The sequence below is a fragment of the Hippocampus guttulatus genome, chromosome 16 (genome assembly GCF_054856545.1).
Source record: "Hippocampus guttulatus isolate MCC_2025c chromosome 16, RoL_Hgut_1.0, whole genome shotgun sequence".
In the NCBI taxonomy this organism is placed as follows: Eukaryota; Metazoa; Chordata; class Actinopteri; order Syngnathiformes; family Syngnathidae; genus Hippocampus; species Hippocampus guttulatus.
In genome coordinates, this window is record NC_141276.1 from 15227516 (window position 1) to 15371694 (window position 144179).

At 42.5% G+C, this 144179-nt stretch overlaps 6 protein-coding genes across 8 annotated transcripts; all 6 read left to right on the forward strand.

Annotated features, from left to right (window-relative positions):
- The first annotated feature begins 280 nt into the window (after positions 1 to 280).
- Positions 281 to 3269, forward strand: LOC147193325 (homeobox protein Hox-B6a-like). The gene is made up of 2 exons (XM_086132760.1): positions 281 to 945; positions 2134 to 3269. The coding sequence occupies exons 1-2, from the start codon at positions 384 to 386 to the stop codon at positions 2403 to 2405; spliced, it is 834 nt and encodes a 277-aa protein (XP_085988886.1). The 5' UTR covers positions 281 to 383; the 3' UTR covers positions 2406 to 3269.
- A 1833-nt stretch (positions 3270 to 5102) lies between these two features.
- LOC147193326 (homeobox protein Hox-B5a-like) lies at positions 5103 to 7818 on the forward strand. Its single transcript, XM_086132776.1, has 2 exons — positions 5103 to 5911; positions 6846 to 7818. Exons 1-2 carry the CDS (start codon positions 5251 to 5253, stop codon positions 7091 to 7093), a joined length of 909 nt encoding a protein of 302 aa, XP_085988902.1. The 5' UTR covers positions 5103 to 5250; the 3' UTR covers positions 7094 to 7818.
- Positions 7819 to 21328: 13510 nt separating this feature from the next.
- hoxb4a (homeobox B4a) lies at positions 21329 to 26602 on the forward strand. Its single transcript, XM_086132468.1, has 2 exons — positions 21329 to 21979; positions 23568 to 26602. The coding sequence occupies exons 1-2, from the start codon at positions 21553 to 21555 to the stop codon at positions 23840 to 23842; spliced, it is 702 nt and encodes a 233-aa protein (XP_085988594.1). The 5' UTR covers positions 21329 to 21552; the 3' UTR covers positions 23843 to 26602.
- Positions 26603 to 27480: 878 nt separating this feature from the next.
- On the forward strand, positions 27481 to 66084 carry hoxb3a (homeobox B3a). 3 transcript variants are annotated; one of them, XM_086132464.1, is made up of 4 exons: positions 27481 to 27633; positions 46684 to 46753; positions 53231 to 53925; positions 61888 to 66084. In XM_086132464.1, the coding sequence occupies exons 3-4, from the start codon at positions 53352 to 53354 to the stop codon at positions 62760 to 62762; spliced, it is 1449 nt and encodes a 482-aa protein (XP_085988590.1). In that variant the 5' UTR covers positions 27481 to 27633; positions 46684 to 46753; positions 53231 to 53351; the 3' UTR covers positions 62763 to 66084. The 3 variants fall into 3 exon arrangements, with proteins under 3 accessions (XP_085988590.1, XP_085988592.1, XP_085988591.1); XM_086132466.1 differs by having other exon boundaries at positions 61891 to 66084; XM_086132465.1 differs by lacking the exons at positions 27481 to 27633; positions 46684 to 46753 and adding an exon at positions 50629 to 50753.
- A 2563-nt stretch (positions 66085 to 68647) lies between these two features.
- Positions 68648 to 72163, forward strand: hoxb2a (homeobox B2a). Its single transcript, XM_086132467.1, has 2 exons — positions 68648 to 69479; positions 70816 to 72163. Exons 1-2 carry the CDS (start codon positions 68993 to 68995, stop codon positions 71646 to 71648), a joined length of 1320 nt encoding a protein of 439 aa, XP_085988593.1. The 5' UTR covers positions 68648 to 68992; the 3' UTR covers positions 71649 to 72163.
- Positions 72164 to 83316: 11153 nt separating this feature from the next.
- Positions 83317 to 85192, forward strand: hoxb1a (homeobox B1a). The gene is made up of 2 exons (XM_086133326.1): positions 83317 to 84100; positions 84837 to 85192. Exons 1-2 carry the CDS (start codon positions 83317 to 83319, stop codon positions 85190 to 85192), a joined length of 1140 nt encoding a protein of 379 aa, XP_085989452.1.
- The last annotated feature ends 58987 nt before the right edge of the window (positions 85193 to 144179 follow it).

Below are 144179 nucleotides of genomic sequence, written 5' to 3' on the forward strand. Positions count from 1 at the left end.
GCGCGCACGCACGAGAACGCTCGCGCACGCACGCTGATGCCCCCCTCGCCCTCTCTCCTTCTGCGTGTTCTCCACACCACCCAGACTCCCCGTGTCCCCTCTAACCCTCATCAACCTCACCCCTCCTCCCAATCTGCGATAAACTAAGTGATAGCAGCAGCCCGTCGAACTGTCGGCTATAAAACACAACAAATCATAAAGTGCAGGCTGGGGAAGCAGATGAAGGAGGACTGGAGGGAGAAGCGTTAGCTGCTAGCCGATAGCCCCGTTTCTACTCCTCCTTCTTTTCATACCGCGTGCGCGTTGTTGTTGTTTCGCGCCCTCCCGTCCTGCCCTCCGCTCATCGCCTCCGTTCTTATCCACTTTCCTTGCCGACTGTCCTCATGAGTTCCTATTTTGTCAACTCTTCTTTCCCCGTTGCGTTATCGGGAACGGGCGGAGGCGGGCAGACGGCCGAGTCCTTCTTAGGTCAAATCCCTCTCTATTCCTCCGGATACGCCACTGACCACCCGCTCAGACATTACTCTGGAGCTGCGGCCGTCACGGCCGCCGCGGCGGCGGCGTACAACGCGAGCGGAGGTGGCGTGCAGGACAAGCCCTACCCGGCTTCTACCTATTACCAACAGGCGACCAACGGAGGGTATGGGGGGCATCGGACGGCGGCGGGGGTCGGTGTCGGCGCCTCAACCGGCTCAAGCGCGTGTGACTATGCCACAGCCGCGGCGGCGGCTGCGGCGGCGGCGGCCGCCACAACTTTCTACCGGGACAAGGAATTCGCTTGCAGCCTAGACGAGCATCCCCTCGCGCTTAGCCACGACGTCGTGCACCGCAAGGCGGACTGCGTGAGCTTGAGTGGCAAGGGGGTCTTCGGTGACACCGTGAATGACAAGCAAACGGGGTCAGCCCACATTTATCCGTGGATGCAGCGAATGAACTCCTGCAATGGTGAGTGTCCCTGTCTTACTCCAACGCATCTTCCTTGCATATTTTATGATCCCCGTCATAAAACTGACGTTTGTTTCCTCTTTGAGTTTCTCCCTTTCCTCTTCCTCCTCCTCCTCCTCTTCCTTCTCCCCTCCTCCTCCTCCTCTCCCACGAGTTGTTTTACGATCACCGTTTGTTGGCCCCGTCAGTCACTGCTCGCTATTTTACTGTCCGTCGTAAAACGGGTATGTTTGGGTTGGAACTATTCGTGCCGGTCAAAGCTGCTACCGAGCAGACGAGAAGAAAGAAATCACATGGTGAAAATGGGCACGTCCTGCATTCATGCATGATATCTTCCCCCTTTATGTTTTCTTTGAGAATATATTATTATTGTAATTATTAGATCATAAAATATTATTTTTTATTATAGTAATAATAATATTTTATTGTTATTATTATTATTATTATTATTATTATTAACGTCAGAAAAAATGTCTAGAATCTACTGGACCTTCGTATAGCTAGAAGTCATACTGACACTTGAGTGAGTGTGATAGTAGTGAAACTGAAGTCATCTAAATGTCACAACCCAAAAGCGAGGATATATAACTTCGTGTTTCCCCCTTATAAGAGGACATGTTCTACACATGTTAACAAACATGTTTATTTAGCTTCTTGACGTTGGATATAATTAAGGAGATGACGCAGAGCTTATAATATGATCAGAGCTTTTCCAATTTATTCAATTATATGGTGACTACTAAGTACGAAAACAAATTCTACAACGAAACCATAAAAGTCAATGTGGTGACAAACAAACCAAATTTAGAGATTCAGAAAGAACAAACACTTAAAAAGTAAATTTATTTCCAAAGTTGCAGAAGCAGCCCCCCCCCCCCCTCAGCAACTCGACTTCTATTCACATCAGAAATAAAACTGCTAAACTCATAACGTAGTGGATATTTTATTGTTCATTGAGCTTTCCCTTTTGTCGAAATACTATTGAGGCCAGTGGTTATTTTGTCCATATTGTTTATTGCCTCATACTGCGCGTATTGGGCATAATTGATAATAAATGTAATATTTGTTTCTGATGAAATATATTTGACATTCAAAACCGAACATCCCAGCCCCAATTCATTATGTGTTGAATAGGGTTACTGCCGTCAACGTCCCTAACACTTTTTTTCAAACCTCCTTCTCTCTCAGGGGCGTTTGGCAGTCCCGGCAGGCGTGGGAGACAGACGTACACCCGCTACCAGACACTCGAACTGGAAAAGGAGTTCCACTTCAACCGCTACCTCACACGCAGGCGGCGGATCGAGATCGCGCACGCGCTTTGCCTGACAGAGCGCCAAATTAAAATCTGGTTCCAGAACCGGAGGATGAAGTGGAAGAAGGAGAACAAACTGATCAACTCTTCATCTTCCTCTTCATCCACAGTGAACGGGGTCGATGAAGAGGAGAAACGGACGGAGTAACACAATGAAAGAACGAAGTAGACTATCATAAACGGGGAAGAGGAAAAGACATTCTGATGAATCCATTCTCATCTTTTTTCATTCCTTCCAACGCCATTGGTCTGAATTTAAAACTCTGGGACAGTCAAACTGCGTTTGATCGCATTGTATTGTTTTCCTCGAGAAGAAACAAAGAGGAGCCATTCAACTCCCTTAATAGACCCCGTTTGTATCTGCGTGGTCTAAAAAGAGAAAAGGGGGGACGGGGCCTGAGATGGTAATACCGGGGATGCCGATGGGCGAAATGGTGCATTTTGCTTTGTGCGCTTAATGGTTCAAAACCAATTAGTAAATAAGTAAGCCGTTTGGGCGAAAATGTGCTGTTTAACAACACATTTCACGTTACATTCCCAATAGTGATGAGTTATCTCTTTTCCCTCTGCTAGGCACTTGAATGTAAATCATTGAATTCAGTTGACTTTTTTTCCGTCTAATTTAAAAGAACGTGTGTTAAACTTTGAGTCGGACCCGTACACACAAAAAAGGAGACGAGACACCAAATCTAAATCCGTGTGTTTGTTTGGCACTCATTTAATATCTACTGTAGGGTGTAAAAAAAGCAGGGTCAAACCCCAATATAAAATGAGCATGAGCATCATTTTGTAAAAGGGGATTAAGGTAACACTTGACCGTTTCACATTCTCAAAATGCTGTCTTGGAGCGGGGTGGGGGGGGATAACATATTGCTGTCATTCCTTAAACTACCTAAAATATTCAGGAATGTGTACATTTAGAAGTTGTATATTTTATGGGATTTTTGCATTGTTTGGTTATTATGTCATGTTTGTCAAGTACTTAACAATACTACCTATATGTCGAATAAAGTGAAAGGGAATGTAATTTCAGTGTGCGGAAAGGCTGTTTTTTTTTGTCGAGCATCAATATAAAAATAACAATAACGCTGACTATATGAATAAATTATATATATACTGTGTGTATATATACATATATATATCATGGAATTTATACACACAGTATATATATATAAATTCCATGATTTCTAGATGACACCGGGCACAATGTTGCTGGTGGTCTGAGCTAATTGATGAGCTGGCCTGATGGGGCGAAAGTTGACCTGGCCTCGAGCCGTGCAGCCAGACACGTCAGCCATAAACACACACTTCACCCAGACAAAGTGGACAATGTCCTTCTGACCCTTTGAACCATACTTGTCCCCTGCGTGACCGGCGTATGTTCCATCCCGCAGGAGAGGAGGCTTGAGTTTAATTAGAAGTAAGGTGCATGCATATATTGGAAGTAAGGCAGCATATATATGTGTGTGTATATATATATATATATATATATGCATATGCATGCACCTTACTTCAGTGTGTGTGTGCATGCAGCTTATTCAATACATGATGTCGAAGTCTCGTTCACTTCAAAGATATTTTGAATGCTTGTGAACAAAAACAATTTTCAACTTCATATCCATGGAAAAAAAAATTATTTTCTTGCAAGAAATACGACTCAAATCATGCAGCGCGTATTGTTGATTTCTTGGAAATTACATTCCCGGAATGGTTTGTCAGTTCGTCCGATTAAATTGTAACCACAAATGCTGCTTCAATTGATTACGAGTAAAAACCTTTTCATCAAGGCCGATGTGTCCTACAAATTAAGATTACAGGATTCTGATAAAATGTTCAGCGTTCACTAAAATTAAAATCAAAATTGAACTCGCAACAGCCAATGCACCTCAATAATTTTGTAGCTGCAAGATATTTAAGTTTTAAGCCACCAGATCTGCCTTTTAACATATACAGTTCAATGACTTTTTAAACTTTTGTACGTATTTAATTTGCGGTACTTATTTTTCCCCTTCAGCATTTCTCTTCTAACTATCATATATTGTGTGGCGTTTTATTAGACATCAAATGATGTGGAAATCTTCACACGCCCTCGCGTTTGAGAATGTGCGATGCATGAAGAGCAGAGTGGATATTGCAAATGCAACACCAGACAGTCGAAGTCTCTGTGATTGAATTTCACCATATACCTTGCAAATCAAGTAATCATAAATCAACACATTTTCATCCAATGCGGTGTCACTGATCAAGTTAAACACTTTTCCCTCTCTTGCAGATGGGAGGAGGCAGCAAGCCAAAAGACAGACGGATCCTATTTTTATTTGACTAAAACTAGACTCCATGAGAGAGTAATAATGATCTCACATACATTATCAGTCAAACAAAAACAGTAAAATATGTAAACCATGAACAAATGCAGCATTCATTAAGTTACGTTTTTTTTAACTTCATGGTCGAATTGTATTGATAAAATGGCTCCCGCGTGCATGGCCAAAGATCAGTTCTCCTGTAGTTAAAAATCTCAGTCCTTTCATTTTAATCGCTGCAATAAAATCTAACGGCAGTAGGTGACGCTCTGAGCTCAGCAGCGGTAGTATGTGCGCGCGTGCGGGATTGACAGAGAAGGAGGGAGAGAGCGCTTGCCCCCGCCCATGCCTTTATCATTAGAAACCTCAGAACATGAATTACCTATCCAAGTCATCGGCGAGAATTTACGACGGGTCAACAAAATCACGTGACTGCTCCCTTCAGCTCTCGGCGCCCCATCCCGCCCTACCCAACCCACTCCCTCAAACACATACTCGCCACCCCACCCCCATATTTGGACGGCGCATACAAAGCTAAAAACCAAGTACAGTGCATCGCCATAATTCACTAATACTGTACATCATAAATCGATGAAAGTGCTAGCGTTCTATCGGGACCACCGGGAATCCTGCAAATTAAGATCCCCTGACATTGAACTACAAGCGAAGTAACTCTGTAAAACAACCTAAATGAGCTCTTACTTTGTAAACTCGTTCTCAGGGCGCTACCCAAATGGCCCCGACTATCAACTGCTAAATTATGGACCGGGCAGCGGTACATTGGGGGCGTACAGGGATCCTTCCACGGCCGCGCATCACGCGACTGGTTCTTACGGCTATGGCTACAATGGAATGGACTTGACGGTCGCCAGCCGGGGAGGTGGCAACACCAATGCCTCAAACACCGAAGGACACTTTGGAAGAGGTTCGGTCGTCGGGGACGCTCGGAGCTTTAGCCCCCTGGACAGCGAGAAGAGTTTCAGGCAGTCGTCCAGCTGTTCCATCGCCTCCATGAGAGACCCCCTCTCGTCAACGAATTGCGAAGACAGTAAGCAGAGTAGTCGGAGCTCGTCTCCCCTCTCGGAACAAACAGGAAGCGGGCTTCTCCGCTCCCTCAACCTGCCCTCACCCGCGTCCAGCGGGAGAGCGACGCAGCGGTTCACGGAGCTGAACGAGAGTGCAGCGGAAGCGGATGAAATGCAGCACGTCCACTCGGCCGAGGGCGATCACCAAACACAACCGGCGCAGAAACAAGAGGGCGGCCGGGCGGCCAGCTCAAACCCGGGCAGCACGACGGGCAGCGAGTCTCCACAGATATTCCCCTGGATGAGAAAGCTGCACATTAGCCATGGTACAAGCGTGTCTATATTTCCCCAGCATAAGTGTTGATAAACACATTGCGCTGCGTTCGTGTCTTTATCTGGACACTTGGAAATGATAGCCATACTGAACAGTTAATGGTGGCACATATTCAGTCGACTCGTGACCACTTTTATTTAGAAGAAACCCGATCCTACATTCCCAAAATATTTAATTAACCACAGCGGAAATCGGATTTGTTTCTTTTAGATTCTTAATTCTAAATGTGGCGTTTGTTTTTTTTTTTCAAATCGGTGACTCAACAGTAAATCAACAAAGCATGCCTTTTATTAATCCCGAAGCATTCTTTTTGTGTGGCGTCCTTTATTCATTGTCTCTATTTAGAAGCCATCAATGCGAATCGTTGCCCCCGTCATTCTGGTTTAGAAAATCCCACAAAAATGTCATAAATCTGCCAAGATAGCGACAAACCCGGCAGTAAAAGCTACAGGAGAAGTGCAGACGAGACGCAGCCGCGGGTGAGAAACATGGACAAAAAAAAGAAAAAGATCAAGGCCAGAAAAGACTTTTGAGGTTGTTGCTTTGAAAATGAATGCGTTATTTTACGTGTGGGCACTTCATTAGGGAAGTGAGGCAGAAGAAGGGGCACCCCCCACGCCCCCCCCCCCACCATGAAACGGGAAGAGAAGAAATGGGGTGACGGTGAAGCAGAATGACATTGTAAAGCGAGACCTTTTTTTTCAGCTGGGTGAGAATGCAATGCGATTGGGAAAATGGTACCGTTTGAAATTTGCTCCCAATCCTTTGAGGGTGAATGCAAATAGTTGACTGAAATGTACGCGGATGAGCCCGTATACAGTTTGAAGTTAATTGATTGTGTCCAATGTGTTCTATTTATTCCAAATAACTGAACGTGTTGCTGCTGCTAACAGTCCTCAACTGTTTGTCCGCTTCAAAACCCTCAGATATGACGGGCCCCGACGGGAAACGTGCACGGACGGCGTACACCCGCTACCAGACACTCGAGCTGGAGAAGGAGTTTCACTTCAACCGCTATCTGACGCGCAGGCGGCGGATTGAGATCGCGCACACGCTTTGCCTCACCGAGCGGCAAATTAAAATCTGGTTCCAAAATCGAAGGATGAAATGGAAGAAGGACAACAAACTGAAAAGCATGAGTCTTGGCACTAGCGTGCCAGCCTTCCAACCTTAGGGATTAACATTATTAGGCTCTTCGTTTAAATTTTAAATCCTCCGCCCATTAAGCGATTTTTTTTTGCATCCAACCAGAGAGAAACTGAAGACAAAAACGTCAACAATGCCAGATACCAAGAGTGTAAAAAAAAAAGAAAAAGAAAAAAGCAAAGCAACTAGGAACCCCAAACGAGACTCCAAATCAATACTGTACAAATATATGACACCTCATTAGTGACCCAGTATTAATACAGCACTTTCATCTTTCATTACTTCTGCATGATGGGGCTACTGCATTTTAGGTTAATGTCGAACTATTCATGTGGTACTTGGTAGAGCCTTCTTGTGTTGTGATTTTTGAAGAACAAATATCCGCCTTTGAGGAAAGGCACACACACACAGACAAAAAAAGCGCAACGATATCTCGCATCCAGTACTTATTCATATGTCTCATAATACCTGTTCCTTGGTGGAAATTAATTTTGCCGATAGTACAAATTAAAAAATGTTTATTGTAAGTTATTTGAGCCTCCAGAGGCTACTTCCCAATAAACATCCCCAATGTTTTAATGCCAGAAACTGCTCTGGAGTTTTTAGGGCTTGCTTAGCGTGTAAACTGGATTTTTTTCAAACTTCCCGTTCTGTACCATTTCAAGTGTAAGTGTATATTATTGTCATCGTGGGGTTTATGAGTGTAAAGTGTCTTTTAAATGTATGGCTGTCGTGTATTAATAGCACCTGATAAACCTGATCCTCTTGAGTTCTTTTGTGGACAAAATGATTGCCATTTATATTGGCAAAATATTATTATTGTGCTGTAGTTTGCAGTAGAACTGCGCTGCATATGCTGATTTGTTTCCAATATCACCCTCAACATGATGCAGCACACTCCTACAAAATGCAAATTATAGCACACGCATTAAACAAGGGCATGTGTTCAACAAATACTTTTCTTGCAGTATAAATCAAAACAAGGGACCTTGTAAAGGCATATTTGATACACGATTACCACCATCAATGGTGTCGGTCTTTCGACCCAGTAGAACCAAACACTTATAAACAAGAACTTGCAAACCGAACGTCCACCATGGCACCAGTAAGACTGAAGATTCTTGAAATAATACCCCAAGTAGCATCACGGTTTTGGATGAACTTTTCTCTCAAGCAGGACAGGCCCCATATTTTCTTCTCCCGCATTTCTGCTTTTCGTCTGCATGAATTGAAATGCATCATGTCGTCACATCACGCTCTCCTTTCTCTCCTCCTTCTACAAACAACTTCGTCAGTAACGTTAGTTTGTTCAAATTGTGAACAGCTTGACTCAGAGACTGCACCTAGATTTCCTCAGCAGCTTCCCAGCCCAAAGCACGTCCATCACCAAACAAGGTGTTCCAAGAACACACACAAAGCAGGGGCAAATGTCATATCACCTCATCAGATCGGATAAAACAAGTTGTTCCGAAAGTCGCCAAAGGCTCTCGGCAACGCTCGCTAGTAAATTCACCTTAGCTGCTACATTCAGGCAGTAAAATGCAAAAGCTTTAAAACTCACCGACTGATGTACATAAAGTATATTCTGTCTCCTTTTGTTTCTTTTTTTTTCTTTTTTTTTTCTGGGAGACTCACCCATACACGACCGCCATTCGCTGCCTCCGTTCATGCGCTCGTGAATTGAGATATTTCCAAGCTAACTATCGTCTGCTTTTAGGTTGCCCCACGAAAACGAACGCAGCTTTGACATTTCCATGTCAAACAGATGAGTGCTTTTTATCTTCAAGTTGCATCGTTAAGCTCAGGCCTGCATGGCCTCAGACTGATACCGCTCACTGGCTGTCCTCTGGTCACGTGAGGTCCATAAAGCTAGTTTTATGGTTTTGGGGAGTTGACATTGTACAATATATTCCAGATTCTAGAAAACAAGTGACGGTTTAACGGCTTCACGGGGATCCTAAAAAGGGTCAGTAAAGTCGAGGCAGAGCAGCAGAGGGAAGGGAGAGCGGATAGCGAGCACAGGCCACGCATGCAGGGTGGTCACTGCTCCCGCTCGGGTCCGCACACTGGCTCGGAGGATCGGTCACGGTCGCTGTGGATGCTGAGAAAAATATGAAGGAGGAAGGAAAAATTGGCACATAGTAAGTACTCTTTATGCCTGGACCGCTTAGAGAAAGCAAGAGAGCTGATGTGTTTGGTTACAGTGCCACTATTTGTTCCACGGCGCAAATATTCCGAATGAATCCGCTGAAGTTCATTGACTGCAGCATTCGTACCGTGCGCATGATGAATGGTTTTCACTGTGCAAAATAGTGAAACACAATTAAGTACAGCAAGAACTTTCAAGATTAAATCTATCCAAGGTTAACCTGGGGTTCATGCGCCTGTCCGTTGAAACCTGCAGATCATGTCGTGGATAGTAGGTACATAATCGAGTTTTAAATGTCGCAAAGTTCATGTTACAACCGAAGCTGTTATTTTCTTCCGTAGTCATTTTAAGTGCCGACACGTGTCCCGTGTATTTTACACTGCTGATAATGTAAACTATAAACACAATTTTTGTAATATCCGATTAAATTTAACTTTAAAGCACAAATGAAACAATGTCCTTATTTATTTATTTTATGAGTCGCAGAAAAGTCAATGTCAAAATAATTTAAATTTCTAAATGACACAAAAAATGACATGAATTGTCAAAAAAAGCCCAAAACAAAACAGAACGTTTAGCATTTAAAATAATGGTCGTAATGTGATTTCGGTCAATTTTGGTGGGGAATTACTCTATAATAACTGGGTGTGTAAAAGAAAAGATTCCATTATACAGTCTGAGCGCTCTTTGCATATATTAATTCCAGTGTTTGAACCGAAGCCTGAGTCTGCCGGTCACGTGGCACTCTCATGTCGCTTGCGTCCACCTTGTCAATTATTCACCGTTGTCACGGTGACCGCTTTTATTCCTGGTCGGCACATAGCACTCGATGTCCAATTATGATTGCCTTTGTGCTTCGCGTATTCCAATTGATTTTGATTGAAATTTTAAAAATCCCAGCAGAGCAAACAAACTCAGTTGCGTCACTTCATTTTCAATTAAGATAAAAGTCATGGAAGTGAAGCAACAGAGTCATCTTATGCAAACATTTGGATTGCTTAGGGTCAATCCGGTGCCTTTTAGTCAGGTAGTTGTTTTCTTGTTTTCCTCTCAAAAACTTATATTCCATTTGGGCTGTGTAATTTCAGTTTGGGGACAGATTTACTACCAGTCAACCACCGACAACCCTAACAGTTTTAAAGATATCTATCTATCTATCTATCTATCTATCTATCTATCTATCTATCTATCTATCTATCTATCTATCTATCTATCTATCTATCTATCTATCTATCTATCTATCATCTATCCATCTTTCTATCTGGCTAGCTCGGTAGCTATCTAGCTAGGTAGCTATCTATCTATCCGTTCTTTCTTTTGCAAATATGTATTTGTTTGGTTTTAAATTATCAATGACAAATCCACCGCGAAGTTGGATTGCTGCATGTTCAATTTTTAATTTTTACTTCACCTGACGCACATGTGACTGCTAAGTTGGTTTTTACAGCATGAATTCCCCGCTTCACTCAATCATAGAAAAGTAAATATGAAATAGAGCAATGGTTGTGTCAGGAATTGCAGCCGGGTCTGCAAGGACATTTCTCTTCGGTAAACAGGAAGGCAAAAACTTCCCTTTTGCTTTTTTCCCCTACTTCCTCTTTTCAGTGATGATACAGGAACCCCCCCCCCCCCCACCCCCCACAACAGGTATCCCGCGACTCCCATGCGCAGAACATACACGGAAACAAATGACCCCCCCCACCCCCCCACACGCACAAGCTCGTATGAACCTGTGACACAAATAGGCTATTTTTGAAGCGAGAAAGGCCATGACGAGAGAAGGCGTTGGAGCAGCGCTTGTCGGCTCTCTTTTGTCTTTAGCGCGTGCGCGTGTGCGTGCGCGTGTGTGTACACAAGCAGCTCCACCCTGCAGAGCTGCTTTTCCACCATTATTCATATTATGTGCATAGGCTAGCTGTCTTGCTCCATTGAGATTGCACACTCCCACCAACCTGGCCCGCAGGTTGATGACGAGTCGGGGTGAGTCACGAATATTCCTTGGCCCCCTTTTTTTCTTTGCATTGCAGAGGTGTGTGTTTGTATGGGAGTTGAACACTCCAGAAGCTTTTGTGGAGGAGTGATCAAGGAGTGTATTGTTGCTTTTGACAGCCTCGCAACACGGATACAGGCATGACTGGGGGTCGTGTTGCAGTGTTTTTTTCCCCTCCTGCCTTTGTGTGAGCAAAGTTTGTGCATCTTTTACGTTAATGTTGTTGTATGCACAGTCACACACACACAAAAAGACGGTTTGTCAGAGTCCCACAGTTCACTTCAACTACTTAACATCCAACACAGTTCCACACACCCCACCCTGAATAATCCACTTCAGTATCGTCAAATTGCTTTGCTTGTGAACCGCGTCTTCTGCATACTGATGGCAGCTCATGAATAATCTGCCAACCAGGAGTCATTGCGAGGTCACCAGACAGACTGCAGCCACACAGCTCATGCGCGGGTGTGAGAGGAAAGGCCCATCAACCCCCTCCCATGTGTGTTTGTTTATGTCACTTAGACGGAGGAAAGAAAATACCCTAACAACTCACTGTTTTTGTTTGTGCATCGGTGTCCCAATTTCCAGGTCACAGGGAAAGGAAGTTTACCGCAAGCAAACAAATTACAGCCTCGGCCAGTTGGATAAATACATACTGTACATATCACATAGATTTGTAAACACAGGAGCTCGGACATTGGACAACAACATTGAATGGGTCTTGATTGCTGATGGTGGTGAAATATGTGTGTGTGTGTGTGTCTCTGTCTTTCTCTCTGTATATATATATATACATACATATATATACAGGTATATATATATATATATATGTATGTATGTATGTGTGTGTGTATATATATATATATATATATATATATATATATATAATATTTATATATATATATAATATCAACTATTGCTAAACGTAATGTTTCACAAACTGTTTAATCCAGTGCCCCTCCTTAAAATGTGAAAATTTTCACGGTACACCATTGAAAAAAATAAATAAAAACATCACAAATACAGTCGTAACTCTACTTCCGAACGTCTCTTCATACGAAATTTTCAAGTTACCAAACACATCAACAGGAAAATATTTCCTCTCGTTACAAAAAAAATTTCAAGTTACGAAAGGTAAAAATAAAGTATGGGCTGCTAGTCACAGCTCTAAATTTCCTGAATGCAACATACTTTTAGCTGCTCTGCCATTGGCTACTACCGAGCATCATCCTGTCATCCCATTGGCTAAAAGGGACCTCTACGTATGTGTCTATGCGTATCAATAGATAGATAGATAGCTATGTGTTTATGCAGCTTCCTCCTCATTCGCCCCTTGGGCCATGAGGCGTTTTACGTAAATGTGAATAACCCAGAAAAAGTGTTCACCAGTCGGACGATCGCTCATTGTGCTGATGTTTGCCTTGGATATTTTCGAATGATTGTTAAAAGCTACCAAAAGCAAACGTCCTTGGATCAGTTCTTTACAAAACGCCAGCCAAAAACCATTTCTGAGAGACAACATGAACTAAAGAGGGCAAAAAATGGTGAGGACCCAGTTAAAAGTGATATGACCATCATTTTTATTCTTTGTTTTTTACATTGTGCACAACTCTCATTGATTGCGCAATAAACAAATTGTAACATGTATTTGTTACATATTTTGATACATTTCTATGCTTTACAAAACATTTGCGTCTGGATTGGGGGCGGGGGGTGGCTTTGAACAGATTAGGGCATTTACATGGAAAACGTGTCTCTACTTATAAAATTTTCTAGTTAAGACATTTCTTCCAGAACCAATTAATTTTGTAAGTAGAGGTGCCACTGTAGTATAAATGATGAAATACTGATGTCCTCTTTTCTACATATTCACAAATGTATTCGCTGATTCTGGTGACTGGGTCTGTTTAATTAACAGATGTTGAAGGCCGCAATCATATTTGCGATGTTTCCTGATTCAAAATGACAAGCTCATCATCAAGCTCTGCAGGAATCATGTGTGTTGGGTCAGGAAAAGATCTAAAACATGTAGTATAGTGGCCATAAGGACCAGAATTGTACACCTAGGGCCCTATTTTCGCTCCGGTCTACATTAAAGTCTCACTGCAGTGAGCATGGGTGGGGTTTTTCCTTCTTTTGGTATTTTTGCAAGACTTCACGCTGGTAGAATTGGGTGTAACAAAGTTACAGTAGGTGTGGCAGGAAGTTCCAGTGAGGCGTGGCACGTCTCTCACATTTACAAACACGCTGAAATAGGCACCAGTTTTTAAACTAAACCCAGACTACTTTCTGTCACCAAATTATCAGGTGCGTCGGGGGTAAGGCTGTGAGCGTTCGCCGGCACACCCAGACAGGCGCAACAGGGCCCCAAACACGCAAGACAAGACAATTCAGGGTAACAGGTGAATACTCGAGTATACTGTATTATGTACCTTCTGCGCTGACAGAGGGGCATTTCTTTGTCCTGCCTATCAATAAATAATTTTTGGCATAGATCGATGAGGAAAGATACATTTGCAATTCATAAATAATAAGAATTTATTTTTGGACAAGTAACGTGACATTGGATAATTTCTCGCCGCCATCCCCGATGAAGTCTCACGGAACACGATCATTGTCACGACAGTTGGGGATCCAATCATAGCTTTATGCCTACAAGGAATTTATGGAATTTGTCTGTCTCTTGCTTGAGTGTGTGCTGAGGAGAATCCAAAGAATGCAGCTCTACCCCGCTGCCACCAGAGACCGCTTGAGACCGGGAGGACAAGATGATGCAGTCTATAAACCCCTTAACTTTAGAATACCTCCCATATCCACTTTAACGTTACAACCCACCCACGTCAGAATTGCACGTGTACTTCACCGGGAGTGTGAAGACAGGTGCAATTATGGACTGCATTTATATAGTGCTTTATCTACACCATTTACACCATATGGTGCCCGAAGCGCTTCACAAAGCCTCACATTCACCCATTCACACACAGATTGATACACAAATGGGAGGGTGTTTCCACGCATGGCGCTGCCCGGCTCAGATGGAACGAATTAGGGTTCAGTCAGTGTCTTGCTCAAAGGCACTTTAACATGCTCACAAGTGTTGAGAATCGAACCCACAAGGTCCTGGCTGGGATACGACTAAACCATTCTTTCACCACGTTTCCTGCCCGAGGGGAAAGAACTAGCACCAAGTATTATCAGAGCAGAATTCTTGGGTGTCAACTAGCCCAGCCCGCAGCAGAAGGTTCAAGAAGTTGAAGGGTCAAAAGTTTACCGTCGTGCATGGGTTCCGCCCTCGCCTTGTCTCTCCGGCTCCTCGTGCTCTTCTCCAAACCAATTGCTGTAAGTCAAACGCAAAAATGGGAGGGCAGCACAGAGGTATGGAGGAGGTACAGATGAGAGAAATGATGACAGGAGGCAAAGGAGAGGTGAATACATGACCTTCCTTTTCCAGAGACAAAAGCAGAGGGCTGTGCATAGCGAGTGAGTGAGTGTGGGGTGAATGGAAAGTAAAAGAGGTAAAACTGAGGTGTTGGATGTGGACATATTGGGTGACATGGAGGTGGTTTAGTGTGAGTTGCAGGTTTGCTAACACCTGTTCACATCTGTAATGTTTTTATAGGTCATAGGCATATGCATATATTTTTCACCACTGAAAAAAAATGGTGCATTGAATTGACTCATTTGAACCCTTTCAAGCTCGACGGTTACTACAGTGGACATTTTACCATGTTATCAGATTACAGGGTGCATGAAAGGGTTAATTTCGTCAAATTTTCTGAAAATGAAATTCTCTGGACCAAAATACATTCTTAAAGTAGACCATATACGTCTACTTAAAAAAGTGTCTGCATCTAGATGATTCTGTTGTCTGCAGGCACTTGACAAAATAAAATTGAACAATCAAAACCCTTTTTTTTTCTGTGTTAGTATAGTTAGTACTCCCAATGTGGAGTTTTGCATATTCTCGCTGTGTTTCGGGGACTTTTTTTTTTTAAACATGCAGATTAGGTGAGGGGTACGCCTATACCCTCAAAGCTCGCTCGGATAGTCTGTAGCTCCCCAGCGACCCTATAAGCAGCATAAAAAATGAATAGATGTTTTTAAAAAGGTTTTGTGGATATACACCACACTACAGAGACGTGTCTTAAAGTTTGAGTCCAAGGGTAGTGTCTTATTATATTGTGCAATTAGAAACTGTTGGTTAAATTGGTGGTCTTTTGTATTACACGTTATTAAATTAAGAAACCGCATTCCATAAAAAATGATTATCACTAAAATAAATTGGACGATATTTATATCAGTCAAGACTTTTAGCCACTTGAAGTTGTTGACCACCAGTATTTGCTAACATGCACCTTTATGAGTATTCTTCTGATTCATATTGAGAGAGTAAAAGCCCCCTTTCACACTGTTTAAGTATAGCCACATGCCAGCTGCATCCTGCCATTATCCAATGTTCCAATACGTCAAGGAGAGCAAAATTCGGAACTGTATTGTATTCACTTTTTGTCCTTTACCCTCCATTTAAGTCAGCTTCTTCATTAATAAAATGTCGGATGCATTGCTAAAAACTACTTTAGAGGAAGCTGTCTTTCCTCTTGGTTCATCCTGAGTTCACCATTGATTGGGTTTAGGTCATATCGCTCTCCTGTCTGTCTTTAAACTGAGTGATAATCAATCAATATGGCATTTTTTAATTGCTAATGCATACTTATGTCCTTTCTTCGAGCAACGTGAAGTTTTTTTTCCAAGACTGTATGAGGTCAAAACGTGCACAATGCATGCGTGTGTGCGTGTGTGTAGGGAAATAATAACAAGAATAACTTTATAAAATGTGTTACGGCCAAGATATGCACATCTGGCTACAGATTAAAATATATTTGAATAAAGGCAACAAAAAAAGCCCCAAACCTCCTGAGATTTTAGATTTGCACTTACAACTTTAATGTAACATTTTATCAAATAATTATTTGCTCATAGCACGACACACGATAGCAAAGCCATCGTGTGTCTGGAATTGTTTCACGACAAAAGATAATGAGAAATGACATTCGAAGAGAAGAAAAATCGGTTTCAGAGAGCGATATAAAGACCTGCCCACCCCCACCGCACCCGTCGGCCATTTTTCTTCAAATTAATGACTCTCAACTCAATTTGCGATGACGGAGGGAGCGAAAATCACAATGCTGAGCGAAGGAGTAGGCGAGAGAGATGGACTAAGTGGCAGAAAGAAAGGGTGCGGAAGAGGGAATGGTGAGGTCGGGGGATGGCTGGGGAGAGGCGGGGGGAGAATTGAGGGGCTTTTGCTCGGGGTGAACGGGAGGTCACTAGTCACACCATGACGTTGAAAACAGGGACGCGCCTCGCACGTTCAACAAAGCGTTCCCGGCAGATTAATTGGAAAACTTGAGTCCACACACGCGCGCGCGCGCACACACACACACACACACACACACACACGCTCAATGTGAGTCAATGCCTTGGAGAGCACGCAGTCCTCAGCAGCCCTGAGCCCTAAACAGTTTGCATTAATAGCAGGGAAATCCTCCAAGGGACACGCCATATACGTGTGTCGAGTCTTTAATTGCGATCGCATCACGGTTGCGCACTGCAAAGTGGCGTAGCGGTGCTCCTGGATTTCATCATCACCAGGACGACTTTCAAGGTTATTTTTAACATGGCTGCTACTGAAGAGTCTTTTCTTGTGCCGTTTGAGGGGCTGAGTGTGCGGAAAATTACAGCGAGTTCTCTTCTCTCCTTCTAGTTTGTAGACACCTTGTGGAGACGTCGCAATGAACGGAGAAGAACGCCTGCTGAGAACAGCGGGGATGCCTTTGCGGATCAACAAAACGAAAAGGATGCGTTCACAAAAAATCGGACATGATAAGACGATGGAAATTGGCCAAAAGTGGAACTGGAGCCGGATTCGAGAACGACACAACAGTGAGTAGAAAGAATCGTGGTGGGAGGGTGGGGATCTCCTCTCTTGTGGTTAGCTTGCGTGCGTGCCTGCGCGTGCGTGGGTATCGGGTGGTGCAGGTGGTGAGGGGATTGGGGATACCACGTGGTGCAGAACCGGCCAGATGAACTGTCTGCTTGGTTTATGTCGTCTTTTGATTTAATTGCAATGTAACGTCAGCGAGTGAAGTTCAGCTGGGCAAACAGCATTGTGTTGTATGAATTCAATTTCATCGTGCACTTTATTTGCAAGCTCAGTCATTTTACAGACCGCAACGCTTTATTTATGACTGTTTTCTATTTTATTTTATTTTTTCCAAGATATGTTAGCAGCTATGACTTTGCGTTTAGTATGAGTATTTCCCCAACTGACCCAATTCACGTCCAGGCCTGGGAATAACGGGAACATTTTTCTTTTTCTGTCCGTCACTCTGCATAACAAAAGAACTGCAACGATCTGGCATTTATTTTTCAAATTGTCCACAAAGGAGCCGTTGTCACTTCTTTGTCGTCTGACGAACAAGATATGGGCTATTCGTGCTATCTGTGGAACGTATTCATTTATATTTTCTCCTTGCACTGATCATAATGACATTTTAGATAATAGTTCTATGTAACTTTCTATACATACATACATATATATACATATATATATATATATATATATATATATATATATATATATAATGTGTGTGTGTGTGTGTAATAAGATCGAATCATGATATCCTTCGAGAGAAGGCCTATTTGCAAAAAAATGGGGCAGGCGCTACGAGATATATATACACACATATAAAGCATTGTTTCATCATTCAGTTGAAACTGGTCAACAACACGGTGAATTTATAAACACTTGACTAAAACCAGACAAACGAATTTTCTCGCCAGTCAGACTCATCATCTGAATAGTAATTCTGGCCGATGTAAATCGAGTTTCAGGGGTGCATTTTTCATTGGCCCATTTGTGACAGCAAACCCCAAAACGACTGAGACATGTTTTCCCCAAACGATGTTTGTAAATGCTAGCTCCAGTTTCAATTGACCTTAAAGCAGAACAACGACTGACAACAAATCTTTTTTTTTTTTTAAATCTGCAGGAACCATGTTTTAAAATACATACAGTACCTTGAATAAAAGTTGTACAAAATGGTTAAGTGACACTCATCTCAGCTCAAAAAGTGCTATTCTCGTCTGGAACAGTTTTTGATCATAAAAAGGAAGGAAATTAGTATTCATTTCTTAATTGCGCTCTCAGGTGGAGAAGATGGTTGCAATGTGAAAACTTATACATATCCATGCCGGCTTTTGCTCTTTGTAGGAATAAATAACAACTGACAAATATAGGCATGTAGGATGAATACTTTGCAGATTTATTTTTACATTATTGACTTTCTCACATCGATTTACTGATTAAAAGAAAGATAATACTATGGTATAGTAATACCACACAACATAATAGCCCAACACAACTACTTCCCCACAAACAGTGGTCGGAATTTAATACGGTTATTTCTTTCCATTTTTCGTTTGTCTCCGTGTCATGTTTGGATAAGAATATATATTGCAAAAAAAAAAAAATGAACAAGATGTATATTTGGTTGTGTTCACCGGCTTGTTGAGTGACTCTGGCAGCAAATTGACCTTCATGTGAACTAAACTTTGTGCAGCCTAAACAAAGACTGCTGCTGACAAACTTGACATAAGGCAGGGGAAGTGTCACAGTCACACCCAACACACCTTGATCGATACCTGGGATGATGGCAGAGGGGAGGTCAAGTTGAATACGCCCACAACTGTGAATACAATAGAAAAGAATAGAATAAAATAGAACGGCAGATTTGGTTCGGTGTAAATTATGCAACGAGGTTCGTTGCAAACATTTCTTTCCCTTAAATTGGAGTGCTCGCTTCTTATTTTTCACTTCCGTTCAGATGTATGATCGACTATAAGGAAAAAAAACCACCCCCCGAGAGCAGGAATATTACCGAAAGGGACCAATAATGTCCGAGTCACAAAATTGATGTGTGAGCAGAACAGGAACGGCAATGCACCCATCCCACACAATTGTGTTGGATTTAAAAAAACGAAAAAGAAAAAAAACATTTTCATTACTGAGGACATTTATTCATTGGCTCTTAGCTATTTTTGATGGATCATTGTTTAAATGAAACGTTCTATTTCGAATGAATTTCTATTTCAATTTTGCATGCATTCAAAAAAATATTATGACTGTAACGCAATAAAAATGCAAGTATAATGTTTTTGTAGGTGAATTATTTTAGAACTCTTGCACAATTACAATTATAATGACTTTTTTCTCCTGGCAGAGCCTAGTTCATGTACAATATTTGCAACGCATAATTGTGACGTATTATTGCTGCGTCTCTCAGCCTGGTAAAATGCCTCATTATGCCAGTAAGCAGCCAAATTACAGATGCACATACATACTAAATTCTCCACAACCCCACCCCAAGCCACCTGATGATTTATTTTGCGCTGGTGACAAGGAAACGATGCATCAAGAGAGCAATATTTCAGAGTCAACGCATGGTGAAGGTTCAAGACGGCGCAGGGACAAAAAAAGTGTACACACACACACACTTACTTGGAGTGTTTTAAGTTGAGAGGGATCGCGTCAGCAATCATTATCGTTTGACGCAACGTAAACCCGAGAGACCCTGTCTTCTATATCTACCCTGTAGATCCGGATTTGTGTCAAGATCTTGAAAGCAATCACAAATTCGCTTCTAGGGGAGTATATAGTAGATTTATACACGACGGCGCCGATGGACACTGTCAGCGTATAGCTCAGCATAGTTTTGGAGATAATTTACCACCAAAGGAGGCCAATTGAAATTTCGTCATGATATTTGTCCAGCGTTATCAAAAAATACAAAATTCTTCCAACTAAGGGTCGTGTTTTGTCAATTAATGGTCAAGTTTTGTTCTTGTTCCTTATTAGTCTTCAAAAAGAAAAGAAAAAAGAAAAATCGATTGGACCCCACTTGAGCATTCTACGGTCTGCCCCTGTAGTAGAATTGGACTCTCTTTATTAATGATTTCTCTTCAGTTGAAAAATGGTGCGGTTGACTGTACTGCTCGTCAAGGTGATTAGTTTTTGTGCTTGTGTTGGGCGTGGGTGTGTGTGTGTGTGGGGGGGGGTCGTCGCTCTGAACTGTCAATTTTCTTGAAACAAAAGATTTCGATGTCTCCATTATGTGAAATGAAATAGCCTTTGGAGACACATTAAAATAGGATCGCCTATTATTCTACAATCACTGACATTCCATGTTGTTATAGGCCTATGCATTTATAATGTGAAGTCTATAAATGTGGCATCAGGAGCATATGATTTTATAATCAATCTACGTGAACATGATCATTCAGCATTAGGTCATTTATGACTATATTAATTGGTGAAAGTTTAATACTCCCATGGCAAATCTTGCGGTTGAAGTTGGAGGGCTATGGGGGGGTGCGGGGGGGGCATGACGGCAACTCTGTAGAAAATGAACTGATGTGTGGTCAGTGATATTATCATTACTATATGCATGCGTGTGTGTGTGTGTGTGTGTGTGTGTGTGTGTGCGTGTGCGTGTGCGTGTGCGTACACGTGAACAGCAGCAAAATTAAACAATGGCTTTACTTAAGTGTTGCAGGTTAATATGGAACGAATGTCCCCTTGTTGCGAATGAAAATGTCTGCGATAGGGGTTTTGGAATTCAGGAGTGTAACCTTTTTCGGGCGATGCATTTTCCATCGATCTCACACTGCAGACAGATTTGGCTTTCACAGCAACAGTCCACTGACATTGTCGCTCACCGACATCGCTGACTTAAAAAACATGAATTGATGCAAGGCAACAATTTATAATCAATATAGAATAGTCACATGGAGGATACATACTCAAGGAATGATTGTCACATTTCATTTGATCGTATTTGATTTCCAAGAATTTGATGGAAAGTCGTGATTTCGCGAAATCAGAACGGTGATCGGTTATTGTTATGCTTCTCTGACTATAGTTTCGAGGCATGTCGTGTTGGTGGGAGGTCGCGGGCAGCATGCGTCAGGCGGCGAGCTGGCGGGGGGGAGGCGTAGGGGGACGGAGAAAGTGTTCGGAAGACTTGTTTGTGACTGCGCACAAAACGAGAGCATCCAAGGGCGCGCGTGCGGGGCCGTGTGTACACTCATGCCTGCATTTCCTTGTCCGCGGCGCGTCCTGCTCATGTTCTATTGGCTCGCTCCAGTCACGTGGCCGTTTAACTTTGTTCACTTGACAGAAAAAGTAGGAGGGTTCAGCGGAACAGGAATGACCGCCGAGTAAAGGGATGCGATATAAATTTTAGTTATACAGTATATTAGGTTGGATTCCACATAAAGAGTGGCATTAATGGCCATGAGCTCCTATTTGATCAACTCTAACTATGTGGACCCCAAATTCCCACCGTGCGAAGAGTACTCACATAGCGACTATCTACCCAGCAACTCTCCGGACTATTACGGTTCCCAAAGACACGAGGCCACCGCCTTTCAACCGGACTCGACTCTCTACCATCACCGGCATCACCAGCAGCTAGCGGAGTCGCAGTACACGCAGTGTCAGCGCGAAGGGCAGCCCGCCTCGGTGGTGATGCCCCCTCGCGGCCTCGTCATCCCACAGATTGGAGTCGAACTCGACCGGGTGTCGGTGACACCGAGCCCGCCTCCGCCTCAGTCGCGCCAGCAGCCGCCTCACAGTCAAAACACATCTTCCCCCGCAAACACTAAAAAGGACCCCGTGGTGTATCCGTGGATGAGGAAAGTCCACGTTAACATTGGTAAGTGTTGCACACAAACTTTCTTCTCCCTTCGCTGGCTCGACAGTCGAAATTCACGCCGTCGTCTTGGTGTCCGCGGTCACAATCTACGGCTTCCTCTCGGTTAGACTTCGACTAGTCCTCGGAGATTTACGATCGTCTGTTTGCACGGCCAACATAATTACACCCTCCATAAATTTTTATTACACCTCTACGCCGAGGTGCCTTTTTGAAGTCCGATCTCAGGCTCGAGTCCTTGCTTTATGACAACCCAGACTGAACTCATAAGTTAGGTTTTATGCTTTGGTAATTTGATTTTAAGTGGTAGGTTTGTATAAACCGTGCGCTCCACACTGTCGAGCCTTCCTTCTCCTCTCTGTGTTCCGGGGACGTTGGGGGGCGGGGGGAATTTTATGGCAGCTGAAATATTCCTGTTTATGGAGACCGCCGTAAAACACTAATGCGAAGGCAAATACCACCATCTATTATAGCTTTTCAGTGTTGTCGTCGCCTGTGTACAGCCACACGGCTCGTTCGGTCGACGATGTAAAGACAATTTGAATCAGTGACGTACACGGGGGACGTTGGACACAGTGCAGATACAAGTAATAATGGCATTTTAAACAATTTTGTTGATGCTATTTTAGAGGTTTATTCAATCGTGATCGCACCCCACCTCTATGCTCTGTTGATACAAGGCAGTCACTCAACACCCAAAGCTTACAGTGGGTTGCGGCTGCGTAGCCGTAGGATAGAAGCGTTCCCTCATTTGATCGCTACCATTGTTGGTCCCATTAACGTTTAACCTGAAATATCGTGGCCAAATGGTGCAACTCTCAACCACAAAATGTAGCCGACATTTGGCCTTCTTTTTCTATCAAATTACATCTTTTGTTACCATGTCGGGGGAGGGGGCGGTCTGCTTGCCTGGGGGCATTACAGAGCACGTGACCAGATAGGCATAATAGCGTGTTGACAAAAGCAATTTTTTTTCACAACAGAAATTAAATCGTGACCATTAACGCTACTATTATTAATATTCAGAATAATAATATTTTTATTGCCACGAATTCAAACATTTTTGGGATGCATGTTGTGGCAATCTGTCTTCTGCAATTGAAATGCAGCTTGCACATGCGGTTATAATAACACCTAGAATAGTGGCAATTGCGTATGAGGCTCTAAATGCACCACAACCCTGTCATTATTACTATATATATATATACTGTATCTATATATATATATATATATATATATATATATATATATATATATATATATATATATATATATACATATATACTGTATACATATATATATATATACACATATATACTGTATACATATATATATATATATATATATATATATACTGTATACATACATACATATATATATATATATATATACACACACACACACACACACATAGAATAATAGACAAACTGTAGCACACCAATCTAATATCTGCATCATAGAAAAAGCTAATTTGCAGCGCTCGTCCCTGAGTAGTCTTATCATTATCAGTATTATTATTATTATTATTGTTGTTGTTATGGTGGTGGTGGCAGTTGTAAATATAGTAACACATTACTTTGTTCTCTCACAGTGAGTTCAAACTACACAGGAGGTGAGCTGAAGCGCTCTCGGACAGCTTACACCCGCCAGCAAGTCCTGGAGCTTGAGAAGGAGTTCCACTACAACCGATACTTGACGCGCAGGCGCAGGGTGGAGATAGCGCACACATTGCGTCTGTCAGAACGCCAGATCAAAATCTGGTTCCAGAACAGACGAATGAAATGGAAGAAGGATCATAAATTGCCCAACACCAAGGTCCGCTCTGGGAATAACACGAACGCCCAAGCTTTAACTGGCTCCACCTGACCACGCATAGAAATTGAGCCCATCTGTTCTTTGCTGCATTTCTGCCGTCCAAAACAACGAAGCTGTAGATAAAAACTCTGGACCTGATTAACCTTTAATTACTTGTTATCCTGTTTAGCCTGTGCATTGTTAGTGATGTTATGGCCTTGTGACAAAAATGGGAGTTCACCGAACGCAAAAACACTCGACCAAGATGTCCCACGTTAAATCTCCGATACGTCATTAAAAAAAAAATAGTTTGTGTCAAAAGCACGTTCACCCAAGTGTGGGTTTTATTTTGTCGACAGAAACACATCATTTCCTATTTTTCCTCTCTAATACCATCAAATTCATAACAGTTGGTCATGTTCATGCTGTGGTTATAAAACTAAATGAATCCACCCATTCAATGGAATGGATTCAAAGCGATTCTATCGTTTTGCCAGTCGTTAACCTAAACCACAACGTAAACATCTTTACATCTCTCTCTCTCTCTCTCTCTCTCTCTCTCTCTCTATATATATATATATATATATATATATATATATATATATATATACAGTATGTATATGTATACATACATACAATAAAACAAGCGGATCTCTGGCTGACATTCCTCCCTAAATGCTTCCACAATGAAAGACTTTTATGAGCAAAGTGATCATTATGTATATGGTATTTATTGACCAAACGGACATTTTTGAATGTTTCATTTCATTTTAAATACTTAGCATGAATAGCCATGACGACTATAGGGCTATAACAGTGTTAGATGCCAGAAACTTAAAGACCGGAAAAAATATATATAATCGGTTGCACATGAATGCGATGAGGTGAATTGACGTTATTTCCCCTCCCTTTTCCTGAAAATAATAAACGGATCTATGTGAGTTTAACACATATATGCAACCGATGCACGTTTGAATTAAGTCCAAAGGATCTTTTGTTTGTTTTTTTGTGTATTCGTAATATATATCCTAAGTACGCACTACAGGCGGCCCGGTAGTCCAGTGGTTAGCACGTCGACTTCACAGTGCAGAGGTACCGGGTTCAATTCCAGCTCCGGCCTCCCTGTGTGGAGTTTGCATGTTCTCCCCGGGCCTGCGTGGGTTTTCTCCCGGTACTCCGGTTTCCTCCCACATTCCAAAAACATGCATGGCAGGCTGATGGAACGCTCTAAATTGTCCCTAGGTGTGAATGTGAGCGTGGATGGTTGTTCGTCTCTGTGTGCCTTGTGATTGGCTGGCAACTGATTCAGGGTGTCCCCCGCCTACTGCCCGAAGACAGCTGGGATAGGCTCCAGCACCCCCCGCGACCCTAGTGAGGATCAAGCGGTTCGGAAAATGGATGGATGCATGGTACGCACTACAAGTAAAACGCGATACAATTTTACCTCAACTGCACTTTTAAAACGTTTTCTTTAGATCAAGCATTCTTATTTCAGTATTATGACGGGTTGTATCAAATAATAATTGCGATAAAATGCTCGGATCAGCTCCTTGAAACAACGTATGGCCTAATAATAGCACATTGGGTCTATTCAGAGACATCAACAACCCCCCCCCCCCCAAAAAAAAATCCTGATTTGTTGGATAAATCGCGCACACATTCTCTCCCCTGCCTTTGTCCGAAGTGTTATTTTTAATATGTTATTCTATTTGCATTCCAAAGATCTTTTTTTATCTTCAATAATAACAACAACAACAATAATAATAATAATAATAGTAATAATAACAATAATAATAAAAATAATAAGAATAATAACAGTGTTGAACGTGTTATACCTCACCAATATGTATGCTACACATGTGTTCATATGCTGTTTTACGAATTTGTAAATACAAAATAAATACATGTCTGAAAATACGTTGTTTTCAAATATCCTCAATTTTTCTCTCAAACGTTATGTTATCTGCTGATATTTTTTCCCTGATCATTTTCATATTGTTTTTGTTTTTTTAATGGAATAAACTTCGCTTTCATCTTGACAGCTGTTATTAAATGCAGTGCTTGAACAACGTGTCTAAAATGCATCCTATACAATGCATTGTTGAAATATGATTTCGGTGTTCCCCACAAACACAAAACGCGAGTTGTCTTGAGAAATCAGGGGCTGGCGATGATTAATTTTGCCTTGCCGCTCGTGATCTTGGTACATTACGTCCTGTAATCTCGTTTTAAATCATAACCCGTCCCACTGCCACCCGCCCCCCTTTCCCCGGTTAATTTAACGGCAGCGTGCAGCACGTTGAACGGTGAATGTGGGGCCGAGCGAGTGTACTTCCATTTCGCTTTGGATAATAATTAAAATAATAATAATTTGGCTGCGGTATTGGATGCGTTAATGAAGGGAATTTAGGCACTGCTGTTTATTCTTGTTCCCTGCCTCAGTGTTGTGTGAGCGCGTGTGTCGTATTTTTTTTCTCCTTTTATAATGTAAAAAAGGAGAGGGTCGGCGCCATAGCTCAAACCCTGACAAGCAAATAGATAATCAACAAGACGAATGACTTCTTTTGTAAGGCTCGGCTCCCGTATTAATTTTCATTTTCTTCAAGAGCAGGTATCGAAAAATAAAGAGCAAGAGAGGGTGCGGGGCGAGAAAATAGCACTCCTCGCGATGAACTTTAAACTAAAAAAAATGTGCCCCCCAAATTGGCCCTCTCGTATTCCTCGGCCCAGAGAAGAGTCCCCATTACACGTTGGCTGATTTCTCCCTGGGCCCCTTGCCAAAGTGACTCCCCTTGCCCATTTATCTATTTTATTCCATTTATGAAAGCCCATTGCACCGTGAAAAAAATCCCGCCCCGTATCAAACAGCACACATGTGTTCAAAATGTCCAAGAAAACAAATTAGAATAGTGTCCTTGCATCTCGACGCACCTGCCTGTCCCTTTTCCAGCTTTTTACGCATGTGGGTCAACGGTTGAACGTGCAAACTAACGACAGCGCTTCGCTTCAAATACTTTTCATGCATTTTACGTGGCTCGTGTAAAACTCACTTTTACTTCTACGCGCTGAAAAAAAATGGTGTTTTTGAATTTTTCGGCAAGCGGCTGCGTGAAATAAAATGACTTTGATCCACATACATTTCTAAGTGACTATACAATACATCGAAAACGTATCAGAATCCAGATGATTGTATTGTCAATCACTTGTCGATTTGTTTTTTCAACCAATGCGTGTAAAATACACGCTACTTTATTGTCAAAATATATTTTCACAATCCCGCAACTCGATATATTCAATCTTAAAATAAATGATCATCTGTGTGGTTACCCATATAGTGCATTAAGATGCGGCGAAGCCTCAGCTTTCGTTTTCAACCTTATAACATCCACGAACCTTCTAATGCTTTCTTTTCATGGGGGAGTATTTAGTGAGGATGCCCTTGCCCTGTGAAAAGTTTCCCACCATGAGAGAGGAAGGCTCCGACAAGAAAAATGTGAGAATTATACAAGAAATAATCATTAATCACTTGTTCTTCTTAAACCCTCTTTTCCCCCCATTGTCATCTCGCAGCCTCCTCCAAGGCCCCTTCTGTCGGGAGGTGCGAGGGGCCAAGGAACAGAGGAGCTGAAGAAAAAAAGAAAGAAAACATCTTGGAAGACCCCCCCCCCCCCCCCCCAGCTCAAACACACACACTTAACACTCAAGAAAGAACACTTTTTTCCCCTACCCACTCATTCACGGGCTACTTTTACGCCCTTCGAGAGTAGAAGAAAGAACAACCGTTTTCCTACTCATTGGAAAGAAGGCGCGGAGAGGAAAACTGGAAGATGGAGAAGAATTTCATAAACGAGGTGCCTTTCAAGGTAAGGCCTGGAAAAGCAATTTCACATCTCCGCTTTGTATGGTGGCTCTTTTGCTTGTACAGTGACGGCAGCGTGGCGTTTTAATGGTTTTATTGCCCTGTGCGCATTTGGTGGAATGAGAAGAATGGCCGTGGGGGCTTTGGGTTCGCGTGCACGCGTCCGCAGTAGTTTGCGTGTGAACGCGCATCTCTGGAACAGATCACGGCCTGTGTTGTCGTTGTTTTCTTTTTCCTTCTGTGCTTATGTTCCATGTGTCTGCCCACCTTTGTGTCAAAGCGTCACTTCTATTTGTCACTCACTGGGTCTGTAGGTGGTTGAATATCTTTTTGAGTCCGTGTATGCCATTTATTGCATGTTCATTTGAATTAAATGTATCGGTTTGGCTGCTACGGTGTGTATGTGTGTGTGTGTGTATATATACTGTATATATATATATATATATATATATATATATATATATATATATATATATATATATATATATATATACATACAGTATACATATATATATATATATATACACACAGTATATATATATATATATATATATATATATATATATAGTATATATACAGTATATGGTTTAAATAATTTAAAATTGATAAGGACGTAGTGGGCAGGGTGAAAATTATGCAGGTGAATGGTTACTTTCTGTGCTGCTGGCCAACAACAACAACAAAAAAAACCCCACTTATTGCATCGTTTATTTTATTTTTTAATGGCTGCAAATGATCGCGGGCCGGGCATGTTTATCTATTGAGCAGAGCTGCTGCCTGACCCCAAAAGAAATTAATCTGACCAGAATTGGAAATAAAAAGGGCCGAAGGTCTGGTCTGTCTCCAGGGGATGGAAGACACAGCTCGATTCAATGCTCGGAGAAGCGAGAGAAACAAATGGAAAAATATGCAACTCCTACTACTACTACTACTACAAGAACGAATGGCAGCACAGTGTGGTGTGGATTGATGGCCGCACAGGGCCGCAGCCAGAGTGGGTTCAAACAGGGGACACGTTTTTCTGACCGATGAGGTCGAGTGACTCTGAAGCAAGAGGCTGACCTGTGGTTCTCCCCCTCCCTCTGTTACTCGCTTTAACCTCGCAAGGGCTCTGCATCCTCCGCTCATTCGGACATTCCCAGACCTCCCGAGGCCCCTGGCCTCTTAGTCATAACATGCCGAGTTTAGGGCACTGTAAACCTCGGGCAGTCAGAGACAAACTGCCATGGAAGACAATCACCACTGGAGGGGTCAGATTCGGGTCACGGTGAAATGGTGAGATATATAAATATCCACCCACACATTTATACATAGTTCATTATGAAAAAATAAAAAATAAAAGTAGACATCAGTGGTAGCCTATAGAAATAAAATACTTAACTCAATTTTATTTCATTTAATAATTAAATCATGAAAAAAACACAGATGAAACATGTTGCTGTACATGAAAACATATTAAACAATGCAAATAAGACAATAAAAAATAAGACAATAAAAAACAATCACAACATAAACAATAAAGAACAATACGAAAAATAATAGGACCACAAGGGTAGAGTCTTCTGCATGGATTGGTCAAGCAATAAATGTGGGCTTTAAGAGTTTTTAACACACACATCTAGATAGATAGATAGATAGATAGATAGATAGATAGATAAATAGATAAATAGATAGATAGATAGATAGATAGATAGATAGATAGATAGATAGATAGATAGATAGATAGATAGATAGATAGATAGATAGATAGATAGATAGATAGATCCCAAATTGCCATGAAGTTGGGAAATTGTGTTAAACAAAGAAAAACAGAGCACAAGGATTTACACTCATGTTCAAACTATATTTGATTGAATACACTACAAAGACAAGATATTTAATGTTCAAACGATAAACGTTTTTGCAAATTTTCATGGACTTTTACAACACATTCCCAAATAGCTGGGACAAGGTCATGTTTACCACTGTGTTATATAAGAGACAGGTCTGGACTGCAGGCAGGCCTGTCTCATACCCGCACTCTTTTATTAAGAAGCCACGCTGTTATAACACATGCAGAATGTGGTTTGGCATTGTCGTGCTGAAATAAGCAAGGGTGTCCATTAAAAAGCCGTTGCTTGAATGATAGCATATGTTTCTGCAAAGCCTGTACATAACTTTCAGCATCAATGGTGCCTTCACAGAAGGTACCCATGCCATTGACATGAACACAGCCCCATAACGCCTCAGATGCTGGGTTTTGAAGTTTGCATCCATGACAGTATGGGTGATTCTTTTCCTTTTCTCTCTTCCACAATTTCCCAAAACAACTTGAAATATGGACTCATCAGACCACAGAACAGTGTCCACTTTGTATCAGTCCATTTTAGGTGAGCTCAGTCCTAGAGAAGCCGGCGGCATTTCTGGGTATTGTTGAATAAATGGCTTTTGTTTTACAGAGTAGTTTTAAGTTGCACTTACGGATGTCGCACCCAACAGTATTTCCTGACATTGGTTTTATGAAGTGTTCCTGAACCACTCTTGTTGTGATATCATTGACACATAGATGTCGTTTTTTTTTTATGTAGTGCCGCCTGAGGGATCGAGGCTCACAGGTTTTCCATGTTGGTTTTCAGCCTTTCTGCTTACATGCAGTGATGATCCAAATTGTCAGTATTTTTGGATGATATTTTGGACCATAAATAATGCAATCCCTACATTTCTTGCAATTGTATGCTGATGAACATTGTCCTTCAACTATTTTATTCAACTATTTTCATGCAGTTTTTCACAAACAGGTGAACGTTGACCTATTTTTAACCAGCGTACGTATTTGGCAGAGGCTCCTCTATACATGTGGCTGCAAATATGAGCAGAGGTTACAGGCCACCACAGGAAGTAAATAAAACTGCCTGAACTGAGTTGTGTGTTATTTTTATGTGTATTTTCTCTCTCTCTCTCTCTCGCTCTCTCTCTCTCTCTCTCTCTCTCTCTCTCCCTCCCTCTTTCTCTCTCTCTCTCACGTATTTTGATCTGAAGATGGAGCAATATATCTATTTGAACAACTTGTATACTGTATTTACTTTAGAGCACAAGTGTCAAAATCAATGTCCGTGGGGCAGATCTGGCCCCCCACATCATTTTATGTGGCCCGCGAAAGCAAATCAAGCATGTCATGTTCCATGACGCTTGCTAAAGTCTGAACCAACATTTCAAATTGTCACACGTAATCCACAATAACCGTCATTATTCTTGACTTCTGATTTAAAACTAGTTATTCATCAATTTGTTGTGTGCTGTTTATGTAATGTATGGAGGGGATTAAACATTTATATGGTTTCTCAAATCTCATAACGGCCCTCGAAGGGAAACTGTAACTACAATGTGGCCCGGGACCAAAATGAGTTTGACACTTTAGAGTCTACTCCTGCCATAGCAACAATCCATTCGAATGAATAATCATTTAAAACTCCCAATTCTTCCCCCCAACAAAAAAACCTTGATACACATTAGATGTAACGTTTACAGCATATCCTTCTCTGACATGAATGAAAACAAAATGCATGAACATCACAAGTCATTCAGGTGTCCGAGGCTTTTGTTAAAACTATGAGGATACGCAGCTCGGATAATGGATGGAAAGTGCTATCTTGGGTCAGCACTTGTAACCAAGTCCATACGCTTACTTACCAGCCATTCGAAGTAGCCAATGCATGCTCTTGTTTGGCTCTTGTTAGAATCTGGCTGTGTTGTACAAGTCTTGGTGCTCACATACTGCAATGATTATTATTTTGCCCTACGATTGTTTGTCCATTTTTACCAGGTGTGTATATGTTGAAGTAAGCTAATTCTCCAAACCATTTGGATCTGTTGTTGCTGTTCAATAGTGTATGCAGTGCACTGCATCACATATAAAGAACGCCATTTTGGCAGTATATAAATGAGTCACTTCTCTGAGTATTCAACACCACCATAGCCAATGGATAGCAGTCAATTAATGGGCAAGAATAAGACCGAGATGTGAGATCCTACTCATAGTGATGGTTCTCGCCTGTGTACCGATCACTTTGTATCAGATGTGTCAACTGCTGAATAAGTTAGTGATGTAGATGGAGCTTAATTATGTAGTTATTTATTTTTAAATTATTTTGAAAGACGTGATTGGGCTCCGGCACTTGATACACGCCGCCTGAATCAGCAGATGCTAACATGCATAATAACAATAATGCAAAGCCTGCGTGAAGCTAGCCTCTTACCACACGCGGTGGGGCATAGTCTCTTTTATTTATATTTGTTTAAAAAATTTACATTGTGGTGCTACGCTTTATATTACACAGTTTATAACTTACCAACAACAGTAGCACAAAAAATACTTTTCATGGCACGAACGATTGCAGCGGTGGCGGCAGTCGAATCAACAGATGCTAACATACCTAATAACAGAGCAAGACCTGGGTGAAGCTGCTGTCTTAGATGGCATATTGACCACACAATAAGGGCCATAACAAATCCGTCATGTACAAATTGGCAACCTTCCAAGTTTTTGGATGATCGCAAGCACTTATCTGCATTGTGAGATGGGAAACATGAGATAATTGCAGATATATGGGTACTGCAGAAGTCACTGATGGTGTAGCAGTACACTCGCCGGACTTGCATGTGGGAAGCGTGGGATCGGTTCCCACTCAGTGATGGTGGGAACACGTGTGGGAATAGTTGTTCATCTCTATGTGTGCTCTGGGACTGACTGGTGACCAGTTCAGGTTGTAGTCCGCCTTCCGCCAAAAGTCAGCTGGGATAGACTCCAGCACCACCGCAACCCTGTACAGCAGCGGTCCCCAACCTTTTTTGCCACACGGACCGGTTTAATGTCAGACAGTATTTTCAGGGACTGGCCTTTAAGGCTGGATAAATACAACAAAATAACATGATATGACCTGCATGAAAACCTGTGGTATTTTCTAAACATAATAATAAACATGAATCATGACATGAGGAATGTCCTATCTGGCCACAACACTCTGTGGTCACGATGGTAACGTTTAAACGTGCCTTAAAAATAAGATACATCGCAAATACAAAGTGCATGAAAAATACGACTCACCACGCCGCTTAATATACAGAATAGGCTCGGTGCGTGGGAATCTCCTGTTGAGATAAATGCGTATTTTAAGTAGGACTCCTGATACTGTATGTAGCCTTCTTTTTCTTGAAAGTCGTAAGCTCCTATCTATCTCTTTTATCTCTTGGCTGGGTCTTTTCCCCTCCCCAAAGAAATTTTCCAAAGACGTTTGTTATTTTACTCTTTTTGCTATCTCCTGGGGTTCACTTTAGCGGTAACCTATCACGTGACCGAGAAGCGCACCTTGATGTCATGACGTCATGAGTGACATACTGTCGACGGATGTAACAGAGAATCCAGTAATTTTTCAAAACAAAAAATCTTTCAGATTCCGAAATGAATAAAACGGAAGTCATGTACGTTATTTATTCTTTCTATGCAGCCCGATACCAAATGACCCACGGGTTGAGGACCACTGCTGTACAGGATCAGCCTTGTTGAAATTGGATGGATGGATGGGTAGTGCAAATCCGTCTGGAGCATTCTCCCTTTCTGCCATCGCGATAGTTGGGAAAAAAAAAGCACCCTTGGTGTTTGATAAATCAGTATGTAATGTCCAACCTGCCCAGCTTGTGCATGTATCTGATTATGTCCTTGCCATCAAAGTGAGATGTAAAATTATTTGGATGCAATGTTGACGGATAAATGCTATTTTTATCTCTGATCTCCATTGACAGTCCTTGGTGGTGCGGCCCCGACTACACTGTCAATGTAGTTATGTAAACAAATGCACTTAGCAATAGTCACATGATGTCTGAAGCTCCATTCACCATGGCAGCACAGAACAACCCTGGAGTAAACAAGGTTGTGTTTGCTGTCATGTTTTATTTCGCCGATCCAATCAATTATTTCACACAAATTATGACACTACAATCGATTAGCGATTTTGTATTTTAAGTGTACAGCATGCAGTGGCGCAAATGTTGTTTGAATGTGCTGCATCAAGTATTGTTTATTTGTGTTTATTATCTGTCATGGAAAACCGCTTTGCCAATTTTGTAGTTTTAAAAGAAAGTGCAGTTTATATTTGAGGGTGGTATGACCAATAGATTATCATGAAAGGTAAAATTTCCACATCAGTATTATATTTTAATTGTCAATCTACTGTGAAGTTGTATTGAAGACAAAGAAAGTGTCTAATGAGATGTGTTTTATCCATGTAGCCAATTCCAGCTTTGGCCTCCCTGTGTGGAGTTTGCATGTTCTGCCTGTGCCTGCGTGGGTTTTCTTCAGGTACTGCGGTTTCCTCCCACATTCCAAAAACATGCGCAGCAGGCTGATTGAACAGTCAAAATTGTCCTTAGGTGTGAATGTGAGCATGGATAGTTGTTTGTCTCTGTGTGGCCTGAGATTGGCTGGCAACCGGTTCAGGGTGTCCCCCGCCTACTGCCTGAAGACAGCTGGGAAAGCCTCCAGCACCCCCGCGACCATTGTGAGAATAAGCGATTTAGAAAATGGATGGATGGATGGATGGATGGATTCACACCCTTAAAGGGCTACAAACAAACACGAGGAATATATTTCAGTCTTAAACACTGTGTTGTTGACCCCCCCCCCCCCCCACCCCACCCTTCTTGCAGGTTTTGGTTTATTTACTGTTGCCAGAGTGTTGGATTAGGACGTCATGAAAGCATGAAATCACAAGGGTGAGGCATGCAGACTTGCTCTGGCTGACCTGTGGTTTCTGCTTAAGCTTCTTTCTTCTTATCATGCCCGCTACTGTCATAGAGATATTTGGAAGGTTCCAAACAGCTGATGGAGGAATGTTTCAGCAAGACCTTAGTACAGAGCCACTTGGGGTTTGGGGGGGGGGGGGGGGGGGGAGTTATAGTGTGTTGTCTTAATTTGTCATCTACATGAAACACATTTACGAACTTGACAAATATTTTTGTTTTTCCCACCGGAAAAAAACGGACTTAATACAGCATAGTGATCGTGAGATTAGCATGTCTGTCACAATTCTGACGTTGGCGATGTGAATCTCAGCTCCGGCCACCTTGCATGTCTTACAGTATTGCGTTTCTCCACTTCGGGGTACTTTGGCTTGGTACATCTTCATTTGACAAAGACTGTTGTGCGGGAACGAATGGTGAATACTCAACTATTGTCCATCATGTTCTTTGCAGTAATGTTGGACTGATTTTCGGAGCCCCCCCCCCCCCCCCCCCTCCATGCATCCACTAGCCCGCGCATGTCATGAAACCCGCCCACAGGGGAAGACCTCACGGGTTGCGCTCTGCAATATATTTTAAAAAGCAGTTGTAGTGACTCGAGACAGATTTACGAGCAGCAGTAAAAAAAGGGAAAAAAATAGATGTCAGAGCTCGATAAATCAATCCGCCTCTGTTAACGCTGTTTTCATTGTTGAATAATAATAATAATAACAATAATAATAATTTTAATAATAATACTTTTAATAATAATAATAATAATCAACAGAAATTCAATTAGTGTCTCAGGCAATAATTGATTAGATTCATTAGTCGTTGTAACGAAAAAATATTTTTAGTTTGTCTATGTGCTCTAAAAGACAGGTTAATGGTTAACGAGAAGGAAGACTCAACCTGCCCTAATCCATCACGTATACTCCACGAGACCGCATAATTCTAAACCTTGCGAATAGCATTTATACCACTGGCGCTTGGTCATGTTCAGCATTTACCATGAGTACCATTACATATATTAAAACCAAAAATGATGACTTTGTCATTGTCATCAAAGAATAACATTCTGACGGAGCTGCAGACAATATTTTTGTTATCTTGAATTCAAATTTAAGTAGCGAGCTAATTGTGTAAAATGAACGCATATAAAGAACAAGGGCCCTCTATATTACTTTTTACTTCAGTACTTGATTCTTACGACAAGCAACGTGATTTGGTTTATTAGATTCTTTTTTGGGGGGGGGCGGGAGTGGGGGATTGATGCTGTGTTGCTTCGGTTCTCCATGTGGCTATGTGGCACATTTGCAACGCTAATTCGTATAACCGTTGTCAGGCCGCCCAGGTTCCTCTGCCGCATGCTTATCTTAGCTGTTGTTCACTCTCCGTAGTGCTATAATTTATGGCCATCATTACAGACGCCATCATCATCACTGCAAATGCTTGATTTCAATCTTGTGGGTAGAACAGAAAAGTGCCATATTGCTCTTTGTGAGCCTTTAATTAAACTGATTTATATAAACATTCATTCTTATTATCAGAATATGTTTGGGTTTTTTTGCGCAATTTCTCCCCTATTGTGGAATATAAATGTGTTCGACCGAAAATGTTCACATTTATTGTTTGACTTGGTTGGCTCTTATGTTTCCCGTAGAAACTATGCTTTGACAGACGCTCTTGTTTGACCTTGAATAAGTTTCAAGATTAGCTTTTCTCCCATGCTCCAATGTTCCAAGCATTAAAACTCTCAAACCATCAAGACACATAAGAGCAAAAAAAAAAAGATTCTTTTTTGCGGCCCCGCACGGCCAAGCGGGGGAGGTTTTTGTCTCCCTAATGTTTATTTGACATTCTCCGACGATCTTCTTTTTGTTCAACACCCACGTATTGCTCACAATTTTTTAAAATATGTATTGGAATGTTTTTTTTTTAGTCTTGAGTAATACTTGCAGTCCACCGCCTCTAAATGGTATAATGTTTTTCAATCGTGACGGTTAGTCAATTACTTGAAAAGCAGGATGCATTTTTAATTTTAGTCAGAGAGGAGAGAGGTCTTCTAAGGAAAAAAAACATGTATGCGACATATTTGTAAATATTGAACAATTCAGGACGATGTAGTGTTCGTGACACTGAAGTGTTTTGTCACGATGCCACAGAATTGTTAAAAAAGACAAAGATGAACAATAGCAACGTCACAATAACAATTATTTCACATTCAAACTGATATTTTTTAAATAAAAGCGAGAGCGAGTTAAGGACTTCCTCTTCCGCTCTATCATAAAACGGACGGTGGAATGATACTGAAGTCTAATAAAGAACAAAGCGATGCGGTCATTTTTTTTAAAGCGTACTAAGTAAAATTTTTAATTTTCCGTTTCTTAACCTCCTACTGAAACGTGATCACAGGCGCTCCATTATCGTTTGGATTTTCCATTTTTATCTCAAGGAGCATTCACAAGCAATGCCACGCGGAACAGGCGCACACACTGCGACTCCCCTATCTGTGTCACATTTGCCGAGGTTGCAGAATCTATATTTATCTGTCAGAAATATAACACCAAGAAAAGGTGCCTCGCCTGCTGCGTGTTAGTGTCGTGGAAAATTAAACTATCCTTTCAAACAAAAAGGGGGGAAACACAGCCACCCACCCCCCAAAGCAGAGAGAGAGAGAGAGAGAGAGAGACAGACAGACAGAGAGAGAGAGAGAGAAAATGAGAGAGAGAGAGAGAGAGAGAGCCAGAGAGAACGAAAAGGGGCTGCAATATAACAAATTTGGACGGGTGTGCGTCTTGCGGGTCGTTGTGGACACAACGTGAGTATTGCGGAAGACAGAGGACCTGCGTTGGGTGGGGGGGCGAAGAAAGCACGCTCCTTCGACGCTGCACTACCCTCGCCTGCATCCATCTCACTGGCTCGTGAGCTTTTTTAAAACACCTTGGTAAATATCCCCCCCCCCAAAAAAAACAACAATACTGATGTTGTTCCTCATCGTGCATGTTGCTATCGTGTTGTTTACACAGCATCCTCCCCTCAACCATCATCATCATCACCACCATCATCATCATCATAAGCCATTCCGTACAGTCTGAAATCAATGTGAGCCGATGGCTGTTTATATCTTCAGAAGCACTTTTAGATTCTTCTCCATCTTCCTCCCATCACTTCCTGTCTGCCTCTGCATTGCTCTCTCTGTCCATCCCTCCCTCTCTGCCTTTCCCCTCACATCATCTCTCTCTCTTTCTCTCTCTCTCTCTCCCTCTGCTTTTTCTCCCTGTCAGCCAGCAGCCAGCTACTTCTCTTGATTTATAGTGAAGCTGGGTGTCAGCGTGCGGCCGCGCCTGCCATTGTATGTTTGTTAGGGGTGTGCTGTTGTTTATGGCGTTGCACGCGATAAATCGTGAAGGGATGCTGTGGAGGAAATGACGGCCGATGGAGCGATGATACACTGGAGAGCAGCGGAGATTGGCTCCTCTCTTGGATCTCCAATTCTCTCCCCACCAGCTCCCCTCGATCCTTCTTGTATGCCTTCATTTTGTCCCATGTCTCTCCACACGCCGCGTGCCTTTTGAAAATCTGCACTTGATTAGCTCAAAGGGCTTTTTTCCCCCTTTTTCTTAGGAGCTGGAGCTCGGTGTTGAATTTCTGTGGTGAGCAATTAAGTGAAAATTAGGTTAAATTTGACGCACGGTGGAAGCCTGGGCTGCCATGTACTTCATCATAGCTATGGGAGTCCTGAGCGAGTCCAATTAAGTTACTCCTAAAGATGTACAAAGTCTTCTTATGGCCAACTGGACGCGAGTTTTAATGAATGAAGATACAGAAATACATTCTGTGCATGACCGAGACCTGCATGTGTAATGTTTTGTTCGTGTGTTAAAAACGGACCGAAAACAACAATCTCGTGCTTTTTTGTGGCGAAACGAATGTTTACTCCCAAATTTGAAACGAGGCTACACGGGGGATGAGGCTGTTGTCCATTATTCATGTCGATACTCCGTGTCTCTGCTTTTGCTCAACCCCCTCCCCCACCCTCAATCAAACTATACTCAAATGCGCGAAGAAAAAGAGCAGTTCACGTTTATGTGTGGATTAATTCAATTGCATAGCAAAATGATTGTATTTTTGCATCGTCTCCTCTGCAAAGAATCAGAAACAGTCGCACAAAACGGGTAGTATCAAGTTGTTTTATTATTGGGAGTTTACAGCGATCGTAATTTCGTCATTAAACACATCAAACAGAACAAATAAAATCCAATACAATAATAATGCGGCTGGGATTGCTTTTAGCATTTTGAGAGGATTCCTCTCTATCTACGCCCGCCCCTCCCATCCCATTAGTCTAAACCTCGCTGTAACTGAATTAGAGTCGATCCACAATTTCCCGTCACATATTGATGGGAGCATGAGACACGGCTTTTGAAATTTGGAGTCCTTCTGTCTGCCACGGTGCAAAATATATCTCACGTCATTTGCGAAGAGAGCACTCCGTTTACATGTTATCATTCAACAGCTTACTTGTTTGCTACACGAGTGATGTTGATGAATACAATTACAGGCTATATGAAATATACCAGTGCATTTTTCATTTGTTTATATTTTAGACTCAAGTGCATGCCATATTCCACTTAGAAGCACACACCAGAGTCCGCGGCGCGGCAGCTCACTCGTCTTATCTTATCACTATGTGTGACTGCTTTTAAAGTGTGTTTGGTCTGGATAGATAGTGCCAACTCCGCGTAAAATAGTTCAAATATTTGAAGAAACTTCATCCACCAAACGGCTAAGGGGGTTATCAAATCCCCCGCAAGGTCTATCACCATTCACAACTCCTTGCATCCACAAATCACAAGTTCGGGAGTTGGTATAATTGCCGTGAAACACATGACGGCGATTGAAGTTAAACTAATAACCGCAGAACAAAACGCGTCAGGGCGAAGGTGCATCGTAGTTTAATTATTCCACGGAAGGTATGTGATGCGTAAATAATTAGAAAACACTTATGTATATATATATATATATATATATACTGTATATATAGCGAATGTTTTTAAGACTCAAATACAGAAACATTTGCTTGGTGAAATGAATATAAAACAGATAATTCGATCGAAGTACAGAAAGTATAGACCAAAACAAACGGGAAGGATAAAATGTCATCAGACTTCGAACCAGTCGAACATAAATCAAGAGAAAACAAGGCTCCGTAAATTGCGCATGGCAAGTGATTCAAGAGTTCAAAGTACCCTCAGTAAAAAGTTTACATTTGTTAAAATCTGAATGAACCAGTCTATTTTTTCTTTTTAAAAATATATAAGTCTGCATCTTGCTCTATTTTATTATTGTAATTATTATTATGATTATTATTATCTTTGTTGGGCTCTCGTTGTGTCTGTGTTTTTTTTTCTGTGGCGGTGGGGGGGGGGGGAGTCTATACGCGTGGGAAGATAATACACAAAACGTACAAAGAAAGACACACTGACAATATCAAGCGCGCGTTTCCTTTCCTCTTTTACCCTTTGCGTTTTAGCAGCCGCTTTGATCCAATTCTTTAGCATGCAACTATATCCTTTCAACTTAAACACTTTTTAAAATGGTATTTGGTCAGTCGCTAAATGTGAGAGTTCACGACTAGCATAAGAGCATTTGGTCATTCTTTTGACCGCCCCCCCCCTTATTTTTTTTCTTAGTCCTGGTCGTAAACTCTTCCTCTCTCTCCCTATTTTTCTAAAATTTCGTATTTAACTGCATTGGATCTTTACTCTGAAAGTGCTATTTTAAGTGCACACTGGAGGAGCACGGCAATAATTTCCTCAAAGTGCACAGCTATGCCCCCCCCCCCCCCACCACCTTGTTCCACTGTTGATTGCTCTCAGTTTGACGCCATGTAATATCCAACATCTGGGCCGCGTGCAGGCAGGACAGCCAGGCAGGTCAAAACGAACCTCACTGACCCCCATAGCCCACCTCAACCAGACTGCCCTATTGGATAGGGACAAGAACCAGAATCCCCCTCCTTTCACCCCGACTGCTTAGGCATCTCGTGGCTCTCAGTCGGCTCCTTGGTTCAGGAACAGTTCACTGAGTCAATTCGCTACATCTCGCACATAGGCAAAGTCGGAACCGAAGGGTCCAAACCACCGCAGGAAATGTGAAGAAAGAGAAGCAGGTTAGTAGCAATTTGCTGAACCTTAGCCTATGTGCAATGGCCAAGAAGTGGATGATAATGTCAGAAAAAAAATATTACAGAATATATAACGAGTAGGGGTAGTCGTTTTATTTTAGCAGACCCAGTCTTAATCACATCTTGTCTCGTTGGTGCACAAATGCTTTGGGAATAAGAAGCGAGGTAATCTCCCCGCAACGCAGTGCAGGAAGAGAACGCAGAGAGAGCGCCTGCGCGTCTTTTTTTTTTTCGGGGAGCAGAAAAAGGGGCCCAGACTTAGCAGACCACATCTGCCTTTGAACGATTGGGAATAATAGCCATGCCAGCCAGCAGCTTGAGCATTGAAATACGCACTGAAAATCCATCCACGCTTTCCCCAAAGAGAACACCGTGCTCTCTTTTCTTTCAAATTGTCCTCAGGGTAGACTTGATCCGAGGGAACCATCACCTCACCGAAAGCAAATCCAGGTAAGTTGTGCTCACGCGTTTGCGTTTTGCATGCTCGTTCATTATTCTGCCGGCGTGGATTTCCGAAGCATGCCGATCCCACGCGCGCTGTCACCAAATGTGCTGCATGACAGTGTTCCTCTGGAGCTCACTGAGACGTCCACGCGTCGTCCCCACGTGTAAGCGCCACTAGTGGACAAAAACTTGATTCCCTCGATGAAGACAGATGCCCCACGATAGGTAACAAACAGTCAGCAGCCTCGCTATTCTCTCTCTCTCTCTCTCTCTCTCTCTCTCTCTATCCCCCCCATAAAAAGAGGAAGGAGAAAGAGCGAGAGAGAAAGAAGAGGGAAGAGGAGGAAGAAAGAGAATGTGTGTGATGCATTAAATGGGACCTGGCAGCCAGGTGTAAGGGGAACAAAATAGATTTCTCGCCGCACAATGATTTATGATGGTGTGAAAAGATTGTTTACTCTTAACTTGCACCACACTCTTGTCTTCCGTTTGTCTCCCCCCTCTGTCCATCCTCAAATTTCAGCAATGTGCTTCCAAGTGTGAAGGGGTCACAAGTTCGACCGTTGCTAGATTTTAGGGGCTCTTATGCGTGGCATAACAATTGCAGTTTATAGCCTTATAGTTCTTGTTGGTTTTGGACACTTCTGTCGAAACATCTTGATCAGTTGCAATATATGTGCGTAATACATTTGGAAGGTAAACTATACAAAATAATGCGGCGGTGTGTGAAATAGGACAGGCACCATTGACCTCACGGAGACCTTGTAGCAGTTTGCTCCTGCTTTTACTGTGACAATATCGCTGGCCCATCTGCCAGCGGGCCTCATGACTTGATCACATTACAATTTTGTTGTTTCAATTTTTGGAAAACGCTGGTGGAAATACATTGCAGTTGTGAATATGAATTATATGACCGATACATCAATCTATCAGTCATATAATGTTAATGGTAATATAATTAAGTGAAAAATTCATAGCGCTATTGTAGTTTCAAACATGTTGTATCGAGGCTTATGGACAATCTTAGCTTTTAGTTTAGTCTTCACTCGATGTGATATTTCTTCAGAAGACAGCAGTCGCAACACACCAAATCGTCAGCTTGATGATTTACTTGAGTGAGGCTACAGTGCTAAGGATGGGAAACCAGATGCACCTAACAAAATGCTGTTTCGGTGCTAGCGCATTAAACTGCATGGTCTTCCCGCTCCAAAAATCACACATATAGTCCTCGCCGAGCCAGTTTTTGGCACAACCATAAAGTGCAATAAACTCACAAAAATGTTTTGATCAAATTATTGTGTTTATTATGATTAGAAATTACACGACATTCCTTTTCATTGAATATCCTGTTCATACGAGCAAATTGGATCATTGCATACTTAATGTTGGAAACTATTATATATGCTGTGCTGCTACATTCTTCACACGATCGGTGAATCGGAAACTTCACGTGTTCTGCAAGACCATGTTTAACTCCTATCCTAACTCCTCTAAAACCCCCAACACACTCATTCTCTTTCTATCTTTCTCCATCTCTTTCCCTCCATCCCCCCCACCCCCCCATGTCAAGGCTTCTTTTGAGTTTGAGGTTAAAGATTAGCACCTCAGATAAAGATTAACTCTTCTTCAATGGAAGGTGCTGATGGGTTGAATATCCATTGTTGGCGAGTTGTGCGCTTGCCTACAGCAAAAGTAGTTTGAAATACATGGTGGTAAACGGATTGCTCATTCTAAGGTGCAATGTAAAAATCCTTGGAGTGGAAAATGCAACTTGAGTCACCATCTGAGTTGAGGAGTTGTTGTACGTCATCGAAAACGAGTTGAAATGATTCAATATGCAAAAATGTAGTTGGTGACACATGGGGCTCTATTTTCATCGACGGTGTATGTGTAAATGCTGGCTTGCTGTGGCGCTTTGCCAATTTGGCAGAAAACTGTGCGCCATGCTGGGTGCAAAGATTTGTCTTCAAAAATTCAGTCGACGGGATACGCCTACATTGGACCAAATCTCGATTGTGGCAAAGGTAGTTTAACGAGATTTTGGTGAATTTGATAGGGGCACAGGCAGACAGATTCTAAGGTCCGTGGACATGTGGTTGTCAGGCGTATTTCATTCATGAATAGGCGGGTATCAAAACCGACAAATCAATGTAAAATCAATTTACTGAGCACATTATTATTATTCAGTACCTGCTTACGTTGTCTGCAGTGACAAGAGCGCTGACAATGCGGTTGCCATGCACATATCATAGCATCCTTTTCCGCACTCTGTGTGCAAGTTGAGAGTGTGCCACATTTATAGAGAATGTGAGGAGCCCCTTTGATTGGTTGGAAATGAGGCCGGCTATTGTCAGGCCCACAAAAACAAAAAAGAAAAGAAAAAAAAAGAAGCTCATCTTGCTAACGTCACATGAACCGTGATTGCTTCTTACCGGAACCCTGAGCATGTGTGATGTCATTATCAGTTGACAGCAAGTGGCAAAAGGCATTTTTAAAAGTGTTAAATGTACATGAAAAATAATGGAGTTATCACTTTCATTATAGACAAAATATTTACTTTTTACTGCTGAAAATGGCTAAGTAAATTTAGTATACCTTTAATTGAGCTGTTTTGTGCAAGTATGTGAAATGGCCAACACTTGGTCTAACATGCCTCAGGGCAGATTTACACTGCACCGTGCTAGATTTGCGCCTGTCACAAAAATAACCTTAGTTTTTTGCTAAATGTGTGCGAATGCCATATTCTAGACGACTAGGAAGGAGTAAATACGTAACATGGAACTTCTGAGTAAAAACATTGCTCAAGACTTTGACAAACGTGTTTAGCATGAGCGGGGTATATTATGTGTTTGAAGATGCTGAGCGTGTATCTGCTGAAAGAAAAAGTTTTTTTGTTGGTCCCTTCCTTCACTTTGAGGTTTGACCAAATTATGCCATTGAGTCTGTTTGGCTTTAACAATTGAACTTCACAAGTTCCCTTGGATTACATACCAATAACCCAAAATTATAGTAGGCTAAACATAATCTTTTAATGTGTGTTTGCATCCACAATGGGCACTGCCATTGTTGTGTGACGTGAAATTTATCTCTGAGAAGTCGAGTTTGAAAGATGACATTTTATCAAACACGCTTCAATTCAAGTGCTGATTTTTCAAGTTGCCTGTCGTGTGTTGCTGTAGAATTTGCATTTGTAATGAGATTCCTGATCAGTAGTCTCATAGCTACATCCCACATTAGATTTTGTTACAGCATAATTTCACAAAATGTGTATATATTTCGATATAGAAATTTGTCAGAATGATGTGTCTCTATTAATCACAAACAGCAGGTATCAAGTAATGGAAAGATTGGAATAGCATACCATACTAATGCAAGAGCAACAAACTATACAGCTTTGAGTTACAACCAAAAATGTAGTGGAGCAAACTGACAGAAGGAGTGATGTGAAAGCAGTGTTGAAATGTTGCGCTTTTGTGTCATCTGCCTGCAGGAGGAAGAAGGAAGGAGATAGAAATGTATCACAATGCAAGGCTTGTCGTCGCTTCCCATTTAGTGTGTCAGTGTGTCTAGTCAGAGTGGTGATGCTGCATGACTGTTCAACCTCATTAAACCTGAACAAAAATTTCAAATAGACTTGATGAGAAATGTTGCTTTGGAGGAGGAACTGTATACACTGACTTAACTTGTGGTCGCTTATTAATAAATAGTTATCGGTAGCCCAATATAATTACGTCAAGGTGGATCGATTACGTCATTTTCAAATGTAATTAAAATTATAGGGAATTAAAGGAAGGCTTATTCAATTTACTATTAGTGCTAGTAATTGATTCGTTTAGCTTGGAAAAACACACCAGAGCTGAAAAATACACCAATATCATGATATATTTCCCTTTTACGACAACATTTTCAACATACGAGTAGTTTACGATGGGTCTAACTAACGCGTGCACTTGTGCAAACTTACTGCTGGACAAGAGACACAAATTTGACAACGAAGAGCACACGCACCCACAAAAAAAGCCATAATGCATGGCATTTCCAAGTGGTTGACCAGATATATGGCTTCATTCTTTCAGGATTGACGACACACGCGGCATAGCTATCATTGTGCAGTCGAATCCGATACGTCCTGCGATAGTTATCAAGTGACCTGTTTAATGAACATGGCGGGTAGTTATATTATTTTTAAATCGCTTTAAAGTTATTTAATGTCCATAAAAATAATGAGAGTATCGAATTAATTTTGCGCAAAATATTAACTTTTAACAAATACCGCAAATGGCGTACATAGGGGAAGTATCCCTTTTTCGGGAAATAATTAAATCCAAGCCAAGCTATTCGATAAAACAACAACTCCTACAATCGTTCAATATTTCGTGCTACGGGAAAAATGTGATTACACAACATACCGGATCGGTTTTAGATAGAACGTATATAGGAAAAGCTTGCTGGAAAAATAAAACGACGCCACATTCGCTATAAAAGTTGCTAACAGTTACTTTACGAATAAAATCTATTCAAATGTGTTTTTTTGAACAGGCATACGAAAGCCTCGGTGCCCTATTTTGCTTAAATGTTGGCTCATCAGCTATTCTGTGATTGCGGAGGCGGCCTCCTTATATCCTTTGTCTCGGCCTACATGCTAGCTAGCTAAGGTAATCGGGTCTCCATCATTCTCTGGACAACTTTTGACTTCTCCACTCGCACATGCGGCTCGCTTCGTGTTTCCAAGTTTGTAGCGTACCAAAGGGGCTAAGTGTGGGGACACACTGTGAAGAAAGCCCGGCTGATGATTCGATGGAGATGGACGACAGCCAGAGCTGTGCGTGAGTGCATGGGCGGAAACAATAAATAACTTTTAGGTGGAGGTAGGGACTTGCAGAAGTGGTTGTAGAGTGGTGCTGGTACCATGAATGTAGAAAAAGCCTCGCTTTTGATTGATCACTTTTGGAAACGCTGTCAGGAGCCAAATTCCAGGCGGCGTGGAACCGTCATTTTATCCCATCACTTACATTTGCAATGTAAAATCGCGGCGTAGGCAATCCTGTACAATTAATAAACATTCGTACAAAATTAACACCAAAATGATCGCTTTTCACCGAGTTGGACCACCACGAGGCGTTACAAAAACGAGGAGAACGTAAATTTGCCCGCTCGTTTATGCCTCGAGCCCCAAGAATGGTGACGTTATTTATGGCCTCTGTGGATGCGTATCTGCTTGGAAGCAGCTGGACCACCCTACCCGAATCTGATATCTCCACATCGAAGACCTGACTGGGATTGAGAAATAATTCTAAATCACTGTTGTTATTATTTTATTTTTATTTATTTAATTAACCAATATAGAATGTTTTGACAAAACGAATTGGAATATATATATATATATATATAGAACCTGCATTTTCGATGAGACATTTTTAAACATGCGTCACTTGTTTCATGTAATTAATACAACGTTCACAATCAATAAAGTCCACTTCAGTACTGAGTGCAGCAATATGTGCTCATGTTGCTTGGTTCCGGGATATGACAGTGGGCAATCGTTTAAGGTCAGGATATCTGTCCATTAGTACGCAAGGTTTTTGTTCTCTATTGGATTTGCAAGACCTTATGATGCCATATTTTTCCCCCTTCCTCTATTTCTCCATTCTCTGCCTCCAACACCAGGAGATCTTAGGAGATTTGTGGAGGCTGCCCTTTTCCATCGATACACCAGGACATAGAAGAAACTCTCTCGGTGAGTTTCACGCTGTATTTTTGTCTTTTTTTTTCTCAAAGTTCATCACTTGGGACTATAACTGTGTGCATGTATGTGAGCCATAAGTGATTCGGAGAGAGATTTCGATTTGCGGGATGACTGGATGTTGAAAATGTAAAAAAAAAAAAAAAAAAAAAAAAAAAAAAAATCAAATGTAAATATGTCTTTTCAAATTTATTCATATATATATACAGTATATATATATATATATATATATATATATATATATATATATATATATATATATATATATGTATATACATGTTAAAGTGACTTCAAACATTAATAGCTCCTGATTGCAAGATATGATTCATGTAAATATAGATACTATGAAATAAGTAATATAATACAGTGTATAAAGATATCCGGATTCAATGTTTGCATTCGTACATTCAAAGAGGTTAAATGTTATAATGGCTTGTGCGGATACATAAGCGTGACATAAATACAACAGGAAACAAGCGAGCTCGTGTGTACATCAGTTGACTAATAAAACAGACCCTTGTAATCACTGTAAAAGCATGAATTGTATTCCAGCAGTAACCGACATTAAAATGACGTTTCAGCACGGGGATCATAACTTCGCTCAAATAGGAACTCAATAAACTATTTCTGTGCTATAGCAAGCCAAATTTGAACGGGGTATTTTGGCATTTATAGCCCTTTCAATCGATGTATATTCAAAAGTTTTTAAAATCACATCTCGATGCATCTCCTTGTGTGAGGTCTTGAGAGGAAAAAAAAAACAATCCTTAGGCAATCTGAAATGTTGGATCCGCCACTCTAACATTGAATTATCCAAGAAAAATACAAAAATCAAGCGCCATTCTTCGCAATCAGTGGCGCGACTTCACAATGGCGCGCAAGTAAATCCCCTCGGGGTGCACGTCTCTCCCCCACGCTGTTGCGCGTTGTAGAAAAAAAACGCTGATTATACGTTTGGTTAATGAGTAACGTGGTCTTAGCAGATCCCTGACACAAAAGACTGCGTTGAATAAAAACGTTGCAGACTTGCACATTTTCGGCTCCCACCCTTTTCCACCTACACGGAGCTCTTCCTCACTTTTTAACCGCCAACAACGACTGTGATCTGCTTTTAACTCGCTCTACATTTTCACACGCAAGCGAGAGATCTCATAAATCTTACGTTCGTCCAAACGCCCTGCATGATAAAAAAAAAGAGAGAGAGAGGGAGCGATAGAGAGCGCGAGCGAGAGTGGGAGAGAAAGACAGAGTGAGAGAGAGACTGAGAGCGAGTGAACGAGAGAGAAAGAGAGCGAGAGAGAGAGAGAGAGAGAGAGAGAGAGAGAGAGAGAGAGAGAGAGAGAGAGAGAGGGCGAGGGGAATTGAAAATAAACCACGCAGTGGAGTCTGAGGCTGAGCAGACTGTGAGATTCTCTTCGCAGCGAATGCTAACTGCTATATTCTGTGGCAACGTGTGGGTGTCCTTATTTTTGAACTCATTCGTTTTGGCGCTGTTATTTTTGATTCAAAACTTTGTCCCCACTTTTACTAATTGTACTGTAGAAGAGGATATTTTGCCCACTCACTGATGACCTGAATGTGAGTGTCAACGTTTGTTTGTCTCTACATGTGCCCTGTGATTAACTGGCGACCAATCCCGGGTGTAGTCTTTCGCCCAATGTCAATTGGGATCGGTTCCATCTCCACACGATCCTGAACATATTAAGCATTATAGAAAATGGATAGATGGATAAAGACGTAGATGGACGAACGATGGGACGGGTGGATGGATGGACAAACGGATTATAAACATTGAATATTAGAAATGCAAATGAATGAAGTGCACACTCTCCAAAAGTGCGAGAGGAAGAGGGTTCCTGTAAACCCTCGAGTGCTTTTTTTATTGCTTCCGAGTCACCAAACACGAGCAAATAAATCACCACAAACAACTTCACAATTATCACAGCTACATTCCAATGTCACGTGAATGCTCAAACCAAAACATAGATAATGCCACACAAGATTAAGGCCATTTGTGATTCAATACACACGCTGTATCTCAAAATTCGGACTTGCAGTAGTTTCCAGTGGCATACAACAGACGATTAATTTATTAGTAACTTTGCCTGTCTGTGTGCATACAACAACCAAAAAGTCACATTCTTTGTCAACCAAAACGGACTGTCACTATCCCGATTTAAGGAGAAGTCAAGTCATGTTTTAAAATATGTTCTATGCACCCCCGCTAGTCTTAAACGCCACATCCTGATTAAACTTAATATTGCGTTTGTGGAATGAAGAGGACACCCCCTTTCTGAATTTGGTGACGTAGCTTTTACAAACTGAGCCATGATTGGTTGTTTCCGAGGCCGTGAACTGTGATGTCATTTTCAGTCAAAAGCAAGTGTCAAAATGGCCGCCCCCTTAGATTACTAAAACAGGTGGATTTTGCCGCTTAATTCATATTCCATAACACAATAATAATAAGAATGCCGTGTTTGGATTGGGGCCACGTAAAACATAACGTTTTTTTGACTCGATTTCCACTGCAAGGATGCGCTAGCCCGTAGAGCAACCATTTGTGAACAACAAATGGATATGGATGCTCAGCAACACAAGTGTAGTGTGTAAATTTTGTCATTTTCTCAGCGTATGTAGATGTTGCGTCATATGTCGTAAGTATGCCATTGATTCGTTATTTTGACTATTTGCTAAAAAAAAAGTAAAAAGAAATTAAAATAATACATCAATTCAAATGACGGTTGAAATGCGATAATATGGCAGCTGGACGACAGCTCGTGCATTTCTTAAATGTATTTAATTAGATTGCGTTTTTCTATAGCATGACTAACTGCGTAGATTTTAAAAGATGAACGCGTTCCCTGCTGCCTTTGTTGCATTTACAGACCAGTTTAAAAAAGGCATTGCGCAAACTATCTTTACCCGCAAGCAATCTTTTTTTAATTAATATTCAGAGAAGTAATTATTACCGCTGAATGTTTATTCATTCGAGCCTTAAAGTTGCGTGTCCACGGGATGCGAAATCTGTCGTCGTTCATGGAACCAGATGAAATGACATGATATTTTGCGAGGGTATGAATTCACATTTTGTGTGAGCGAAGTTGAGCTATACGGTGGGGACTTGGAGATATACCATACACATTCATAGATTGAGTTCAGAAATACGCGCTCCTAACCGAGGGTCAACAAAAATATATCGATAATTTAATTGGGTAAATAACCACTATAGCGCGATCCTGTAAGCGTCAATCTGGAGCACAGATCCAAGATCTTCGTGTAGTGAGATATTGAGGATACAGAAGAAAGGAAGCCAGACGACGACGAAAAACCATGATAGATGAATCATTAACGGTCTCGTATTTGTGTTGCTTTGGGTGTCTGTGTTGGGAGGTCCGATGCGCGATACATACTGAAAAAGAAAGACATTTGAGCCATTGTTATCAACCAGCAGCGGTGCAAGCAGACAGGCAGGCAGGCAGGCAGGCTGGTAGTGGAGTGGAGGGGATCGGGGGAGGTGGGGTGGGGGGGGGGGGGGGGGGGGGGGTCTGGAGCAGGCAGCAGGCGAGCTCCCGGTAAGATCGTTCAGCTTGTGAGCTAGCTATAGCCTGTCGGGAGGCTATCAGACCCCGTCCGCATATTCCACCTGTATACCGACCCCCTTCCACCACGGAAGTCTTGAATTTGTCCACCTCTCTCATCCGCTGACCGTTCATGTCACACGGCGTCCACCTTGCCGCCGTCCGCGGCCGCTGGCGCCTGGAGGTGGTGGTGGTGCTGTGGCGGCGGTGGTGGCGGCTGCAAACAGACGCCCGCTAGGCGAGAAAACCTCGCGGCAGCTTGCGCAGAAAATACGTGAAGACCGGAAAACGCCAGGATTCTTCCTTCATTTCATTATTTTAAAATGATTAATGAGATGTCCCAGTGACGACTCACCTGCGATGCGATCTTGCTGGGTCCTGTCGAGATTGTACCGGGACCGCCGGTGCTAATAAAGGTAAGCATGCCCCCACCAGCGGGCAGGCCAGGCGCTAATGCACGAGCTCGAACAACAGAACAGAAATATCATGTGTTTACGCATCGTGCAGTTTTGGGGCTGGCTCGTTATTTATGACTCGCGTGACTTCCAATGCTGGTTCAACAAGAGTTCACTATGCTTTAAAGTTCACTATGCTTTAAACTGTCTAATAGAGCACCCTCCCCCTCACCTCCGACCCCCTCCCCTCCACCTTATTCGGCAAGCCCCTTCGTTCTCTTTTTCGTATTTATCATCCACTCCCTCACTTCTTCCGACGTTATTTATTTATCTATTTATTTATTGCTTTGTTTATTTATTTTAAAGAAATAAACAAAAGCTGACACTTTCGATTCATATAACTTCTCTTCTTTTTTTCAAGGTTCCTCGTGATTTATTTATCCACCTATTTATTTATTTATGTATGTATTTATTTGTGCGTGCTTGGGTGTTCCCCCCAAAATGTGTTTCTTTTAACTGTGATTTACGGCACGTCAATTGCATACACCGCATGGCCACAACACCGATCGGCGTATTGTTTACGTACGAAATAGAGTTACCCCCGTTTTTGTTCTATTTTATAAGCATTTCCTATTGTTAAAAAAAAAAAATATATATATATGATTCCTGTCTCCCAGCTGGCATGATGCGTCACGGCAGGCGCCATTTGTAATTTTATATCACAGGATGAAGCAGTCACTGGACACCAAGGGCCAACCTCTCCCTCCGTTTCTCTCTCTCTTGTTTTTGTTGGGGTGCCTGTGTCACTTGGAGTGCATTATTCGGAGGAGACGTCGAAGAAAGTTGTTGATTGTATGAAGCTGTAGCCCTTACAAGCCAGGGGCGAAGACATTACGTGGCCCGTTTTAATCGCGAAACAGCTATGATTCAATAACCTAGTCCTCCTACCCTCACTGCCATGGTCTCGCTCTCTTCTTTTTTTCTCCCCCCGTTTGCTTGCGACTATTCCTCAGAGTAAATAATTAGGATTCCAGCTTGTCTAGCGGAAGATAAATGGCTGACATGTGTGACGTGCTGAGAGCTGGAGTGGAGCTGGACTGTGTCATCTCCGATAAATAAAAAACATACAAATAATGATAATTTCAAAACATGTGTGAGGTTTAAACATGTGGGAAAACGTATTCCTTAATTTAGTTTGATTATGTTCTTCATAATTTTGAATTCTAGGGAGATAAAGATTAATTCCCTCTTTGTTTCTTTGTTTAAATATAGGCTATTTATTTAAATCCGAATAATTTACTGTACGGTTTTTTTTGTACAGAAAATTTGTCACGTGGCAAAACGAATGGCTATTAGCAACAGAGCCATTGTTATGAAACATGACTCGAATTTGAAGCATAATACATGCGCTTTCTCTATTATTCCGTGAGAAGAAGGACGAGCATCCTTAAAATACATCCCTCCGTTAAAATGTTAAACTCCAGGGGCGGAACAAATGCCAGGTGTTCTCAGATGTTATCTATCTATCTATCTATCTATCTGTCTATCTGTCTATCTGTCTATCTATCTATCTATCTATCTATCTATCTATCTATCTATCTGTCTATCTGTCTATCTGTCTATCTATCTATCTATCTATCTATCTATCTATCTATCTATCTATCTATCTATCTATCTATCTATCTATCTACCACATTCACGTTCAGTTTTGTTTAAGTGTGACAATGACAGCCTTTAGCAACAACGAGCCAAGAGTCAAGCCTCAAATATAATACTACACTGACAGAAATGGCTACCGGCATTAGTCACCTTAAAACACAGCCTACAGAGTGACCAATTTCCCTCAGATGTTTCAAAAAATGTCTCGGTCATTATGACTGACAACAGAGATGCTGGGATATACCTTATCTAAAACACACATGCGCACGCACGAGCACACGCACGCACGCACGCACGCACAACTGGATTTGCAAACACTGAAACAATGCAAGGAAATGCGTCCATAGCAAATAATGTGCCTCATATTAAGCGATAAAAACACAGGGGTTGTTTATTTGAATGTAATAGGTAATTATGCAATTATTAGTTTTCATGTACTTGCTCATGTTATTACAATGTTATTTCACAAACACTGCACTCCATTTTCCTCCTTGCGCATTCATTACTGCCACCCTGTTTTGAACTTTTAGTCGCAGACTACATACAGTACGTGTATGTATGTCTTTCTTTGATGTGTGTGTGTGTGTGTGTGTGTGTGTGTGTGTGTGTGTGTGTGTGTGTGTGTGTGTGTGTGTGTGTGTGTGTGTAAAGAAAGAGGTCTGCCCTCCTTATGCCCCCTCCACAAGAGCATCTGCAGTCTGTGCTCAGGCTCAGAAGGGAGGGGGGCAGGAGGTGAGGGAAGAAAAGCGCCGGTTTCTATTCATGTCATGGCGCCTTTCAGTGGCAGAAGATGGATTTATCTCTCTCATTTCTTGTTTCTGCTTTTCCTAACCTTTTAGGTCAGATTGCAGGGGGCCATTTGAGAGACACCGTCACGTGACCCCTGGTGCCAAATGGTCTTCCGGCAGTGGTTCTCAACAAGGGCCGGAGCTAAAGAAGACATTGCCGCCTTTCCCAGACATGCAGAAGACAACATACTACGACAACTCAACTCTTTTTGGTGGCTACGCTTCTTATCAGGTGCAGGGGGCAGCAACTGCACCTGCCAACGGCTTTGGGGGCTATGAAGTCCCAGGGTCTCATCATCAGCCAATCTTCCAGTCGGCAACCCATCTGGATGTTGACTCTTACCACCGATCTGCCTGCTCTTTGCAGACACTGGGTGGGAGCGGTGGGCACCAGCAGCAGCAACAGCTCGCCAAAAACAAGGAGCTGAATGGCAGCTGCATGAGGCCCACCCTGCCTCCTGAGCAGCTCACTGGCTCCCAAGTCTCCCCACCTTTGGCCCCCAATCCAAGCGATGAAAGTACCGTCGCTCAGCAGCCAGGGGGCAGTGCTGGTGCCTCGTCAGTCCCCAAATCAGGCCCCAGCAGGTCATCAAATTCCTCCTCCTCGACGTCATCCTCCACTTCTTCCTCCTCCTCTTCGCTGCCCTCCAACCCAACTTTGGCCAAGCAGATATTTCCCTGGATGAAGGAGTCCCGCCAAGCGACCAAGCAGAAAAACTGTTCACCCAGCAACAACTCGGGCAATGGTGTGTTTTACCCATCTTTTTTATTGTTCAACTCCGCCAAGTCGGCGACCAAAGAATTGGATCTCTTCTGGTCTTCCAATGCTACTTTCATCAAATTTTTCCATACTCTAAAATACCTTTTGCCCCCATTTTTTCTTTGTTTCCCCATCACCACATTTCCTTTCAATTCTTTATTATAATGGCAATATTTATTCAAACATATCTAGAAAAAGAATACAATGATAATTAAAAAAACACTCAATTAAGTTAATTACGCAGCTCAACAGCAAATTTTAATCAGAGATGCCTTTATGTGTTCCGAAACGTTTTTTAATGCTGATTTAAAACGCGTCCTTAAGTTTGACCTATAAAAGCTTGCACAACACTGATTTTATCATATGTTGTAATTAATAGCTTTGCGGTTTCTGAAAAAAAAATCCACCTGTAGCTGAACCTAATCCTTAATTCATAAATATTTCTCAATAAAATACTATACTACATATTATATTATTACTATTATATTGTCATTATTACTATGAAAACCTGATGTTTGAGAGCAGAGGTGTCAAAATCAAGGTTCGGGGGCCAGATCTGGCCCGCCACATCATTTTATGTGGCCCGCGAAAGCAAATTAAAGATGTCAAATTTCATGATGCTTCCTAAAATCGCTACCAAAATTTCAAACTTTCATTCGAAATAAGTAAGAGTGATACAGTAAGCATTTTCTTGTTATCAAACCCCTCATTGCAATTTCTTAAACAATAGGGGGAAAAACTGTTATTTCTGACTTCTTTATATGGTTTCAGTCATACGGTAACGGCCTTCCAAACTAACAGAAATCTGGCCCGCGACAAAAATGAGTTTGACACCCATGATCTCGAGAAAAAAAATGAGGGCAGATTTGGAATTGATGTGAAAAATTAATCGAGAAAAGTTTAGTGGAATCTCTGAAAAAAAAAGGTTAAAATTTGTAGCCCAGTTTTATGATATATTTTTTTTACATTTCATAACATACCATTGCCAAATTGCGAGACTCTGAATCGGAAAATATACACACCCTTTAACAAGCCTGCCAGCTTACTCTGTCAATCAACATGTTCCTAAACGATGTCCCTCTCTTGCAAAAAGCATTATCCATTCCAGTAATGTGGTATTTAAATGAACTCAATGTGAATTGTTTGTTTGTTTGTTTGTTTGTTTGTTTATTGAACATAAAACATATAATAATAATATAATTATTTGACAGAAAATAAGGTAATAAGGGAATTGAAGGCCACCTCAGCATGATTTGTGCTCACAGTCTTTCTGCTGCTGTGATTGCTGCAGGGGCTTTTTGTCTTTGCGGCCAAGATGCAATTTAGCTGCCCACAACCAGTAGCAGGGCCTCTGTCTCTTAATAACTGCCACTGTTATCAAGTGCTGACAACTAATATCAGGGGATACTATGCTCTGCCTGCACAGTACCCCTACCTAAGAATGCAGACAAAAAAAATGTACTCAAATAAGAGGACTGTCACTTTTAAATCCGGTTATATCACACAGACACACACACATACAGTATATATATATAAATATGTAGCGGCTGGATAGCTCAGTTGGTAAGGCATCGGTTTTGGCATACGGGAGACGGTGGTTCGAATCCCGCTTGGGGCAAAAAATAATGAGCACATAACACCATCCAGTGTGGGTCCTTGGGCAAGATCCTTCACGCTAATGCCTACCTCATACAATGATGAGAGACAATAAAATGAATGACATGCCGGCTCAGACGTCGCCCGGCCAAACAAGGTCTGCGCCAGTTGGAATGCTACTACTCAAGCAACCCTAGTCAGAGGGGTTACATGCAGAGAATGTGGGCTAAATGGTTACTTCGAAACCCACAGTCACGGTTGACCACGAAACAACTAGTAGCTCAGTGTTCCAACATCCACAAACGGCAACTGCTGTCACAACTTGAGATTGATGAGGTACAACGCAGGTTCCATAGTGAAGGGCCCCAGGCTGCCAGATCAGAGGAGGAGGTCATACCAGAGATTGGGAGGCAAGCCCCAATGAATGCAGATGATGAGATTGGGAGGCCAGCCCCAATGAATGAAATACTGAGCGAGGGAGCAACTGACCTGAAAGCTAAGATCATGGCGAGAATGAAAGCTGGGCAACCTAGAAACCGATTACAACGGCTATGTGAAGTACCACCTGAAAGTCTCATGGAAAGTGTGAATGCAGCACTGAGGGCGATCCTGACCGTAACGATCACGGAAACCAATGAGCTGATATACGCTTCAGCATCAGTGATCCTTGAGATGCTTGGCTATAAGGGCAACCATGGAAGCCATGAGATACGTTACCCACCATGGAAAAAACGGTTGGAGGCTAAGATCAAGGCGGCTCGGAAAGATGTGAGTCAATTGACGGAGGCCCAGAGAGGTGTGATGAAAAGGCCGATACCTGAGAGGTACATCCGGATGACCATACCTGAAGCACTCAAAACTGCCAAACAAAGGCTCCAAGCCTTGTCCAGCCGCCTAAAGCGGTACACGAAAGAGAATGAGGCCAGACGAATAAACAGGCTGTTCGCAACACAACCTGCGAAAGTGTACGCTCAGTGGCAGGGTCCTAACAACAGAGACTGGAAACTGAAAGGTACTGGAAAGGCATATGGGAGAAGGAGGTTGCACATAACAGCAGTGCACAATGGCTGGTGACCCTGAGAGAGGAGCACAGCAACCTCCCTGAACAGAACCCAGTTACCATAACAGTGGCAGACATACAGGAAAGAGTCTCAGATATGAAGAACTGGACAGCACCAGGCCCGGACATGGTCCACACCTACTGGCTAAAGAAACTCACAGCCCTTCATGAGCGCCTAGCAGCACAAATGAACCAGCTGCTGAGGGATGGGACTCACCCAGGATGGCTAACCGAAGGGTGAACGATCCTGATCATGAAGGATCCCTCAAAGGGTGCAGTCTCATCCAACTATCGGCCAATAACCTGTCTATCCACAACATGGAAGCTCATGTCAGGCATCATTGCGGCTAAGATAAGTCGACACATGGATCAATACATGGGCGAAGCACAGAAGGGCATTGGTAGAGATACCAGAGGAGCCAAACATCAGCTCCTGGTTGACAGAACTGTTGCACAAGACTGCAGGTCCCGACGTACCAACCTGTGCACAGCCTGGATTGATTACAAGAAAGCCTATGACTCGATGCCACATACATGGATCACTGAATGCTTGGAGTTGTATAAGGTGAACAGGACCCTAAAAGCCTTCGTTGCGAACTCGATGAGGATGTGGAAAACCACACTTGAAGGCAATGGCAAGCCACTTACCCAAGTGTCCATCAAATGTGGCATATACCAAGGTGATGCACTCTCCCCACTGCTGTTCTGCATAGGACTGAACCCCCTCAGCCAAGTAATCACCAAGACAGGCTATGGATACCGCCTCAGAAATGGAGCTACGATCAGTCACCTCCTCTACATGGATGACATAAAGCTGTATGCTAAGAGCGAAAGGGACATAGACTCCCTGATCCACACAACCAGGATCTACAGCAGCGACATCGGGATGTCATTCGGGCTTGAGAAATGTAGTCGGATGGTGACTAAGAGAGGAAAGGTAGTCCGCACTGAAGGGGTCTCACTCCCTGAAGGAACAATAGCAGACATTGAGGACAGCTACAAGTACCTCGGTATACCACAAGCCAATGGCAACCTTGAACTGGCAACAAGGAAAGCGGCTACGGCCAAATACCTCCAGCGAGTGAGGCAAGTCCTAAGAAGCCAGCTCAATGGCAAGAATAAGACCCAGGCAATAAACAGCTATGCCCTGCCAGTGATCAGATACCCTGCAGGAATAATAAGGTGGCCAAAGGAAGAGATTCAGACCACGGACGTTAAGACCCGAAAGCTCCTAACCATGCATGGAGGGTTCCATCCCAAATCCAGCACCCTGAGACTGTACGCAAGCCGAAAGGAAGGAGGCCGGGGACTAGTGAGTGTGAGAGCCACTGTCCAGGATGAAACATCCAAGCTCCATGAATACATCAAGGAGAAGGCTCCAACGGATGACGTACTCAGAGAATGTCTCAGACAATGGGGAACAGAAGATGAGGCGCTGGAAGAGGGACCATCATGGGAGGACAAGCCCCTACACGGGATGTACCACCGGACCATAACTGAAGTGGCCGATCTCAAGAAGTCCTATCAGTGGCTCGAGAGGGCTGGCCTGAAGGACAGCACAGAGGCACTCATCCTAGCTGCTCAGGAGCAGGCCCTGAGCACCAGAGCCATTGAGGCCCAGATATACCACACCAGACAAGACCCAAGGTGTAGGTTGTGCAAAGAGGCACCTGAGACGATCCAACACATAACTGCAGGGTGTAAGATGCTGGTAGGGAAAGCCTACATGGAACGCCATAACCAGGTGGCTGGCATAGTCTACCGAAACATCTGTGCAGAGTATGGACTGGAAACCCCAAAGTCAAAATGGGAAACACCTCCGAAGGTGGTGGAGAATGACAGAGCGAAGATCCTGTGGGACTTCCAGATCCAGACTGACAAGATGGTAATGGCGAACCAACCAGATATCGTGATCATAGATAAAGGGCAGAGGAAAGCCGTTGTAGTGGATGTAGCGGTCCCAAGTGATGGAAACATCAGAAAGAAGGAACACGAGAAACTCGAGAAATACCAAGGGCTGGAAGCTAAAGGTGACAGTCATGCCTGTGGTGGTCGGAGCACTCGGGGCAGTGACCCCCAAACTAGATGAGTGGTTGCAACAGATCCCGGGAACAACATCGGACATCTCAGTCCAGAAATGTGCAGTGCTGGGAACAGCAAGGATACTGCGCAGAACCCTCAAGCTTCCTGGCCTCTGGTAGAGGACCCGAGCTGAATGAGGGACGGACACCACCCGAGGGGGGGTGAGACGAGGAAATTATATATATATATATACTGTATATATATATATATATATATACAGTATATACATCTGTCTCACAGTTCCGAGGTCATGGGTTCGTATCCTGCCCTTCCTGTGTGGAGCTCACATGTTCTCCCTGTGCCTGTGTGGGTTTTCTGCCACTACTCTGTTTTCCTCCCACCTTTTCAAAAACAGTCATGTTAAGTTAATTGAAAACATTTTTCTTCGGTGTGCATGAGAGTGTGAATTGTTGTTTGTCTATAGGTGCCCTGTGATTGGCTGGCAACCAGTCCAGGATGTATCACTCCTCACGCATAAAGTCACCTGGGATAGATTCCAGCATACCCATGACTCGAATGAGGATAAAAAAAAATAAAAGGACGGATAGATTGATTTTTAAATGAGCAGGATAAATACTCCAATATATAATAAGTGATGAGTAAAGTTGTTTTTTTTTCTTGTGTGGTTAGTGACATGTATCGGATCTGGGTTGCACAAATGTGAGGGCAGTGAGTCAAGTTAAAAGTTGGACATGTGCATGTATCCTCAATACAAGACGTAGGTGTGTGGTGGGGCGTAGCATTCCAGTGACCAAAGCTGGCTGATGTCTTTGTTGACAAAATGTGGTTTGGGCTCAGTGCATGCAGCACTTTGGCGTACATGTTCAGTGGTTTGTCAGCTTCCTGTCAGGTCAAGTTTGTCAAAGTCCACTCACTTTCTGCTGAAATTTGTTGATTGGTTGCTTGCCTTTTCTAATATTGTGTGCGTGTTCGTGCTTCCCCTGTCTCTGTTCCTCTTTGTTGAACCAAAAAAAAAAAAAACCAATGTCCATATGCCTAAAGTGGCATCTTTACAAAACAAAACATCTTTATTCGTGTGAATTTTGTTTATGTGACAGAAACTTTTTAAAAAAAAGTTTTTCTTGATAACACACAACAATTAAGCTAGCAGCTAGAGTCCTCATAAGTCGATCAGAAAGACTTGTTTACGTTGTCATATTTGGAGTCCTAGTTATTGTCCTACATTTTTGCTTGAAGGTTGGTATGCTGATTAAGAATACTGTTCGAGGCTTGGAAATGTGCCATCCATCCATTTTCCGATCAGCTTTATCCTCACAAGGGTCATGGGGGGTGCTGGAGCCTATCCCGGCCGTCTTCGGGCAGTAGGCGGGGACACCCTGAACCGGTTTCCAGCCAATCACATGGCACACAGAGACGAACAACCATCCGCACTCACACTCACACCTAGGGACAATTTAGAGCATAGGTGTCAAACGCAGGTCCTGGAGGGCCACTGCCCTGCATGTTTTCCAAGTCTCCCTGTTGCAACACACCTGATTCAAATGATCAGATCATCAGCAAGCTCTGCGGAAGCCTGACATTGAACCTGTTCATTTGAATCAGGTGTGTTGCAACAGGGAGACTTGGAAAACATGCAGGACAGCGGCCCTCCAGGACCTGAGTTTGACACCTATGATTTAGAGTGTTCAATCAGCCTGTCATGCATGTTTTTAGAATGTGGGAGGAAACCGGAGTACCCGGAGAAAACCCACGCAGGACCGGGGAGAACATGCAAACTTCACACAGGAAGGCCGGAGCCGGGATCAAACCCACAACCTCTGTACTGTGAGGTCGACGCGCTAACCACTGGTCCACCAGGCCACCCTGGAAATGCGCCAATGGGTAAATTAAAAGGTTATAAATTAAGGTTGGGAACGATAAAACGATATGACCATGTAGTCGTTCATGAAGATGTCAGATACGGCTATGACGGATGGGACAGACTCAGCAATCTATCCGAATCATCCAGTGATAATTAGTATAATTGATTTTGGCGTTCTTGATTGGCCATCGTGAGACTTATGGCTCTCTTTTCATAGACGGTACATATAGAAACGTTGTCTTATCCTGATTTTCATACAGGTGCAAGCCTCTATGTGCCTGTTTGGGAAATTGGTTCCTCACGCTGTGCAATGCTGGGCTCATGTGACAATTTGCTGTCAGAAAGTTTTCTAAACTATATGCCAGCTGGAACCACGTCTTCTGCACCCATAGTCTAATGTGATTTTGGTGTATTTGATCGGGGCACAGGCAGATACATTCTGAGGTCTGCTAATGTGTTGTGGATGTCATTGGATTTGACATGGACAAGAAGGATTAGGGTCTTCAAGTGCCCACTTCACACAGTGCATATCTGTGTTCTCCAATTCTAACATAACATCATCCGCCCGTGGAGGTTTGCTTGCAATTCCTTATAAACATACTTTGTGCAATTGGACCTCCTGTCGAAATGGGTCACATCACATTTATAGTGAATGCTCGGAGCCACTCTGATTGATGGCAAACCAAGTCGGGTGTGTTCACATCCACAGTGGTGCAAACCGCCCTTTTCCGAACATGCGTCTGTGAAATTACTAAAACGGTCTAATCTGCCACTGTTTTCTCATGTTCAAAGTGGAATTCTTGTTGGCTGAAACATGGACCTTTTTGGGCAGACACAGACAATGTATCTGCACTATCAATTGCATGTGAGGCCAGGGGTTTAGCATAACATCTGAGTGTGAGGCGCACGGCGTTGTTTCCTTTGCTGTTTCTGCCATGTCACATAAATGAGTCACTTAGAAAACTTGCTTCTGTGTTGGGCTATGGAGACGTTGGATTGTTGAAACTGAGCCATGTGACAGCACTTGAGGTGTGAGTTTCACTGATGAACTCAAACAAACAGATCACACAGCAATTTTATATACAGTAGGTACAAATATAGTGAGCAGAATGCACTCAATGGAATCAAGTAAAAATAAGTCAACGTTTCTTCTTAACAAATATACTGATGTAAACGTAAATAATATTTTCATTTAAACTACTCAGACAAGTTATATAAAAAGTCACAGTGTAACAGTTGCTGTAGCACATTATTAGGCGCTTTGAATCAGCTGTCATTTCATCATTAATTTGCTTGTCTGCTGTCTCTTCCATTAATCTTATTTTTTTGTTTCCATTCCACTCTGATCACCCTGTTAAGCTTCCTCTAAAGTCCTTTTCCTCTCCCAGCAGCATCAGGTGGAGGTGAGAGTGGTAGCGGCGGTGAGAAGAGTCCTACTGGCGGGTCATCGGCCTCATCCAAGCGAGCACGTACAGCCTACACCAGCGGCCAACTCGTCGAACTGGAGAAGGAGTTTCATTTCAATCGGTACCTGTGCCGTCCACGGCGTGTGGAGATGGCCAATCTGCTCAACCTTTCTGAGCGCCAGATCAAGATCTGGTTCCAGAACCGACGCATGAAGTACAAAAAGGACCAGAAGTCCAAGGGATTAAGTTCCAGCTCAGGAGGGCCTTCACCAACGAGCTCACCGCCTCTGCCCATGCAATCCTCTGCCAGTTATCTCAACTCAATGCACCCATTAGTTGGGGGAGGTGGGGGAGGAGGGTCAGGCTACGATGCCCCATCTCCCCCATCCTTTGGAAAACCTCACCAAGGAGTTTCGTACTCCATGTCCACTGCCTATTCCAATCTCCCAATGAAGGGCTGCCCTCCACAACAGAAGTATAGTCACCAAGATCAAGACTACGGTGAGCCGCATCCTCACCATGGCCTCGTACAGGCCAACAGTACCAGCTTTGGAACTCCCGCCAACATGCAGGCCAGTCCAGTGTATGTGGGGGGCGGCAGCTATGTGGAAGCCATGCCTGGCTCTGGGCCCTCCATGTATGGCCTCAATCACCTTGGCCCCACACCATCCCATCACCAAACCATTGACTACAATGGTGCAGGCCCCATGTCAGCCACTAACCAGCATCATGTGAGCGGAGGGGTACCCCCGGGTCCCTGCGACCCGCCCACTCATGCAACGTACACCGAGCTCTCGGCGCACCACACCTCGACTCAGGGCAGAATTCAAGAAGCACCCAAGCTCACTCACCTGTAGCAATGGGAAGAAAAATGAAGGAAGACCACACAGAACAAGTAATGTTACTCAATTAACAAGCTGAACTAACACTTGGGGACTCACCTGCAGGAAAAGCAAAGGCATTAGAGACAGAAAGGAGACAGAGAGGAGCAATTCGGTGGTTTATGCTTTACAGCCCCTAACAGGAGTAATCAATGTTTTGGCCCTATATTGATGTCATTGGTGTTAGCAATATGCCATTGTATTTACTTGTAGAAAAGCACTTAATTTGGATTTGTATCTATTCATTTCAAACAGAAAACTCATTCTGTAGCCCTAGTCTCTACAAGTATGCACTAAATAAGGAGCAGGCAGTACAAGCAAACAGTGGGCGGCACGTCTTTGTGTGATGTTTTCTTTGGGTGCTCTGGCCTCCTCCCACATTCTAAAAAAAATTAAATAAAATAAAAACCCTTGAGGCAAATTGAACACTCTAAATCAGTTGTCCCCAACCATTTTTTCGCAGACCAGCAAAGCTTGAACAAAATATAATCATGCTGTGGACTGATAAAAAATGGAGCCCTCGGGAGTAATGAATCTGCCTTAAAATGAAAACATTCTCGTTTTTAAGTTATGATCCTTCATTTGGTATCAGCGACGTGGCTAGTGAGTAGCGGCGCAACTGCCAATGCGACTTGGACAGGCTGGGCAAACTCCACTTGTGTTTTCATGATTTCCACATCACCACATGGGTGGTACAAATGATTCAACATTAATTGTTGTGTTGCCTGTTTTAGATGGCACATCATGCATAACGGTTGCTTTGGAGCTACTACTGCACTAGCCATGGTGAGGAATTCTCTCTTGTCAAATAGCTTCATCTTCAGACGATAAACCAAGTCTTGGATGCCCATCAGATGCGCGTTTAGCTACACGCCCTGTCATTGTTTATGTCTTATTCTTACTTTCTGTTAACTTTTTCAATTGGCAAACCAAAGTAGAGAAACAAAAGGTCAACTTTGATTGGCTGCTGTCATGAACATTTTTATATATCCACTGAAAAAAAAAAGGTGTGTGGAATTGTTTCTCTGTGCGGTCTGGTTCCACATACTGGTCCGTGGACCACTGATTGGGGACCACTGCTCTAAATTGATTTTTCGTGTTAATTGTTTGTCTATTTGATGACTGGTGACCGGTCTAGAATGTCACCCCGCCTCTCGCCCAAACTGAGCAGGGATCAGCTCGAGTTACCACTGATCCTATTGGAGACAAGTGGTATAGGAAATGGATGGATGAAGTTAGTACAGTATTATACTGCCAAACTCATGAGTGCAGTCGTGACAACCTAAAAAAGAGGCATTTATTTGTCTTTAGCGCTTTCAGGGACAGCGGTTAATACAGTGGACAGTTTACCATGCTATCAAGTTACAGGTTATTATTATTGGTGCATGAAAGGGTTAATTAGTTTCATAGAAGGGCGACATGGCGATAGACTGGTTAGCACGTCAGCCTCACAGTGCAGAGGTGCAGGGTTCGATTGGCTGGCAACCAGTTCCGGGTGTAACCCGCCTACTGCCGGAAGAAAACTCGGATAAGCTCCAGCACACCCGCGACCCTTCATAAGGGGAAGCGGTTTAGAAAATGGGTGCATGGATGTTTCATAGAAAGCCTTTATTAAATGTTTTCAAATTCACCGATCTCAAAATCATCGATCACTTGAGCAAATGGTATACTCATTAATATTCTATTGAATGACACTGATTGAGACTTCATTTAAATACTAGATACCTCGCCAGCCCCGTGTACAAAGAGGTCTTCCAGATGAAATAGTGGAGCGTTTAATGGGAAGTTACTGAGGTGGCTCGATTAATGACAGTGAGGTTTCTTCCCCTCCAGGCAACACATGTTGTAGTCATCTGAGCTGCGTGTCGAGCTCTTAGAGAGAGGAAAGAATAGCTGGCACTCTTCACTCTTGCCTGTCCAGTAAGTGCATCAAAACGCTGAGTCGTAATCCTCTGTCTCTTTTCACCTCCTGTGTGGATCCAGATTTAATCACTAACCGAATTGTATTTGATAATGTCACAACAGCACACACCCTCTGATGAGGGGCAACAATTTTCTACAATTCTATTTATGCATCTGAACACAATTTTGACACCTTCAGTCACCTCTTCTCTCACTCCAACCGTGTTTTTGGAAAGCTCCAAGGTGATAGATCCGCGAGAATGTCATACGTACATACAAAGTCTCGCTAGGTACTTTAGCATCCCGCCCTTTGTACACACAGCAATGCTAAGCTAGTTTCCTACGGTTGGTAAATGTGCAGTCAGGTAACATCCACTGCTGACGTTGTTCCAAAATTTGTTGATGACCTTATTTTCGCACATCATTGATACAGGGTATAGCGTTGAGAATGCTTTTTATTTATGTTTATGCCCATTTCTCACTCACTTTCACTGAAGGAAGGGTTTACATAAATAGGTGGGCATCATTCTTTTATATTGTTTGTTGTTGTTCCCCCCCCCCCACACATATCTTAACTTTTAAAATGGATACAGGGTATATATTTGAACAAAAATTCTAATCCCAGAAATGTGTGCACATTAAAAAAAATGGGTTTATTTGTTTGAAGCGTCTGTAAGCAGAGTTTGGGACAATACACAAAACATTTTTAAAAATAATGAACTTAGTATTAAAATCATTAAGTGTGTTCGGCCCACTCTACACTCCTTGATGTTCTGGAAATATACTCATGTTTTTTTTAAAGTACAATTTACACAAATGCTTTTGGCATCTGGGCATCATTGTTGCACTTAGAGTTTACATTTTTAAGTTTACAGTAAAAAAAAAAAATATTTTCAGGGAGGCTCTCCAATCAGAGTCTTTCGCAAATGTGCGTCCAAGTGATTATTCACAGAAAATATTTATTTGTTATAACCAGTTGAAAAGAATTTTCTCTCTCCATTATCATTATTTATCCATCATGTATTTATGTTGAGAAAAAAATGTAATTTTCTAGCAGTTACCTGTTATGAAAGAAAAAACAACATTGTGTTTCTTCTTTGTCGATTGTACTGAAGTTACATTTTTAGTTCTTGTATTTTGATAGCGAATAAGTACTTTTTAAGTTCCTACAGTGACCCTTGTACATACATGTCTTGCCATGTACAAGGCAACTGCAGGATGGGGTTTGGTAACCCATCCATGCGCATACTGTAGAATTTTGACAACCTATTAGCTGGGGGAAGAAGAAAAAGTCTTTTTGGAGAACAAGACTTCTTTATTTGCCCTTTAGCAACTTTATATTTAAGTGTTTATAGAGTTGTCTGTCCAACAATTCCTTAATAAAATGTTACTTTATTCAGAGTTTCATTCACTGTTTCGACATCCTCTCAGGCAGTAAACTTGAACCGCAGGCTTTCAAGTGCAATGATTTACATCCCAAATTCACACCGTTCTCCAAAAATGTTGTGAATCTCGAGCGTTAGGTCAGTTTGATACTTTATTAATCCGGTGGGACATGCTGGTATAGCAGCCGATCAGAGGCAATCATTAAAGACAAGTGTTTGTTAGTAGAAACGACAACAACGACAAAAACACAATAACCGCAAGAACAATTGATTTCAAGATAAATTTTAGGAGAGCATTTACACTGGGTCACCTCTATTGTTGCTTTAACGCTGTTTCCCGTCCCTCTCCTGTTCCTAACAAATCGGTTGATTCTTGCATCCATAGTTTCCATAGTTTAGCATCTAAACTGTAGATGCTAACTGATAATGAGCATTATTTGAACATTATTTTTATTTACCGCCAGAAAATTGTCCATACATGTCGACGTATTATCTAATCGTTTTGAAGCACAAACGGTTTGTTTGTTGTTCACTATCAGAAATGCGATACATGAAATAACAAAACAGTGCAACGATAGGGAACTTATTTTTTCCACAGTGCTCACAGTAGATTTGCGATTAAGCTTCTTTTCTGGCTACGTGCAAATTATATTATAATACTTGTATGATTATAAACCCACGTTGGTCTTTCAAGACGGCGCTCTGTCTCTGTTTGGAAAAAAACCCCGAGCTCACGCCATGACGTGATCACGTGGTTTGGACCCTCAACCGCAGCTTCAATTCTTTACCTCTCTCCGTCTCACCCCGCTATTTCTGAGAACCGACTTGAGACATAAATCAGCGCCCCATAAATAACGGCCGTACTTCCCTTTACATTTTCGTTGGACTAACAGACAATAAAAACACCAATAAGCAGAGATTGATCAAATTTATTGCCTCATAAAAACAGACAGGGAACTTGGCTTCAGCTGCGCAAGCCGCCGCTGAAAGTTGAGACTAGCTGAGCCGCAAGCGGGTTTTCACAAGGCCGTTGCGTGTCACAGGAGCTCGGAGAGCTTCAACGCTGTTTTATTAACGACCATCACGCAGGCCGACAGCTTTTAATAGAATTACAAATACCCATCTGATGTTAACTGTCAACGCTCACCCAAATGTTGTTTTCATGCATGCATCTTGAACAAGCGATCAAAATCGCAGGATTAATTTCTTTCGCAACATACGTTGTGTTATGCAATAGCAGTTTAACATACTGCGAGACCGTATAATCAGGCCATGTTCCAAATAGATCATTTTACCTGATCAGTTTACCATTACCCTCAAAACAACGAAATGTAAATCTAATACATTCACAAATTCGATCTATAGAAAAATGTGTGCCTTCTGCGGATATCCGAGTGGTTGTGGATGTGCCGTCAAATCCAGCCTCTACTTTGCCCGCTTCGCTCAGTGGCCCTCACTCCCACACACATTTCTGCATTTTTTTCTTTCTTTTACACCCTCGGGGATAAGGAGGCGAAGACAACTTGTATGCAAACGAAATGGGGGCTGTCGTCGGGGTCGGAATGGAATACGAGGATAAAACAGGTGCATGTTACTTTCGCAGTGGATGTTCATAATATAAGAAAATGGGTAGCGTGGATGGGAGGTTTGCATCAATGATTTCAGGAAAGAAGAGGCATGCGTCAGGGTCTTTGCAGTCAGAGAAAGATTGATCACCAACACCCACCCACCCGGGGCTCCCTTGGCCCTATTGAAACATCCCGTCCTATTTATGGAGTTCCCAATTTTTCCAAACTGTCATTATTTTCGCCCAATTTTCCAATGACATTATGCCCCCGGCAATCAACTCGGAAAGCTCATATTAAAATTGTGTCTTTGTATCACGAACAGCGACTTGTGCGTACCCCCCCACCCCCCCCCCCCCCTTGCAGACCGACCTCGCTGTGAACTCCCTCTCCCTCCGTAAACACACCAACCATTTTAACACACACTTCACACTGAGGAAGGGGGTAGGGTAACCTCTGTCTCTCACTATGGATTGCCGAGGGACACAAGAAGATGGATTTCAAAAATCAAAACTCGGATCTTTTTACGAAAAGCAAACAGCCGAAGAAGAGCAAGCACGACCCATTTGCAATTAAACATTTCCCACCTTTTCTGTATAATTAAATCTAGCCATACTGCTGTCTGTGCAAAAATGAAATGTAAAATATTTCCCCACATATCTAAAATTTTCGGCGTCTGTCCCACAAAATTTTTTTTTATGAACTGAGTTTTGAACTTGATAGCATTTTTGAAGGAGCCATAATGTAAACGGTGTTGGGGATCTTCGAGAGTTGACCGTCATCAGCCATGGGGAAAAAACGATGCTCTATTGTTTCTGTCATACGAGTTGAAATCCACCGACAGTTCGCCTACACTGCCCACATGGCTAACGGTAGCCTTCAGGCTTCTTCCTTGCCTCTGAAACACCCCCCGGCGTGACAAAAACAATGGCATTATTTTGCGGTATAGCCCCGTTTGCCACATTTTGTACATAAATAATTATGCAGCTTCCCACAGTCAACGCCGCTGCCAGGCCTAGGCCTCTATTGGTTCTTTCGGATCACGTGACCAGGAATTGGCTGCATTTTCACCCCATAGTTCTTCAGTTTAGCCTACCCAGGTCCCCATACGCTAGTAATATCACCAATATACACAATTATTATATTGCCACACGCATTTACGCTATCGCGGCCGGTGCTTCCGTGCTCGTGCTTTTTTAATTTGTGGTTAATTTTAAGACGTTTCAGGACTGTAGGAGTCTACATGAATGTGCGTGTGTGTGTGCGCGTGTGTGCGCGTGTTTTGCTTTTTATTTTAGGGAAGGGGTTTTCCGGGGGTCTCATCGTTAAACAGTGATATCCGTTTGAAGGAGCTATGAATTTTGAATTTGAACGAGAGATCGGTTTTATAAACAGCCAACCGTCGCTAGCAGAGTGCCTGACGTCCTTCCCTGCCGTCCTGGAGTCATTTCAAACTTCATCAATCAAGGAGTCGACAGTAATTCCGCCTCCCTTCGAGAACACCATCCCCAGCCTCAGCCCCTGCACAGCCAGCCAGCCAAGACCATCTTCAAGGAACCAACAGAACCGGAGAACCTCTGTTACCAATGGCCTCCAGACGAACCACCGACTCGGCCGCCAACAGCCCTGCCCGCCCAGCCAGGCCCCCGCCCAGAACGCATCGTCTGCCGCAGGATCGCTGGCTCACGAATTCCCCTGGATGAAAGAGAAGAAGTCATCCAAAAAATGCCAGAAAAGTGGAGGCAGCTCGAGCAGTGGCGGATCCATCATCCCATCTGCCTCTTCGTCTCCTTCACCGACCGCCTCCGGGTACGCTATGGCGGGCATCGAATCACCCACAGGTCGGTGTATGCTGGGGTGTGCATGTGTTTGTATTTATGGTTGTGCAGCAGGGATGACTTGGATGTGTTTAAACTGATTGATTGCCCACTGCTAATCTCCACTCGGGCAATTGCGTCAAATGTATATCAGTCGAGGATGGCATTGTCTCAATCACTGTTGTGTCTGTGTGCGTCTTGTGTATTGCGGTGATGCAGGAGCAGCAGGGAGCCATTTTTAGACCACTGCATTATGCTGTGCCCTGTCTTGCACGATCCCATTCATTGGTCTTAAAATGGCCACGTTAGCTATTTGAAGAGAGGGGTTCCGTTTTGCATTGTGTACCCCGCAATTATATATGTACTGTATATCTATCCCGGTTATTATGACAGTCATTAAATTTGGAATGATGACATGTTGTGCGTAAACGCAAGGGGTATTTTCTCTACAATTCTTCACGTGCTTATTTGGAATAATTACAAACTTTACATGTTGATATTTCGAAACAGAGAGTCCTCCCGGATATAACCTATATTTTGTGCTCAAGGCAGCCATATTGAATTGCGACACATATAGTCCCTCAAAGAATCGTGGGGCGGGGTTGGATCGAGCCTACTATCAACACAAAGTAATATATGGAAATCCTTAAGTCCTTAATTTCGTTTGGCTTCCAGTTACATCGCATACGAAGTTATCCAATTAATATTTTTAGATCAACACCTAAATCACACACACACACACGCACACTTTTTATATCGTGTACAAATTTCCGCCTTTTCTTTTGCTGGTTCCCTTAAGGGCTTGGTGTCTGTTTTGACATATACGACAAAAACGCAGATGCAATGCAGTATATATACAGTATATAATATTTGCATATATGCTTCTCATTCTTACTCTCTATTTTGATGTGTTTAATCTAATCTCTGCATGTCAATTTCACACAGTCGCTCACTCACAGTACTCCCTGCTTGTTGCATACGAGTGTTACTGGCATTATAGCGATACAACTCGCTTTACTTAGCTTTTTAAAATTAGTTTATTGCTGTATTTATTTTTTTATATTTCGAGGCTAGATTATATTCAGAGGGCGGGTTCTATAATTCATTAATGATATATTAGGGTGTTTTAATCTTTTATATTACATAAAAGAGACCCGGGCGATCTCCATGCCCTATGTTGAAACAGCTTACCGGTATTTTAAAGACGAAATTGTGCGCGTAATATTTTAGTGGCTTCATTGAATCCCCACGGAGGAAAAAAACATGACGCGCATTGTAATATAAGAATAACGAAATCCACGTGCACGCATTTGAACGAATAATTAAAGCACGGCCTTTATTTATGTACTGTTCCGTTCAGATCCGAATCAGGCGGGTCTGGATGTCGGAGGAGCCGGGTCCCGTCGGCTCCGCACAGCCTACACCAACACGCAACTGCTCGAGCTGGAGAAGGAGTTTCATTTTAACAAGTATCTTTGCCGACCTAGAAGAGTGGAGATTGCCGCCCTTTTGGATTTGACCGAGCGGCAGGTTAAAGTTTGGTTCCAGAACCGGCGGATGAAACACAAGCGGCAGACCACACACCACCGTGACGGCGGTGGCGAAGGGGGAGGAGGAAACCAAGAATCCGGCGAACCGAGTTGTATCGAGCCCCTCGAAGGCGCGGATGCTTCATCACCATACTCAAGCCAGCCGCTTGAAGCATCTGGCACCGGGGAGTTATCGGATGGCGAGGCGGGGAGCAGTAATCCATCTTCGGCCGCTGCACCCACCGCCCACACCTTTGACAGCGGAGACAATGCGCATCCCACGCTGGAAGAGGGAGGCCTATCGAGCCGCCCGGAGCTGCCAACCCTGTCGAATGCGGCTGACTCCTGTGACTCTGCTGCCAAATACCAGTCCCCGGAGCAGTTCGCCGCAAAACATTCCAGCGAGAACACGAGCGTAAAGCATTTGAACGAGACGAGCACAGTATCAGTATCTGATCCAGCATTTTGCGAGCAGCCAGACTCGTCCATCCCCTCCTCCTCGTGCTCCTCGGAGCTCCCCGACCTGACGTTCTTTTCCGGGGACGCCTGCATGTCACCCAGTCTTCAGAGTTCATTGGACAGCCCGGTGGATTTTTCGGAAGAGGACTTCGACTTGTTCACACGCACTCTGTGCACCATGGACCTTCAGCATCTCAACTTCTGAGAGTTTTGTTTATAATTACCGCACATGAAACGAGGGCTCTCGACAAGAACTGCATTGCTGAGGAAAACAAACAAACAAACAGACAAATAAACACGTCTACATTCCCGAATGATTTCATCCTATTGCCACTATTTTTGACTATTAAAATGAAGAGCTACGACGAGAGATGACCATATTAAAAAAATCTTTTTTTCTGTGACCTCATTCCAGGAATGTGAATTTACAATGATATTTATTAGTTAGAACTTTTAGAGTGCGTGATTTTTTTAATCCAAACTTCTCAGGAACCGCTTAGTATCGCTGGACTGCTTTTTGAAAATCTCGATTGAGGAAATGAACGGGGGAAAAAAAATGCTGTGAACCGAGAGAAGAAGGAAGCCGTGTTGATGATGCGAGTTTTACACACTAGTTTATTTATGGAGATTCTTTAATAGTGAGATCCAAATTATTTATTGTATACATATTTTCATAGTGGAATACGAATATGCTAATAAAAATACAAATGCAATTACAAAGTGGCGTTTACAGTTTTTATTTCTAAGGTGTTCAAATTAATGTTCTATCGGATATATAACATTGAGACCTTTTTGTTGAACGTTTACAATTTGTACGACTTGGGCATACAGTACTACTGAAAATGAGATGCTCGATGATGATAATGGTTCTTCTTCTTATTCTTATTCTTATTGTTTTAAATGTTTATTATATTAAATTAGTTATTTAATACACCTAAATGCGCTTTACTTTGCACCAAATGCTTTTTCACTGTTAAAGTTATGTTTTTCTTACCACACTCGCTCACTCATTTTTCAGAGCAGATTGAAAGAATGAAAATAACAGATTGAGGACACGGATTGTCCTGATTTTCTTTAGATCGTTTCGTCTGGGTAGAATTAGGACACTTAGCAAATAAACACGCAGTCGGCAACGAACGACTGCACAGGGATGTTAAATGTAGAAAATTATTTTAGCCTGCGCTACAAATAATGGGAACACTACACTTGGCTGTGTTCCCTATAGGTTTATAATAGTTAGTCGTAATAATAGTATATATTATGATATAGTTAGCATATTAAACAAAAGATTGAATGCGTTGATGTCCACGAGCAATAGGAACATCCCGCAGCCTTTGAGAATTTAATGTTATGCTAACTTGGCTGCTTCCCCTCCTCCTGCGGAGTTAAAATGGCGCTGCAGACAAAGCAGGATGCAAACAATGAGCAATGGCAGCCATTACGGGGCAAGCTGTGTGCGCGCGTGCGACCTCGTGTGCGTGTGTGCGTGTGTGTGTGTGTGTGTGCTCGCGCGTGTGGGGGATAAAGAAAAAGAGGACGACAGAGAAAACGTCATCGTGCTCGAAATGCACTTTCTATTACTACTTCTTCTACAAACGCCCCCCCCCCCCACCACCACTACACACACACAACGCGTATATATATATATATATATATATATATATATATATATATATATATATATATATATATACAGAGAGAGAGAGAGAGAGAGAGAGACACACACACACACACCAATAATAATAATTTAAATATGAGGAATGTTTGTTTTTTTAATGACAATGTTCTAAATGGAGGATTAAAAATATAGGATGCCTACTTATTCATTGCAACACCGACTTCTGTGAGTATGCTCATTTCACTGAAGTATTGATGCAATTTGATGCAATCCATCAGGGAAACAAGAGACAAAACAATGAAGCACAGTCAGGGGCGAAATTTCGAATATTATCAACATTGGTTGTGTGTTTCAGAACATTAGCTGTTTCTGTTTAGCAACACAGTGTTCCATTTATTGATCTTACCCTTGAGATATAATCAGGATAATTGAGTATACATTGAAAAATAATGTTCAACAATCCTATAGCTCAACTGGGTGAAATGCTCAGAGCTGTGAGAGACTTAAAGAAAACAATCTAAAGCAGATGCCAGTGCCAACACGCACTCCAACTTCTGTGTGATCCTGCACAAACTATTACAAAGTACTGGATTTGATTGGCAATTTGGCAGTGAGAGAGAGAGAGAGAGAGAGAGAGCGACAGAGAGAGAGAGAGAGAGAGAGAAGAACATCAAAGGGGCATTGAGGGAAGGAGAGACAGAGAGAGAGAGAGATAGAGAGAAAGGGAGAGAGATAGAAAATGAGAGAAGGGGGCAGAGAGAGGGAGCGACAAGGAGAGAGAGAGAGAGAGAGAGAGAGAGAGAGAACAACAACAGGCGCAGTGAGAGAAGTGGAGAGAGAGAGAGAGAGAGAGAGAGAGAGAATAAACATAAAAAATAAAAATAAAAAACAACTCAGTTCATGCAGTTTTATTTACTTCCTGTGGTGGCCTGTAACCTCTGCTCATATTTGCAGCCATATGTCGAGGAGCCTCTGGCACCAAGATGGACAAATACTGTCCATACTACAGATGAAAGATCGGGAGCGGTTCCGATTTTTGTGAACAACTGCATGAAAACAGTCGAACAATTGAAGGACAATGTTCCTCAGCGTACAATTGCAAGAAATGTAGGGATTGCATCATTTATGGTCCAAAATATCCCAAAATACTGAGAATCTGGAGAAATCACTGCATGTAAGCGGAATGGCTGAAAACCAAAATAGAAGGCCTCTGAGCCTCGATCCTTCAGGCGGCACTGCATCAAAAAAGAAACAACATCAATGTGTAAAGGATATCACCACAGCGGTTCTGGAACACTTCATAAAACCAATGTCAGGAAATACACCTTGGCGCTACGTCCGTAAGCGCAACTGAACACGCTGCTATGCAAAGCAAAAGAAAGCTTGGTTGTGTGTGTTTCAATAATCTCGCTCTTCTGGCTGTCACCGTCTGTCGACTGGCTGCCACACTGTAATATGTAGTAGTCTTTTTATCTCTTGTATCACGGTCACCGTCCGTCACTGTTATGATTTCAGCCTGGGTGTATGCTATTGCATAACTCAGGTGTGACAGATCACCCACTTAACAGGGGTGGCACAAAAAGTCAACGGTGTGCTTTTATCATCCGCAGAGTCAAGTGGAAACTTTCGACACTCAGACACGAAAAGATTTTGGCGAAAGACCTAATTAAATCTGTCAATCAAAGTTCATCAACATTGGTAAGGTCTGAAAAGCAATCGTGATCGGCTGCTCACAGACTAGGAAGGTGGATTGGTCAAAATAACCCAGAGAAGCACTGTGTCACTTTCTTTTTTAATAACTACATGTCTTAAAAGTATAAATCTTAAAAAATTCAGACTAATTATTTCTTCATTAGCGACTGTGGCTTTCCTGTGTGAAGCTTCCATGTTCTCCCCGTGCCAATGTGGCTTTTCTCCGGGGATTCCAGTTTCATTCCACATTCCAAAAACCTGCAAGGCAGGTTAAAGGAACATTCTAAATTGTCACTAAGTGTAATTGTGGGCGCGAATGGTCATTTATCGATGTGTGCCCTGCGATTGACTGGCAACCAGTTCAGGGTGTCCCCCGCCTGGTAGCCGAAGACATCTGGGATAGGCTCCAGCACACCCGTGACCCTTGTGAGCATTAGCGGATTAGAAAATGGATGGATGAATATTTCTTCATTACGGTTTCCATCTGGAGAGCCACACATTAATATGGTGGAGCACTCAAAATCATTTTCAAACTCAAAATCATTTCCAAACACATTTTCCGGTTCTGATCAACATGTCATCCAGTGTTAGGCACTTTACATGTAATCATTGTTCTAAAAATGGGAGTATTAATTAGTAGTCCATGTTCAAATTAAAATGTTTTTTACTCCTTACAATTGTCACAGGAAATATGCTTGTCCATAAAAAAACACTTATAATGACTCAGCAAAACGCTGTCCGTCAGTGATGGGCTGAGAGGTCTGACAGTACTTGACCCAGTTAGTGATGATTTCACTGAAGACAGGCATCCAGTGATGGACCTTGTGTCAGTACTGATGGAAAGCCCACCGATGGTAGCAACATATCATTCAATGTTTAGTTTAACCTTTCAACATTTTTTCTATATGCACAATTTGTCATTAAAAGCATCACTCGTGTCACTCTCCACTTGATCACCAATTTGCTGACTAGAATACCATGACCTAAGTAAAGTTTTCAGCAAAGACCGTGCTCAGTCATTGATGCAGCACAGTCAAGGGGGGGGGGGGGTGCTCTTAAAATATTTTCAAGATGATCATGATGTTAGTAATACATTCAATGAATAGATTTCTTCAATGATTTAATTGGATTGTCCCATGCTGTTGTCATGTTTAGTTTTTTTTCCCAGAATCTGTCTACGCCTCGCTCAAATCCATCAAGATTGCATTACACAGCCTGTGCCACCAAATTCTCAGGTCAGCTCTATCAGCGCCAGTTCCATCTGCAGGAACAGCCAGCAAGCTGCAATGTCGTCTGCCAAATTCCCAAATGCGGTAAACTAGACTTGCCCCGATACGAAAATGAAAATGCACCTATTTTTTTTTTTTTTTTTTTTGCCCTGTTGCTCTGTTTTTGTCTTAGTTTGGTCCTAGAACGCCTTTGCAGAATACATCGGGTCTGTTTTAAATATTTGCAGTTTTTCCATTGTGTTCGTGCATTTCTGCACTGGGCCGTGTTGACTCTGGAAGACAAACAATAGTCCATCCATCCATCACTCATTTTCTTATCTGCTTATCCTCACGACGGTCACGGGCGTGCTGGAGCCTATCCCAGCCGTCTTCGGGCAGTAGACGGGGGACACCCTGAACCGGTTGCCAACCAATTGCAGGGCACACAGAGACGAACAACCATCCGTGCTCACACTCACACCGAATTTAGAGTGTACCATTAACCTGCCATGCATGTCTTTGGAATGTGGGAGGAAACTGGAGTACCCGGACACAACCCACGCAGGCACGGGGAGAACATGCAAACTCCACACAGGAAGGCGTAATCGAACCTTGCACTTCTGCACTGTGAGGTGGACATGCGAACCAGTCGACCACTGTGCCACTCGATAAATAATTTTGATAATTTAAAAAAAACGACATAAAACCTCATTGCCATTGCTTTCATATTGATCAAAAACAATCCAAAAGAATTGTGCAGAGCCCACTGTGTGGAAATTTTTACTCTATAACTTTCTCTTCTCCCACAGCCCTGCAGCACTGGTGTAAATGTGGTGTGTAGATAAGACAGTAAAGTTGACAGACTCTTATCAAAGATAGCTGATAACTGAAAGCAGTAAAAATGCTATCCAGCTCTCATTTCACTCCTCTGCTCCAGGCAGTTTGCTCATATAGTCATTAGAATGTACAGACTTTTTTGTTTCACAGAGGCTGAAACTGATGTTGTTTTCATCATGATAGCTTTTATGTTTTTTTTTACATTTTCTTTGTTCCAGGCGAAAAATGCTCCACGCTACAACATGAAATCTTGGCTTCTGCTTGGAAATGCATTGAAGCAGAAGCTCAAGAGCTCAAGATTACACTGATGTGTGACAAATATTGTCCAGACCCTCGTTTTACTCAGGAATTTCAAGTCACACAATTGAGTTTGGGGGGGAAACTGGATGTGTGAGGTAAAAGCAACATTTTTGACATAATTGTTAAATTAATTGTATTTATAAATTGAAATTGAAATATAAATTTCCCCAGTGTGGCACAAATAAAGGATATCTTATCTTATCTTATCTTATTCATTTTTCCAATTCTCTTAATCATCACAAGGGTATTTCTAGTATTGATTTATTAAAATGACTTAACATGACTATGTAGCATGTTTTCCCTGTTCTTGTGTGTTTTTTCTTTTTTTTAAATTCTGAAGACATGCATGTTAGGTTGGTTGAAGACTCGAAATTTTCATCGGGATTTGAATGTGTTTAATTCTCTTAAAATTTAAAACATTTCTATGTAGGGTGGCCCGGTGAACGAGTGGTTAGCGTGGCAACCTCACAGTGCAGAGGTCGTAGGTTTGATCCCAGCTCCGGCCTTTCTGTGTGGAGTTCGAGTGTTCTCCCCGTGCCTGTGTGGGTTTTCTCCAGGTACCCCGGATTCATCCCAAATTCTAAAAACATGCGTGGCAGGCTGATTGAACACTCTAAATCAGTGGTTCTGAACCTTGTGAGAGGTACTGGACCCAACCGGTTCATATGCGCATTCACCAAACCCTTCATGAGTGAAAAATAAAGAGTATGATTTTTGATGACATTCAAGACATTAAAAAAATGCGTTTATTAAAAACAGAAAAAATGTAAACACAATTAGTATAATTATAAAGTATATGTTTTTTAATTGTGCACAAAATTAACCAGCCAGTGATGGCCAAGCGGGCATTTCATAACTAATTACATGTTGTTAACCTCCATGGCAGAGGCTCTGTCAAACCCCTAAGACTGATTCACCGAACCCCTAGGGTTCAATCGAACCCAGGTTCAGAACCACTGCTCTAAATTGTTCCTAGGTGTGAGCGTGGATGGTTGTTCGTCTCTGTGTGCCCTGTGATTGGCTGGCAACCGGTTCAGGGTGTCCCCTGCCTACTGCCCGAAGACAGCTGGGATTGGCTCCAGCCACCCCCACGACCCTTGTGAGGATAAAGTGGTTCAGAAAATGGATGGATGGATGTCTTTTCATTGCGCCTATCTCACTTACCATCAAAGTACCAATTAGAGTGAAAGGAAGAGCGATTGAAAAGAAAAAGAGGAAAGAGCGTGAGCAGACATGCAATGTGTTTTACTTGAAAAGTGCTTATAAAACAATGTGACGAATGTTTGTTGAGGACATTCTTACAGTAACCAAGTGATGACATATTGCTAAGAGGGGGACACTTTAAGAACGGACAGCGGAGCGCGAGTGTCTGTCTATCTGCATGATAGCACTGTCTTTCACATGTGTTGCTAACGGTTAGCTGAAGCTAATTGCACCAGTGTTTCAGACCAAGCTGCAGTGCATGGTTAGCATCGCCGGTTGGTTAGCCACAGCTAGCCACGTTCGTAGCTTGTTTGCTGGAGTCAATCTAAACGGGAGTTACGTCAGAAGCGTGAACAAGGACTTTGGACATACACGGAAGTTGGGTTATACATCCGCACTGTGGGGCGTTTGTGTTGGAATATAGCTGTCTTCTTTGGAACGTTGCGTTGTTTGCTGTTAACAATTTTACCGTCTTCTGAACTGTGAGTACAGCTATTCCTTCGACGAGGTTCCCACCTAGTGGACGTCGTGAGAACAGGCCTGCAACATTTTCTTTTGGCCTTGGGTTTTCTTTGCGAAAATGCCGTTTAGATTGTAAAATATAGTTTGTGCTTTGGTATAATTGCTGGAATAAATTTGAGTTGATTTTTCAGATGTTGTTGTCTGCAAAACGGAGTCAACACTGTATCTTGACTGATTCAAACCAACTTGAATGTCTCACCACTGCCCATTTTATAAGGTGACTTGATTATATTTCTTTGCTGGAGCTCGTGGATGTCTCCAGGGTCCTGGGGGCATGCTGCCACTTACCCAGGAAAGGCGCTTTCTTCCCAAAAACGGATCTGGGGCTCTCACAGTGGTGCAGAGGTGTGGGGTTTGATTCCAGGGCCTGGTCTTCCAGTCTGGTGTTTGCATGTCCGCTCCGTGCCTGTGTGGGTTTTCTTCGGGTACTCTGCTTTCCTTCCACATTCCAAAAACATGCAAGGTTAATTGGACACTCTATGCTGTCCCTCTGGTGTGATTGTGAATGGTTGTTTGGCCTGCGATTGGCTGGCAACCAGTTCTGGGTGTAGTCCGCCTACTGCCAGAGTTTATAATAATAATAATAATAGATTTTATTTATAAGCGCCTTTCAAGACACCCAAGGACACTTTACAATAACAAAAAACACAAAACAATACGGGTTGAGCAGCGGCAGCCAAAACGCGCCAGCGTTCACTCAACCCGAAAGTCAGCATTTCTAAACCACCTTAAAACTTATCTAATTATCTCTTCACTGAATAGATGTTCTCTGGATACATGCCACTCCCTTTGAGACGTTTATTCTGCCTTTCTGGCATTTCCAATAATTGTGCCACACAATTATTGTAAAGAAGGTGTAGAGTGACCTGTCAGTCAACTGGGGTGACACAAACAGTTGGCTGCTGGGTGTCGCCTGTTATATTAGCTCCCCTTCTCATCAAAAAAATCTCAAAAACCACGGTGGGAGAAAAGGGAAACCTCACGGAGAACCACTCTAAATGAGATCTTTATTCACAAATCCCCACAAGTGTTTCAATCAGAATTTTCATTGTGGAAGAAATAAAGGTATATTTCCAGAGACAAAAAGAACAGTAAGGAACAACAAGAACTGTATTTTATCTTATCAACGCTACAATTAAAATTAAGTGTGAAGATAGGATTAAGTTCTTTCAACAAATCCCTTAGGAAAATAGACTTATGATTGTGATAAATAAAATGTAATCAAGATGACCTTTTCTGATTTTAAGGCATTATGACAAATCACGCACCAGAAATTATACTAACACCAATTTGATGTATTTCACTTAGCAATCAATCAAGAACATCATAAGCACGCTGAAAATATAACCCCACTTAAGCTAAAAAAAAAAAGATGTCCAGATATCACATCTAAAATATTTGGCTTTGCAGAAATTACATTTAGTCACTTCTTCTGAACTGATTAATTAATGTCAATGTAAACAATAATGCTCCACTTGAACCAAACTTTTTTTTTTTTTTGCCTTGATCTTCATCATTCCTTTAACATTTTAGTTACTTTACCAAGGTCAAAGAAAGTAACTAAAATGAAGAAAACTAATTGAGTTACTATCAACTGAATGAACATTTTCACATTGACACCAGTTAACCCTTTCAGAGACAGCGGTGACTACAGTGGACAGCTTATCATGTTATCAGGTTACAGGGTGCATGAATGGGTTAATTTATGCTTAACTAAACTATATTTCTTGTTTAGTTTTGGTTTCATAAAAAATTGTATTGCCCATCTTATAAACTATGCAAAAAGACACTTGGCCAAAGATATTTTTTAATCTTAACACATGGGAGAGCCTGTGGTTGACTATTTAGCACATTGGCCTCAGAGTGCAGAGGTGCAGGGTTTGATTCCGACTCTGGCCTTTCTGTGTGGAGTTTGCATGCTCTCCCCGTGGCTGTGTGAATTTTCTACAGCAACTCGTTCAGGGTATCCAACCTACTGCCTGAAGAACGCTGGCATTGGCCCCCCCACGGCCTGCATTTATGGAATGTGGCAGGAAACTGAAGTTCCCAGAGAATAGCTACGCAGACACGGGGAGAACATACAACCTTCACATAGGCCGGAGTCAGAATCGCGGATGTGCTAACCCATAGGTGTCAAACCCCGGTCCTTGAGGGCCGCTGTCCTACATGTTTTCCGCTCTCCCTATAGCAACACACCTGATTCAAAAGAACAGGTTCAATATCAGGCTTCCGCAGAGCTGATCTACTATGATTTGTAGTTTGAACAAAGTTAATCATAATCACACCTCTTGATGTAATGTGAACAGAAAGATTTCATTTCACACATTACACAATTTTACTGTGATTCTAAACATGGATTACGTTTTTCACACTTGCATTATTGTTCTGTTCTAGAGTCTTTTTTTTTTTCCGGTGACCCTGAATCACTACAGGACTTTTAGAAATGTAGGAAGAGACATAATTAAACCTCGCCCTTTAACCTAAGTTTCTTTCCACCATGTAGTCACTTCACCACGCGTGGGTGTCATTTAATCTTCATCTTGTACCAGTCTGTTCCTGCATTCTTCCTGCCCACTTACTCTGGTCTCCCTCCTTTCATTCAGTATGTGATCATTAACCGCCATCCTTGTTACCCGCCCACACAACTCGTCATGACTTACACATACACCACTGGTGAGACGGAGTCCACTCGCCAGGGTTCGAAGACTTCCTTTTACTGACAATTCACAGTAAAAAAGACGATACTTTAAGAGGCAAATGATTCCTGCTGCCCCAAAGACACTTACCATGGTACAGTTCTTTAAAAATGAAAAAAAAATCTTGATGCCTCCTTAAAGCATCTAAACTGAGAACAAAATGGAGATGTACGCAGTGATTCGGCATTGTCGCACACAAATACAAAAAATAGAAGGACACTGAAATCAATTATTTCTTTCCTGCTGGACCAAAAAGGATTTGGTTAACCTAAAGGCCTGCTGTCCACTTTAATCTCGTTCCTATAACAGATCGGCAAAATCATTTCATTAGCAAACACATGGTCAAATATGCAGCCTTTCATTTGGAATAATGGCTCTCCCAATCCAATTGCTCAAATATTCTAAAAGTTTTGGATCATCCTCTCTTACGATGCATGATAGAAGTCATGGACTTTTCGTTGACGAAAAAGATTAGCAGTGTTCTGAGAAAAGAAAAAAGGGAGAGGCAGTCGGCGAATCCAGGAGAGTTTATATTAAAACATTGCTACAAAGAACAAAAAGGAAAACATTTTGTTGGAGAGTTTTACTTTCGGTGACTTGTAGAAGCTAAAATGAAGATAGTCATACATAGCTAGCTAGCTAGATAGCTAGCAAGATAGCTAGCAAGATAGATAGATAGATAGATAGATAGATAGATAGATAGATAGATAGATAGATAGATAGATAGATAGATAGATAGATAGATAGATAGATAGATAATTTGATGGATATGTTGCGGCTGTGAATTTAATGACTGAGTGCCAGCTGTTCATCTCAAACTTTCACTCTTGTCTTTCAGCGTGTGGCTCTAATCCACTGAATTATGGACCACCCTTTCAAAATACAGATCTCTCTCTCTCTCATGATATATATCATGCTGAAAGTAATAGAAAATGTACTGTGGCCGACAGGGTTTGGTTTGCTCTTCTTTTTTTTTAAGAGCATTTTTGCAATGAGGATGCAAGAGAGCAGCAGGCCGGTTCGCAGCTCCTCTTTTATTCCCTCACCCTCTCTCTGCCCTGACAGATTCGTGCTGATATCAGATTGATGGGTCGGTTTGATTGAAGTCTCTTTGTCGTGCTCATGTCACTGCTAATGATGGATGAGGCGCGTGCGCAAACGCACACGCGCGCACGTTAAGTCCTCCCCGTCCCTCAAGTCTCTGTTTGACGCTCACGCGCACGCGCGTACAGTGGATCCCTCGCCTCGTCCACCGGCCAACAAACTTGTGAGCCTTTTGGTCACCCTAGGCGACGTGACGACTCGTCACGTGACCCGGGCAGAGGTAAGAAAAGAAGTGACACGAAAAACAGAGGGGGGAGACGCAAAAGAGGAAAGCCGAGTATAAGAAGAAAGTCAAATAAGCTTACAGGATGAAAGAAGACGGACTATAAACCTGTGTGACCACGAAGAGGTGACTTGACGCTTTTCTGCCCCTTAGCATTGTTTTATATATATTTTAAATCATCACCGAACCTCAAAATTCCGCTTGCAGAATTGATTTGGTCACATCGTCGAGGCCTTCCTTTTGCATAACCATATTGGTACACGTTCGCACGCCCGCATGCGCACACACGCTCACACAAGCTGAGACCATTACTTATGTCTGATTCAATTTGGGGGGGAGCAGTCTCCGCTTTTCTTCCCCGATTATTTTACAGCATAGTTTTTCCAAGTTTTTGCAAGCAAGTCATTTTTGAACAATATCTTTTTCCGAATTTTTTTATTTTTCCCCAAATATTTGTCCCTAGAGTCTGCATGGACACATCGAATATGAACTCATTTTTGCAATATTCAGTTAGTAATCGATCCTATTGTCGACCTAAATCTGGATACCATCAGCATTTGCATCACCATCCCGCGGATCAGCATCACGGTTTCCAGTTGACCAACGACAACATCCACTCGGGTCACTCCGCTCCCCAAGCTCCCATCACCGTGTCGAGAGGTTCCAGACTAAATTACAATGTGGATGAACGCTTGCACGTGAGCGCTGACGGTGGAGGACCGAATGAAACGACAGGGCCGGCCCAACATCACGAGCAACCACCTCATCACGAGCATCAGCAGAGGCAGAATGGCTACTATCATCCACTTTACGACACCCAAAGTGGATTATTGTCTTCCTATCATAACGGAACTACTGTCAATAACGGAGCCTATTTGGAGCAGGCCTGCACCACAAACGCTGACTACATGACAACGACGGGGCCTGCTAACAGCATCCATCCTCAATATTTCATGGACGAGCCAGCAACATCAACATACTATCATCAATCAACATTTTCTACTTCGGCCCCCACCGTTGGTCCAAACTATGGAACCCTGACTGCAGCCTATTGTGGGCCCCAGGGCTCCCTACTCGGTTCCCAATACCCGCCTCAGGTCGACGCAGCGGGTTACTTGGGACATCCAAACGGGGGAGGATATGGAGAGGTACCTGTCTCACTGGAGCGAGAGAGGGAGGACGAGGAGAATCAGCAAGCCGGGCGGGGGCAAACATTCGACTGGATGAAGGTGAAGAGGAATCCACCCAAAACAGGTGAGTGCCAGCGTGCGCGTGATGGGAACACATGAATTGTTGCTTGTACAATTTATGTTCATTTGTGAGCGCACCAGTTGGAGGGCACTAAAAACGATCAAAGTTCACCCACCGCAAACTCATATAGTAAAAGTTATATATTTTAAGGAAACACAGAACATAAAAATAGATGTGATCAGAAAAGCAATGCTTCAATAATGTCTCGCGATCAAAATGCCTCCGATCCATTTTTACTGAATTTAATTTGAATGAATTAAAAAAAATCCTTCTTCATCCAATGAATGATGTTTATTTAAGACTGGAATATTTACATTAGGTGACTAGTATTGTATAAAACATAAACGTATACTCTATAGACGAACATCTCATTTTAAATTTCTTATCAACTAAAACGAAACGATAATGACCACACGGTCGTTATCGTTTCTTCACACATAATGGTTACAGCAGACGCGTTCGCTGCAAACCCCGCCCCCACACACATAAACACACACGCACGCTCACACACAACACACACGCACTCACACACGCACACACTACAAATAAACAACAGTCAAAAGAAGTTGGGTTCATTTTAATGACGCGCGTTGTGTGTGTACAGTAACACGAGGCTTCCAAATCTCGCATACTCATTAAAACTTTATCCAGCGGCGCACTTGTGTCCCATCTTATGCCGTCTGTCAGTCCGTATCAAAGCGGTCAACAGTGCATAACGAATAGTTTGTTTTTCATCCAGTTAAAGCGTCTGACTTCGGCTTGGCTGGTGCAAACAACAACAACACCATGCGCACCAACTTCACCACGCGGCAGCTCACAGAATTGGAGAAAGAATTCCACTTCAGCAAGTATCTGACGAGGGCGCGGCGAGTGGAAATTGCTGCCACGCTCGAGCTTAATGAGACCCAGGTGAAGATTTGGTTCCAGAACAGGCGCATGAAGCAGAAAAAGCGCGAGAAGGAAGGCACGTCCACGCCGCTGCGCCCGTCCTCTTCGGGTTCGATCAACACTGGGATGGGATTCAACAAGGTACTGGAGGAAACGGACCGCTCCACTGCATCCACGTCACCAGATGCGTCTCCTGACTCGGAGTAGAGTCGCAGTTGCTCAATGGGCCCGGATAAAAGTTCAATAAAGCCATGGACATGACTTTCATTCGCGTGTGATCAATTCGCTTAGACATGTGTATCCAAATTATTCAGTATGCGACCAAACTCCACATTATGTAACAGCTGATTTTAATTTAAATGGGCGATAAACATCACTGCAAAAAAAATTGAAAGACAACTACAAATTGACAACTACACTATTTGATAAATTATATTTTTCGTTTATTTATTGTTTGTCAAATATCTTAAATTGCTGTTCTGTTTCACAATAAAGAGCAACCTCAATGCACAATGACGAGGGTCAAAAGAAATGTTTTATTTGGAAAATATTGGATACTTTGCTCTTAAATGTTTGCAAATAATAAGTCAGAGTTACAGTTAGAAAAATAAAAAGTGGGGCTTTGCTTTGAGGAATAACTCCTGCGCATGCCAAGTATGAGTATTGCTTCATTTCAGTTAACATTGTTGACAACGGTTTGCTTTGGGCATTTTTGGGCACTTACGTTTATTTTAATTTACAGTACAGTGGCCCAATCTTCCTTTGATGCATTTATATGTTGGACAACATATATGGTAAAAGAAGAAAATGGATGAATCCTCTTTATTGTCGTGACTTTCATAATTCGTACAGATGAATGAAATTTGTGCTCTACATTGTGTAAGAGTTTTTCTGTGTTTTGCTCAAGGGCTGTCTTTTGAGAATTGTAGCTTGAATCACAAAAAGACAATTCATCTTTTTAAAAAAGCCATAGCGGACAGCTCAGAATGGAATTCCTGATTGACATTTGTATTTTTTAGGTACTATGTGAAAAACAGCACTGGTCATGCTGTCTGTTTATCATATGCCTTTCCACACATATCATGCACCGTGGTAGAAAGAGAAAAAGATCAAATCAGAAACATTTCCTCATATTCTTTGAACTGCGACACACTGAATGATTTACATGCATGATTTATTTAACTTGTCCTAGTTAGATTCAGGGATGTAACAATGTTTGCACTGATGAAGGACACACTGTTGAAAAAAAAAAGGCTGGAGCGGTCTGTCTTTCCCAGCTGAGTATGTGAAGTCATTTCACTGCCTGTCAGTTATGCCATGAGAGTCACGTTTTTTTATTTTATTTTTTTGCAACGCATAGAGTGAGGCCTCACTCTAAACAATGATGCTGTCTGAATTAAAAGCCACCATCAACAATAATGAGATCATTATCTTGAAGAACGTCACCATATACAGTATATATATATACATATATATATATATATATATATATGTATATGTGTGTGTGTGTGTGTGTGTGTATTATTACATATATATATATATAAATTAAAACATTCCTCGTCTCACCCCCCCTCGGGTGGTGTCCGTCCCTCATTCAGCTCGGGTCCTCTACCAGAGGCCAGGAAGGCCTTTATATATATTTATATATATATATATATATATTTTTTTTTTCAATACTAGCAAGCTGACTGAGTTTTATCAGTTTTTCTGCCTTCATCTTTCCCATTTTTCATGTTTTATTATTTATAGGCTACCTCAAATAAATACTTCTCAAAACTAAGTTGGTGATGTTGTTTTTCTTTGTCCTAAAAATAATGTTTTGTTTTAATGAAATCGGTTACAACGTCATATAAGTTGTTATACATTTTACAAGATAAGAAACCATGGGCCCGATTGACCAATCTGATCGTTTGATAAAAAAAAGTCGTTAATAAAGTTTCTATTGAAAAAATAAACTTTTTAAGCGGTTTTCTCTCTCGCTCTCTCTCTCTCTCTCTCTCTCTCTCTCCATTTCTCTCTTTCTAAAACTGAAGTCACCTCAAAGCAATGGATCATCGCACATTGAAAAATAGCAAAATGACGTTCGGTTGGGCAGCGAGGCAAAAAGTGTCGAGCGCACACTTTCGTCGCTTAGAAATTCGTAATCTACTCTTGATAAGTAAAGAAATATTTGGAAATCCCATGTACAGTACACATATCATTACTCGTCCGATAATAGAGATTATACGCAGCAGAATGCTAAAGCAAGATCGAATTAAGTGGCATTCATGGCGTTTTGGAAACGGTTTGACTGCGCTTTGCTATGAAAAAGATTGATCGTACCAGACGTAATACGCTGTGTGAGTAAAAGGCACAGTTATAAAATCATGCTGGAAGGTAACGTAATATCAATATGAAAACATGACTGGAACGAAAAAGTTGTGCGTCCTCTTTTTGGGTTAACAGAACAAACAAAAAAAGTGACAATAAGTCTGAAAGTGTAATGCATTTCAGTAGCTGGTATGGCTCACCCAGTAAAATGCTGTGGCCTCTTTTTGACCCCCTTCGTCACACACGCACGCACACGCGCACACACGCAGACACACACTGAGCTAGAGTGTGGAATGTCGGCTAGCTTTCCGGGTGGTTCGCTAACCTGTCAACCTTAGGAGAGCCTCTGGGATATCTAAACATGTAAACACACTCTTGCTCACCACCTTCATCACCTTATCCTTTCTGTTCCTTTGAAATACCAGTTGTGGAGCCTGGGTGGTGATTTCAGTCATCACTTCATCACTTCATCGCGCGCATGCACACACACACGGAAGTGCACACGCATATGTGAGAATTACACTGTTTAAATAGGCATTTTGCTGCCGTCCTTTAAAAAGTTCAGAGAAGCTTCTTTTTGATTTACGATATCTTTCTACTGTAAACATGTCCTAATACTTGTATTTTGTTGTTGTAGTTGTTCCTTATATCAGTAGCACTCCAACGGTGTGCTATTGCCATTGATGAAATTGCATCTTTTTAAAAACTCCTACGCATCCATTCATCCATTGCATTTGTCAGGGATTTTATTTTACTTTCACTTTCAAGTAGCTCTCTCTCTCTCTCTCTCTCTCTCTCTCTCTATCATCCTTTATATACTGTATAGACTGTTACACCCGCGCTGCAAGAAGGAGAGATACCGCCGCTCGTTCCTACCGACTGCTGTCAGGCTGCTGAATAAAAAATAAAATGTGTTATCTATATCTATATTTATCTTGCACTTAATTGAACGGTGTACATTGAAACTACAACATTTATTTTGTGAATGCAAACACTTTGTTTTTCTTATTTCTTCTTTCGACCCACAATCTTGCTGCTGTAGACTGTAAATTTCCCCAGTGTGGGACAAATAAAGGTTATCTTATCTGATCTTATATGTACATAAACTTTCATACAATGTTTTCAATACGGACGGAAGAAACAAAATCACTCACTATTAGTTGCGATTCAATGAGGCACGGCCATTTGACGAATTCTGAGAAGTTTTGTGACAACAACAATACAGTGCCATAAAGTGTCACGACGTTTGTTATTCTACGGTGCATAAAGTTCTCGTCAAGCACATAGCTGCACATGTCTATGCAGGCTGGGATATAATAATGTGGCAGTGAAATTTCACTTTGTGTGACTGCTGTTGTTCCATTGTATGAATCAATTATGGGTATCGCCAATCGTGGTTAGGCTCAAGCTGGTAGCATTCCGCTAACATCGCACTCATCTACAAGTTTACATTCCACACGAGTGAGCACTACCTTACTGGAGTTGAGTGATAAATCTGGATCACAAAATCTATTAAAGAATATATTGAAGTGGTCTCTGTTGATCCCACCCAGCTCTTTTTCAGTCAGACAAACTTAAATAAATACAAATTCAACGACATCTAATTTGATAGCATTAATGATGGGTATTTATTGTGTGACTCAACAGGACAAGTCGGTTCGCAATCGAGAAATTCAGTTAAGATTTGGATGTAAAAATGAATTCATGTTTTGATTACATGGTAAGCTTATCGTTCTTCAAAGTGGTAAGTTCCCTCTGGTCAGCTGATCATGGGGGAAGGGGTTTTCCCCTTTGGTCCGGCCCTTCGTCTTCGTCTTTGTCTTTCCTCTCGGAGTGTCTCCGCCCATCCTCAGATCCAGCTGGCGCAGCTCACTTCATCGCATTTTGAGGGCTGTCGCCTTCGCAAGGGGGAGAATTGGCCCCCAAATTGGGCCCTGTTGGTGATTGGGGCCACCTTGCTCTCCTGGGGGTGGGTGTGCTTGGCGGCAGATGGGGGTGGTGGTTCCGTGCCCAGACTCTACTTTGTGTGCTTTCAATTGGAACAGGACTTTGGTTGTGACTGATAACGCTTCGTGAGACCACAAGAACGTAAGAACGGACGAGAACTTCGACCAGCAGCTCATGTTTCAGCAATCAGCCACTGTTTGGGCCTCTTCTTCTCACTCATTTTTGTGAATGCTCTTCCACTCTCATGCAAGGCTCTCCAGCACTCTTCCTCTGATTAATCTTCAATTTTCAACTCTATCTGCCTCTGACCTCTCTCTCTCCTCGTTTTTGTGGTAATCACTTTCGCACTCTTTCTCAGATTGAGTTCTGCCTTGGCCTTTCCTGATTATGAAACATTACGTGTCCAGTCCCGAGAACACTTCCCAAACCTACAGAGCCCCTTGGTCTGCACCTTTGATTGGACTGTGTTGCCCCTCGCCTGCTTTTTCTCTGCAACTGTCACATCGGACATTAAAAGTCATTACCAACAAATACTGCGGAGTGGTGTACTGCATTTGAGTTCTATTCTTACCTAGGACACCCCTGTCCTGTCCTGTCCTGCTCAGTCCTAACTGTCCTGTCCTATTTGTTAGTCGTTGCATCCCTTTCTCAAATTTTGTACCTTTACTTCACACATAAGAACACAACTCCGATTTAATTTTATTTTAGTAATCTACCATGTTCTTCAGGTATTGTTGTGTTTTTGTATGCATTTCTTCCATTTGTGTTCTCGTCTCCCTGTTCTCTGTGTCTGATCCCGAACAAATCCTGTTCTGTCTGGCTGCCTTTCCAATTAATAGCACAATACAAACAACCACAGAGGGAGTCTTTCAAACCCCGCCATTGCACAGAAAGACACATTTCAGAATAAAAAGGCATGCAGACTGAACATTACCATATAGAGAAAAAAAAGCACATTGAAGAGTAGCTCATCATCAGGGAGGTATCGGCATCATTTCAGAATTGGTGGGGACAAATGGTTCAGTAGCATGTCAACTTTTGAACTGTTGAACACACGCAAAGACTGAAAACAATTTTGTTCTGAATTGTTGAGATAAAGCGCTGAAATCGTTTTCAGCATTTCAGTGGTCCGAATATTTGGGGTGTGGCTAAAACCAATTTCAAATACGTACTTGGGCTTGCTGGCATGAGCGTACATATATACAGTACAAACAGCATACAACCTGTTGCAAAAGGTATGGAATCAGCAGTCTCAGAGGATGCTCATTCAGTTGTTCAAATTTGTAGAGAAAAAAAGCCGCTCACAGATATGACACAAAGCTAAATTCATTTCAAATGGCAACTTTCTGGCTATAGGAAACACTAAAAGAAATCAAGAAAAAAAATCAGTCAGTAACCATGAAACGTTTTTTACCAGGCAGATTGAAAAGAAGATGGAATCACTCAATTCTGAGGTGGGGAAAGATGGAATCACTCTGTAAATTTCAATGTCCAACACCTGCATCGGATTAAATCTTTTTGTGAGTCTGCAGTTAAATAGGAGGGATCACACCCTGGAGAGCTGTTGCACCAAGTGGACTGACCTGAATTGTGCCTCCAACAATCTCTGTCAACTGAAACAAAGGAAAGGAAAGGATTATCTCAAAGAAGGTAAATCATCATAGGGTGGCCCGGCGGGCAAGTGGTTTGCGCATCGACCACAGTGCCGAGGTCATGGGTTCGATCCCAGCTCCGGCCTTCCTGTGTGGAGTTTGCCTGTTGTCCCCGTGCCTGAGTGGGTTGTATCCGGGTACTCCAGTTTCCTCCCACATTTCGAAAACATGCATGGCAGGCTGATTGAACACTCTGAATTGTCCCTAGTTGTGAGGGCAGATGGTTGTTCGTCTCTGGGTGCCCTGCGATTGGTTGGCAACCAGTTCAGGCCGTCTTCCGCCGACTGCCTGAAGACGGCTGGGATAGGCTGCAGCACCACCTGCGACCCTTGTGATGATAAGGTGGGTCAGAAAATTAATGGATGGATGGATAAATCATCATGCAGTGCTGCAAAAGATTTTTGCTATTCATGGTCAGGTGTGTTTAAAATCTTGACCAAGTACAAACAACATGGGAAGATTGTTAAAGCCAAGAAGATCTCAGTGTCATTTAAAGTCACCGAGCAAAAAGATGGAGTGCGCTCTCCAGCATTCCTTCCAAGGAATCCAAAAAGGGCGGGTACTCTGAACTGATGTTTGGTGCATAAGCACAAACAACAGTTACGACCCGTCCCCCCCAGTTCCCACCCGAAGGCGGGGCAAGGCTACCCTCACATCCACCGGAGTGAACCCCAATGTACAGGCACTAAGCCAGGGGGCAATTAGTATGCCTACACCTGCTCCCCGTCTCCCACTCTGGTCAACTCCAGAATGGAAGAGAGTCCAACCCCTCTCGAGAGGACTAGTTCCAAAGACCAAGCTGTGTGTGGAGGCGAGTCAGAACTTTCTCTGCCTCGAACACCAGCTCAGGCTGCTTCCCTATCAGAGAGGTGACATTCCACGTCCATCGAGCCAGCTTCTCTGGCATGGCCAATGTCCCCACCTTTGGCCGCTGCCCAGCTCACGATGCACCCAACCCCTTTGGTCCCTCTTATACTGTAGGTGGTGAGCCCATGGGAAGGGGGACCCACGTTGTCTTTTTGGGCTGAGCCCAGCAACAGACACTCACCTTCGAGCCCCACCTCCAGGCCTGGCTCCACATCCACAGGAAGGCCCTGGTAACCTGCGTCCGGGCAAGGGAAAACTGGATTCATTATTCATCGTAAGGGGTCTGTCAGCCATCCTTTGTCTAGTCCCTCACCAAGGACTTGTTTACCATGGGTTACCCTGTCAGGGGCATGAAGTCCCAGACAATTTAGCTCCAAGGATCATTGCGACACTCAAACCCTTCCACCGTGATAAGGTGACGGCTTCTACAGGATGTCCATTCGGTGCTGAGAAAAAGAAAATACAGAATGAATTAGACATAAGAGAAAAAGCACATCAATGACATTCAAATTGCAAACTTTCTTGACTCCCAAACATGGTGCCCCCCTTTTTCACAGTCACTATGTTAATATGTTGTATTACATTATGTTATATGTATGTATGAGTGAGAGAGATGTCTGACAAGGTCCGTCCTTCCATCCATAACACAATATCAATGAGATATGACGACTAAAAAAAAGTGCAGGAACCTGAAGTTTATTCCCAATTGGCTTCATTCTGTCTCTTCCTAAAGAGACGCACGCACACTCACACACACACACACACACACATATATACGCGCGCGCACACAAGTGTTGAAAGAACATAACAACATGGCACTAAAGCTGTTTACCTCAACCTAAGACTCTAACACAGCGTGGTCACTTTGTTTGGAGGAACAGCCGAAGAGTGTTCACGCAAATGCGAGACAGATAAATACCACACCCCTGCACACAAACTAAACAACTAGTGTCAAATTGTAATTGATGAACATATGCAGTATGTTTGCCATGCAGTTGTTAGGTGATGGGCAAATAATCCCTGTTTGTTTTTGAGCACATGTCCAAGCAGTTTTTGGGTTGACATAACAGAATTGCCTAATTGACAACCTCTTAATCTTGTCTATGCACAGAAAGACGTGTTAAGCACTTTGTTACAGCTGCAGCTGTTGTGAAAGCGCTATATAAATCAGGATGTATTGTATTGTATTGTAACTCTTCAGGACATTTAGAAAATTATTTTAGATATATTTGCAATGGTTTTGTATATTTCTCTGGTATCCAGCTATTCATCCATTTTCCGATCCGCTTTATCCTCACAAGGGTTTTACACAACCATTTTACAAAGCGTAATTTGCAGGCGCCTATAAGTGCAGACAACTGTGCCATTTAAAGTTTCTCTCCATGGCTGACATGGCTCCAGCCCAGAAAATATAAGTCAGGCTTGTGGTATCTTTGTGTGGTATCTCAACATTTTAGAAGTACTATGCAGATGGACAGTATTGGCACCGCTTCACACAAAGGCAGTTAACCTGTTCCTCAGATGTTGTAGTAAGTCAAGTAAGAGATATAAATTTAGAGCATCAGGTCTACATTGGCAATGGTGAGGATGATAGAGAAGGAAGGTATAACCTTAAAAGTGCCCTGACAACTATAAAAATTGTTACAATCATTGAAAATTTAGTCCTCAAGTGTCGAGCCATAAATTGAATTTCTCCTTTGGGACAAATTTTATCTTCTTCTTCGAAATGGATTGAGTGCCTCAAAATCTACCCAACCCAACAACGAAAGAGGAAAGAGCTCAATCATGGTTGTAATCTGCCATAAAATTGAGATAGTCTTGTAACCTTACAACCACGGGTCTTATAATGGCTATGTTTTTCCACATGCTGCTCTCAATAGTGTTTGCCTGGTCAAACTGTTGCTGATAGATGGAATCTTGTGGTCATGACCTCATTGTCTGGCCCTCAAAAAGAAATTCAGGAGAGACTAAAATGGTCCTCTTCACACTAACTTGATCAATCAATTTATATGTATCAACTATTCCAATGGGGATCCGTTTTTTTAGTTTTACTCTTTTTTTGTCACACTATTTAGGGTGGTCTACTTTTTGCTTTACAAATACGAAAAGATTCTCCACCACATTCATGTTGTCAGCTAAAATGGTGCTTGGAAAAAAACAACCTGCATTGCTAACTCGTAGCCGTTGAAAGGCATATATTATAACTATGGATACCACACACCCTAAGGCAGGAGAACCTCAGCCAGTCAGCTAATAAAGCTTATGGTAATATATATTTTTTTAAAGTTCAAATTAGATTTGCTATATTTAAAGAGGGTGTCACAGTGGTTGAATGCTTAGCAAGTCCGCCACACAGTGCAAAGGTGCAGTATTAAACTCCGGCTGCGGCTTCCTCTGTGGAGTTTGCATGTTCTCTCCGTGCCTGCATGGGTTTTCTCCGGGCACTCCGGTTTCCTCCCACATTCCCAAAACATGCATGGCAGGCTGATTCAACACTCTAAATTGTCCTTAGGTGGGAGTGTGAGCGTGGATGGTTGTTCGTCTAACTGTGCCCTGCGATTGGCTGACAACCGGTTCAGGTTGTCCCCCGCCTACTGCCCGAAGATGGCTGTGATAGGCTCCAGCATGCCCCGCGACCCTTGTGAGGATGAAGTCTATCAGAAAATGGATGGATTTTAATGACCACATCATGAATTAATGGAATTACACAATTGTTAAACCATCTTCTTTTTTCTTTGTCGATTACCTCACATGATCACATTAAATAACGTGTTTTAATGCATGGATGTTTGCAAGTGCAAATCTTATATCATCTGAAATACAAATTATTGTTCACTTTGATTTTCATCAGTGGAGAATTTGAAAAAGAATTGGAGAAATGAATGGCTTTTTCTCTAATGCCGAATATGCATGAACAATTTACTTTGAATTTGACATTATTCAAGATTCGATGATAAGTGGCCACATTGTTCCATTGCCTTCAACATACTTGGATTATTTTTGGCTAATCAACATGTCTGAACATAGAAAAAAAAAGCAATCATAAGAAATTAAATATCGAAAAACAGAATATCTTCACATGCATCTTTTCTGTGTCTTCATTAATGCTCTTTTTTTTTTTTTTTTGCAAAGGTATGACCCAAGTGTTTCCAAGCATCCTGTCCTGACAACATTACTGCTACTCTCTAACTGTGTTTGTGTGCATGTGTGAAGTAAGATTGTGCGTTTGGGGGAGGGGTTGTAGAGATAGCGTAGCTCCTGGAATCGGTTTCCTTTGACTTAGTTGACCTTTGCTCGGGTCATATTCGGGTTGGGCCAAAAGACGCTTGACAGGCCTCTTTACCACACCTGACCTAGCCTGTAACCAGAAGTGTGCATGTGTTTGGATTGCGCGGTGTGTGTTTGAATGCGCATACAGGTCAGAGAGTTTAGGGGTTGCGGGGAGGACAGGCACAGGTGACGCCACATCTTGTCTGCAGCACGGCGTGGTGGGAAATATGAGAGCAGAGGAGGAGAGCAAGAGAGGTCAACTTGTCATCACAGATGTGTGGGTTATCCGAGATGGAAGAAAGAGGGGAGTACAATACACACGGGTCTGTTAAGGAGGTGCCGAGGTAGAAAAACAATACGAGTTGGGATGAGTGAGAACAGAAAGGTGGATGTGTCTGTAGTAAATAGCATACAAAGAGCACATAGGGCACATGGGGGAAACGACGATTCAAACAAATGTAAACTCAGACCACTAACCAGAACATGTTTACCAGGTAATCTGTATTTACCAGAGGGAAAAGGCAAAAACCTTGAAAAAAATGTGTGTGCAGTACATACAGCATGTGTTAAACTGTACATTATCTGAGTTGCTAGTAGAACCGTGAATGTAAATGAATTGTTGGAATCGTTTTCTTCAAATCTTTTCAGTTGAACGAACTCATCAAATTTTACAATCAGGACTCATTTTGTTATACGCTAGCAGCTATGCTATTTCTCCTTCTCTCACTGGGCTGTCTACATGTCACCATATATGCCGCATTGTCGCTTGGTCTTGATTTCGCTCCTGGGAACCTATTTTCATGCTCGGCGCAAATCCAGGGCAAAGCGCTGTCTGTCTGTGTGCATGGGTCGAGATTTCTTTCTTTTGATATTTTCTTAAATTTTGCTCAGGCAGAAATAGGCGTAAAGGGGTGTTTATGCCTTTGTGGGTAACCGAGTCCCAGACAAATCGTAGCTGATCCCTCGTTTGCATTAAAATCAGGGTGGTCTAAGAGCACGCATTGACTTTGAGGAAGCAGAAATAGACTTGCTGGGGTCTGTGCATTGGCAGTGGCCAGCGCAAAGTGTGCTTATGCAGGTAAACTGCAAAATCTTCCCTTGCGGATTATATGGTCGGCCACATGTGATGTGGGCAATTGAAGACCACCTTGCACCCACCACCCCGCCACATGCTCCAACAGTTATGCCACGTGGTCAGGGGGGTGCTATGATAATATCTTTAACATGATAACGATTATCATTTGCTGAATGAATTGATTGGATTCAGAGGGATTTCCCTCGCTGTTGTCATACAGGTATTTATTGGATTGGATTTGGATTGGATAAACTTTATTGTCAAATGTACTGTATGTGTAACATACAGCACAGATGAAATGTCTTCCCTCTCAAAATAAAACAAAACATAAAACATAAACAATATTTATGCCTGAAATATGATGACATCCGCCACACACATTCGCCAAATCTGTCTGCCTGCGCCTCGATCAAATTAACCAAAATCGTGTTGTACCACCCACGCTACTATTTAGACCTGCTTTTAGGTAGTCTAAAATTGAGTCTACTTTTTCCTCATTAAATTGGGAGGTGCTTGTGAAAGAAAATGCCCTCAGTCAGCCAGGTAACACGGTCTATCAAATTCACAAACACACTAAACTAGACTTGCTCGGTCATGAAAATTGAGATGTGCCCCTTTTTACGCCAAGATCAGTCCGTGACCAAAATAACAAGTGTGTTGTGGGCGCAGCAGCGCTGTCTCACAGAACGCCCAAAAAAAAACAAAACGCATGCTTGAAATAGTTTTAGCCCTAAATATTATTCAAAAGATGGTTGACTAAGTTTACTTCAGTTGTCCTTTACGCATTCAAGCTCGGACCTTCTTAAAATGAATCCATAAAGATAAGTGCTGTATGAACTCCCGGACTACATTACTAAATCGTCTGTGGAAGTAGTGTTGATCATGATATTCCTGACCTCCGTGTCCCAATATTTTCTGGATTTTTTTGACCAGTCTTCCTGAGGCTCGGTGACAAACTCTGGCCCCTGCAACCAATCGTGGTCCTGGATAAATTTCAAGACTGTTTCGAATGTGCATGTTTGGTCTCTTTAGTTTCTTTGTTTTTCTTTTTAACCTGTCCTGTTTAGCTGCCTGGTCATGTAGAATAGTGTATGTGTGTGCCTTTTTATGCTGGATCATTATTTCTGCACAACAGGGGAGGTTGAAATACAGTAAATATATTGAACTCTGGTTGTCCGTAATGTATTGGACAGAACAAGGTTTGTGAGGGGAGAGACAGAGAGAAGAGAATAGCCCAAAAATAACAAAAACACAGAACAAAACCAGAAGATCGCAGTCAATAAAAACATGACATCCTTTCCTTGGCATCCATGCATTATCATACTTAACGGAAGGTGCACATTTATTCATAAAAAAAAACAAGAAAGAAAAAGAAAAGACAATCGGTTATCATACTGAACAGTAGGTATACATTGTATTATTTTTTTAAAATTTAACAATCACACTGGAGATTCTTACATTGACAGATAACCTGAGCCAAGCTGTCGCAAGTTACAGTATTTTGTCATTAGTTATCTTTCTTTTATTAAAGCTTTCATAGGAGTCAATGGGGTTAATACATCAGCATTAATTTGGAGTCTGAAATGATTTACAATCAACAGTGTTGCAGTACTAGAACTAAAAGTGGTAGAGCTGTGGATCAGGAGTTAAGGTAAAATATGACGCGTAAGACAAAAACTTCATCGAGACCAATTTTGGCACTTGTATGAATTAGCAAAAGAAACGCTTAATTTCTCGAAAGCTACAGCATCTTTCCTCCTTGTTAAAGCAGCCTTGGCAGCAGAACCAAATGCACCCGGAGGCAGGTGAACCCCATGGTGGAGCTCATCCTCAGGGCTATGTGGCCTTGGCTTCATTCATCACTTGGCTGACACATTCCTGCTGACTGCCCGAGGCTCAAATTCACACAGCAGGCTGTTGTGCTCCGACAAAGTGCCATGTGGTCACACTGTCAACCTTGCTCACCCCGCTCTCATATATTCCATCCTATTATCTATTAGCTGGAGGTAAAGAACACATTGAACACATTTTGGCTGTTTCCAAAAAGGCATGTTTTTTTTTGTTGTTTCTTTCCAAACATTAAGAAAGTTTCACAAACAGTGCTGGGCAAACGTTTAAGACAGGTTTGATGTTTTAGCCATTCTATGATCATAGTGTATGTCGGGCATCTGGAATTTTCCAGACAAAATCGGACCCTACAAACGTAGACTCAGGAAAGTTGATCCAACAAAAATCTTTATTTCCAAAAAAATGATCGCAAGACTGACAAAGTACAAATAATGACACTAACCAATTAAGCCAGGAATGATACGAAGAAAACATAAAGCGCTTGCACAAGGCAAGGAAAAAAACAAACGAAAATAGCCAGTAACAAAAGTACAGGAAAGACCAAACCGTGTGGAGAACAAACCGTGGGCACACTTAAACACACCAAGAAATACTTATTTGAATAACAAAGAACACAGGCAAAGGCAAGAGCCAAAAACAACACAAGCACAATGACTTGAGCAAAGCGAAAGTATCCGACAGCTTGACTTGGATCCATGTGGTCCTTTATACAGTAATCCCTCGCTATAACGCAGTTCACCTTCCGCGGCTTCGCTGTTTCACTGATTTTTTTCGTGCAGTTTTTTAATGCTTTTTTTTAAACAGTAAATTGTGTTCTGCATCCTGATTGGCGAAGGGACTGACCAACGTGAACAGTCTCTGCACCTCGTCTCTGTACAGCTTGCCAAATTTACCTTTACAAATTTTTAGTCTTTGCTTTCACTGTATCAGTGGCGGATGGTGGTCTGTCAAGGAGGGGAAGCTTAAGTTTGGCCAACATCATAAAATGTGTCCGTTTATTTATACGTGAATTCTACTCTCCGTTCCTTTTCAAAAAAATGAAAAGGATGCCTTCACCATAAGATCAGTGATTGGCTCATTTCGCTGTCAATCAAAAAGAGATTCAGCCTCAAAGAGATCATCCAACCATCATGCAGAAAAACGGAGCTTCCGGGTCAGCCTATAAACGCCCACTGTCCATAGACTCCCGGAGACGCTGAGCGTCCGCTGGGTGGGACAAAACCAGCATTTATCCAATGACTCGTCTCGTTTCAATGCATTGGGACAACCTACACTGAACTCTCTCGACGCCCAGCATCCGCGTGGTCGACGCTCAGCGTCCACAGAGTTTAAAGCACAGTGAAGCTGCGGGAATAAATGAGAAGAGAGTCGCGTCGTAGCCAGTAATAAGAAGCTGATTCGGAACTAAGGTTGAGCACGTTGTAGCGCATATTTAGTCACTGACATGTCCACACAATTGTACGTACACACATATAATTTGATTCCTTACTTTTTGACATTTTAGGGGAAGCTGAGCTTCCCTTGCAGTCTTAGAGCAATCACCTCTGCATTGTATACATCAGGGGTGCCCATTACATCGATCCTGATCTACCGGTAGATCTAAAACAGGTCCCAAGTAGATCCGAAGAGTGTCGAGGAGAAAAAAAACAAACAACCATTTGTGTGTCTTTGTACATGTTAGTAATATATTTTTTGTGTTAATGTACGCTGCACCATAATCATCCTATCAGTCTCTTTTTCACAAAATAAATATTTAAAAAATAAAATAAAGCAGGTAAATCTTGAATTTATGGTGGCGCGTGATGACGTCACCGGAAGTTGTTTCCGCTCAGCAGTCTGCAATTGCAGCTTGTGATCAACGCTGTTGCGCTCTATCTTTTATCGACATTATATTCATTCAGAGTTTGCTTCGTGTACAATTCACCGAGGGCACGGGCAAAGAATAGGAACCTAGGAGGGCCCAGAGAAGCACTTTAAAACGGTATGTGTGAGCTACGATAGCTAACAGGCTGCAAAAGTGCATCGCCTGCCTCAGTTTCAGGCTGTTTCTCATCATGGCATGTGTGTGTGTGTGTGTGTGTGTGTGTGTGTGTGTGTGTGTGTGTGTGTGTGTGTGTGTGTGTGTGTGTGTGTGTGTGTGTGTGTGTGTGTGTGCGCGCACGTGCCGGTAAGGGTAGATCCCGTGAGGTTAGTTGATCGAAAAGTAGATCCTCGGTCCAAAAAGTTTGGGCACCCCTGGTATACATAGTTGAGTATTGTATAATAACTGTAAAAAATAAAATTGACTGTCAAGTGCCAGGTACAGTACAACTTTATTGTCAAATGTGACATTTGAAATTTCTTCTTGCTCACATTTTTTTGCTTTTTAATTTTTTTTTTTTTATAAATCCTACTTCACTTATCACGGGTTCTTTTTGGAGCGTAACCCCCACGATAAACGAAGGATTACTGTTGTCCCAATAATTGTGATGCCAGACAGGTGCACAGCAGGCAAACTGGGAACACCTCTGCCACCTGCTGGACACTAACAGAACGTGCTCATGACAGTGTACATAACTAGAATATCACTCAGATGACATCTGTAATCCAATGAGAAAAACAGAAAACGTGACAAATCCTATTTATTCTTTTAGCAATAGCCTAGTTTGGGGATTTTGGAGGATGAATAATAGAAGGGTGGTCCCATTATGATTCTGGAAGGAACAATTCTTTTGATGCCTTATGGACTGAAAATAAATTTATTTACCTGGGAGTATCCTCGGCACTAGGTGGCATTCATCTGTGTATAATCTACGTTGAAGAACAGAAAAAATACATTTTCTATTTCTGAGACTGAGATGAAGATGTGAAGCTCAAGATGGAGTCATTTATTTAAGCACTGTAAAACATGAACAAGACAAACTTTCGATGGAAAAGCAATTTTTGAACCCGTAACCTGTGAACCTACCGTGTGATCCATAGGTTTCTTGCACAAGTCCAGTGTTGATCTTTTTAATCCTTAGGCCATACATGTCAAACTCAACATCTGTGGGACACATCCTTCCAATTATACTTGTATCTGGATCATGAGATATTTTTAATGGAGCCCTGATACTACAACTCCGAGAATGGATCCCGGTGACAATCCCCTCACAGATTCATGTAAAGAGTCGGGAGTGCTGGAGCCATTGACTTTGGATGGAAAGCAGAATACACTCGCCAGGCAGTTGCAGGGCACATACACAGACAAACAACCATGCACATCCACACTATGAGTGGGAACCGTTCCCACGCTGTCCGCACACAACTCAGGCGAGTGTATCACTACACCGTCAGCTCCTGTCACTTTACTTTTCCATAAAAAAAATTAATCACTGCACAGTATCATCAACAGCGTTTCGTGCTCACATTCACACCTAGGGACAATTTTGAGTTTTGCTCAATCAACCTACCATGCATGTTTTTGGAATGTTTGAGGAAACCGGACTACCCGGAGAAAACTCACACAAAAACCAGCACTAGCAATTACAGCAAAGCAATACTTGACCAATCTGGTGCGTGAGAAAACCTTCAGTTTCTTTTAAGAATTAACAATTCCTTGAACATACTATTTGATACAAAATGCTCCCACCAATGTTGACTGAATCAGAATCAGAAAAGCAGTAAATGCAAAACAAAAAAATTGATACAGTCACTCTGATGAGGCCCATGATTCAAATTAATTTGACAGCCCTGTTTGAGGACCTCTATACTTTTACTGACATGAATCAGTGTGGGTAAGACACTACATGGCTTTAGTGTGGCATTGCAATGCAACAACAAAAACCGGCATTGTGAACCACAGATTGAGAAGTGTAAAATACCGTGACACCGTTTCGGTGGCTTCAGCCAGGCCTGTAAAGGATTCTTAAATGGTCACAGGTCCTGGAAGAGCAGTTCTTAATCTGCAACTGCTTTGCACACAGTTTTGTGCCGGTGATTTGAAAGCTAAACTTGATGCATAAGCACTGAAAACAATTTTTGGGGGTATTTTCAATCACTTCCCAAGTTTCCAGGAGTGGTTATAACCTTTTCAATGATGAACACAATCATTAAATCAGCTTCAATTTACTTGATATTTGAAAAAAAAAAACATAAGAAACAATCAGATATAGAAATAGAAGAATATTCTGCACACTATTATCCTACTCCTATCTGGATACTAATATAAAAACACATTGTCAAATTTTAGCCTCTAAAATCAATTTTATGGAAAGTCTTCGACTTCCAAATCTTGTGGCGTTGAAGAGTGACTCTGTTCAGGCTCCAAGCTTTCAAAGTGCCTTTTGCTTTTGCGTCTAAAAGGAGAGCAGGAGAGTCTCTGTCCCTGAGGTCTATTGGTGTGCTGTCTCATCAATAACTTCATATTGACAGGTGAATAAAAAGACACACAGAGGCAGCTCACCCCCACAGCGTGACGCCTTTCAAAGCCCAGATGAGTGACGTTTCAGGTTGAGGAAATAAGTCTTGTGTCTTCAGCTCTGTCCCTGAGCAGGTGGTCGGTCCAGTCTTATCTGTCTTGGCCTCTGTTAGGCACTCACGAGTACAGAGTAGCAGATTTCTGGGCAGATGTGGGTAGAAAGAAAAAAAACCACGGTGGACATCTGCCGTGTGTTCATAAAGTCACTCTGGATGGCAAAGTGAAAAAAAAATGTGTGTGTGTGTTTTTATACAAATTATCAAAGACAGAATCACATTGGGTGTGAATCAAACTTACCGAGTATAAACTGATGCAGTATTATTATACATAAGGAAAGAACAATTCATAGTTGAGGCAACCTGGAGGTAAAATGGGTGTCGATGAGAAGGTGAAAGAAGATAAGAGCAAGGAGATGAAATAATATGTTTGCAAATAGTTGCCATGGGGGGGCATTTATTTTGTCAAATGCAGATGGGGTAACGTGTCTCATTTGGCATGACCGATCTTTGGCCAATATTTTTAATTATTTAACGCATTTTTGGAACACTATTAATCAATGTGCGGCGCAGTGGGCAACTGGTTAGCACGTCAGCCTCACAGTGCCGAGGTGCAGGGTTCGATTCCAGCTCCGGTTTTCTTGCGTGGAGTTTGCATGTTCTCCCCATGCCTGTGTGGGTTTTTCTTCGGGTAATCCGTTTCCTCCTACATTCCAATTACATCTTCAATTAGTGGCATAAGAATGGTGGCTCTAACAGTACATTTGGGAATATTTTAGGTTAGACAGTTCATGCTCCTCAATCGTTTGAGAGGCACTCATTACTTTTGAAATTTTCGTAAATCCAAAAATACAAGGTGCTACTTCTCCTGGATACAGACATTAGCACCAGCGGTATTCTGAAGGCATTGCATGTTATGGTCGTCTTTTTGTATGCACTGGTGGGATCCCTCTTAAGCCTTTCATGTTTGTTGTCATTGTTCAGGAGGGCAGTCAGCTTCTCTTTCTTGTCTGCAGTGTTGAAATCAAAACTAAAATCAACAAAAGTAAATCAGGCAGCAAGCAAATACCATGACCCAAAGGAGGGAGTCGTTGGTCACTTGACTGCCAACAAGTTTTCGAGAAAGTCATCCAAAGCCTGACAACCGTACCAATGCTAGTTTTTACTGACCCCCAGAAATCCGATACTTCACAGCGATGCCAGTACCACCGGGCTTGGTGCTGTCCTATATCAGGGGCAGGCTGGCCAACTCCGAGTCATAAACTATGCAGGCAGAGGGCTGTCAAGAAGTGAGGGCTGCTATCCAAGCAGACAAATTTGAATTTGTAGCACTCAAATGGTCAGTGACTGAGAAGGTCAGCAATTACCTTTACGGCAACCACTTAAGTCACCATTTTAACCGATAGTAATCCGCAGACCTATTTACTTACCTCAGCCAAAATTGACGCAACATGCTACAGATGGTTGACAGCCCTGTCCATGTTCTCATTAAAACTCCTCTATCACGCAGGAAAATAAAATGGTCATGCCAGATGGATTATCAGACCATGTCAAATCTCAAAAAAGAGAGAAAAATGCAAACTACAGTTCATCCAAGAACATCTGTCTGATCCAAAAGAATTGAATTCAGTAGATCAATCTGTAGTGCAAGCAACTGTGAGAGACAGCTTATCTGCAGTGTCAGACATGCTGAGGGTGCAGATGGTGTTGCTTTGGATTTGAAGTCTTTAGAAATTATTTCTATAGATTGATAGATATGAATGCGACCTCGTCTTTAGTTCAGGTTTTTTTGGTGTAGAACAAATCTCAGGACCAGTCCACGATTCCGAATCAATTTGGATGGCGAGCTAATTCGAGAACCTTCAAAGAGGAGCTAAATAAGAATCTGGGTTCTTCTGATGCTAGTCCAAAAATGCCTAAGTTCCAATTGATAGACTCATTATACTGTTTTCTTACGGTACTTAAATTGCTAAGTGGGTTCTAGATGGGTTCGATAAATTCTTAACATTCCTCTTCGCACACGGTAGGCGACTCTTCTTGTTCTTGTGGCGTGGTTGTCATTGCACAGTGAATAGATCTTCCTAATGGCAGATGAAATTTCTCAGCTTGTTGCTCCTTGCTCATCACGTTTTGCATCATCTGATCTTCTCCCGTTATGTTGTCAGGTATTGCTGACCACACCCAGTTATTCTTGACTTCTTTATATGGTTTCAGGCATAACGGCCCTCCAAGTGAAATGTTAACTAAAATGTGGCCCGTGCCATAAATGAGTTTGACACCTCTGCTCTAAATTGTCCCTAGCTGTGAATGTGAGCGCGGATGGTTGTTCGTCTATGTGTGCCCTGCGTTGGCTGGCAACTGTTTCAGGGTGTACCCCGCCTACTGCCGAGGATGGCTGGGATAGGCTCCAGCACGCCCGCGACCCATCTGAGGATAGGTGGACCAGAAAATAGATGGATGGATGGATGGATGGACATTGCAAATGGCTGTCTTGGCTCTGACCATGGTTAGTGCAATAGCTGTGGTTGATGTGCCATCCATGAACTTGTAAATTGCTTGTTTTTCACCCATTAACAGTTTTCTGGTTCCCATTTCTAACAACTATAGATGTTGTTCTGGCCAGGAAAAAAAATCGACATTAAACGTCGATAATATGCACTTTTTATTGTTTGAATTATCAATGTAACAAGTCACAACAGGGCAAAAACACTTGTCAATCATATGCTCCAGTACTTTTGTTGATAAATACGGACCGATTCAAACATCGACTTGTTATGTATCCACTCCAGACATACATGGAAATGAAAGCTTCAATGCATCTTTTGTCAAATGCCATTTAAGTCCACTGCAACTATAAAGTAATCAGTGTTCAGCCTCAGTGTTCCATTACTTTTGGAAGGGTGCGATTGTGAACTGTGTATAAAAGAAAGGACAAACATAACTTTTAGTGACCCCAATGCTGATGGTGAGAGTGGAAGATTAAATGCAATTGTGTGTGACTCTTCGTCTAGGATGTGACAAGGTGTCAAGTACAGTCTGTTTTTTTCCCCATCATTTTGTCAGGTGTCACTGTTAAAAGTGCTGCCTTAATGGCATTGAATTCGGAACTGCCCAGGTTATATAATACACAACATTCTTGCAAATGACAAAGAAAGTTTTGCATTTCCTGACTTGGTTTCCATGACTCTACTAAATATAATGCACAACATACTGTACTTGTTTGCACCCCAGTTAAGGCTGTATAAACTGCTGTTGAGTCACACTTTTTATAAAGATCCAAACATCAGTCAACAGTGTAGTCATGGATGAATGGATGAATGGATAGATGGACAGATAGATGAAGTGTTGGACCTTCATACGAGAATAAAGGGCGCAATTACAGAAAAGCTCACGTTTCCAAATCAGACACAGTGGATATTGCCCCCTAGTGGCATGGTTCAAATGTGCTGGTTGAGGGGTGCACAGCATGAGCAAAATCACGAAGCCTGACTCATTCTGTCATGTTCTCTTTAATACACTCACACACACAAACACACGCACACACACACACACACACACACACACGCTCACGCAAACACACTTAGAGCAGGAATGTATTTGATTTTGTTTCACAAAATTTTGTATCACAATTACCGATATTCTACAAACTATCACCTGTATGAAATGTTTCCCAATATTCAACAGAAAACAAGAGAATACAATTGATCGCAATCGACCAAAAGCAGCAATTCACCCAACCTTACTGCAATCTATACCGAGAGGCCTGTTGCCATAGCAACACTCTGACAAGGGAGTGCAGGGGTAATGTCGGGGTCACACAGAGTGTGAAGCATGTGAAGATGAGCACTGCATGTGTGTTGACGTGTTGTTTACAGTTGTCTCCAAGCCATTTTTAAATTCAGAGTGGACTCAGTTTAACAAGGCTAAATAACTCCACACCTTACAAAAAATATATACTGTATGTACCTGTATATATCGAAATGAAATGCAACGGATGCGGCATGGCTCAATGGTAGACTGGTTGTCTCCCAACCCAGAGGTTGGGGATTTGATCCCTGGCCATTGTGACCATGTCAAAGTATCCTTGAGCAAGATACTGAATCTCCAGTGACTCTTGATGCTGCATCATCAGTCAGTAAAGGAGGAAGGAAACAGTATGAAGAGTTTTGAGTACCGAATCTAGAAAACCGCTGTAGTAACAACCTATTACCCATTTACAAAATGGATATGCTCATTTCATCATGGTGTGGCTGTTTTCACTCTTGAAGTGTTTCACTTTGAATTGCACTTGTCAGATGTGAGGTAGAACCTCAATTTGAGACCTCCATCCATCTATCCATTTTCCAATCCACTTTTTCCTCACAAGGGTGGCGGGGGTTGTTGGAGACTGTTTCAGCTGTCTTATAGGGCAATAGGCACGGGACACCCTGAACCGGTCGCCAGCCAATCGCAAGGCACAAATTGACAAACAACCATATGCGCTCACACCCACACCTAGGGACAATTTGGAGTGATCCATTAACCTGCCATGTATGTTTTTGGAATGTGGGAGGAAACTGGGGCACCCGGAGAAAACCCATGCAGGCATGGGGAGACCATGCACACTCCCCACAGGGAGGCCAGAGCCAGAATCGAACCCTGTACCTCTACACTGTGAGGTCCATGTGCTAACCACTGGACCACGGACCGCCTCAATTTGATACCTTTCCTATGGAATTTATTGGAGTATTGCAGAAGAAAAGTTAAGATAGGAGATTTCAGGTAATAAGCATACGTTTTATAATGTATGGAAGACAATTCTAAAACATTTAAAATTATAGTAGACCCTAACACATCTCTCTCTTTGTCATAATTTGACGGGTTCGTGGACTTTTGTAAGTCGGCGAAGTCCTCCATTTTTTTCCAGGTATTTTTGTATGTATGCATTTCAATCTTTGTAATGCACATTTTATGTACAACATAAGGATGTATAACTTGACAAAGATGTCTTCATTTTATATATTTTTTGTGTTTCGTAAAATTTACAGCAATTGATTGTCACTGTATATGTTCTTTTAATTGAAAACGTCTACAAAAAAACTGGGACAAACAACCTGAAACTTTACAATCTTATTTTCACCTGGTTTTGGAGTGTGTTCATCATAATCACTGTGCCCACCATCACAGACAGCTCCAATCACTGTCACCAAAAGGAGCTCTAGGTCCAAAGTCCACCTTCCTCCTTGTGGAGAAGATGCTGCGTTAATTTCTTGGTGCAGTATCATCCACACTAACAACTACGCCTCCTGGCATGAAAAGTCTTGACACTTGAGACCACTTTTGGCCTAGTTGGCTTTCTGATGTATATTCACTCACCCAGCGCTTCCTAAACATGTCTGCCTTGTATTTTACCTGCATCCATCTCCTTCAGAGGTCTTATCTCTGGAAAAGCCCCACAGGTAGAGATGGATTAGTCTAAAGCAGTAGCAGGTGATTTGGGATGAGTGCTTCCAGATCATTTGGATTGTTAAAAGATGTGGTAAGTGGACGACCATGAATGATTGCTTGAGCTTCGCACATAAAAATTTGAAAACTCTTCTCATCCACACTTTGTGTCTGTAAGTTAGCATTGAGGACTTTCCCAGTGGACCAGCATTCCCACACCCCTTCATGTTGAAAAGCAGCTGAAGTGTTGAACACCCTCTTAATGTTTTGTTGCTGCAGAGTACCGTATTTTCTGCACTATAAGGTGCTTCTGAGTATGAGGCTCAGCTTCAATGAATGTAGGATGTGCCGCATTATAAGGCGCATGGAAGAGAAGCTTTAATAGCGGCTGCGGTTGCATTATGGATCCACTGGATGGAGCTACGCTAAAAAGAATACAATACAATACAATGCAATACACGACTGCTTCATTTATATAGAGCCTTCACAACCGCTGCAGCTATAACAAAACACTTTGCAGAACATTTAAAATACTACGTCCAAGAAATCAAAATATTGATCCATATACAAGGTGCATCGGATGATAAGGCGCACTGTCGGCTTTTGAGAAAATTGAATGTTTTTAGGTGTGCCTTCTAGTGCGGAAAATACGGTACTTTTAATTCTGTTTGCATTGCACTCCTGTATAACTGTTTTGATGGATGGATAAATAGTGATTTTAAGAAAAAAAGATACACACAAAACAAAGAGAAAATGAAACATTTATCTATCGATTTCCATCCATCCATCCATTTTTCGATCCGCTTTATTCTCACAAGGGTCGCGGGGAGTGCTGGAGCCTACTCCAGATGTCTTCAAGCAGGTGAACTGATTGCTAGCCAATCGCAGGGCACACATAGACGAACAACCATCCACACTCACACCTAGGGACAATTTCGAGTATTCCATAAACCTGCCACGCATGTTTTTGGAACGTAGAAGGAATCACTCTTCTCTCAGAGAGTCCTGGCTGAGACAGGCAGGAGATAATGACGCAACAGACGTGAAGCAAATCAAAGGTAGACACAAACAATCATCATGGAAGACATTGTCATTATCCAGGCACAAAATACCATTTCTGATCCACTTATCCTCACAAAAGTGGCACAAACTGAATGACAGAGAAAAGGAAAAAATAAATAAAAAGACATCATGTTAAAAAACAGTTGCATTGTTCCGTCATGGTTAATTTGTAAATATTTTGAAAAGTACTAAGTGGTGGGAGTGATTTCAGAATTAATATGGCTTGCACAATTCGAGCAGATGATGAAAACGCTGTTTTGCCAAGTTCCATTCTTGTCAATGGTATGGTTCATAGCCTTTTTTTCTGATGACCTTGTCCTGAAAAAAGTGGATTTGAAATGTAAAGAGGTAGATTACCCATAATACTTTAGCAATAAAACAAGTGTGCACGGGTTTTCCTTCTAATGTAGAGGAAGGACCATTGTGCACTTTTAGACAGAGTGCAGTGGTGCCTTGACTCGATCTTGACTGCTAGAATTCTTCCTTCTCAACAAATCGAAATGAAGCTTCCTCCAAATAGCTCAGAATACATTTTGGTGTATTTTATTGTCCTGTTAAGTCACTGCGGTCTGCTGACTGCCTTTTGCTGAACACTCACATAGAATTCAAACAAAAGATGATAGTATATAGTATATATAGTATAGATAGTATGTATACATACAGGGTGACCCAAAAAAAAACGGGCCCCAACTCTAATTAGGCCCCGTTTCTTAGTGTTTTGTCCGAATGAAATGAAACTTTGGCCATAACTAGTTTATTATATTCAAAACATCACATCAAAACACTAGGGTCTTTGGCCTTTTTTTCTCCGTTCTACAGCATATGTTCTAGATGGCCTCCATTTAGCTCCGTGCATTTCTTGAGGCGCAGCACGAAGTTGTCCATGACGTTCTTTCAGACTGAATTGGTAATTGTCACGTTTGCGAGGTGGTGGTGGACCCCAAAAAGCAGGCAGGAGGGAGGAGCAGGTTCTACTTGGTGAATTGCATTAAAACAGAAAACTAAATCCAAAACAAAGTCCCAAGAACAAAACGAATCCAAAGTAACAAACAAAACCATGGCAGAAGCTAAAACCTCAATAACAGAAACATGACCGAAACAAACCTGACAAGAACAAACGGCAACAAACAAACATGACAGTAGCCAAGAGCAAACAATGACCCCACACTGAGTGTTCGGGCTGGGAGTCCTTTTAAGGCCCTAATTACCTATGACCAACAGGTTGCTCATGAGCGACGGGTAGATGGTCTGGAGCTCATTCTTGAAGGTTTTGAGGACCTCCACATACCGCTCCTTGGTGACTGTCACTGCTGCGCCAGATTCTTCGATGAAGATTGGTCCAATGATGCCTCTGGCCGAGATTTCTGGTTCCAGCAAGACGGAGCAAGTTCTCACACCTCAAACCTGTCCCGAGATTGGCTGAAAGAGAACTCCCGAGGTCGAGTGATCAGTCTCAAGACTGATTCTAAGTGGGCACCCCATAGCCCGGACCTAAGCCCCCCAGATCTTTTTCTTTGGGGCTATCTTAAGGACAGAGTCTACGCAGGGAAACCCAGAACCATCACGGAACTCAAGAAAGCCATCAGGGAGGAGATGAGAGCCATTACCAATTCAGTCTGTAAGAACGTCATGGACAACTTCGTGCTGCGCCTCAAGAAATGCACGGAGCTAAATGGAGGCCATCTAGAACATATGCTGTAGAACGGAGAAAAAAAGGCCAAAGACCCTAGTGTTTTGATGTGATGTTTTGAATATAATAAACTAGTTATGGCCAAAGTTTCATTTCATTCGGACAAAACACTAAGAAACGGGGCCTAATTAGATTTGGGGCCCGTTTCTGATGACGATTGCCTCACTGAGGGTGACTTGTTTGTGACTTGACTATGTACCTCTTCATGCATTGTAATGTTTGATGAGAATCAGTTATCCTACTCATCACTGTCCTCTCTCCACTCTTCAATCATGCTTTGCTGTTTTTCATCCTGAGGGTGTAGATCTGTGTTCAGTGTTATTTGATATGCACACATGTCCTTTCTCTGCTTCCTCCTGGGCTGCTATAAGTAGGGTGGGGGGTGGGGGGGTCCTCGTGTTTTGACCTTTTATACACCGAGACTCAACTCTGTGACTTCCTCTACTCTTTGATAACATTGTGATGAGTCATGCGACCACATTTCAGCTTCTGGCAGTGTGAGGAGCCAACGTGGAGTACATAAACCAGATATACTCTATTGATAAAATAGTGGTATTTAATTTATGGGGATGCTATGTATATAGCTATAATTTGGAATGTGTAGTGTTGCGCATACAATCAGCCATTACACTTCAATGATAATTCATCCATCCATCCATTTTCCGAACCGCTTAATCCTCACTAGGGTCGCGGGGGGTGCTGGAGCCTATCCCAGCCATCTTCGGGCAGTAGGCGGGGGACACCCTGAACCAGTTGCCAGCCAATCGCAGGGCACACAGAGACGAACAACCATGCACGCGCACACTCACACCTAGGGACAATTTAGAGTGTTCAATTAGCCTGCCATGCATGTTTTTGGAACGTGGGAGGAAACCGGAGCACCCGGAGAAAACCCACGCAGGCCCGGGGAGAACATGCAAACTCCACACAGGGAGGCCGGAGCTGGAATTGAACCCGGAACCTCTGCACTGTGAAGCCGACGTGCTAACCACTGGACTACCGGGCCGCCAATGATAATTCAATAATCAAGAATAATTCAATAATATTTTCAAATTCTCACAGTCCCAAAATAAACACCCACCCATAGCAATGTATTGTGTGTATTTTCAGGCAGTTGCACCATCAAATGTTTTTTTTTTTTTAATGACAAATATAGCAGGAATGTGTTTGTTTGTATGAACGTGTTATGTCCTAATCAGTCTGTGTTGCCAGGACCTCAGCATCACGTAGTGGTGTTGGTGGGGGTGGAGGGGTTGTTCTACGACTCGGTGCCCAACCAGTCAATCGCGATCGATCGATAGCCCGCGAACCTTCCCAAGTCGATCGTGGGCGTGAGGGGAGTGAGGGTCTCAGGGGAAATTGATTTTTTTTTAAATTGGGTCTCTGTGCGGGTTATTAATGTTCTATATTTTTGTGTTCGTGCACACCGCACCCTGAGCAACCTCTCACTTTCACTTGCACTTTCACAAAAAAAAATATTGAAAAAATAAAATATGACAAAGCAGGTCACTTTTAACCTACGGTGGCGCATTACCTGCATTACCGGAAGTTGTTAGCCGTCAGCAGTCTGCAATTGCAGCTTGTGATCACAGCTGTTGCCTTATATCGTTTTTTTAAATTATTCTCATTCAGTTTGTTTCATGTACAATTCGAAGGCTCTGTCAAAAAATGGGAATTTGGAGCGCCAGGAGAAGGTTTTAAAATGGTACACGTGGGCTACGATAGTGACGTTGTTGCACTGAAGACGCTGCCAAAGTGCATCCCATGACACGGCTCAGGTCTCGACTAAGGTAGACACCGATTCCTTTTTACAAACTCACAGCCTCTTGTATCTTCTTTATTTTTCTGGTTTGTTCATGTTTGGAGCATTGTGGCTGTTGCTCATCATGGCATGCGTATGCGTACGCGTGCACGTGCGGTAGCGGGTCGACCGTGGTAGGTCGGTTACTTCAAAAGTCGATCTTCGGTCAAAAAAGGTTTTCTCACCCCTGGTTTAAACCAACCCGGCCATAGACTCACCCATCCTCATACACACACGCCCACTTCATCACAAGCTGCACTTTGCCTCTGCTCCAATAGCTTCAAACGTATCTAAACAGTGCCCCCTGGTGTCCATTTCTAAACAAAAAACCCCCCACACAAATTCAATAAAGCGTTCTCGCTTGTTTATCCCTTTGTGATTCCTCATGGGAGTTTTTTCCTGAAAAAAATTCGAGTTTATGTCAGGAAAATATCAAAATGAGCACTACCTTGCCTTTAGTGGTAACAGTGTTGTACATTGTAGAGTGTATATTGTATTAATCTTGTTCACACTGTGGCACTTTTATACTGCTACTGGTGTCTCTCTCTCTTTGTATATGGATGGTGTTACATATGTGGAATAAGAGGCTTCTACAAAGACCCCTTGACCCTTCATGACCCAGTTACCAGTTCAAGTTCAGTTCAGAAGTCCACAGCGGGGAAATCCTGCTTTTGTGTTTGCTTCGGGCCACCATGAAAGGATAAAAGCATTTGGGAAGTGAAAAATGATGTTTTTGTCTGTGCAACCAATTCAATTAAAATATATATATATAATTTCTACAAAGGTAGAAGTTGCATCAATGTGATGACAAAAAGGCAAAAGCTACAGTATTTTATGCTAGTGTGCCATTGATATCAAGCTAATATCAACTATAAATAAAACAACAATAAAACAGAAACAATCACAACTCCTCCTACTACCAGGGCAGTTTTTGGAACGAACTAAAATTTTAATCAGCAAAAATAAATGAAAATACAAGAGATAAATATATTTGAAATCAATCTTAAAATATTTTATACTTGCATGGACTTGTTTTTGTAAAGTAAAACAATTACACATTTATTTTTTCATGGTTTTGTGGTTATGATATTTATATTATTTCTCCCACACTTTGAAATCATATATCTTGTTGTAGTGAATTTAAAAATAATTTGTCTGGTAGTTTCCATGATTTCTCCCTCATTTTGAAGTTGAAGTTGGTGAAAAATTAATGACTGTTCAAGCTGCTCCAATCCTAAAACATATATGACAGCTTTTAAGGCTGTATGGTATAGTGCATTTAGAAAAACACACATTTTAAATCAAATACAATTTTCATCTTAAAAATGTAACATAAACATTCAAACGATACATATTCACTACTATTACTATCGACAAACATTTTGCATTGCAAATTCAATGGATGTGTAGATATTATTGATCTTATTTAGTATTAACTTTCACACAAGTATACATCATCGCCCAGGGGTCATCAACATGGTGGCCATGGGTTCATCCCCAAGGACCACGAGTGGCCTGCGGTCCTGTTCTCAAAATTTCTCTGTGAAATATGTCAATTTTTTTGTGTGTGGTATTCTTAAAAATAAATAAATTCATTGTAAAGATCTGTAAATAGATCACCATTTACCAGGAAGCCGCATCAAAAAAATGTTCTTCTTTTTGAAATCACACTCTCAATTTTAACCCTTTCATGCACCCTGTAACCTGATAACATGATAAACTGTCCACTGTAGTAACCACTGTCCCTGAAAGGATTAAATCATATTTTCTATATGTATACATACTGCATACCTTGTTTAATGGTAAGATGAGTAGCATATGAGCAAGCCATAGTGTTCGTGGAGAATCTCAGTTTCAAAAAGATTGGTGAGCCCTGCTGTAGCCTATCCACCAAATGTTAAAATAATCTGAGAAGACAGAAGCAACAATCAAGGCAAAATTACAGATAGATAAAACAATACAATACAATACAAAACAATGAAGAAAGAGAGTGAGTTAACCACAGTTCAAGTGTTCAATTTCTGTTCATATGCACACAAAGCTATTGTGTGCTAAGTGTGTGCTCGTGTGTGTGTGTGCATGTGAGTATACGTGTGCGCATCTGCGTGCATGAATCCGTGTGTACACGTTCAGTATTCGTGCATAGGCCTCGGAAGAAACTGGTATGACGTGTGTGTCATCTTAACACTAGAAAACTCCGGGGTGCTGGTGTTTCGACCTTCTATTTTCTCATAATGAGTTTTGCTCAAACGTGTACTGTTTTGTGCGTGTCCCTTTGTGTTTGTGTGTGTGTGTGTCTGTGTGTGTGTGTGTGGCCATTTGTGTACTTGAGTGTGTTATACGCCATTTGCTGGCTTTCCGTGGTTACAAATTTTCGTGTCACTCGCCCCATTGAGGATGAAACAAAACACGCGCGCGCACACACACACACACACACGTGTATACACACACACATGCACGCACACACAGAAATATGGTAATTTGAACTTTGTTTCACCCGAAAAATGCTGCTATGACCTTTTCACAATTTTTTCCTTTCCTGTGTGTCTTCCTCATCTCTTCATCGGCATTATTTTCTTTTCCAATTCTCCATCCAAGGACCCCCGAAAAGCTGTCATTATGTTTTTATTTCACACATTTTATTGACATGTACTGTACAGAGAGAGGGAAAGAAGACAGCATCTCAAAAAGTAGGTCAAGTTTACTCAATGGTTAGACGTCAAATACTGTAGGTCATAATCATGCTGTAATGCATAATCTTTCATTTGATCGTTTTGTCTTCTTTTTTTTTCATTTGAATTATTTGGCCAAAATCCTATTACTTTGGAATTTATTGACTATGTTATCGTGGAAATACTAATTTACTCATACTCTTAACTGGTTCAGTTGCCTTGTCAGTGTAGTTGTACACATGACTTAAATTCATGGACACGACCGGGCAGCTTCTCAGTGACTATTGGTGCGCATGTGGTTGTAATGTTGTCTACGCGCTCTGTGATTGACTGGCAATGAGTCCAGGATGTGGTCTTCCTTGCGCCCACAGTCAGCTGAGATTGGCTCCATCTTTCTCTCCAATAGAGCAGTAGAGCAATGATTTTCAAAAGTGAGATAGTACACGAGCGCCCTCTTGTGTTATTCAGGAGAATCACTGAATTTTCGAAACAGATTTCACACATGAAATACAATCAAACATATTGAAACGTATGAAAATATGAAAGGATAAATTAAAACAATTCAGACCTTTATAAACATAGCAAACGCATCTGAAGAGCATTTAAAAACCGTCAAAGGCAGAGTGCGACTGCAAGATGTGGCGGTGACTCAACTAACTGGAAAAATAACTAAAAACTATAACTGAAGTGTGAGTCGGTAGAGTCACTTAATCATGAAAATGAAGGAGGATGAGTACAGTTTCTATTTGTCTCTATTCTGGTAGCGCTGATGAAGCCGCCTCGAGACGCATCAAACTGTCACAGACTTCAAATTTTGACTACTATGTGAGAGCCAGCATGCAGGGAGCATAACCGAGCGGCGGACAGTGTGGAGGAAGCGCGAAAATAGCCTGAAATGGAAACTCCACTGGAGGCAGAACTATTCAGATCTGCTCTGTTGTTTTCACTTCTGTGTTACTTTATATTGTTTACACTCTCCTCCTCGAACCGCTTTATTGTGGTGGAGGCGTTTGTGTGTCCCAATGATCTGAGGAGCTAAGTTGCTGTGGGCTTGTTATCAGCCTGGACAAACAGGTCACCTGGGAGGGCCTTCGAGTCGAGTCGCTGCTCCTCCGCATTGAGATGAGCTGGATAAGGTTGCTCGGGGATCGAGTTAGGATGCCTCCTGGAAGCCTCACTGGTGAGTTGATTGGGGTATATCCCACCAGGAGGAGGCTTCGGGGATGAGCCAGGACACAATCCGAGAAACTATGGGCTCATGTCATGCTTGTTGTGTCAGAGAATGGAGCTTGATGCAGACATAAAGGTTTGGAAACAGTTGCACAATCTTTATTACAACAAAGTTTACCACCTGAATTGAATCCACTCCCCTCAACCCTGCTCCCGGGTTTATTTACATCTATCAACCCGGCACTACTGGCCATGGAGACGGTCTTGTGATACTTAACTTTGCTGTGAAAAATGGAAGCCTCGTCAATCTCCACGCCAATTTACTGCTTCGTTTGTATGTGCTGCTTTGCTACACCATGAAATGGACCATCTCTAACTATATTGTAACCACCGTTTAGCGTCTCCCTAAGACAAACACAAACTTTTTCAGTGTCATGTCACATGTCATCACTAAGCCCTAATTGTGGTCTGCTTGGGGATATCAACAATATCAATAACCCCCTACGCAAATGAATTCACAGCCTTGTTGGACAGTTTTGGTTTTCAATATATTGATTTTCCCCCTTCACTCCAAAGGATGTGTTCTGGATGTGTTTTGACTGAATTTCAGACACTGCACTTCTTATTCAGTTAAAATCCTTCTCATCAGATCGAGACTCCCTTTCGTCAAGTCTTCCTCAAGGCTATGTTCTTGGCCCAACTGTTTTCTTGATGTTCAACGCCCCTCCAGGCCATATCGTTTGAAAATATAACATTCATTTCCATCGCTGGTGACACCCAGATTTACCTGTCCACCCAACCTACCTCCATCCGACTACCCACTTCGCTTAGAGACTTTTTACGACTACATTCTAGTGGAGTGCGGTTACTTTCATCAGCCCGATTTGCAAATAAATAAATAAATATGTACCTTATTATTACATCTTTATAATGAGGACATAGTTCAGTCATGTGCTTGATGCAACACACAATCTAAAATCAATGTGACACATTTTAGGGCAGTTCCAAACAGATTAATCAAATCCATCCATCACAAAATATAGCAATGTTGTTTATTGTGTCTGACATTTTGAAGACATTTGAATGGCAGATTTTTAGGATTGATTTTGAATCCATCTTCGGGTATCCTTGTCAACTTAGACGATAGGCAGGGTACACCCTGGGCATGTCGCCTGCCTTCTGCGGCATTTTTATATATATGTATAAGAAACAAGCATGTAAAATTCCGATTGGAAATTTTGTATTCAGTCAACCATACGTGCCATGCGTGTTTGTGAGATCTGGGTGGACAGTAGAGTGCCTGGAGAAAACCCATTTTCACATGTTATGAATTGACACTAGACATAACTACTTGTACCACATAAAGAATTCTATTGTAGAAACATCTGTCTATTTTGCACAAGTGTCACAGTGAACTCTGAACTCTTGACTGGGTCGATGTTTATGCGTCTATAAGGGATCAGGGAGGCAGCGCGCCCACTTGAAGGCATATAAAGCGCGAGACCCATTAAAATATTAGGAAGAGAGATGTCTGTCTTTTGACCTCTGAATGACCTCTGCCTTCCAGTCCTTCTGAGGGACTCTGCTCGTCTCCCTGGAGATGGTCTCGGGGTCACAGTGGTGTCAGAAAATGGTTGCACTGTGGCATTTCCTCTCACAAGCACACAACATTTACTTTCTCTTTCACACGCAGACTTGGTTTGAATTTCACGATGATCATACTTTTTGGATGTATTCTTTCATTGAGTTGGAGACTCAGTTATCTTGTGAAGTAAGTTATTCAGTCACGTTTGCATGAACGTAGTGAAAATAGATGAACTGTAAAGAACATTTTCATCAAACATTACATGTCCACTCTAATCGTGCGAAAGATTTAAAAATGTCAAGAGCATATGGAACCCCATTTTTCAAATGACGGTACTTATTATCAGTCATTCTTGGGAGCAGCATAGTATGCCGAAAGATATTTATATATTTTGCTGACTGCTAGAAATAGAGACAGTGGAGAGTTGCTGGGGCTCTTTGGAAAGCCAAATCTCCTAACCGACTGTATATATCAGCTTTGCTGAACCAAAACAATATCGGTTCAAGGGGAGATGAGAAGGTGCTTCCTTACGAACAGGATGGAAAGGATAACACTGTTTAATATGAATTTGACCATTTTCCAAACTGACCTCATCATGCATTGGCAAGCGTTGCCTGATTCAGCATGGGGAGACTTTTCAGTGCTGGTGCCGGACAGTGGGCAATGTGTCTCACTTCCCAGCACCGATAGCTGAGGGAGCACGCCACGGTCAGGGGAAACGGGGCGTGATTGGTACCCATCCCTGTTTGACCAGTCAAATCGCAACATTTGCAATCAGCAAAGTGGGGTTTTATCAGTTTGCGATGATATTGCAGATGCAATTAATAATTAAACCTGAGTAAATATTGCATCATGACACCTTGGCGAAACAGAATTCAAACAACTGTTCTTCTAAGTACTCACTATGTTATCTTACTCAGGCAGAAATGTTTCCAAGCAAAATCTAGCATCTGAAGAGGGCCACTCTAAAGGGATAGATCACAAGCACCACATTAAACAACTAGGAAAGGTTGTCTGAACTTGAAAGGCATCCTGTTATTGTAGTTTAGTTTCAAGGATCGACTTCCATCTTGGGCCACCTTGACTCTGGAGTTCTACTAAACTGCTAATTCTGGCACAAGGGTGTTGAGAATTTGCAATTCCTCATGTTAAATCAAGGAGAAAGTAAAAATATTGACAAAGATGTCTAGTGACTGTCACGCCTTTTTGATGTCATTCCATTATTAGAACTATTTTTAGTTAGGGTTACAACCAATTTGAAGGTGATTTGTCATACTTGTACATCTGAGCTCATGCTCTTGCCTTTGCGTTTGAGTTTGCTTTGACATTTCTATTGAGTTTCCTGGCCACAGTAATATAAACTGCAGTGATTTTTTTCTGTACTACTGTACTGTCCATCCATCCATCCATCCATTTTCCAATCCGCTTATCCGCATAAGTGTCGCGGGGCGTGCTTGGCCTAACCCAGATGTCTTCGGGCAGTAGGCGGGGGACACCCTCAACCGGTTGCCAGCCAATTGCAAGGCACACATAGATGAACAACCATTCGCGCTCACACTCACACAATGGGACAATTTAGAGTGTTCCATTACCCTGCCATGCATGTTTTTGGAATGTGGGAGGAAATCGGAGTACCCGGATAAAACCCACGCAGACACCGGTAGAAGATGCAAACTCCACACTGGAAGGCCAGAGCCGGAATCAAACCCTGCACACATGTTAACCAGTCGCCCAGCGTGCTGCCTTTCAACTGTTTTGATCTTCAGATATGCAGTGAACCCTCATTTTTCGTGGGGTTTAGGGATCAAGACCTGACACACACATTATTTGCTCGACTCAAATTGTCAACTTGATTTTTTATTTTTGATTATTTAATTTAATGAAACAGCTTCAATCAGAAAAAAACGGGTTTTTTTCTTCAAAGATCTGTGATTTCCTGAGGCAACTTTATCAACGTCCGCACATGGCAGTTCCATATAAATGTACTTTGCACGCCTCGATCTTTTGCAGGACACGAGCAAATCCGTTTCTTCTTCCTCCAAATCGACGGCTGTCAGTGCACCTTTCCCGTACGGAATTTAAAGAAAATGTGAGGTGTTGCGTTGATTGACGGTGAATCAAGTCAGCTGTTTCCATGCCCACAACTGTGGAAAACAGCCTTATTTAAATGTGCCACTCTGTGCTGGCTTGCACGGGTCTGCAAAAATATAAACTTGGTTAAACTCACCTCCACGCAGAGGTAAACATTGCGTCATGGTAGACTTGTGCTGGAGCCCAAAGAGTCCATCCATCTATCCATCCATTTTCTAATCCACTGATCCTTACGAGGGTCGCGGGTGTGCTAGAGCCTATCCCAGCTGTCATCGGGCAGCAGGCGGGGTACACCCTGAACTGCACCCATCACTCCAATGGCGCCATTTTACATGTGGTACATGATGGCTATGCTAACCAAAACCCTTTGGCTTGGCCCTGTCGCGACATATACACAAATCTTCATGGAGACTAATGGGGCGTATTTGTGGAACAACAATCCATCTGTGATCGCTCACAATTCTTTAAATTGTTTCAAGAGTCATGGTGTCATCCCAATGAGATGACAAACGGACTTTAGAACAGAGAAAGGGACAATGGAAGCAAGACAGCACACCCTTCGTGATCCGCATCCGGACTATAATGCAGGCTCATCCAGCCACAGTAATGGCTCCTCAGCAGGGAATCAGCGCACTGAATCATGGTGGTGCCTCTCATACAATCTGCGATGAGTCTAATCTCCCCCACCAGTGTTTCCCTCTTCTAGTAGGTTAATGTTGGCTGTGTTTTTCCATTTGCTGTTTTTTAATTTCCCCGTGTGTTTAGTTACTTGTTATTTGATTATTTGTGCAGCCGTTGTTAAGATTGTCACCTGCCTTCATGGGAACATGGCTTAACTTCATTTGGACATTTACATCGGTTCCACCTGACTAAAAATTGGGGATGTCAATTTCTACTCTTTTAAATGAAATATGTAATTTTAACACAGTTTTAGTTATGTGCAACTGAAGTGTGTGTGTATCTCTCTCTCTCTCTCTCTCTCTCTCCGTATGTATGTATGTATGTATATATGGATTGATGGATGGTGGCCCGGTGGTCAACTGAGCATCTGCCTCACAGTGCAGAGGTGCAGGGTTCGATTCCAACTCCGGCCTTCCTGTGTGGAGTTTGCATGTTCTCCCCGTGCCTGTGTGGGTTTTCTCTGGGTAGTCCGGTTTCCTCCCACATTCCAAAAACATGTGTGGCAGGTTAATGGACCAGTCAAAATTGTCTCTAGGTGTCAGTGGGAGCACAGATGGTTGTTCGTCTATGTGTGCCCAGCAATTAGCTGGCAACCGATTCAGGGTGTACCCCGCCTACTGCCCGAAGACAGCTAGGATAGACTGCCCTGCGACCCTTGTGAGGATAAGAGGATTAGAAAATAGATAGATGGGGTGGTGGTACACTTGCCTCACTTGTGTGCGGGCAGCGTGGGATCAGTTTCCACTCAGTGACGGTGTGTACGTGGGTGTGAATGGTCATTTGTCTCTATATGTGCCCTGCGACTGGCTGGTGAACAGATCAGGGTGTAGTCTGCCTTCCGCCCAAAGTCAGCCGGGATAGGCACCAGTAACTCCCTGCGACCCTTTTCAGGATAAGCGATGTTGAAAATGGATGGATATATAAATATTTTTTTATTTGGTTGGTTGTTTTTTTTTCAGTGTGGCCTACAAATGTAGCGCGGCTCCAAACCCCAAGTGGCTCGTGCTTGGGGTTTGAAGCCTTCCTCCCGCACGATCACTGGCTTGCGCTGATTGCTGAGCTAAAACATCCCTCCTTTTAAGTCCGACCACTTCTTTCTCTCCTTCTCTCTGGCCTGTCGTTGTTGTCTTTTTTTGTTTGTTTGTTTGTTTTTTTTGTACGCTGCCTACTTAAGCCACCAAACAATATTGCCTTCCTTGTTTCCACCATCCTGCTAAGCATTGTCGCCATGATTCACTTTTGACAAAGCTTTGGGCCACATGGGTCATTCATCTTCATAGATTTGGCATATGTGTGTTCCCAAGTTCAGTGATTTATCAAGGGAAAGGGTGCCTGTATGTAAGCACGGTTTGATTGATCAGATTTTTTGTACACTATTTTCAGTTCGAATCCTACTCACTGTTTGATAAGTGAGACCGCAGGACACACGGCTGTAGTATCCTTGAGCAAGACACCGATACCCGGAACTGCTCCCTGAGCGCTTAAATAGCCCCCTGCTTGCTTGTGTTCAGTTATTTGCTGTTGTGTTTATTGTTTTCTCCATTAATTTATTAAATTAATTAATTTTATAATTTGCTCTTGTTTTAATTTGCTGTTGCGCTTATTTATTTAGTTGTGATTTTTCATTTGCCATGATGATTAGTTATTTTATGTTTTATTTAGTTTGTTGTTATGTTTTTTGATTTGCTATCCCTATTTTTGTTGTGTTTTTAAATTTGCTGTTGTGTTTTCTTTCATTTGCCATTGTGTTTTGTTCTTTGCTGTTGTGTTTTGCCCGTCGGGGCCACTGCACATTTAACAAAGAACGTAGTTTAAGATTTTGCATTGTTAATATTCTGTATGTGAGGGCATGGAAAAAGAAAATAATTAAAATTGATCGAAACACCCAAGTACAAACAGTGCGCTGTAAATAAACCGCAGTGTACAGATGGTGCGGTTGTGTGTGGTATGCTGCGTGCATGTGGGGATGTGTGTCTATGTGTGTTGATTTACAGCTTCTGACATGGCAGGATGAGGAGGAAATTGAAATCTTAAACTCGAAACCATCAATCTACACACTGACACATACGCACGCAGAGAAACATTCACTCAGAGCAGCTGTTGCTCTAATTAGGTCTGCCATACACAACACACTTATCACCATTACTTGGCCCCGTCTGCTAATTTAAAGATCGATCTAATTTTATGGATTCTTTATTGGTATTAAATATTAGCCTTTTTTATTTTGGCCTTTGATGAATTTCACGACATCTTTCTGTGTTACAGATGTATTCATTTGTCAATTATGGTTTGTGTTTTTTTTTTTTTCACTTAGATGTGTTTGATTGCATCCATCCATTTTCAGATCCGCTTCTCCTCACAAGGGTCGCAGGGCGTGCTGGAGCCTATGCCAGCCGTCTTTGGACAGTAGGCGGGGGACACCCTGAACTGGTTGCCAGCCAGTCACAGGGCACACATACACGAACAACCATCCACGCTACACTCACTCCGTGGGACAATGTAGTGTTCCATTAACCTGCCATGCATGTTTTTGAAATGTGGGACGAAACCGGAGTACCCGGAGTAAACCTACGCAGGCATGGGGAGAACACGCAAACTCCACACAGGAAGGCTAACACGCAAACTCCACACAGGAAGGCTTGGGCCGGATTCAATCCCACAACTTTTGCACTGTGAGGCGGACTTGCTAACCCCTGTGCGGTGCTGCCCTTGATTTCATACAGTTGTGTGTAATTTCTCCCCGTACCTGCATGGGTTTTCTCCGGGTACTCCGGTTTCCTCCCACATTCCAAAAACATGCATGGTAGGTTGCTGTTACACTTTAACTCAGGGGTGCCCAACCTTTTTTGTCCCAAGGGCTACTTTTCAAGGAGCCAACCTCCGGAGCTCTACCAATCCAGTGTCAACATCGCAACAAAAAAATAATCTTGCTCCCACTCAGGGTGAAAATGGTAGGACTTGGCTCGTTTCCCCTCAGCCATTTTGACGTTTCGGGGTGTGTAACCACGGTAATCGCTAGCTGCTCACTACTGTTCACGGCAGTCAACTTCCTGCAATGTTACCAACTCATCAGTAAGGAAAGTAGCCATTGGCTGTCCTAAAAGTCGCTAAATGATGTCATCAGGCGTGTGATTTGCTCAGGGGAAGTTGTTTTTTTTTCCTTTTTTTTTCTTTTGTAATTTTAATTTGTTGCTTTTTGTTTTTGTTTTTTTAAATTTTATTTTAGGCAAAGAAAAGTTTACATTTACCTCCAGGCCTGGCTGTAAACCTGGTGGGATCAGCCAGCAGCGGCTTCATTTGGGGGAGGGGCCACAGCAGCACCAGGCGCTACTCATTAAAAACAGGCTAAACAACGTGCTTTCACGCCACAGACTCCAAAAGTCTCCAATAACACCAGAAAAAGTTGCCACTAGTCACTTTTTTGAAAAAATAGTCGCTTGAGAGGGTGTGAATACTTGCTCAATATAGCATCAAAGTCGCTAAATTAGCAACACCGACTTCCTGTCATGTCATAATTATTTTTTTTCCTACACACCTCGGGGTCGCCTTGGGATCAGTCTGCGGGTCGACTGTTTGGGCACCCCTGCTCTAACTTGTCCATAATTGTGAATGTGTATGTGAATGATTACTCTTCTATACAGTATATGCCTTGCAATTGGCTGGCAACCAGTTCAGGGTGTAACTCACCTACTGCCCAAAGGCGGCTGGGACAGGCTCCAGCCCACCCATGCGATAATTGGTTAAAAAAATGGACGGATAAAGTAATACATTGTCTTTTGAAACATTAGATCAGTTTTGCCAATATATACTGTAAGTACAGGTCATATTTAACATCCCAAAAAAAGTTCACCACTGTTAATTGAAAAACACGTATTTTTTCATTCCCAAACATTTTCAGATATTCTAGCTTTTAAAAACCTGTGAGACAACCCTTTCTTGAATCATTCTCGCATTAAGGACCATATTTGTCCTTTTTTCTTTTATCTAGGCTGTTTTACTTTCTTACTGTTTAGCATCTTTCCATGATCGCAGAGATGAAAAAGGAACTGGCTCGCATCACCACAACATCATCTTTACTGAAATGAAATCATGCAACCCCTGAGCGTTATTACGCATATACTTACAAATGTAAAAGAGGGTGCTCGCATCGAGATGATGGCAAAGCAGTTGGAGGCTAGTTCACTGGGAGGTCAAAGTCACACACACGTGCACACGCACTCAAAGACTCACTGAGAGAGACGGATGGCACTCTTGTGGCGTGTCTTTTCTGGTATTAAAAAAAAAAAAAAAATTGGAGCTGATGTTGGCCATGGACAGGGAAGCATCTTCATGCATACACCCATGCACAAAAAATGAGCATTCCCATCACAAATCCAATGAATGTTTAAACCCTTTTTGGGAATGCATTGAAATACTAATCGTCCATTTTAACTCCCGAAAATTGCTCTGGTGCAATACAAGACCTTTTTTAGTCTTAATTAAGGGTGCCACTAATGATGATTTCAAAAATCGAATGATCTGTTGATTATTTTGTCAACTAATTGATGAAACAGATCAAATAAACGTAACTTAAAATTTCTATTCTATAATTATAAAAGAAAAAATGATTTTTTTTCAAATTGACAGGGCGGCGCACAAAGTGTATGCTGCGTGATTAAATAATTTTGCTTTTCTTTGAGCTAAACTCTGATATCAAAAACCTTTACAATGGACCTTGAGCAAGGCTCACCGCAAAGAAAACCCCCCCACAAATGCATGCCACACAATATCTGCCAAATAGGCTTTATTTCAGAACAAGTAACACTTGAAACGTATTCATTAAATTATTATTATTTCATTTCACTTTCTTCCACTTATCCAGGAGCGGGTCATGAGGATGGAGTCATTAGCAGGGGGCACCAAACTTCCCTTTACTCCAGCCACTTCATCCAGGGAATCCAAAGGCATTCCCAGACCAGCCAGAAGACATTGTCTCTCTGGCATATCCTGGGTTAGACCAGATGACCAAGCCACTTCATCTGGCTCCTCCCATTGCATAGGCACAATGGCGGGGGAGTTCAAGAGGGCAGGGCTTACAGAGCAGTGGCCCCGGGCCTCCACCTGCGTAGAGGAAGGCCCCTCCCCACCTGCCTGGTCGACGTAAATGTATTTGGTGCACATTGGTTGGCGGATCAATAATAGATTAATTAATGTGCATGTTGAAGATCCTGAACATCCTGCTGGGATTGAGAAGGAATATAGTTCAGAAAGGTTCATCCACCTTCTTGAATAGAGAATTTTTTTACAGATGCCAACTTGTACTAAAGGCCCACTTTATATAGCTTCTATGGGTATAACCCAACAACGCTGCCCCAGCTTTTAGCGGTTGGTACTATGCACTCCCAAGCCGGCAGTGCAGGTTCGTTCCTCAAATTGGATGGTCCCGCCGCCGATAATGAAATGAAATCCGAATGAAAATCCTTTTTTTTCATGCTCATGTTTTAATGTGTTTCATTGGTGACTTGCTTCCCCTTCGTGAATCGTCTGGAAATCGTTTTCCAAGGCCTCAACAAACCCCTCCCATGCTCGGGTTTTTGCCTTGGTGACCATTCCGCTTGGCCAGACAGTATCTATCAGCTGCCTCTGGAGTCCCTGAGGCCAGAACGGCCTGATAGGACTCCTTTTTCAGATCATCAGCATCCCTTACCGCTGGTGTCCACCAATGAGGTCAAGGATTGCTGCCATGATAGGCGCTTACCATCTTACGGCCACAGCTCCAGTCAGACACCTCAACAATGGCTCAATTCACTCCGATTGGATGAGTGTGAAATTCTGCCAGAGGTGGACGGGGATTTTTTTTCTGCGACGTTCCTCACAATTACTCCTTTCCAGGTCTCACCGTCATTGCCCATCTGAGCATTTGAAGTCCCCAAGCAGAGCGAGGGAGTCCCTCAAAGAAATGCTCTCCAACACAATATCTGAACTGCTCTTTGGTGCACAAGCACAACCAACAGTCAGGATCCATCTCCCCATGAATAAGAAGAAACATTAATAATATACATTGCCTTCATTACATTAAATTATAACTTGTTCAATATTATATTATCATTTTCTCGCTTTGGTGATTGCTCCATAGAAATCAAGGGGTTTCACTGACCTGTGAGAAAATAGTGGCGTTCGCACAGGGCAAATTGTCACACAAATGTAATGAAGCAGGACATTGCCACGTGCGCGCGTGTGGTTTTTATATTTAGATAATTAAATGTGTGGTAACATTGCAAAGGCTGAGTAATGAGTCTCAGGTGTAAAAATTTACACTCAGCTTCAACATTCAAAACAATTGTAATTAACTAACCGCTAATCATATGCTCAAGATCAATTGTGCACAGTGCTTTTAGTGGAAAAAAGTGCTCACCTCACTTGACTGTTGCCAAGTAAATTATGCGGTGGGTAACAACACATCATTAAGTTCATTCATTCATTCACTGATAATATATATTGTATAAATCAATAATAACTTAATTCCTTATGGCCATTCTTCTGTGCAATTACAGTTGAGCTCGATGGCAAGAAGTGATTCTGAAGTGCTAACGTTCTGTTAGATGGCTGCTCTTCACTTGCAATATTAAAGTGTCATCTTGCGTTATCATCAATTGTTTGAAGTCCGGGTTGTCGTTTGGCCCTCTTGGACCAAAACAATGACTTTATGTAACAGCATTTTTCAGCAAATTCACGTATTTAAATAATTTGTAAAGCGCTTTGTAAATGATACATTGATAGATAGCATTACTTTTTTTTTTTTTTACTTTTATGGATGAAATATTAATAGGAGGGTCTCTGCCATTATTTTACCCCGCTTTGTGCTTTGACATTACTCATACACTAGACGTTCCAAAAGTAGCTTTCACAGCAACACCAAAGCTTCCGAATCTGGTTCGGCACAATTTGAAGGAAAGCCTCAAAGATTCATGAAGCTTCACCCCGCACATCTCGATGAATAATCAGACAAAGAACAAACAGGAGAAGAACACTAACTCAAAGTGTAAGATGTACTTACGGTGGTGAAGAAAGAAATTAGAAGACAAAAACCGTAAGCGCATGTACCTCAACTCTAATTATCGACAGGAAAACAGAGACTCGCAGAGAACAACTACAAGGCGCATGGAAGCAAGCAATGCAAACATCTGTCACGAACGCACTGCTGGCTGAAGCCATCCTTAAATAACCCATCCATTTTCCCATCCGCTTATCCTCACAAGGCATGTTGGAACCTATCCCAGCTGTCTTCGGGCAGTAGGCGGTGGACACCCTGAACCGTTTGCCAGGGTGTCAAACTCAGGGCACACAGAGACCAACAACCATCCACGCTCACACTCACACCTCGGGACAATTTAGAGTTCTCCATTAACCTGCCACTAATGTTTTTGGAATGTGGAATGAAACTGGAATACCTGTAGAAAACCCACGCAGGCACAGGGAGAAGATGCAAACTCCACACAGGGAGGGTGGGGGCAGGGACGGGGCCAGAATCAAAACCTGCACCTCTGCACTGTGAGGCCAACATGTTAACCAGTCGACCACCAGGCCACCCCTTAAATAACCGCTGATTGTAATTGGTAAGAGCAAAAGCTGACAACAGACGTGACACGTTCATCTGTTTAACTGTTAATTTAGGTGCACTTACTTTGGGATTGATATTTTAAAACCATTTGATGCTTGTGAGTTATTATTTAAAAGGTGTCGATTGTTTCACTTCAAGTAAATGATGTTGTAATTTTCTGGGGATTTGTTCTCTGTTATGGTATCACACCAATATCATAGTTTGAGTCGACAAAATATAACAAACAGGAAAGTGTTGACATTTGCGTCTGAGGTGTTTGTGTGTCTTGACTGTGCTCATTTCCCTTTCAACATCTGCACCATGTAAACACACCTGGCGTGTGTCGGAATCGTGAATGGGATTTCGTGTCTTCTTGTGACTACATGCGTGCCCGTGCATCTATGCGTAGACGTGTCACTCACTGATCCTCTTTTCAAGCTTCCCGCTGTGCATAGCAGAGGACACTACCAGGGCGAATCATTGTGTGTGTGTGTGTGTGTGTGTGTGTGTGTGTGTGTGTGTGTGTGTGTGTGTGTGTGTGTGTGTGTGTGTATGTGTGTGTGTGTGTGTGTGTGTGTGTGTGTGCGCGCGTGTGTGTGTGTGTGTTTAAGGCCTCCTCTGTCTAGAATGAAGGATGGAGGAAGGGAGGTGAAGGAGAGGTGAGAGGGAGGAGGTCAACTCGCGGTCAAATACAAATGCCTTCTCGTGCTTCCTCCCTCTCTTTGTCCTCCTCATTTTCCTTCTCATCATCTCCTCTTCTAAGTTTGCCCCGCCGCCCATGGCGGCTCTCTACCCCCTCTTCAACCTTTACACGATCACACTCCCTGTCTTGTTCTTGAATATAAAAACCCCCCGGGGTCACAAAACCCTTATCCGTGGTTTGTATTTTGAAACTCGAGAATAAAAAATAAATTTAAAAAATCTAGCCAATATGAATGTCACTTTTTGATCTGAAAATGTTTGTTTCAAGACCACATATGCACAAGGTCACCCACGGGTGCAATTTAGAATGTGACCCCCGGCAGTAATGAGTAAGGAATGAGTGTGACCTTTGAAACGTTCATTTTATCCCATTTTCCGACTTCTGCCCCCATCTTTCACCAGTTCACAGTCTTGTTCTGTCCCCCTTTTTTTTCTCAGTCTTGTTTATTCCAATTTCCAAATATTTCCATCTAAGGCTGCAAAGATTGTTTTAGTGTTTGATTTTTCATTATTTTGTCATTTAGATTCAGGTTTAAAAGAAAAACGTTTACATTTCAATCACTCTATTTTAAAAGATTAACAATATTCAACTCAATTAGCATAAACATAAATTAGTTATGATTATGTAAAACTATTATTTTGAGGCCTTTTGAACTAGGTAATTCCTGAGGCTTGTCGTCAAAAAATTAGAGATTGTAAATAATCGCCCAACCAAAGCTATACTGTACTGAGTTTACTCAAGAAAAATCTGTCCTCATAGATAAATGGTGCTGGCTGAGCTTTGCGGACGTTTTCTGCTTGATGAACTCAAATGTTGTCTTCCAAATAACTTTGTTGTTCCCAAAAGGGAGAGTCATTGTCAAAAGTTGATGTCATTGCAGAGGAATTTTTGTTGACGCAGTGTGTTGTTTTTCGTTGGTAATGTCCCCGGTGGTCCCTCCGTTGAAACTCCAGAGTACTAAAGTGGCGGTAGGTCACTCTCCAACTCTGTTTCCAGATTGAAGTCTAGCTGCATTAGCCATATGCAATGAGCTCCCCAGCCTTTTAATATGCATAATTCAATCCAACCCATTGAGTGTTCATGCAGGAGGTGTGGTGCCTTCTCTGTAGCATGATAATATAAAAGAACTATTGCTCTACCCTGTCATAAACCTTAAGGGTTTTTCTTAGACAGGCACACGTGCGCTCAGCGTAAAAACTAGTACAGGTACATCTTAATGTTCGTGCTGGGGCAAGTCCAGTTTGCCCTGTTTGGGAATTTGGCAACCCGCGCTCTGCCTCGCTAGGCACAACAGTGGATCGAGGCTCACCCGACAAGTTTGTGACAAAAAGCAGGCTGGACTTTAGACCAGGTGAAACCAGGTCTAAGTTGTGGTGCAGGTGGTATAATGTGATTTTGGTGGATTTGATCCAGGCACAGGCGGACAGATTCTACGCTCCGCTGATCTGTATTAGATGTCGTCGAATTTCATTCAAAGATATGACACCAGTGTAAATGCATCAAATGCTGTGAATAAACGTAGGAATCGATTCAATGAATACATTTTTATTGTAATCATCATACTTCAATGCATGACCTCGGCATAACTAGTGTATGTGTGTGTGGCGCGGGAAACAAACTCAAAATTGGGGATACAAGGTGGTCTCCAAGTGGCCGCTTTACAGCAGCCAACAACATCTGCGAGTGGAGATCTTCTTGCACGCACTTATGAACGTACTTCGTGTGAGCCGATCTCCTGCATGGACTCCAGAAAAGAAGTCAGTTTTGCTTCCGCCATGTAGAACATGTGCCTCACCAGCACTGAATTTTTAAAGGGAGCGTAGCCACGTCCATTAGTCGGGAATCAAGTCTGTTGTGTTCACTCCAGCAAAGTGTAAATGCCCATTTCTAATGCTGCCCATCCAAGAAAACTACACCCATGTGCACAGGTTGCTATATTTGGCACGGAAATAAGGCCTGGGAACCTTTGGCGATCCCGGGTTGCCATGTCCGTCATGTCGATGATTCTGACTCTTGGTTTCTTCTTTGTCGTTTGTGAGAACAATTGGAATATTGAGTTCCCAGAAAAAAAAAGATTTCACAGTGCAAGCATTCAGAGGAGTAACAGCCTGGGACGCACCTTACTTCCCATCGTTATTGTCATTACATTGAAGTTTGTGGACATACATTCATTCATTCATTTTCCAAACCGCTTGATCCTCACTCGGGTCGTGGGGGGTGATGGAGCCTATCCCAGCCCTCTTCGGGCAATAGGCGGGGGACACCCTGAACCGGTTTCCAGCCAATCGCAGGGCACACAGAGACGAACAACCATCCGCTTTTACACTCACACCTAGGGACAATTTGGAGTGTTCACACAGGCCCAGGGAGAACATGCAACGTGTGGTCACACAGGAAGGCCCGAGTTGAGATCGAACCCACGACCTCTGCACTTTGAGGTTGACATTATAACCACTGGACCACCGGGCCGCCTACTCAAAAAGCAAATGAAGTCAAATAACATTGTAAAAAATAATTCTCTTGCTTTTTCCATCCATGTAGTTTTTCTCAAGGACTATGTCCGCATGAAACAAGAGCACTACCTCAGCAACATTATTGTTAATGGTCACTGGAGCTGTAAGAGCTGATCTTTGTTGTTGGTAACAAACTGCGTCTCTTCAGCATTCAAATCCACTTTGTATTGATTTTGCATTTGGGCAGAAAATGCAACAACCCTGTCTCAACCTCCATGTCTCCAAAGTCAATCAACACACAAACATGCACACACACACACACTCACACACACACACACACACACACACACACGCACACACACACTTGGTGTTACGGGTAAGTGGCTTGTCCGTTTGACGCCAGCCACCCCTATATATTCAGCACTGGTGACGCCAGTCTGAAAGAAAAATATTGGGTCAGGATTTGAGTGTCAAAACTTACTGATCTAGTGCAGGCTTGTCTCACCTCTTGCCTGTCTCTGCCATCCTCTCTCTTGCTTCTTCCCTCAGCAGTGAGCACAGGCGACGGCCCAAACACAGTTCAGAGACTGGATTGGGATTTATTGACATTTTCAGGATCAATGTCTGCAGTTTTGTAAACAAAATTGCAATAACAATCAGCAGAACAGTTTCAAGTCGGGACGTTTTGAATCTGTCAAAATAAATAGAAATCGGAGGAAATAATTTAAAATGTTAAAAATATGTGCTTTTACTTTGGAAATTATAAATAAAATGTGGTAGAGATGATCTGAAGAGTTCCACAATGGAATGGTTTGAATCAGTCAGAAACGAAGATAGGTTTTGTAGATTTAAGATGTAGAATTGGAGGAAGAGTATGAATAATTTGAATGAGAAAACGAATTGTCCGGAAGACATGAATTTTTGGAACATAGCGTCATTGGAATAGTTTGAATCGTTCGAGTAATGTCAAAGTAATTGGGGGACAAAAATGGAGGAATAAGAAACCCCTAACCTGGAACCTGAAACCTAACACGAACCCATACCCAAGATGAGTGGGGGATTTTCTTGGTGCAAAATGTGCAATGTGCTTGTCATGATTCGGTTTAGGGACCAACAGGTGGCACTGTAGGGCTCCCCCGGCAGCTGCACACCTGTTGGTCATAACTAATTAGGGCTTTAAAAGGACTCCCAGCCCGAACACTCAGTGTCGGGTCATTGTTTGCTTATTGCTACTGTCATGTGTGTTGCTGTTTGCTCTTGGCTTCGGTTATGTTTAGTTCATTGTTATGTTTTAGCTTTAATCATGGTTTTTGTTTGATACTTTGTTTGTTTTGGATGTAGTTTTCTTTGTTTTAAATACAATTCTTCAAATACACCCTGCTCCTGCCTGCTTTTTGGGGTCCACCACCACCTCGCAACGTGACAGAATGACCCGACCACCTGGACCCCGCAGGTACTAAGGACTGTTCCCTATTCCACCATGTGCCTGGCGGAGCGCGTCTGCGGCCGACACCCTTTCCCCTTTCAGGCAGCGCTGGGGATGCGGCTGTCCTGTTTTCGTCTCGTCAAGCCGCGTTTACAGTGGGCCGAGCCCCGTCCGCGTCTACGTTGAGCCGAGGCTCGTCACGTGTCTGTTGGAGCAGAATCACATTCACGTCGACGACGAGCCGTGCCACGTCCACGCCCACGTCAGGCCGAGCCCCTGTTCACGTCCGGCTGTTCCATGTCCCCCGTTACGTCGAGCTCCGTCCACGTCAGGCCACGCCCAGCCAAAAGGATTGCCGTTGCTTTTGTTCCTGTTCCCTGGCGAGGTGAAGGTCACCGTCGCTTATCGTTCATGTATTTCGGCGAGGCGAAGGTCGCCGTCGCGTGTGTTCTTGTTCTGCGGCGAGGCAAGGGTTGCCGTCGCTTTTAGTTCCTGTTCCCCGGCGAGGCAACCCTTTTGGACAACTTTGGGACGTCTGGGATCCGTCCCTTGAGGGAGGGGTACTGTCATGATTCGGTTTAGGGACCAACAGGTGGCACTGTAGGGCTCCCCCGGCAGCTGCACACCTGTTGGTCATAACTAATTGGGGCTTTAAAAGGACTCCCAGCCCGAACACTCGGTGTCGGGTCATTGTTTGCTTATTGCTACTGTCGTGTGTGTTGCTGTTTGCTCTTGGCTTTGGTTATGTTTAGTTCATTATGTTTTAGCTTTAGTCATGGTTTTTGTTTGATACTTTGGACTTTGTTTGTTTTGGATGTAGTTTTCTTTGTTTTAAATACAATTCTTCAAATACACCCTGCTCCTCCCTCCTGCCTGCTTTTTGGGGTCCACCACCACCTCGCAGCGTGACAGTGCTTGTCAAGTATGCTCCGCCTCTTGCAGCTCACAAGGACAACAAAATGTCGGCATAAAAACTCTTAAGGTTTTTCTCTTTGGTTCGAAATGGCTTACCCTTAGCAGAAACTCACGTCACATTGCGGCCAAAGGTACAATCCTGGTGGGTTCATGCGCCTTTTGGCGCATTAAATTATTTTTGTAGAAATGTAAGTCAGTTGCCATGACTACCACAACTCCATTACATTCCCATAAGGATTCATAGTGCTGCTATTTTTTAAAAAATATGTTCTTTCTTCGTTTCGCATTTTGAAAGTTAAATTTATTAAGTGTAACAAGTGTTTAAAAGGGTGTGAAGTATGGGGTCGTAATTGTTTAATAGAGGCTTAGATCATCTTCACGCCACAAAAAGGTCCACTTCTAAATGGATACAGCAGAGACTATACAACAATAGCAGAATGCCAAATCTCATGCTGAGTCAAAAGCTGTACAATAAAAATGTGTCTTAAGTTGACTTTTAAAAATGGACAAAGAGAGGACTCTGTTAACATTTTAACAGAAGGTTATTCCAAAGAGGACTGGCAAGCAAAAAGGCTCCGCTTTGTCCTTCATCCCTCCAGTAGCGTCTGATCCACTGACCCGAGGCCCCGGGCAGGTGCATTGGGGTGGAGGAGCTCAGAAAGGTAAGGTGGGCCAAGACCATTCAAAGACATAAAAACAAATACTGTAAAATAATCTTAAAATTAACTCTGATATGAGCCAATGAAGGGAGGCCCAAAGGTTGCATTTTATGAGTATCAGTCATTTTATGATAAATAATATAAAATAAACAGCAACATTTTGGACCAACTGATGTTTGAGGGAGGACTGGATGACTCCAGAATAAAGTGCACTACAGTAATCCACCCGAGATTTAACGTAGGCTTGGATTACTGTTGAGAAAGGAGAGGATTTTCCTGAGCCAGCTGCCTAAAATGAAAAAAAGATGGATTAAACAGCAGCACCAATTTGCTGGTGCAGTTTAAAATCACCGTCCAATTTAAAACCCACTTTTGAGAATGTTGGCTTGAGATAAGTCGCAAGGGGGCCCAGGTCAACAGGGTGGGCTGTCCCACTGGGACCAAATAAATTATTTTCATTGAAATTCAAGAAAATCAGTGCCATATTTCTCTTGATTTCCTTCAGACAGGAGAAAAGTGGCCTGAGAGGGAAAGTGTCCTTTTAATCGTCATCTGTCGAGCAGTGGAAGGAAATACCATATTTTCTTAAAATGAAACCTATGGGCAGCAAATATAGTGAAAACAGCGGGGGCTCCAAAATAGAACTCTGTGGAACACCACACGATCAAGGAGCAGAGTGAAACTCAAAGCAACCAAGGCTAACACAAAAAAATCCTGCCTGCCATATAGGATCGAAACCACTTAAGAGTGCTACCACTCGTGCCCACCCGGTGCTGTAAATAGAATACTGTCGTCCATTGTATCCAACTCTGCAGTCAGATCCAACAAACAAAACACATAAGCCTCTGCTTTCAATTGCGAGGAGGAAATCATTGAAAACCCTTAAAAGGGCTGACTTGGTGCGATGCATAATCTTAAAACCTGATTGGAAAACTTCCATGACATTATGGTCATCCAAGAAAGATTTTCAATTCGTACACATCCCCTTTTCCAGAATTGTTGAAATAATTCGTGGCTTGGAAATGGGTCTAAACTTTTACTGCAAATCTTGATTAAGGCCAGGCTTCTTGAACAGGAGTTGCACCACAGCGAGTTTAAAATGTTGGGGGACCACACCAGAAGACAGACTGCCGTTGATATTGACCAAAACCAATTTACCAAGACTCAAGAGAACCTCCTTAAAGAAGTGAGGAGGAACAGTCGGAAGGGGAGCTCGATGGCTTCATCTGGTGAACCACATCCTCGACAAATATCAAGGAAACAGCTTCAAAGGAATTCAACATGGGATATAGACAGAGGGATCAAGTGTGGTGATTGAAATGAGAGCCATAGCTGTAGCAACCCTGTCAATGAAAAACTGCAGTGATCTATTGCATATTTCAGGGGAACAGTCTATGCAAATAGGCCGAGGTGGTTGAAGCACAGAATCATTCGATTCAAAAAGAACACGTGTATAATGACGGTTAGCCTGAATAACGTTTGACAAATGTTCCCTTTGGCCTTTATAAACTGTGCTCCAGCTTGTCTTTTTTTTCTACCTTTTCACTATTCACAAATTCGCTTATCACGGAGGAACATGGAATGTATCACCAGCGTAAAGTGAGGCAACACTGTATTTTGATTTTATTTTTATTTGTACTTAATTTGATTCAACCTGATTTAAATTAATGCTATATTAGATATATACCATAAAATATTGAGATTATTTAATTTCATTTCGCAGAAAAATGCCTCAATAGGGAGACTGAATCTTTATTTGACCCCGTTGTACAGGGAGAAATCACCTTGAATTTGTAAGATTAAAAATATATATATATTCAGAACATGTATTTGTTGTCCATGACAAATGTCAGCTGTGCAAATGACTTTTTTTCTGTCATGTTGTCCAAACCAAGGTTTCTCACTAATTAAAACTGTTAATTTTGGAATGTGTGCCAAATGAAATGCCCTCTAATACAAGTGCCTGTTTTTCCTGTTCCACGTGATGTTCCAGTTCCAAACCTTTCGTCATTTGACTTCTGTAGATGACATACTGTATACTGGTTATTAATCTATCAATCACAAAACTGTCAGTAAAGTCATAGTCTTGGTCTCCTATATACTGCAGTGAAGTGCAAGGAAGGCAAGGGTGATAAATGAGCACTATGTGAGCAAGCCGTAGCATGATGTGTTGTGTCAGAGTGCCTCCAAGTGGTTGGCTGTGGGACGATGAACCTTTCTTTGAAGTATCTTTCCTGTCATTCTATTTTATTTTTTATTTTTTTGTTACTTTTGTTCATCACTGTGTTTTAAAAAATAATTCCCCATGTGCGAGTGCCACGCATAGAAATTGTGATTTCCTACAGAGTATGTTATAGTAACTCAAACTCACACAAAACAATAATTTGGAATGGTTGATTTGACAATTCATCTCCATACAGTATGTTACACTTATATTTGTTATATTTTAAAATTTAAATAATGTCTACATCGTCAAACCTGTACCAATAATACACTTGCTGGCAACCATTTAAAAATATTTTTATAATTTACATTGTCTATTATTCTAAAGAGCGGCCAACAAATAGCTAAATATGATAAAAGGCAGACAAATTCTATTTAATAATGTGTTCTATATAAATACAATTTTTAATTTCTAATACTATGGAGTTAAAGACAACTATGGACCAAAACATAGTTTAAATTGATTAATTGTGAATCTAATTTTGTCGAGGTTTGCACAGAGCCTAATTTAGATTTTGAGCATTGAGGAAAAATATAAAATCCACGTAGAAATGTCAAATTATGAATATTAAACACTGTGCATGGTTAATATTTAAAATGACTATAATCAACACCAAATATGCAACTACCCGCCCATGGAATAGCTGTGACCCTTCCATAAAAGAAAGACAAACCTGAAACTGAAATAACTTGAACCCAACAAACGTAATAATGAATCAAATCTATTGAAAACGAACTAATTAAAATTATGCATGGCATTATGTGCGTGTGTCAACATTGTATCAAATGTTTTGATACAGACATGAGGTTGCAATAATACATGGTCATAATTCACTGCAAACTGTATTGAACTGTACCGTACATTCTTTTTTTTTCCATCAGCCCATTCTCACAACTCAAACGGCTCTCGAGTGTGCTGTGAAATTAATCCTTACAGTGTGACCACTCTGATGAGAAATAGGATTCTGTACATCTTTCCAGAACCGAACATTATAGGGACGCCGTTAGAAAAGATGAGTTACACACTTTTGATCTGTGACCTGATCGATGTATCAGGTACATGTATCGACCAACTCTACATTTTTTGGACAAAGGCAGATGCTGTTTGCTTTGCTCCTGCACCCCCACACCCCCAACGCACTCCCCTTATGTCCCTGCTTGTTTGCTGACTTGGTCTATGTGCTGTCCCCTTTTTCTAAAAATAGCCTCCTGCTGCATTTTACTTCCGAAAAAGCAATCATGGAATTAGTCAGCTGGACTCTCAGCACGATGGATAAAAAAAATGTTTAACGTAAAGAGCAGAGCAGGTGGCCTTCTTGCTCCTTTGGGCCATTTTCTGCTGGATACATCTTGGCTTAGATCCTTGGGAGAAAAAACAAAATTACATGCCTGTCAATACTGTCCGTTGAGAACGTGGAAGACATCTACATTATTGGTCTTCTGATAACAGGCATCCTGCTGTTTGGTGTTGGCAGTTTCCTGATGTATTGGAAAAAATCAGTTGATGGGAGCAGCTTCATTGGAAGGGAATAAGCTCATGGTTGTTATGGGCATTGTGGAACGGGTGATCACCACTCAAAATCATGCATTGACCGAACTCAATTGCACTGTGAAAGTGGTTTTGGAGTCTCTTCGCAAAGTGGAAAAGAACGAGGAGCAGTTCGAGAAGGCGTCCGGCCTTGAAAAATTTATCAAGGATTCGGCTGATTGACGCGATTGAAGCTCACAGCTCTACAAGGATGTCTGAAACTGTTGATGGCCTGTTCCCAAAGCAACTGTTATCTGGACTTTCCCTTGGATGAAAAATATACTCCGATGCTAGCATTCCTATCAACCCCTTTTCCCTCATTCCTGACCCCGAGACTCGTTTGCCAAAGACGTCTCCACAGAGACGATAAGGTTGGCAATGTAGCTGCGGATGCTTGACATGCAAACACACCGATGAACATTATTATTTTTATATATATATATATATATATATATATATACACACACAGTGTATATAATATATATATATATAAAGAGAGAGAGAGAGAGATCTTTTTTTTTAGGGGGGGGGGGGGGCAGACACTGCAATCAAGCGATATCTGTACACGCTCAACGAGACTTGTGTAACTTTCGACAGGTAATTTGGGCCACTCCTTGTGACCAAACATATCCAGATCTCTCTTCAACTTTGATGGGTGCCATTGTATTTCTTCCATCCATTTCTAATCTTCAGCAGTCTGGAACCGATTTTTATCTTATTTGTACCAGACTGAGCCTGTCAGTCATCTCCTTTTATTCTCACAAGGTCTTTTGGTGGGGTATTTTGTTCCAGGTTAGACACCACCTACCCTCACCCCCCCAACACACACGCGCACACACACACACACACACACACACACACACGCATATTACAACACTCACACACTCCATCCAACTCAAAAAACACACATTTCACTGGAAATATGTTAACCCGGGAAGGTTTTGTGAAATATTAGACCTCCCAGAATCTCAAGTTCTCTCAAGTTTCAAAGACTGCAGTAGTATAATCAATTCAAAAGGATTCCACGTAGCAGAAACTTGACCTGGCCATCCAACAATGGCCAGGTCAATGGCCTTGCTGAGTTCAAAAACAAATTCAAAAAAATAGTACAAACAACCTACATCAATCAGAGTTAAAATGATAAATTGAAAACATTAAATATAATGATAAATCAGAACTAAGTTGATAAATAGAGAAAGGTATATAAATATCCATTATGAATACAAGAGAAAATTGACACAAGAGTGTCAGGGTGTGGAAGTATATAATCCCGATACAAACCAAATGTTGTAAAAATATCACGGTTAAGGGTAAAGTATGAGCCTTAATGGAGACTTCTTTCTTCTTACTTTTTTCTTTTCTGATTGATATAAAAATGATTTATTAGATACAATCACATAACGGGGTAGGACTAGATAAGTTTTTTACTTCTTCCTACTCCCTTGAACATAATAACTGTGTTGAATGAAGATTGATTTCTTTCTTTTTACTTTTTTTATCTACCTTATTTTCTGTCAAATTATTACTGTATATATGTTTTATGTTCAATAAACAAACAAACAAACAAACAAACTTTTTACGTTGATATTCATTGACAATGAACTGAATTCAGGTTCGGTTGACAAAATACAGTAACTAATTGGATGGTCATTGTAATGAATTGACAAATTGTGTTCTGCTTCGATACCCTGTCAGCTTGATCCCACTTGATGACAATGGTGTCCTTGTTGGACCCCCAACCAAACTTGAAATGGATCCTCATGACAACAGAGGTTTTATCACCCCACATGCAGTGTTGCATTCCTGTTTAACATGGCCAAACCTGAGCTTCTCTTCCCTTTCCTGTTGTTGCGCAAAAGGGGGGCACTGCTCTACATCACATCATCACACTTCTTTTTGTGAGGCAACTCAACAAAACGTGTTTATCTACTGAGTGTGGCTCACACCTAGAGAGGCGACAATATAAACACACACCATGATGAAGGAAATATAGGGGACATGAGTTCATTGTGCCTTTTTTGTTCTTTTTATCTTGCTCCAACTAGTCATCTCCATACCCAAGCACCTCACCCGTTTTTTTTTTGTTTTTTTTTAACTCTTTGCTGAAGAACAAAGACTACATGACCCATCCGTTATCTGATCCGCTCACAAGGGTCGCGGGTGTGATGGAGCCTTTCCCAGCTGGCTTCGGGCAGTAGGCAGGGTACAACCTGAACTGTTTGCAGCCAATCACCGGGCACACATAGACAAAGAACCATTTGCACCCAATATCACATTGAGGGACGATTTAGAGTGTTCCATTAACCTGACATGCAAGTTTTTGGAATGTGAGAGGAAACTAAAGTACCCAAAACCGACACAGGCACAGGGAGAACATTCACTTTGCCCTCAGTACCTCAAATAGCCTCTAGTCCGCAGACCTGGGGCACCAGCAGGTGCATCGGGGTGGAGGAGCTCAAAAGTGATAAGATGGGATGAAACCATTTTAAGACTTGGAAACGAATAATAGAATAATAAAAAGAACTCTAAAAAGTACAGGGAGCCAGTGAAGGGCCGTCAGAGTAGGAGTTATGTGCTTCTTCTTACGAGTACTAGTCAACAGGGGAGCAGCAGCATTTGGGACCAACTGGAGACGCTTGATGGGAGATTGAATGACTTCAAAATGAAGTGCATTACAGTATTCCAGCCGAGATGTGACAAAGGCATGAATTACCGTTTCAAAGTGCTGTCGAGAAAGTAGAGCCTAAGCCAGGTGCCTAAGATGAAAAAAATTTAATCTACCAACAACACCAATTTGTTTGTCCAATTCAAAATCACTGGCCAGTTTAAGACCCACGTTGGAGACTGTTGGCTTCAGTGAAGAAGCCAGTGGGGCCATTTCAGCAGGGTGGGATCTACAAGGGCCACTGGGACCAAACACTATAACTTCCGTTTTCTTTTCATTGAAATTCATCCATCCATCCATCCATTTTCCGAACCGCTTGATCCCCACTAGGGTCGCGGGGGGTGCTGGAGCCTATCCCAGCCGTCCCCGGGCAGTAGGCGGGGGACACCCTGAATCAGTTGCCAGCCAATCGCAGGGCACACAGAGACGAACAACCATCCACGCCCACACTCACACCTAGGGACAATTTAGAGCATCCAATCAGCCTGCCATGCATGTTTTTGGAATGTGGGAGGAAACCGGAGCACCCGGAGAAAACCCACGCAGGCCCGGGGAGAACATGCAAACTCCACACAGGGAGGCCGGAGCTGGAATTGAACCCGGTACCTCTGCACTGTGAAGCCGACGTGCTAACCACTGGACTACCGGGCCGCCCTCATTGAAATTCAATAAATGACAAATCTATTGAATAGACAAACTGCTGGGGAATGACAAATGATGGGACCAGCGAAATTTACTGATGCACCCACCTCTGTGAATCTAAAAAATAAATCTCACCTCATTAATTCCAATATCATCATAAAAATAGGGGAATGCTGTACCCAATCACTGCACCTGTTTTCAGTCTGCATATGAACCTTTTATTCACCATGTGCAATGATGTAATGTAATGTATCATGTAAATATTGAACTATTGTGTAGTTTGTTATGGAGCATTGTATTGGCTTTTATTTGACTTTATTTTACTGCACTGCCTGCAGCCACTTAGAAAATGGCAAATGATATTTTCGCAATTGTTTTACTTGGAATCATCGAGTTTACATTAATAAAAATTAGAAAAACAGAACACCATACATACAGTGGAGCTTGGTGGTGGGAGACTCAGGGGTTTTTTTTCCAGCTGGAACAGTGGTCTTAGTCAAAGTGCAAGGAATTATGAACAGTTCCAAATACCCGTCAGTGTTAGCACAAAACCTTCATGCCTCTGTTCAAAAGCAAACAATTCAGAAGGCAGTTTAAATGGTGGCTGGTGCTTGCTGACTCCCGTGTTATGTGAGTTTGAATGTGATTGGTTAATTCGAAACACAGCCACATCCCACTTGTAAGAGGGTACACACAATTGTTCAATCACATAAACGCAGTTGTTTCCTCGTATTTTGACTTTGTTTCTCTCAAAGCTTAATTTGGTTTCAATTAAGTGATACAATTTATCGATCACATGAACACTGGAAAGCATTTTTAAAATGATCTGTCATATTGGTCTCATTTTTCATGTCTCAGAGCCAGGCATTAGAACATGAATGTGTCGGCTTTTTATATTCATGGTGGGGAGGATCAGGGCAGGAACTGGTTGACTCATAACATGCAAGGTTATTGCAAAAACATACAGAGGGAGTGACAATATAAACAAAGGAATTTTAAATCCTCCGTGAGTCGTCACCTTACCGTGGTGGAGGGGTTTATGTGTCCCAATGATCCTAGGAGCTAAGTTGTCTGGGGCTTTATGCCCCTGGCAGGGTCACCCATTGCAAACAGGTTCTAGGTGAGGGGCCAGACAAAGCACGGCTCAAAGACCCCTTATGATGAGAAAAATATATGGACCAAGGTTTCCCTTGCCCGGACGCGGGTCACCGGGGCCCCCCTCTGGAGCCAGGCCTGGAGGTGGGGCTCGTTGGCAAGCGCCTGGTGGTCGGGCCTACACCCATGGGGCCCGGCCGGGCACAGCCGGAAGAGGCAACGTGGGTCCCCCTTTCCATGGGCTCACCACCCATGAGAGGGGCCAAAGGGGTCGGGTGCAATGTGAGCTGGGCGGCAGCCAAAGGCGGGGACCCTGGCGGTCCGATCCTCGGCTGCAGAAGCTAGCTCTTGGGACATGGAATGTCACCTCTCTGGCAGGGAAGGAGCCCGAGCTGGTGTGTGAGGCAGAGAATTTCCGACTGGATATAGTCGGACTTGCCTCCACACACAGCCTGGGTTCTGGTACCAGTTCTCTCGTGAGGGGTTGGACTCTCTTCCACTCTGGAGTTGCTCACGGTGAGAGGCGCAGAGCAGGTGTGGGCATACTCATTGCCCCCCGGCTCAGTGCCTGTACATTGGGGTTCACACCGGTAGACAAGAGGGTTGCCTCCCTCCGCCTTCGGGTGGGTGGACGGGTCCTGACTGTGGTTTGTGCATATGCACCAAACAGCAGCTCAGCATACCCACCCTTTTTGGAGTCCTTGGAGGGTGTGCTGGAGAGTACTCCTGCTGGGGACTCCCTTGTTCTGCTGGGGGACTTCAATGCTCACGTGGGCAATGACAGTGAGACCTGGAGGGGCGTGATTGGGAGGAACGGCCCCCCCGATCATAACTCGAGTGGTGTTTTGTTATTGGACTTCTGTGCTCGCCACGGATTGTCCATAACGAACACCTTGTTCAAGCATAAGGGTGTCCATATGTGCACTTGGCACCAGGACACCCTAGGCCGCAGTTCGATGATCGACTTTGTAGTTGTATCATCGGATTTGCGGCCGCATGTTTTGGACACTCGGGTGAAGAGAGGGGTGGAGCTGTCAACTGATCACCAACTGGTGGTGAGTAGGCTCCGATGGTGGGGGAAGATGCCGGTCCGTCCTGGCAGACCCAAACGTATTGTGAGGGTTTGTTGGGAGCGTCTGGCGGAATCCCCTGTCAGAAGGAGTTTCAACTCCCACCTCCAACAGAGCTTTTCCCGTGTTCCGGGGGAAGCGGGGGACATTGAGCCCGAGTGGACCATGTTCCGTGCCTCTATTGTTGAGGCGGCCAATCTGAGTTGTGGCCGTAAGGTGGTTGGTGCCTGTCGTGGCAGCAACCCCCGTACTCGCTGGTGGACACCAGCCGTAAGGGATGCCGTCAAGCTGAAGAAGGAGTCCTATCGAGCCTTTATGGCCTGTGGGACCCCAGAGGCAGCTGACAGGTATCGACTGGCCAAGCGGAACGCAGCTTCAGTGGTCGCCGAGGCAAAAACCCGAGCGTGGGAAGAGTTCGGTGAAGCCATGGAAGCCGACTTCCGGACGGCTTCGAGGAAATTCTGGTCCACCATCCGACGTCTCAGGAGGGGGAAGCAGTGCACCACTAACACTGTGTACAGTGGGGATGGGGCGCTGCTGACTTCGACTCAGGACGTTGTGAACCGGTGGGCAGAGTACTTCGAAGACCTCCTCAACTCCACCAACACGCCTTCCTTGGAGGAAGCAGAGCCTGGGGACTCTGAGGTGGGCTCTCCT

Excerpts from the sequence above, each read along its gene's own strand:
- hoxb3a (XM_086132464.1), top strand. The coding sequence starts at position 53,352 with ATGCAGAAGACAACATACTACGACAACTCAACTCTTTTTGGTGGCTAC. Across the intron at positions 53,926-61,887 it reads CAGCAACAACTCGGGCAATG|CAGCATCAGGTGGAGGTGAG; the intron begins GTGTGTTTTACC and ends TTCCTCTCCCAG.
- hoxb2a (XM_086132467.1), top strand. The coding sequence starts at position 68,993 with ATGAATTTTGAATTTGAACGAGAGATCGGTTTTATAAACAGCCAACCG. Across the intron at positions 69,480-70,815 it reads GGGCATCGAATCACCCACAG|ATCCGAATCAGGCGGGTCTG; the intron begins GTCGGTGTATGC and ends TGTTCCGTTCAG.
- hoxb1a (XM_086133326.1), top strand. The coding sequence starts at position 83,317 with ATGGACACATCGAATATGAACTCATTTTTGCAATATTCAGTTAGTAAT. Across the intron at positions 84,101-84,836 it reads GAGGAATCCACCCAAAACAG|TTAAAGCGTCTGACTTCGGC; the intron begins GTGAGTGCCAGC and ends TTTTTCATCCAG.
- LOC147193325 (XM_086132760.1), top strand. The coding sequence starts at position 384 with ATGAGTTCCTATTTTGTCAACTCTTCTTTCCCCGTTGCGTTATCGGGA. Across the intron at positions 946-2,133 it reads GCGAATGAACTCCTGCAATG|GGGCGTTTGGCAGTCCCGGC; the intron begins GTGAGTGTCCCT and ends CTTCTCTCTCAG.
- LOC147193326 (XM_086132776.1), top strand. The coding sequence starts at position 5,251 with ATGAGCTCTTACTTTGTAAACTCGTTCTCAGGGCGCTACCCAAATGGC. Across the intron at positions 5,912-6,845 it reads AAAGCTGCACATTAGCCATG|ATATGACGGGCCCCGACGGG; the intron begins GTACAAGCGTGT and ends CAAAACCCTCAG.
- hoxb4a (XM_086132468.1), top strand. The coding sequence starts at position 21,553 with ATGGCCATGAGCTCCTATTTGATCAACTCTAACTATGTGGACCCCAAA. Across the intron at positions 21,980-23,567 it reads GAAAGTCCACGTTAACATTG|TGAGTTCAAACTACACAGGA; the intron begins GTAAGTGTTGCA and ends GTTCTCTCACAG.